The sequence below is a fragment of the Gekko japonicus genome, unplaced genomic scaffold (genome assembly GCF_001447785.1).
Source record: "Gekko japonicus isolate JY-2015 unplaced genomic scaffold, Gekko_japonicus_V1.1 scaffold631, whole genome shotgun sequence".
Taxonomy (NCBI): Eukaryota; Metazoa; Chordata; class Lepidosauria; order Squamata; family Gekkonidae; genus Gekko; species Gekko japonicus.
The window spans coordinates 725,711-844,861 of NW_015168670.1; the positions used below are offsets into that span (position 1 = coordinate 725,711).

At 42.3% G+C, this 119,151-nt stretch overlaps 4 protein-coding genes and 1 non-coding gene across 6 annotated transcripts in view; 1 reads left to right on the forward strand and 4 right to left on the reverse strand.

Moving 5' to 3' along the window:
- Positions 1–12,706: 12,706 nt before the first annotated feature.
- On the reverse strand, positions 12,707–30,864 carry RAD51 (RAD51 recombinase). The gene is made up of 10 exons (XM_015415338.1): positions 30,835–30,864; positions 28,386–28,497; positions 27,462–27,599; positions 26,931–27,048; positions 25,951–26,042; positions 23,352–23,446; positions 15,910–16,023; positions 13,962–14,091; positions 13,678–13,799; positions 12,707–13,501 (listed from the first exon to the last, which is right to left on the reverse strand). Exons 2-10 carry the CDS (start codon positions 28,470–28,472, stop codon positions 13,378–13,380), a joined length of 1,020 nt encoding a protein of 339 aa, XP_015270824.1. The 5' UTR covers positions 28,473–28,497; positions 30,835–30,864; the 3' UTR covers positions 12,707–13,377.
- Positions 30,865–34,438: 3,574 nt separating this feature from the next.
- Positions 34,439–80,766, reverse strand: CASC5 (cancer susceptibility candidate 5). Its single transcript, XM_015415327.1, is given in 25 exon segments — positions 34,439–35,349; positions 35,448–35,570; positions 35,759–35,877; positions 41,569–41,678; positions 44,747–44,818; positions 46,222–46,322; positions 46,828–46,929; positions 47,031–47,070; positions 47,536–47,619; positions 50,321–50,408; positions 51,228–51,344; positions 55,019–55,109; positions 56,105–56,220; positions 57,899–57,997; positions 58,124–58,186; positions 60,574–60,696; positions 62,400–67,487; positions 68,252–68,304; positions 69,647–69,684; positions 70,355–70,394; positions 70,526–70,572; positions 74,195–74,256; positions 75,583–75,642; positions 76,673–76,703; positions 80,727–80,766. Coding segments are annotated over 25 exon segments (7,029 nt in total). The 5' UTR covers positions 80,762–80,766; the 3' UTR covers positions 34,439–35,222.
- A 1,269-nt stretch (positions 80,767–82,035) lies between these two features.
- Positions 82,036–82,117, forward strand: TRNAS-GCU. Its single transcript has one exon. It is a non-coding gene; the product is annotated as a tRNA-Ser (tRNA).
- An 11,379-nt stretch (positions 82,118–93,496) lies between these two features.
- RPUSD2 (RNA pseudouridylate synthase domain containing 2) lies at positions 93,497–100,327 on the reverse strand. The gene is made up of 3 exons (XM_015415332.1): positions 99,819–100,327; positions 97,291–97,587; positions 93,497–95,392 (listed from the first exon to the last, which is right to left on the reverse strand). Exons 1-3 carry the CDS (start codon positions 100,317–100,319, stop codon positions 94,622–94,624), a joined length of 1,569 nt encoding a protein of 522 aa, XP_015270818.1. The 5' UTR covers positions 100,320–100,327; the 3' UTR covers positions 93,497–94,621.
- Positions 100,328–103,439: 3,112 nt separating this feature from the next.
- Positions 103,440–119,151, reverse strand: part of LOC107113935 (protein-L-isoaspartate(D-aspartate) O-methyltransferase-like) — a 16,083-nt gene continuing 371 nt past the window's right edge. The window contains exons 2-9 of one of the 2 annotated variants that reach the window (XM_015415341.1): positions 113,917–114,058; positions 112,078–112,182; positions 111,753–111,784; positions 110,615–110,719; positions 110,021–110,141; positions 107,356–107,441; positions 106,052–106,221; positions 103,440–103,681 (exon numbers count right to left, since the gene is read on the reverse strand). In XM_015415341.1, coding sequence (XP_015270827.1) covers positions 103,669–103,681; positions 106,052–106,221; positions 107,356–107,441; positions 110,021–110,141; positions 110,615–110,719; positions 111,753–111,784; positions 112,078–112,182; positions 113,917–114,028 — 744 coding nt within the window. In that variant the 5' untranslated portion in view covers positions 114,029–114,058 and the 3' untranslated portion in view covers positions 103,440–103,668. Of the gene's footprint in view, positions 103,682–106,047; positions 106,222–107,355; positions 107,442–110,020; positions 110,142–110,614; positions 110,720–111,752; positions 111,785–112,077; positions 112,183–113,916; positions 114,059–119,151 lie in introns of those variants that run through there. The other variant, XM_015415342.1, reaches the window with a different exon arrangement.

Here is a 119,151-nt window from a genome sequence, read left to right on the forward strand (position 1 = left end):
GGAGCCCCTTCGAGATGCCTGGGAGCAATGTTCCCTCTAAGCTGTGGAGCCCTGTGAGCAAAAATTCTACTTTGTGAGCTGCTGGCATTAAAGTTGTGAGCGGGTGATTTGGCTACTGCATAAATTAGTCTGCTCTGGAGCCATCCTTCCTGAGCTAAGACAAAAATGTGTGAGACAGAGGCTGAAAAACTGTGAGCTAGCTCACACTAACTCAGCTTAGAGGGAACACTGTCTGGGGTGTATATGAGGCCTTTGGCTTGCAAATGCAAGAGATAACGAATATATGAAGATGATTTTAGCCAAGGGGCAACAGAGGCAACTGCCTGCGTCCCCATCCACACCCTGACCTGCAATGGAGAAGGGGGGAGAAATAGAGCAGGCTCCCACTGCTGCCTCTTACCCCTGTTCCATCCAGGCCTGGGGCTGCCTGCTCACAGCAACAACCACTCCAGGCTGCCCTGCCTGGGGCTCAGGCAGTTGCTTCAGTAGCAGCCACTTGTGCCTGCTCCATCCAAGGCTCATATCAAACAAAGAAACACTGTGATGAAAATGACAATAACATTTAATAAATCTTACAAACATCAATTTGTATATCAATCAAAACTTTACAATACTGCTAAGGAAATTCTAACATTTTCAAGGAAAAGTCCAACATCCTTAATGAGCACCCGGTTAGACACTCATTTCACCAATCTTCCTCAGGAGTAATCCTATTGTGTTGGAAGGTATCAGCCTCTTGATACAGCTTAACTTCTTTTTTGGTTCCTTCAAATCTTTCCAGCTAAACTTCTTTTTTACTTTCTTCAAATTATTGCAGCTTAACTTCTTTTTTAATTTCCTCAAATTATCCTGGAACAAACATGGTTATTTAGAATGGAAAGAAACATGAAGCTGAATAGAATATAGTTTTGTTTTAATTTTTTAAAAATTATTAATAATTTTTAACTTTAACAATTTTAAACTTACTTCCAGTTCCATTTCAAGTGTTTGAATTAGGAGCAAGCCAGTTAGTTGACCCCCCCCCCAAGCACCAAGAAGACAGAGCATCACTTGCCCCAGAGCCCCTAGCTATACCTTGTGGCTAATAGCCACTGATGGACCTCTGCTCCATATGCTTATCTAATTCCCTTTTGAAGCTGTCCATGCTTGTAGCACCCACCACTTCCTGTGGCAGTGAATTCCATGTGTTAATCACTCTTTGGGTGAAGAAGTACTTCCTTTTATCCGTTCTAACCCGACCGCTCAGCAATTTCATGGAGTGCCCACGGGTTCTTGTATTGTGAGAAAGGGAGAAAAGTACCTCTTTCTTTACCTGCTCTTTCCCATGCATAATCTTATAAACCTCGATCATGTCACCCCTCAGTCGTCTTTTCTCCAAGCTAAAGAGCCCTAAGCGCTTTAACCTTTCCTCATAGGGAAAGTGTTCCAACCCTTTTATCATTCGAGTTGCCCTTTTCTGCACTTTTTCCAAAGCTATAATATCCTTTTTAAGGTGTGGTGACCAGAACTGCACACAGTATTCCAAATGAAGGGACGTTGCTGGCTCTATTGCTCTCTGATAGTTTATAGGAGTAACATTTCAGTCTTCTCTTCTATCTGGCTGGAAGCCTTCTTTTTAGATAAACTGACAAATGCTCTCCACCTCTCAAGTTGGAACTCAAACTCTCAAAAAACTATTTTGATTGATTCCATGCAGCTGCATGTTACATACCTCTTTCTTAAAGGTGTAGAACATTGACAAAGTTGCTAAAGGCTGAACTCCTATATAATACACACACTTTAAGATAAATTTGTGAGTAGTCTTTAAATGAACTGGGCTCTATTTAATTATCTTATAGTTCCATTTTCAATTATGACAGCTTAACTTCTTTTTTACTGTCTACAAATTATCCTGGAAACAAACATGGTTATTTGGAATGAAAAGAAACATGAAGCTGAATGGAGCCATGAATGGAGCCATGAATGGAGCCAGTGTTTCTTTGTTTGATATAAGTCTCTGTCAGGCTTCCCAAGTACTTACCGTGATTCGGCGGGGGACATAGACGTCCTTGCAGGATCATTCCTGCGGGGACAACAGACGTGCCACACCATGCCGTCGCCAGGAAGTGACGCCGTGTGACGCTCTGGCAATGGGGCTGGAAACTCTATGGTACCATCGAGTTTTCAGTCCCATTGCCAAAGCGTCGCCCAGCGTCACTTCCTGGCGACAGCATGGTGTGTTACAAGGAGGAATGGTCCGACCGGGGAGCATGTTTCCCCCGCCGGATCACGGTAAGTACTTGGGAACCCTAGTCTCTGTAACTGTGATCCCTTCTTTGGTTTACCCATCCAAGGCTCAGGCAGCTGGCTTCCAGTGATGGATTCCACTCATCTCACATGGGGTGAGGACTGCATCCTACTTGGTTCCAGTGTGTGTGTGGGGGTGGCAGCAGTCATTTTGGGGGCCCATCCTGGACCAGGGCACCAGAATCACTAGGCAGCCCTGGAAGGTGCCTGCCTTATATTGTCAGAACATCTAGTCCATTCCTGCCTACTCCCTGGCTCTGCAGAGTACCAAGCAAAAGCCTTTTCTATCACTCAATCACAGATCCTGGAAATGGTTAAAATCTTTTTCCCCTACAGGTTTTTCAGTAGGGGTAAGGGGAGGAGATGCTTTCCCCTTTTGCTGTTTACCAACTCCTTCATTTTATCGCATTCCTTCATTTTATCTCATGAACAGAATGTGCCCAGTGCTGAGCAAAACAGGTTGCTTACCTGTAACTGATGATCTTCAAGTGGCCATCTGTGCAGTACCACACATGGGGTTGGGTGCCTGCGCACGACCTCAATCGGAGAACCTTCTAGAGCTTGCCTTAGGAACCTTTTTTTGGCAGGCTCTCTTCCCACCCTGGGGAGCAGACACGCACTGCACATGCCTGGAGCGGGGGAGAGAGAGCCGCTTCCCACTCAGTTCCTTTGACCGCTACCGGTAAGTCCCATCAACTCAGGTAAGTGATCAGGATAGTGCATAGTGGGACATGAAGGTCAATGTTGAGGACCACGTAGTCGCAACACAGACGTCTTCCAACGGGACACCAGCTAGGAGGGCCGTAGAAGTCGAAACTGCTGTTCTGGAGTGAGCAGTTATACAGGTGGGTACGGGTTGGTTTGCCAGCTCATAGCAAAGAGCTATGGTGGAAGTAACCCATTTCGACAGTCTTTGAGAGGAGATTGGCTCACCCTTGGACGGGGAACCATAGGCAATAAAAAGCCTTGGAGACTTTTGAAAAGGCTTTGTTCTATGGAGATAAAAGGAGAGTGCCCGCCGGACATCGAGGCAGTGCAGGGCTCTCTGAGGTGCATCAGCTGGGTTCGGAAAGAAAGTAAGTAAAGTAGAAGTCTCAGAGAGGTGAAAGGCAGAAATGACTAGGTAGAAGGGAAGGATCTGACCGGAGAACTACCTTTTCCTTGTAGAAAATTGTATATGGGGGGGTCTGCACACAAGGCAGAAGTACTTGGAGTAGGAGCTGAGAGTTTGTTGTGCCTCTGGGATGATCTCGATGGCCCCCTTGTGTAGAATCAACCCTGTGAGACTTGCCCAGACAAAACAAAGATCGTGGCCATCGTTGGATGGAAGTTTGGCTGGGCAACAGTGACATGTCATAAAGAATTTTGTGCGTCCCATACAAACACCTCCCTGGCTAAGGGGGGTGGGTGGATGGAACAAAAGTGAGGAAAAAATAGTAAAAGACTGTTTTTGTTCATTTGTTTTGTTTTTCAGGAGAAATAAGAAGAAATAAGACGAAATAATAATAATAAGAAGAAATCAGAAGAGGAGTACTCAGCTGAGGCAATTTGAAGAGCAACACTAGCGAGGTGTGAACATGAAGGCGGTTGAAGAAGAACTGAGTGGGAGGCAGCTCTCTCCCCCGCTCCAGGCATGCGCAGTGCGTGTCTGCTCTCCAGGGCTGGTAGAGAGCCCGCCAAAAAAGGTTCCTGAGGCAAGCTCTAGAAGGTTCTTCGATCGAGATCATGTGTAGGCACCCAACCCCATGTGTGGGACTGCATAGAGACCACGACGAAGATCATTAAGCTACCTTATGCTGAGTGAGAGCACTGGTCCATCAAGGTTATTGTCTGTTTTGACTGGCAGCTGCTCTATAGGGTCTCAGGTTGAAATTACATCACCTCCTACCTGATCCTTTTAAGTTGGAGAGACCAGGGGTTGAATCTGGGACCTTCGGCATGCCAAGCAGGTGCTCTACCATTGAGCCATGACCCCTTCCCACAGCTCTTCATTTTAAAAGTTCCTGTTTTATGCCTACCTAGAGTGACTCCCCAGGATACAGATGTTCTGATACTCACCTTTGTGCTTCAGGCTCCTGAGCACTGCAAATGAGTAAATACCTCTCTGGGAGAAGTTAAGAATGTTTCAAAAATACAGGATTTCATGTTAGCTATCCTGTGCTGTAGTTTTTGTGTGATTATGGGAGTGTTCATGTTGAGAGACATTTTAAATGACCGGAATATAATAAAATCTGAAATTATTACGTACTGTCTCCTTTAGAGCGACATTCTATTTGGCAAAAGAATGGTTTATTCGAGTTTTTAGTTGCCATTTGCCCACACGGTCTCATAGTGACTTACAGCACTTGAAATATTATTACAATACATATAAAATCCTACTTTGCTACATAAAATAGTTCTCTATTAACTTTACAAGTCTGCCCAGGCAAAAAGCAGTAGCTTCTTTTAAAGGCATCAGAAGGCAAGGGGTGGGCCTGAGCAGGTGGAAAAGCCCAGCCTGGATGGCAAAGTCTCCCCAGCTCTAGTACAGGGAGAGAAATTGGTTGATATTCCCCTCGAACCTGAAACATGTACTATAAGAATGTACAGAGGATGCTCCTGGACTCAAAGGGAGAAGAATGATGTATTTACAGAAGACTACCAAACCTAAACATGGAAGTTCAGAGAGACATTTGTGCATACATTTATTGTTCTAATATACTATGTCAACAGACTGAGCATAAGTAGCAGGAGCCAAACTCTCACCTGTAATAACAAAAGCTCTTATCATATTGCTAAATGTGTGAGGCTCCTAGTCCAGCATGACGAGCTCCCAGACCATTTGGTAGGCCTTCTCATTTTTAAATCACAGCCATCTGAAAGCCTGGCAATGCTACTGAAGTATGCTCAGCGTTTTGTGCTTTGGCAAATCATAACTATGGGAGATCCAGTGAGAGTTCCACTGCCTTATATGCTCTTGCTTTTCTAACTTTAACAAAATATAGTAAGATCAAGATGGGCCTTTTCCTTAGAGGTCACTATGTAACATAAAAGAATGTTTTCTAGGTGGGCTCTGGCTGTTAAAAATACTCAAATATATCTTTTTATTATTCATGGTTTGAAAGTTCTCATCCTTTACATCCAGTGTAGCTGCGTGTTGTCCCGAGCAGGTCTCCAGTTGCCTACAGATCCACCATACAGCTAGGATCATAAATGAACTGTGTAATTGGATGGATAGGATTCTGTGATTCTTTTATTCCCAGCATGTACAGATTTTCCACTTCATCAGTGGTCCAAAGAGCTGCTGACATTTAACAAGGTAAGAACGCTGATGGTTCAGGTAATGTTTGGAGGATTTTCTTGATCTCTTTCGCTGTCAGTTTATCAGCAACACTGAGCAAGGCAGGCAAATCTCCTGGTAAACTCTTGAGACAGAAAGTGTCCAGTAAAGAGACATTCTTCTCCCCAGCTGCTTCCAAATTGGCAGCAGCTCTTTTCTCAGGTCCTCAAGGCTTTATGGGGGAGATGGAGGCTAGATTTATCCATAGTGTGCACCTTTTCATCCTTATTTTGGGTTTCATATATTCAAAAGGCCCTCGTCTGGATGGCCCAGACTAGCCTGATCTCATCAGACCTTGGAAGCTACGGAGGGTCAGAGCTGGTTAGTACTTGCATGAGAGACCACCAAGAAAGTCCAGGGTCGCTATACAAAGGCAGGCAATAGCACAAAGCACCTCTGTTTGTCTCTTGCCTTTAAAACCCTATGGGGTGCTGTAAGTGAGCTGTGACTTAACATCACATTCCAGGACCACCATATTAAAAATAAATGGGGGGAAAACCATATGTTTCTCTCCTTTCATACATGGGAATTACCATGAATATATTAGCAGAAAATCTGAGATAGGAACTGGGAATTCTTGGCCAAAATCCAGCTAAGCACTGCAAAGCCCATATAAATTTTAGCGGAGTAGCTAAACAAACTGGGCCTAAGAAAGCACTCTTTAGCATATTTTAAAGCCTTTCAGAAAACCTGATATGTGCAAACTGAACATTTCGATATTTACTATCTGTGAAAGGTATAATTCTGCAGAATGGAAGAGTTACTGCTGTCAGCTGAAACTTTGAGGGGATATTGTAAATTATTTCCATCAGTTTATCCTCCCCTTCTGCCATGAAACACAAGCAGGCTCAATAATTCTCTCCATTCATTTTATCCTCACAAAAACCTTGAGAGGTTCTTTAGGCTGAGAGAAGGTCTTGCCCTGAGCTTCATGGCTGCTTGAGAACTCGGACCCAGATCTCCTCAGTCCTAATCCAACATTCTATTATGCAATATCGATTAAGTACAAATAAACAAGTTGGTGGGCAGTAGCTTCAGAACAGACACAAACAATGGATAATTAGTTTGCAGAACTCACTGCCGGCTACTGTAATAGCAGCTAGCTTGGGTGGTGTAAAAAGGAGATTAAACCAATTCATAGAGGATAGGTACATTAATGGTTTCTAACCATGATGGCTAAACAGAACCTCCGTGCTCAGAGATAGTTTACTTCTGAATGCCTGCTGTGGGAGGCTTTGGCCTCTTCATTTCTGCTTGCAAACCACAGGCTTGACTGCCGTGAGAAACAGCATGCTGGGCTAGAGGGCATTGGTCTGATCCAACAGGGCCAACCCTTCAGCCTCCACATCCCCAGCCTGACAGCCAACTCTAAGGTACTGCTGCTCTCCAGCACTGAGTACTCTGCAAGGATGTAAACGTAACAGCATGCATATAACCTTCCCTTGCATTCATGGGTTTGTGGACTGGGCCCAACGTACTTGTAGGACTGAGCTGCAAATGTGTGAATCTGTATAGGACTTTTTGGGATATAGTCAGGCATGCAGCTTCGTAAATCACAGGAAGGTGAAAGACAAACTCTAGGGTACCCTGGATTTTCCTTTTACTGACGCACTGCCTTTTTTGTCCTTCCTCTGCATAACTGCTTCTGCTCCATTAACTGAACTTGAACTCCTTACCTGTTGTCCTGTCCTCCCTCCCCATCTCTGCCACTGAACTTTCTCTCACCCATGACCTCAGTAGCTTGTAAAAAATCCATTAAGCTAATGAGTCTGGGTTTATGGTTACCTGGCACCACGTACTGTTCATCTGAGAGCATGAAAGACAAAATAGAATTTTGTCTATTATGAACTTCTTGACATTCACAGTTGATGCAAACCTTTAAGACCTACAGCACAGCTAGGATGGATGTTGACTGTGTGACACGGGTAGGCTGGAAATTTAGAGACACCATCCTGTTTATGTTTTAATAAGCAAAAAGTTTGTCTAATGGGGGGAAGAAACTAAGATTATTTCAATTATGTAATAAAATATGAACTTAAACAGAAAGAGGCAAAATTATAATTGCTGAGCCTAAGAACCAAGGACCTATAAGCTTTATGGCTACCAAGAACATTTGTTGACTGTCTTAGGGTAGTATTACATGAAGACATGGCTGGAAAACTGTTAGATTAGCTGGTATCATCTTTTGGCTATACCTGTTTTTAGCTTATGATGTTCTAATATCATTGTAACATATCCTGTTTCAGAGAAAGGCCAGTTAAAAAGACTGTAGACCAGAATGGAGTAGAACTGAAATGCTGATGTTTTTTAAAAAAAATATCAGTAATTTACATTTCAAATTATGACTTTGAAACCTAACCTCATTTTTAAAAAAGATGTCATAAGCTGTTAACTATTAATTTCTATTGCAGTTCCAACTAGACATACAAAATTCCAGATGTGAGATATCCAGATGTCAAATACTATCTGCAGCTACATGTCTGCTTTTCCACACAGTCAAACAAAATAACATTGTGTGTCATCTTTTGAAGCCTGTATGTTATTAATTTACCCAACACCAACAACAGCTAGTACTGAATATAGGCATGAGGATTTTGAGCAGGATGGGAAAATGTATTTCATTGTTACATGAGAGCAGGCTTCTAGGCTTCAAACTTAAAGTAGAATTAATACTGTTGCGTTAGGGTTCCAGAAGAGTGCCTTCAGAGCCATTTCCCAAACTCATTCAAACTTTGTAAATTCATATTTAATGGGAGACTTTAATACAAAGTGCTACCAAGTTGCTGTAGTCAGGTCTAAGCACCTTCCTACCTTGTTATCTTCTGTGCTTTTGAAGAGGTAGATGCCAGTTTAAATCACTGGGCCACGGTTACACAAGGGCTTTGCCCAAACACTACCCTGGATTAATCCCCTCATGTTTCATCTTCCATGTAAAGTTCAAAGAACACAAAGTAGGTTTTCTTAAATTGGTGACTGTCTGGACTTCCATTTCTGTAACAAAATCCCCTCAGAATGTGTTTCTGTGTTGGTGGAGAAGGAGGGAGAACCATCAGGATGTCTTGCCAATGAAAAGGAGGAATTGAAATGAAAAAGTTCCTTCTGGCATGCAAAATTGAGACATAATCACTGCTCCTCATAACTAGCTGTTATTTCAGGACGAGTGTGAGCCAGAGGAGTGGAGGCTTCTTGGCTGAGAAACAGGAAAACCGCCCCCCCCCAATTACTGTCTCACCCTTGGGAGGGGAGTGTGTGTGAGGGGAAGATTAATCCACTGTCGGTGTGGATTAATGCTGACAGGAGGGCCTGGACCGTGACAAGATAGATGACATGGTTACACGGCACTGCGTGAGAACCCTGCCCCCTTGGAGCCAGTGCTGTTTTCATTGCGTGACTGCCTGCCTTCTTCCTTCCAGCCGGCTTCCACCATGTGACAGGCTCCGCTTAACTCTTTACTTTCCATCTGCAAGAGAAGACAGACGGCAAAAGATACTGGGGAAACTGTCACCAGTTTCTAAGAACCACCAGGTACTAGGAACTTTAATGGCCTGTTAGTGATTCCATCTGTATGACTGACTTTAATCCTTAGGCCTGCCCTGACTATACGATGCAGGGGCCCAACTTTCTAGCAGTGGGAGGCTGAGCTGCTCTGAAAACCATTAAATGCACATGTGTGCATGGAGCTGAGGCTAACATCTGAAGATGTGAAACCCACATTCAAATCACCACTAAGCTATGTGCACTGGGACTGGTAACTCAGCCCAATTTATTTATTTTAAAAAGCACTAATCAGTGAAAAGACAGGCCATCAATAGAACAATATTTATTAAGAACACAGGCTTCAGGGTTAAACTAGTGCAAGTGAAGTTTTACTGTTATATTTCAATATAATGTATGCCTGCATATAAAGATGCATTTAAATACTTTGTCCTTGAGATGGGTGAGCCCCCAAATGCAAGCATATATTCACAGACCCATAATTGTTCTTTCGCATAGAGGTGAACTGTGAGCATGCTAGCACTTTTGCACAGCTCCCATTCATTTAAATGGGGCTTATGCAGAATACCTTAGTGGACTGAGCCCCGCCTGACCATGAAGGAGAACAATGGGGAAAGGTCTGACTCTGCCCTATCTTTGGCAGCTCAAACTCAACACCACAATTTAAAATTTCTCTCCGATGTCATCCCATGATGCTGTCTCTCTCTCTCCCTCCTCTCCTCTGACCTACAGGTCTTAAACGGTGTCTGTCAGACCCAGCTGCTAAATGCCCTCATTATTATTCCTAACCAGCCACAAGCAAGAAAAATAAAATTTAGCAGAATGACACCATTTGGTATATATATATGCACAGTTATACATAGTCATGGCAACTGCCAGAAGAAAGTGTACATAGAACTGGTAAAAAGCCTCTGTCCAGATATAACAGAGATTCACAAACTGACACTCGACAGAGTGGCATTGCCAGCAAATTGGGCTCGCCTGGGTTGCTTGGGCAGAGAATTGGCCCTGTGTGCCAACCTAAATGGCTTGCTGTGCCACAGACAGGAGCTTCCCTACCCCCCCCCCCCCCCCCCCCCCGGGCTCCAGTAAATCACTATCTGTGGCTGTAAACATAATGCAATTGTAATGCAAGCATCCATCAATTGATTGTAGCCCATTACTGGCCAAATTAAAAGATAGATAGCATGTCTTAGCATGTCCTCTATATTTATACCAATTAAGTCCACATATGGAAAAAATCAACGTGTGCTTCTTGAAAGCTGGGCAAAGAACTAGACTTTACTGACCACACACAGTGTCAACTCCAGCCAACTCCTTGCCCACAAACTTGTTACAAGATGTGGGTTTTCTTTTCTAGAAATGAGAACAGATTTCTCAACAATGCAAGACAACCCATTTGTTCCTCCAACTGGGAGTCTGGCTCAGTTCCTCTGGCCCTGTGGTTCATCTGCATCTCACGTATATTAGGCAGCATTTTAATTTGTGTACAACCATGCTAATTGCACAGTCATTGGTGCTGCCAGTTCTTCAGGATATGTACAGCAGATGTGACAGACCTCCAAAGAGTGGCAAGCGGGATATTCGTGACTGGTAACTCAACCAATGTACCAAAAGCAGTCTGGGCCAGTCTAGGCCTCCTCTCTCTTCCAACTGTCAAATAACTCGGGGGGGGGGGGAGCATATGCAAAAACTCATTCGCGAAGAATAAAGTTTTGGTTTCTCCAACCACTTCAGACTTTTCCACTTCCTGCCTTCTAGTCCTTGAGAACTCCTACAGCAATACAACTAGTATCATGCAGGTACTGTCTAAAGTCTTGCTAATAAGGAGCCTTTCAAATTAGTCACAGCTAGGGTTCAAAGCATGTTGACGATCTGGGCTGCCACTGCAAAACAAACAAGCATACATGCAAGGGCAGACTGGGTTGCTAACTGTCCTGGAGCAAGCTGAATTAAGAGGCCCTGCAGTGCCAGCTGGTCTGCTCAGCTCAGACCTGGGCTGCAGCAATAATGAGAACAGGTATAGTCATTGCTACTGTGGGCCACATTTGAGCCAAGTGGATGTTTTGGTGCTGCTGCTGCTGCTACTAAGCTGCCAGTGGCCCACCACACACTTTACTGCTAAGTTAAAAGGCCAATTCACCCATCACCACCTGCATTGTTTGTAACCTCTATTCACAACCAGACAGCTGGTCCCATTGTGCACCAAATTTCCCCACTTGGGGGGGGGGGGACGACGACATGGAGGGGTCGCAGCTGCAAATCAGAAGCACAAGAAAGAAGTTTCTCAGAAGGTAGGAACAATATAGGTGCTGAACCTATATTGCTTCCATTGGCCCATAACTGCCTCCATGTGCCTCGCAGGTGCATTGGTCAGCAGACAAGGCACTTTTGAGCTAGTTGCACATTCTGTACCTTCTTTTTCTTCTAAGTAGTAATGTCATCACACTATCCTGCTCTGTTTATTTCCATAACACTGCTCCTTTCAAGAGCCTTTATGTGATATCCCAGGCCTAGAGCATGAAGAATCAAAAGTGGGTGCGTAAGAATTTATGAACAAATAGACAACTTATTCAGGATGTTTGGCATGGGAAATCCTTCAGCAGGTAATACTTAAGAATACTGTCTCATGTGGGCTTTATCTGACATTTGGTTTCCCTAAAGTGCACTTCTATGGTCATTTGTGCATTGTCTCCCAATGTGTACATCAAGATCTTGTGTGCATGTGGGAGATTAGCAGCAGTCTCGTAGTACTCTTCAACACATAGAAGTATTCATGTTTTGTGTATTTTTACATACTTTGTGGAGGCATAAAACCCCAGCATCCATCAGTTCAAAAAGGTTTCATTTCTTGCAGGGAGATCAGTCCTCTGAACAGCTTATTTCTTATTCCAAGAGCCAGTTTGGTGTAGTGGTTAGGAGCGCAGACTCTCATCTGGAAGAATCGGGTTTGATTCCCCACTCCTCCATATGCAGCTGCTAGGTGATCTTGGGCAAGCCACAGTTCTCTCAGAGCTGTTCTCTCAAGAGTAGTTCTCAAAGAGCTCTCTCAGCCCCACCTACCTCATGGGGTGTCTGCTGTGGGAAGAGGCAGGGAAGGAGATTATAAACCGCTCTGAGACTCCGAGTGAAAGGCAGGGTATAAATCCAATCTGTTCTCTTCTGTCAGTCCTCTACAGATCTGTGTATTTCTTCCTGGCTTACTCTTCTTTGCCCTAATGAGGTGAGTCTTCCAGATTTGTAAAATATTGCAGAGGAAACATTTACAGACATTTGCATAATACAAGGCACAAAATTTAAGATCCAGACCATGTCCCAGACCATTTATATTAGTTGTTGTTCATCCACCTGAACCTAATGTTAATCTGTTTTGCATGACTATCTTCATAACAGAGACAAATAGGTAAATAAATAAGGCAGAAATTTCCACAGCCGTATGTAGGCATAAGATTTACTTTAATCATTTTTAAATGCCAGCACAATCAAGATGTCTTGGAAATATTTACAGGCAGAATATATGACCTCACCAATGCTGTCAGAAAGACATCTACAGTTTTTATCACAAGGGTAACCCAATGCCTAACTTTTGGGGGGTAAGGCAAAGACTGAATCAATTTAGAAGATATATTTACAAAAATAAAGTGTCATCTGATAATTTTAGTTTTGAAGATGCAGTTCAAAAACTCTTCTGCTCACAGTTTCAAAAAAAGGTCTCTAATGTGAACTAGAAGCTCCTTGAATTTCAGAATATATTATTGTCAAAGCTTCTTTTCTTTGCTCAGATTCTGTCAATGCTAAATAGATTTAAAACAAACAAAATAATAGTTAAGACACAGCACATTCTCAATGGCCACAAAGAATCTTTCCCCCAAGTTTTACCAATCCTTAACATGCCAGTCTTCGACACTTGTTCCATAGTTGTAGCCATTTGACTAAAGTCAGGCAAAAGTTCATGATTTTATTCTTCATGTAGCCATCAGTCCTGCATACACTTGACAAACAGGGCATTTCTTAGCGCTCTTGCCACACTACAGCATTAAGAATGAAAGGATTCAATTCAGCAAAATGTCAAGAGGTGTGTCTCAACAGGACAAGAGGTCCAAGGGTTTTTTAAAATTATTTTGAAGCTAAATATAGCAACTCCAAAAAGGAGGATCTGATGTTCAGTCTGAGCAAAGCTTGAGCAGGAGAATCATCAGCAGAAGAAAAAGAATCATCAGCAGAAGCACAGCTGCCTTTGATTAGTGCATTCTTATGAGACGAACACACTGGGTTACTCAGTCTTTAGCATCTCCCACTCCATCAGCATTAATAGCAAACATAGCTTCTGCTTCGGGAAGACAAGGTGAATCATAGATTTTACATATCCTTGTTTCACCCCGACCTTTCCTCAGGTACAGTCTAAAAGAAATGAATTAAAGCACGTATTAGAGCTAGGGCCATCTACAGGTCAAGAACAAACAAAAAAAATCATCTTGCGCTATATCTATTATCTGCACATTAACTACCTTCTCCTCCCCACCCCCAATCTATCAGAAAACCTCCCAGAACCTAAGAAAAGTATTCTTCTGTCTTACCTGGTGGTTGAAGCATGTGCAATGATGTTCCCTCCAATAGGCTTCTTGGGATCTGCAGCAAACATTGCTGCACCATCTACCTGGGCTACCACTTGGTTTGTAATCACTACTGCCACACCAAACTGTCACAAGAGAGGCATAAAATTAACTGCAGCTTCTTTGCTAGAAATAGAAAGTGCCCCAGGTGGTCTTAGAGAACATAATCACATTCATCCCTATGACTACCTGGAGAATACTGCAAATGGAACCAAATAAAATAATAAAATGCAGTCAGAGTAGTTTACCTCATCTGCGAGCCGAAGAAGCATGCGCAGAAATCTGGCCAAATGCATCTGTCTGGCTGACAATTCACCTCGGCCAGAATAATCTGTCCGGTAAAGAGCTGTGGCGCTGTCCACGATCAGCAAAGCATACCTGGGAAACATGGCGCGCAAACATACATATATTCATATGTATTCATTTTAGCTCTTGGCCTCAAACAGAACACCCTAATCATTGTCAGAGACAGACAAGAAGGGTAACAGAGTATGTTCTAAAGTAGATTTAGGTGGTCTATACCCAAAGCTATACCAGGTAGAAACCTACCAAGTTTTCAGCCAGTGAAACGCTCATTTCTTTATTGTACTATCTCGTTTCTATGTCCATTCAATTCTACTATCAGATGCTCATTGTTAAAGTAACGCACACTGCCTATCATCCCTCCTCATCAAAAATTTAAAGTAGTAAGATTGTGATTGATTCAAAACTCCAGGTGGTATACAGTATCAGTCCTTGAAAACTGTGTTCTTCCTCATGTTAAAAAAAATACAGCTGCGGAAAAGGTTGTGGGAATGTATGTTCCAAACTCAGCTTGTTAGATGCTGTATGAGTAAAGCATATATTTTGCTCTTGAAAAGAATGTTGTCTACTGGCAAACTGACAGGTGACCTTCTACACAATTACTATCTTGGTCTAACCGAGACATTATTGCTATTTTCAGAATTCTGGCTAAATTAGCATGTTATTCTGGTGTTTATTTTCTTATCTGTAAATGTATGTTCTATTCCCCCCAAGATATTTTCTAAAATCATTCATTTGCTTCTTATTCTACAAATTGTTGCTTGTCAGTAGGCCCATTTTACTTAATGCTAGACTGTTTGAATACAATATTCTTTGTGAGATTGGAAAGACTCCTGCATTGTACAAGAAAAGGGTGCATACAATATCAAGCAATTCCAATGTGTAACCTACATATTTCTGTCTACCTGGGTATAATGTAGGGTAGAATGGTGGCTATTATTCCAAATAAAACCTGAATATGAAATTGATTAGTTTAGGCCTGGTTCGTTTATTCTTGGGCTGGAAGTGGACTTTGCACAGTGGAATGGATGCCCCTCCACATACACATATAATTGTTCAGTGTTTTATTTGCATTCTCTAGGGTGAATCGGGTTACCATGAAGCACTTGGCTCACACGGGACATTACCTGGGTGGTAAGAGGAAGTATGCTTCTGGTATGGTGGCCAGTTATGCCTGAGTTCTCTTTCAAATGTAGAGATCATCCTACGGCTGGATCAGAGCATGGAAAGCACAAAGGCTCAACTAAAATGTCCTTTATATGTCCAGTAATCTGTTACGACAAGACCTTACGTACGTGTAGGTGGCTTTCAATCCCATTTACTTTTTACACTACAAAAAAGATTTGTGGGATCCAGTTGGCTTTTTAGTTGATGAAAAAGGAAGGCAGGGTCCTCTCCTCTTTGACCTCCAAAAAAGCTCCGCTAAAGATCATGGGACCTGCGTGATCAAAAGCTTTGTGGGATGGGGGCTGCAGTGAGGGGGTTTGGTGAGACTGACTGAAAAATCTGGCTGGATCCAACCCATTGTCTTTTATTTGTTCACCACATATTTCACACACATCTCTTTGAAGAGAGGCATCAAGTCTTGCTGCCATCTTTTTCTTACCGAAGTGCACTTAATTGAAATGTTTAGAAATTCTGAGAATTTCTTTTATGGTAACAGAGCACTATTGCAAACTGGGAAAACTGGTTGCAGCAAGGATGAGGCATATTTCAAAGGCAATCTTTTATCAAAATGGCTGAAAAAAGTCAGAGATTCTCATTAGGCCATTGTCCTGCCATCTTCAGAGAATGTGTATAAAATGTTGCAATTGTGGAGTTATTTAAGCTACAGGATAGTGGCACTCTTAAGTTAAAGGATGCAGCCCTCTCTGAACATGCTACATTTGGTACCTTGATTCTGTCATCATAGCAGATGCTTGGTATAGGAGCTGTGTCTGGTGGTCCGTGTTAAAACCTCGAGCATAAGCCACATTATCGAGCACATCACTGCCGGATAAGCCATACCTAGGGAGACAAATCAAACAAAAGGCAAGACTGTCTTTGAGGGCCATCTGGTCAGGTTTGATACCCTGCCTGTTCCAGACTATTTCATATTGTAAGCCTCATCCCTCCCTCCCTCCCCTCTAGCAATTTTTTGGTGTGCTGCTCCCTCTGCATTCAACAATGTTGTAGGTTGGTCTTTGTGTTGCCAAAAATCCACACAAGTCTCTCTCATTTTAGTTTATCTTGGTTTTTCAAAAAAGAAAGGAAGAACTGAGATTGCATTTTAGGCAGTAATATATAATCCTGTTTCATCCTTTAGTATACTCTTAGTGAAAGATATTCACAAAGGATCTATATGGTGGCTACACTAGTTTTCTGAACCTTGCCCACTTTTAAATGACTTAATAGGATCTCAGAAGAAACTCTAAATAAATAATCCCAATAAATTAAGTCACCAGTATGTTATCTCAACCCATTAGTAGTTCACCACTTTTTAAAAAACATCAGAGTATGGTACTGGAAAAAAATCTGACATTTCTTTAGTTATAAACAGCAGCAAGCAGAGCATTTAGTTCTGGTTTTTTATCGTCACACAATGATTCATGCCTCAGTTACATCTAGACTGGAATATTGCAATGAACTCTACATGGGGCTACCCTCAAAAGGAGTTTGGAATAAGCTCCCCAGGGAGGTGTGCCTTGTCCTTTCACTCGACCTTTAGGAGGCAGCAGAAGAAGGTTTTATTCATGATGGCACTCAATCAGTTTCTACTGGCAGTTTTAAATTATTGATTTTGTTGGGTTTTTTTGTATTTTATTGTGTTTTCTATTATTTACATTGTATGCCAGTTTGAGCTCTTATAATGTAGAAAAGCAGCTAATATTTTAAATCAATCAGTAAATACATAGTAGTTTTGGAATTAAAAGGAGCATATCAAAATTGCTAGAATAGTGCCATGTGCCCTAGAAAGCAAAGTCTGGTGCACAGAAGGGTCCATTTCACATTACCGTTCTAAACTGGATGTTATCAGTTGTTGGCCCGATTTTGAGTAAAGTGATACAGGGATGTGGGTTTCATAGAGCAAATTTCCTTCTGTTAAGGAGCCATCTCTGAAGTGCTATGGTAATTTCAAACAGTGCCACTTCTCCCGCCCCCTGCCCTTTTTCGCTGCACAATCTTCCTCTGACTTTTTAAAACATTCTAAGGTGAGCACTATAGCACTAAACTGCTATAGCAGCACCATTGAGATGCACTGACTGGAGTGAATGTATCTCAATGTGCTATAGCACTCACCTTAGAATGTTAAAAAGAAAGTCCAAGGAAGACTGCACAGTGAAAAAGGGCGGGGGGAAGCGGTATTGTAGGAAGCTCTATGGACATTTTTAAACAGCACACCACAGCAATTCAGCAGTGCAACGAAGGGGTTGAAAATGGAAAAAAGCAGTTTCTCTCAAAAGCAGCTTAACCACATTTGCTAACCCGACACAAGTGGGTTTATATGAACAGGTAAATGAATTCCACTTGCAGCCAGTTACTAAAATGGGTCTGTCTGAACTCCATTAGCAACCAGTTACTAAAATGGAATACAAAGGCAGTTTGAAAAGGGTCAAAGTCAAACTTACCTAATTCCTTACATACTTGTCCTTTAAAAACATGGAAAACAAAGTGTCTCTCAAAATAACGATACTTCTACACCAGAGCTGTCGAACTCATTTGTTACAAGGGCCAGATCTGACATAAATGTCACTTTGTCGGGCCGGGCCATGTGTGCCATAAAATATAACACAAGGTACTGTAGATAATTTCAGATGCCGAATGGCAATAGCAGGCATGATTGGATTAGGTGTGATATGCAGAGGGGTGGAGATATCAGCATTGGTGTGATATACAGAGGCATGGAGATATCAGCACTGGTACTGAGACAGGAAACCTAGATCTCAACTTGGAACAGGAGGATTCAGTCCAGGAAGATGCAAAGAATAAATGGAAATAAGTCTGAAGAAGTGAGCAGTGACTCGCAAAAGCACATACCCTACAACAATTTTGTTACTCTTTAAAGGTGCTACTGGACTCTTACTCTTTCTACCACTGCTAGAAACCACAACATTCAAAAACTAGTGGGGGGACATTTTAATCTTTCAGGGCATTCAGTTGCTGACCTAAGAGTAGCAGTTCTCTTACAAAGGAATTTCAAAGGGAGATTAGAAAGAGAGATTGCTGAATTGCAACTGATCATGAATCTCAAGAGAACTTAAACTCCTGGATTAAATTGAGACCTAGGTTGCTTCTCTCATTACCAACGCCTGCTATTCTCTTTTAGCGTCTGAAATCACTTCACTCTCCAAGATATAAGGACAGATGGACTCACATTCCAGTTGCATCTGAAGAAGTGAGCAGTGATTCATGAAAGCTCATTCCCTGTCACAAAGTCATTAAGGTCAGGCAGGTAAAAAGGGAATATGAGGAGCATATAGCGAAAAACGTAAAGACTGACTTCTGGTCTATGGTGACACGCAGGCAGACGCATCTCCTGGATGTCCTGGGGATGCAAACTGCACACCAGCATGTAGGAGGGGGTGCGACAGGTCGCGACCCCCCCGGAGCCTTGGTAAAAGGCTCCTAGCCAGGGGGCTTTTGAGGGGTGACCTCTTCAATGGCGTGATGCCGGAGAATCGAGGCGCTCCTCCGCCCCAAAGGTCCTGCCGCTGAGTGACCGTATGGTACAAGTGCTGCTGACCGGTACAAGCGTTGGAAATTGGGCGAAATAAAACGATGCCGAGTGAGGCCGGTTGGCCAACAACGAACTGTGAGTCGGGTTGAAGTGAGCATGAAGATTTAAAAAGAAAGCTGCCCCCCTTAAAGAGCAATGGGAAGCGAGTGGGGTATAAACGAAAACACGGAATAAAGAGGGGGGAGTGGAAAAATAAGCGTTTGAAACTGTTTTCAGAGACTTACCAGAGCGCAGACAAGTGTTTGGGCGAATATCAGAGACTTTAGCAACTTTTTTGATAAGTAAACAAATCCAAAAAGATAGCGGGGAAGAAACCGGAGAAAGAAAAACTTTTGAAAGCGAAACAAGTGGGTAGTCCTCGAATGGAAGAGACCACTGAGCTTTCAAAAATGTTGGCAGATACCTTGCGCCCTCTGCTGGATGAGATGACCAATATCAAGCAACAACTGTCAATAATTGGCCAAAGTTTGGCTTCACAGCAGTCTGCGGGATGAGATGACCAATATCAAGCAACAACTGTCAATAATTGGCCAAAGTTTGGCTTCACAGCAGCTATGACTCACTCAATCCTTAAAAGCAACGGAGCAAATGGGGGAGAAGGTGAAGGAAGTGGATGCCAATACTAAAGAAGTTAAGAAAAAGGTGCAAAAGCTGGAAATGAAGCAAGCCAAGGAAGAGTCACAACTTTTGCGGTTGCAAATGGAGAAAGCCAATTTGGTCCTACAGTTTCAAGGGGTCCCGGAAATTAAAGGAGAGAATCTGAAGCAACGGCTGAGTGAAGCAATAGCCCCAATGACAGATTTGACAGCGGAATACCTCTACAGCGAGATGGATGTGGTCTATAGATCCTATTCCTCATACATCAAGAAAAATAATCTGACTGGGAAAATAGTAGTCAGATTTTCGAAGAGACAAGTGAGAGACTCTATTCTGAAAGCAACTTCGGGAACTCCCTTGAAAATTGGGGACAACAATATCAGGATTTTAAAAGACATCCCATTTGACATAAGACAGAAGAGAAAGAATGATAAAGAACGAATCCTATTTCTACAAACAAATGGCATCAGTTACAGATGGTTAATCCCAGAAGGCGACATTTTCAAACTTCACGACAAAAAAGAAAAGATTGACTCTGTTCTTAAGGCACGTGATTTTCTGCGAACGCAGCTCGGGGAACCAGCTGAGGACGAGAAGGAAGAAGAAGAAAGCAAATCTGATGACGAGTTAGGCTCGGGGTCTTCGGACGAGGACTCACCCTCTGAAAAGGGGGCGGCTGCCCCCAAACGTTCATATAAATTGAGGATGAGAAAAGAGAAGAATAAATAGTGGCTGAAGGACTCTGATTTGTGCCTGAAAACTCTGAAATGATTTTGGGATGCTCGGGGGGTTTCTTTAAGCAGTTAAAAGACAATTAACTTAGCATAGCCGACTATGTTCATTGTTTTAATAGCTTTTTAAAAGTAACATTGAGTTAAGCTGATGTATTGATCTCCTACTCTTGGGTTTTTAGTTATTAGTGGGTCATTTTTCTTTCTCCTTAGATGTAGTTCCCCTTCCTATATTTTCGGTTGTAGTATGTAAAAAAATCAATAAAAAATTCCCCTTAGGGGGATCCAAAAAAAAAAAGAAAGAAAGAAAAAAAAGAAAAAAGAAACAAGAAACAAGAAAAACGTAAAGACCAACGATAAAACTTTCTTCAAATACATTAGAAGCAGGAAACCAGCCAGGGAGGCAGTGGGGCCCTTGGATGACCAAGGGGTAAAAGGAGTACTGAAGGATGATAGGGAAATGGCTGAGAAGCTAAATGCATTTTTTGCCTCTGTCTTCACTGTGGAAGATGAGAAGTGCTTGCCCACTCCAGAACCGCTGATTTCAGAAGGGGTGTTGAAAGACCTGAGTCAGATTGAGGTGACAAGAGAGGAGGTCCTAAAACTGAGACACAACTTAAAATCAAATAAATCACCAGGCCCAGATGGCATTCATCCAAGAGTTCTGAAAGAACTCAAATGTGAACTTGTGGATCTCCTTACAAAAATATGTAATCATTCCTTAAAATCTGCCTCCATTCCTGAGGACTGGAAGGTAGCTAATGTCACTCCCATCTTTAAAAAGGGTTCCAGAGGAGATCCGGGAAATTACAGGCCAGTCAGTCTGACGTCGATACCGGGTAAATTGGTGGAAACCATTATTAAGGAAAGAATTAGTAGGCACATAGATGAACAAAACCTATTGAGGCAGACTCAACATGGGTTCTGTAAGGGAAGATCTTGTCTCACTAACCTATTAGTGTTCTTTGAGGGGGTGAACAAACATGTGGACAAGGGGGATCCAATAGATATTATTTACCTTGACTTCCAGAAAGCTTTTGATAAAGTTCCTCATCAAAGGCTCCTAAGTAAGCTCAAAAATCATGGGATAAAAGGACAAGTCCTTTTATGGATCAAAAACTGGCTAATTAATAGAAAACAGAGAGTGAGTATAAATGGGCAATTTTCTCAGTGGAGGATGGTAAGCAGTGGGGTACCGCAGGGATCAGTACTTGGTCCACTGCTTTTTAACTTGTTCATTAATGATTTGGAGATGGGAGTAAGCAGTGAAGTGGCTAAATTTGCGGATGATACAAAGTTGTTCAAGGTGGTGAAAACCAGTGAGGATTGTGAGGCACTCCAAAGGGATCTGTCAAAGATGGGCAAGTGGGCGTCAACATGGCAAATGGGGTTCAATGTGGCCAAGTGCAAGGTGATGCACATTGGAGCCAAAAATCCTAAATATAAATACACATTGATGGGGTCTGAACTGGCAGAGACAGATCAAGAGAGAGATCTTGGAGTTGTAGTAGATAACTCACTGAAAATGTCGAGACAGTGTGTGACTGCAATAAAGAAGGCCAATGCTATGCTGGGGATTATTAGGAAGGGTATTGAAAACAGATCAGCCAATATAATAATGCCCCTATATAAATCAATGGTGAGACCTCATTTGGAATACTGTGTGCAGTTCTGGGCACCACACCTTAAAAAGGATATTATAGCTTTGGAAAAAGTGCAGAAAAGGGCAACTCGAATGATAAAAGGGTTGGAACACTTTCCCTATGAGGAAAGGTTAAAGCGCTTAGGGCTCTTTAGCTTGGAGAAAAGACGACTGAGGGGTGACATGATCGAGGTTTATAAGATTATGCATGGGAAAGAGCAGGTAAAGAAAGAGGTACTTTTCTCCCTTTCTCACAATACAAGAACCCGTGGGCACTCCATGAAATTGCTGAGCGGTCGGGTTAGAACGGATAAAAGGAAGTACTTCTTCACCCAAAGAGTGATTAACACATGGAATTCACTGCCACAGGAAGTGGTGGGTGCTACAAGCATGGACGGCTTCAAAAGGGAATTAGATAAGCATATGGAGCAGAGGTCCATCAGTGGCTATTAGCCACAAGGTATAGCTAGGGGCTCTGGGGCAAGTGATGCTCTGTCTTCTTGGTGCTTGGGGGGGGGGGTCAACAGTGGGAGGGCTTCTAATGTCCTGGCCCCACTGGTGGACCTCCTGATGGCACCTGGTATTTTTGGCCACTGTGTGACAGAGTGTTGGACTGGATGGGCCTTTGGCCTGATGCAACATTGGCGTCTCTTATGTTCTTATGCTGCTGTACCCTTGCTCCCTTTCACTAATAAGGAATGTAAACTGTACTATTAGGTTTCTCCCCCACCCCCATCTGTTAGAAATGGAAAGGGGGAATCTCTCCAAGTTCCATGGGAGGGACTTCCTCTCTAATACCAGGGATAAAAACGTTTTTGGGTCTTAAACGAAGGACTCTCTCTCTCTCTTTCTGGGGTGCTCCCTCTGGCTCCCTCCCTCCAAAGAAAAAGTGTGCTTCTACCTGAAATAAAACGCTGGTCTTCTTAGAAGTCCCATGAAATGCCATTTTCTCTCCTCTCTCCGGCTCCCCCCACCCAGAGGGGGAGGGGGGGAAGAGCCCTCAGCCAATCGACGGAAGCCTTTCTTTCTCTCCTATGAAGCAGGAACTAGGAGAGAATGGCTAGAAGGAGCTGCAATGGTAGATACAGAAAGCAGCACAAAATCAGCTGCTCTTGGGTCGGATTGCAGCCCTGCTCGGACCTGATGCAGCCCACGGGCTGCACGTTTGACACCTCTGTTCTACACTATTCAGAAAGCTGTATTTGACACATTTTGGGCTGATTTGACCTGTTTATTAGAATAGCCTGAAACGGAAAGTTTTGCACATATACCCCCAGAAACGTTGACATTGTTTAGCTCATAATACAGGCCTGCACTACTGCATAGAGAAAGTCTATCCCAGTGGGAATTGCATTGCCTCCTAAACTTGTCTTTGCAGCAGAGGGGATTTTCCAGAGGAACACCAGAGGAACACATTTTCCACACTTGCACAATGCAAGTTATGTATATACTAGCAGTGTTAGACAAATACACATACTGGTACACTTCTGTACTATTCTTACTTTTAAGATGACTAAAACGAACAGTAAAACATTTTCAGTAACATGCAAGCTACTTAAACAAGGCTTATCATACATTTGTTTTGTCATCAGTAGATGGCACTATTGTGACACAGCTTTATGGAGCAGCACAGGGTACAATCACAGACCTTTCAGCCACAGCAAGCAAGCGTTCTGGACGGAAGGTGCCCTCTGTGTCAATGTACATGGCTTTCCCTTCACCACCACCTCGATCAATGGGAAGCTAAGAAATGGAGAAAAGACAAGATTGTCACAAAAGTGCTTTGATCTCTGAAAAGATAAAATGGTAATCTCAAAATCATAAGACAAGAAATGGAATGTTTAAACATTGTAACCCTGGAAGTGAGTGAACTAAAGTGGACTAAATCGTAATTTTCTGACTGAAAATATCCTAAAATGTTTTACTCTGGAAATGACAAACAAAGAAGAAATGGAGTTGCTCTAATAGCGAGGTGAGATGCAGCGCAGGCAGCCAGCAGCTATAATGCAAAGGCTGACTGAATAACATCAATCAGACTTCATGGAAAGCCTATATATAACCATCATTCAGGCTTATGCCCCAACTATAGATGCTGAAGAGGAAGAAACTGAAAAGTTTTATGCAAGTCTCTAGGAAGAAACCGATCACACACCTAAACAAGATGTGCTGTTAATCATAGGCGACTGGAGTGCAAAGGTGGAGAACAAAGTAGAATTAAATACTGTTGGGAGATTTGGGCTAGGAGCACAAAATAAATCAGGAGAGCGACTCATAGAATTCTGCGAAGCCAACTAGTTGTTCATTGCAAGCACCTGTTTCAGGCAACTGATCAGATGACTGTATATATGTGGACATCACAAGATGGCCAATACAGAAACCAAACAGATTCCGTAATCAGAAGCAGAAGCTGGAGAAGCTCGTCTTTGCTAAAACAAGACCATGAATGGATTGTGGTACACATCATGATTTGCTGATATCGAAAATTAGAATAAAGCTGGAAAAACCCACCAAAACATTCATAGTGCCAAAATACAATCTAAGCCAGTGGTTCTCAACGTGGGCCACCCCAAGGAGCCATGGCATATTTCTTGGGGGGGGGGGGCACAATAGGTTTCCAAGGGGGCCACCAAATTTAAGTGCCAGGCTGTCATGATCCTGCACCTAGGCTGACTGAGGCCTGCAGGCCCCAGAAAGCCTCAGCTAGACTAGGCTGTGGGCCTACAGTTCCCAGGCACCCTCTTTGTCTTGTGACTGGGCAAGGGAGAAATAGAGGGAAAACCGAAGCCCATCACCGGTGAAGAGGTAGTGCCGGGCAAAAAGCATAAAAGGCCTTGCAGCAGGAGGGAGGGCATTCACTCTTGGAGGCAGAGCAGTAGAGAAGCTGCTGCAGGCAGAGTGATCCCTCACCCAGAGAGGGATGAGTGGGGCCTTGAACCTAGTCATCCTGGTGTAATGGGAAGTAAAAAGGTAGACACATTAGGGATCTTGGTTGCTTTGTTGTCTGCTCCCGTTCGTTGCCTTGTATTTTAGCTAATCTAATTTAATTCATCCCTGTGATTACCAAATCTGTTTAATAAACCATATTTTTGTTACGCTGCTGGGTCCTCATGTCTCATTGGGCCATTCAGAAGGCCAACTTAGCCTGAAGATGAAATAGGGAGGGTGTTCTGAGCCCTCCATGGTTAAACCCATACTAGAGTGGTGGCAGCCTGTGGAAATCCCCCTGCACTCCCACCCACAACACAGGCCTATGATCACTTCGTCATAATTCTCACATCTCATTCTCTGTGCTAATTTCAGCAGCATAAATATTGAAAATTACTATAATTTACAATAAATATGGGTGTGAAAGCTGGATAATGAAGAAAGCTGACAGGAAGAAAGTTGATTCATTCGACATGTGGTGTTGGAGGAGAGTTTTACAGATAATGTGGACTGCCCCAAGACAAATAAGTGGGTTCTAGATCAAATCAAGCCCGTAATCTCTCTAGAAGCTAAAATGACCAAACTGTGGCTATTATACTTTGGTCACGTTATGAGAAGACAGGACTCAGTGGAAAAGACGATTATGCTAGGAAAAGTTGAAGGCAGCAGGAAAAGAGAAAGACCCAACAGGAGATGGATTGACTCAGTCAAGGAGGCCACAGCTCTCTCAGCTTGCAAGAGCTGAGTAGGGCTGCTAACAGCAGGACGTTTTGGAGGTACTAACTCATAGGGTTGCCATTAGTCAGAAACTTTGATTTCACCATGACTTATGATCTGCTAGAGAGCCCTCCTCTACAGCCTGGGTCATTAACCAGCAGCTGTAAAGAAGCAAGGGAAGGTATACTTTTGTACTGGAGAAGCAGCGGGAGGGGGATGTATGCTAAACTATTTCCCCACAGTCAATGTTCCAGTGCAGCCTCCCCCCCCCACTACCTGCTACTCCACCAGCCAAGGTTCTTGAGACATTTGCCTCATTATGGTGACAGTGGCTGGAGGAAGTGGATTAGAGATAAAAGTGGCAGATATGGGAAAAGATGCTTATCCGCTAATTCTTCGCTGCAAATTGCACTTTCTTGTCTTTGCAGCCCTGTTCAGCAGTAAACAGGATTTCCAGACTCAAGTCTGTTGTGAACCTGTACCAAGTCCTCAGTGTCAACAGGTCTACACAACTATAGTTCTCTTGCATGATGGGACTTATGCCCCACTGAGCAGGAGTGTTTTCTGTATAATATTTTATTTCAACAGGAGTTTCATTTACTTACCTGGCAGGTTACTGCCAGTGTGTGACACAACTGAGTTTTTCCTGTGCGGAATTCTCCAAACATCTCTGTTATAGACCCGGTTTCTATTCCTCCTTAATAAGAAATAATGATTTTCAAACTCAGTTCACAAATATCTACAACAGATATATGTCACAAGTGCGTGAATTTCAGTTCATGGGAATCTCAAAGTCATATGGGTTTCTTATTTCTCCACAATGGCTTTTTGCTGTGTGATTACATCTGAAAAAGCAACTCAACAAGTTCCAAGCACAAAATACATAACCAGTAACACCGTGCAACAGATCTTTTTGATCGTATTTACTGTTACTAAAATATTTGTTTATATATTTATACTTTCTACAAAGCTCAGGGCCTGCAACTGGCAAGATTTTCTTTTGCCAAAACTCGTTTCTTTAGCAAAGGCCTTAAAATGGCTTCCTTCACAAACCTCATAAAAATCCTTTCCACCAGAAGACAATGTCCTATTAGGTACTGGAAGAAAATTTACTATTATGGCAAGCAGCACTGCAAATTCAACAAGGATAAGCCAAGATCTGCTTTGCAAGTGGTGGGCTGCAAGAGCCCAAAGTCAGTCAAGATAGCAATCCAAAACTATACATTACAAATATTTAGTAATATTCAATATCTAAATATGGATCTCTATGCAACACCTTTTGTGTGCTCTTTTACTCAACAGATATTTTTGAATAGGTCCCCCGTTATGAAATATAACACAAGCAGGTATTTTCATGAACCAATTAGGCAACCACCTTTTCAAAAGACCCAGGATCTTCCTCTCATCTACAGAACTTACCCTTTAAAGATTTTGTGGTCTCAAAACAGATTCCTGCCTAATATTAGCACTTTGAATCTGTCTGTGATACAAGTTTTGCATATATGCATCTACACACCATTATAAATGCAAACACTTGGTGGACATAACGTTACAGAAAGCCAGAATTGTAAATAATGATCTGCACCTTGAAGAAGCTTATCAAGTTCTTTGGACCCAGTGGTGATCTGAATGATCTCTGACCTCCGCTGATGAAACTCTGTTGCTGTGGTGAAGCCCATTGGAACCAATTTTGCTGCTTCTGCCTGAAAGGGATAAAGAGAATAAACAGCCGTGAAACAACAGCAGTAGGAAAAAAACCCTGTTTCCTCAAGAGTATCTGCATGGAGCAACAAAGGCAATTGTTTATTTAAACAAGGTGCAACGTAGCATCTAGATGCAAAGTCAATGGAATCTTTTGTCTTTGACTTCAGAGCTGATCAGTGAATCATTAGAAGTGCACCATTATACTCTGCAGCACTCCCAACAGGAATATACTATTCCACCTCTTTGCTGTGTTTTCCTATCCCTTGAATTGCTATAATACTTCAAGGAAAAGGTTAAAAGGTCCTTCCATTTCTAAATATTTTCAAGTATAATCTTACTTGAAAAAGTTCATGGAGCACAGTTTGCAGGAAGCAGCCTTCTTAATATTTTAAGAGCTTTAAAGTATAATTACCAAGATTTTGTCAGCTTTAGCTTCACTAATGCCTTTAATATTGAGCAATTCTTTCTTTGGTGCATAAGCAACAGCTTCAACAGTGTGAAATCCAGCTTCTTCTAATTTCTTCACATCATTTGCATTTATACCGCATTGCTATGCAAAAGAAACATGGTTATTGGGTATGAAGCATTTGCAACAAAAGTGAGACACTTCAATTATCTGACAAATATGAAGTGCTACTATCCCACTCAACCAAAAAAAAGCAGCTGAAAAATATACTTCTATTTATATATTTCAGTTATTTATTCTAATATTACGAATATTACAAACAATGAGGCAAAGTAAGTTTTTCTCCTACCATGCCTGCTCAACAGCATAATACATTATGATATACAATTTAGCCCTCCCTCAAGAATTAGACTGATAGTTATTTGAAATAAATACTCCTTATTACTTAATGATAAACCAGCAACTCTTAAACACTGTTTCAATGTTTAATAATTTAAACATTAAGCAGAAAGAACTGCATTTAAGATTAACTCACATGTCTGCACCTTTATTCCTTCACAGACTGGTAAGAATAGGAACAGAAATGAAAATGCCCTTCATCTCAGAACCATACCCACCATCATGGCAATGTTAAAACTTTTAGAATAAGGAAACTTATTTCACATAAAAATTCAATCACTGCCTGAAAATGAGTATGGCATAATTTTTTCCTGAAACAGTCCTAAGCTGTGGTTTTACCTTGAACCCCAAGGAAAGGCAGAATATAAATATTTAAATAAATAAGCCCCCAGTATATATTTTATAACATGATCATGATGGTGCATCTTTCTTCACATGCACATAGATTAGGAACATGTTACACACAGAAATATTAATACATGAAGCAGCCCTGAACATTTCTAGCTCTCAAAGGAGTCACTGATGATATACCTCCAGCCGTGAAATGGGTTGAGGACCAAAGCTTCCCTCATCTGTTGACAAATCTGCACTTTCATCACACTGCATTTGCATGGCCATGGCACAAAGTATTCCGTCAATATTCCTACAAAAGTAAGAAGTGTAAATAACACTTATTTAGTGTTTAAAGTGCTGCACATACATTAGTTTGCTGTAACCCATAAATCCTGTAAGGTAGGCAAATGTCATCCCATATTGAAGGGGTGCCCTACAGCTACCTAGTGGGTTCACAGAAGAGACTACATGAACTTCACATCCTGGACCACACCTCAGACTCATGCAGTGCCATCCCTTTCTAACACCCCTCCCACCTTCTGTCCCAGATATAAGGGCTGATGGATCTGTTCTCATTTGTGTCTGATGAAGTGAGCTTTGACTTACAAAAGCTTGTAACCTGGAAAATGTTGCTTGTTTTTAAGTTGATACTCGACTTTAATTTTGTATCCCTAAGCAGAGTCACACCCTTCTAAGGCTGTTGAAGCCAATGGACTGTAAAAGGTACAAATGCTCAGGGCAGCACATACCAGAAAAAGTCTTTATAGAAGTCTCTGTCAATCAACTATTTTATTGGGAAACTACATTTTATCAAGTGTTACATCATGATTAGATTCAAGAGAGGAGCAGTAGACTGACACTCCTTTAGCCTCTCTAACACACACCCCCCCGCTGTTAACCTACTAATAAGTATATGTAAATTGTTGCTAAAATCAGCCTCTGTGCTGGATGATTGGCAAACAGCAAATGTCACCCTAATTTTAAAAAGGGGTCCAAAGGGGATCCAGGAAATTACAGGACAGTTAGCCTAACATCTGTTCTAGGTAAATTAGTAGAAATTGCTATTTAAAAGATTATTAAGATCATCAAGAAACAAAGTCTGCTGAGGGAAAAATCACTCTGGTTTCTGCAGAGGGAAGTCCTGCCTAAGCAACCTCTTGGAGTTCTATGAGCAGGTTAACCAGCATGTGGATATGGGCAATCCAGTAGGCATTATATACTTGGACTTTCAAAAGGCTTTCGACAAGGTACTTCATCAGAGATCCCAGAGTAACCTTTAGCAATCATGAGATGAGAGGACTGGTTCTCTCATATATTAAAAGTTGGTTAAATAGCAGTAAACAAAGAATAGGAATAAACAGACAGTCCGTGCAATGGAAGAAAGGGAACAGTGAGGTCCCAAAGGATTGGTATTGGGACCTGTACTATTTAATCTGTCCATAAGTAATTTGGAATTGTGACTTAGTGTAGTAGCCAAGTTTGCAGATGATACCAAATTACTCAGGATGTTGAAGATCAAGGCGTATTGTGGAGAGCTACTGGAGAGGCATCTAAACTGGGTGATTGGGGGGGGGGCAATGTGGTAAATGAAAGTTCAATGTGAATAAGTGCAAGGCGATGCATACTGGAATTTAAAAATCCTAATTTTAAATATATGCTGATGGGGTTTGAGCTGGCTGACACTAAAACTGAAATAAATCTTGGGGTTTGTTGTGAAAATCTGAATTAAACTGCCAACCCAGTGTGCAGTAACAATGAAAAAGGCAAACTCTATATTAGGGATTATTAGGAAAGGGACTAAAAGTAAAATGACTAATATAGATAGATAATATAGATCTATGGTGCAGCCTCATTTGGAATATTGTCTGCAGTTCTGGTCTCTATTTCAAAAAGGACATTGCAGAGCTGGGAAAAGCACAGAAGAGGGCAGCTGGGATGGTTAGGGAGTTGAAGCACCCTCCATATGAGAAAAGGATGGAGAGGCTGGACCTTTTCAGTTTAAAAAGAAGACAGCTAATGGGAGACATGACAGAGTTTTATAAAATTATGGACGAGGTGGAAAAAGTGGATAAAGGGAGCTTTTTCTCCTCCCATAATACTAGAACTCAGGGGCACCCAATCAAATTGTTGGGGAATAGGTTCAGAAAAGGGAAAAAAAGAAATACTTCTTTACTCAATAAGTAATTAAACTGTGGAATTCACTACCAGAAGACACAGTGATGGCCACAAGGATAGATAGCTTTAAAATGAGGATTAGGGAGACTCATGGAAGAAAGAGCCATCAATTACGACCAGCCACAGTGACTGAAGGGTTTCCGTTTCCAGAGGCATGAAACCTCTGGATACCAGTGCTGGGAGGCGGCAGCAGGGGAAGGCCTCAGCCTCTACGCTCTGTTAGTTTCATCTTCCAGAACAACTGATCGGGTGTCTGTGTAAAACAGGATGCTGGACCACGGGCTTGACCCAGCAGGCATTTATGTTCTTTGAAGCGCCGTTCAGTTTATTCACGGCTGAAAGTTACGCCGACCCAAGAAACCTCTCATTCCCCACCTCACCTTGTCAGGTAGCCCAACGACACAAGCCCACCTCCCCGGCGCCCTTTCTGCCACGGTGAAAGAAGGGGAGGCGGCGACAGACACCAACTCACCTCGGGAGTCTCCCCCGACAACGACGGGCCCGTCCGCCTCCGGTTTTAGAAGAGCCCGCCACTGCCTCACGTGACTCTTACGTATGAACCCAGCAACGCCTCGTTCGCTCGCTGAGTGGTTGAAGAAGGCCCTCTTGCGCATGCGGGCCGTCATGGGACAGTGTTTTGTGTTATTTCCGGCCTGAGGGTCTGCGTAATGCGGCGGTTTTCTCGTCGCTAGTGACGGTCCCGGCCCCTCGCGGTGGCTGAGATCGCGTCTCTGCTGAAGAAGCCTGGCTTCCAGCAATTCAAACTAATAGTGTTCCGGGAAAATTATCTAGCTATGTGAACACCCCTCCCTATAAATGGATACTCAAGAGAACGACACGGGCGAAGCGTAGTGCAGCGGTCATACGAAAGAAGCCGGCTGCCAATGAGCGGGAGGGGCTGCGTGTGTTAGTAACCCTGCCTAGCGATTTTTCCTGTGCGCACAAACCGATGGGTGGCCCCATTTCTTTATTCAATGGTGCAGTGGAATCGCCACGGCACGTCTACAACAGGCAATAAGCTTCGTGACCCACTGTACTGTAAGAAAAAAAAAGTTGAGCATCTTACCGTATCCCTTAAAAGCTGGGACATAAAGGCAGTTTAGACAGACTGCTTCCTTTCATATGCTTGCAGCTCCCTACCACTTTAGGAGGTAATGTTATGTGCCACATCAATGCTTTGCTTGAATTGAGTCTGTAGGTATTGTACTTCTGAAAGAATTCTGGTGTAGTCTGAAATAATTGAATCAGAGCACTGCTTTTGAAAGCTAAAGTCAAACCACTGTTGGCCTTATAGCATCATACAAAAGGCACATGGCCAGGTATTACTTTTTCTGCCCTGAAGATGGGTAAATGTCAAGTCAAACATTAAATTTACATTGCCAAAGCCAGAGAGGCTCCTTGTGGTCAAGATCCAGTTTACACTTTAGACACAAAACCTGAGACAACCATCCCTAGCTATGTAAAAATCAGGATTTGTGTTGCAGAAGATATAGGAGCAATTGCTATTTTGGGGCAAGAGTAGTCAAATGTTTAGGGCTGTGTATAACAATTACACAAGCACAGAATCAGTTTCCATATAGCAGCATCCAGACAGCAAAGCCACAAAATTGGGATCACTTTAACTTGACAATGTGCTGGGCGTCAGTGCTTAGCCTACGTCTCTAAATCAAGTTAAGTATGTATTTGCTTTTGGAATGAAACCTTTATAAGGAGTATAATGAAAAATAATGCAAAACTAGAACTATATATTTCCAACACACACATTTCCCACATGTATTCTATCACCTTTGTTCCACTAGCCTAAACAGTTATGAAATATTGTAGGGGAGCCCTCTGCTGACTAATTACAGCCATAACATTTAAACTTCAAAACGTCTGAGTCCAGCAGCACCTTTAAAAGCTTTCATATGCAAGCACACTTCTGAAGAAAGCGTATACCTTGAATAAAATTTTCTTGATCTTAAAGATGCCACTGGACTCAAATGTTGTTGTAACGATTTCATGTTTATTTGTGTGTGTGTGTCTTTAAAAGTTTGGTTTACCTTGCTGTGTGAAAGTCTAGTGTGGTTGAAACAGGCAAGTGGTGTGATTGGTGAGTGACAGAAAGGGGGAGGGGTTTTGGAATGGATGCTGTGTGGATGATTTGAATGTCTATCAGGAGTGACTGTTAGAGTTTAGACAGTTAGGCAGACAGATGATGTTCAGTTAAGCAGTTGGAGTTCTGATTTCTGTGAGAGAAGCAGAAGTGGAGTTAAGTTCTGTCTCTGAGTGGAAGGAGACATCCCTGTGTGGGAAGGATTTGATTCTGTGTGTGAAAAGAGTGACATTTAGTTCTGTGTTATAGGAGTTACAATTAAAAGCTGAGAGTCTAGGAAAAAGTACAGTGAAAAGTGTTACAAAGTTGCTTGAAACCTCCCTGTCAGAAAAGGAGAAGCTTGTGAGAGACACCAAGCATTTGTTCAAATCATTCCCAGTACTGTTTACATTGTTTACCTTCGTATTTATGCTTTCTTTAAATAAATCCTATTTCCTTCAAGTATACCAGCTCAGTAAAGATTCCTTCCTCAGACCACATAGACCTTCATGAAAGCCCAGACCCTCGGTATACCTACCCAGTGAGAAATATTATAGAAAAAGGTTTGGAAAGCCTTAAAATTTTCCTGGTGGCAGCCGGATTACAGAGTAAAACAAACCAGAAAGAACATTTTTAAAGTAAAACTAGACCTCCCCAGAGAAGAGGTTGTCACAGTTGTCTTGCTGCTTCAGAACAACATGGCTACCCACCCGAATCTATTTAAACTTCTGTTTATGTTCAGTAGTCCAAGCCTCGGGCCCACGGTTATTCCTACCAATAACTTCTCACATTCTTGTGTAGAATCATTACAGCAGTTAAGCATAAAAAATAACCTCTTTCCAATAGATTTTTTGGAATTCTGAAAATTATTTCATTTTATTAACGGACCTTTCTCCCCAGCAGGGACCAAAGTGGCTTACATTGTTCTCTCCTCCACTTTCTCTTTTCCTCTTCTCCATTTTATCCAGTCAAAACAACCCTGTGAGGTAGGTTCAGCTGAGCGTGTGTGACTAGCCCTCAGTCAACAAGTAAACTCGCCTGGCAAAGTGGGAACTCAAACCTGGATCTCCCAGATCCTAGTCCAACATTTTAATCACTACACCACTCTACTTTGAGTGTATTCACTAATAAATTTGTGTTAGCTATTGGTACAATGGCACAAGTGTATTCAGGTGAAGCAGCAATTAGTAGACAAGTATACTGCTATGCACATGAGTTTTAGCATAGCAAGACGTTAAGTAGATTATAAACATCAGGATAAGAAAAATGAAAGTACCATGTGTACTGAAGATATTTTTTTTCTCTAATGAATTAAAGGATTTTGATGAAAGAACCAAGAAAAATGAAGAAATAAACAAAAAGTAAATTCAGGGGGGAGAACTAACAAGAAAGGGATCAAGAGATAAAAATTGGGAAGTTGGAAAGAAGAGTGATTATATCGTATCACTGAACACAGCTAAGAGTGGAGTGTTAACAAAAAGAGCCTTTTTTGCCAAGAGAAAACACTGCCCATAGCTGCACTCAGTAGTAGGATACAGCCATTTAAAAATTGCTAGTAAACATGTTAAGGCAATAAAAGAAAGAAGGAATATAAATACACAGGAAATACAAATGTATTTTATGAGGGAAAATGTGAAAAAATAAGACAAAGGGACAGTTCAGAAACTGTACCTAATAATGTATAAAACAGAAAGCTCTTGAAAACAGGCATTTTAAGATAGGTTCAAGAAGTAATTGTAATAAAACTGTTTCAGAGGTACCTTTTCTAGAACTAGATAAAAAGATTATACAAAATATGTCCAAACTAGGAAAGAGGGGGTCCAAACAATTTCTACAATTAAAGTTATGAGTAATACAGAACAATAAACCTAGGAATAAATAGTAGATTTTTAGTCTTATAAGTCATTTCAAAGACAAGTTCATTAGTGTAAGTACATTTATTAAACTTCTGTCTTCAACAGAAGGAAAACAAATACTTCATAAAAATACCGATTCCCTGGCTTCAAAAAACATTATAAAATGCTATACTTTACATACATATAAACATACAGAAACTGTCAGGCAATTATATATCAGAGTGGAGGAATTCTGGTTACCACAGTATGATAATACCAGCTATGGTTACCTATGATGAAGCCCATCAGCAATAATCTAAAATACATCACTGGTGTTATGACTGAGATGTTTTCAAAAACTGAAGAATTCCGTCAAAGTACAAAAGCAATTAACTCTCAAGTTCATCCTGGAATCAAGTCTACTTTTCAGAGGGATTGGAAAGCACGTCTAGTTTTTGAAGTGCAATATTTTAATCTTGTAGTGCCAATTAGTGATATTTCAGTTTAGCAGTTATTCCAGCAAGTTTATGAAAATAAAACCTCATTATTTATGGGGGGGCTTAAAGGCTAATGCTAATCACACACACACACAACTTGGAAGATACCCGTAACTGTAAGTAAAGAACCTTTCAAATTATGAACACTACTGGAATTGAATTACATCAGTTACATCAGTTTCATGGTTTAGAGGAGCTGGTTTCCTAGAGATAAAAAACCATAGACAGCACCGGAAGCTATGAAAAAGTGACTGGGGGGGGGACACACAAAACCAAAAAGGAGCCATATGAAATTCTTTTGTTATTACTGTTTTCAAGAGGCTTTGCAATACTACATACTTGTGCTTAGATTGTGTCTAAAGATCTGACCACAAATATTGCTCTCTTGGCAGCTGACATCATGTTTCTCAGCATTCAAGAGTCAGAGTGTCCCATCTGAGAGCTGCACATGGAACTATTTTCGCTGTTTGTAAATTGCTCAGGGATTCTGGAGTAGACTATGATGAATCTGATTGACCATTCTTCTCAAATAGTTGGCTCCCACTGGTACTCTAGACAAAACCTCAGAAATTTCTTCTTGGCTAGGAAGAGAAAACACATACATGTGTGATGCTGGAAATTCAATTATTTTCTTAAAACTGTTTTACAGAACTGTAGATCTCTGGTTTGTTTTACTTACCCAAGATTGCCTGTGTATTTCTGAACAGTGAAAGCCACAGGGGACATAGGATAGTTGGCAGAGAGAGACAACTCAACTTCAAACTTTGCAAAAACCAGAGAACTGGAGAATAATAGTTTCACTCTACGTATGAAGCAAAATATAGAGACAAAAAATTAGGGTTGGGGTTGTATTATATTACGTGAACATTAGTCTGCAGAGGTGAAATGTGTCAACTTTGTTTTAGGCACATACAATCCTCAAAATTCCCCATCAGTCTTAATGTTCACAGTCTTAATACATTTTGTATTATTTAGACTTTAACCACTTACTTTGTATCATTCACTGCTGTCTTCAGAAGATTAAATTTTCCACCCCATCTGTTCAGAAATTCTATTTCTTCTCCTAGGAGCTGACAGCGACTCACCACAAGAGAGAGATCATGCAGCAACTGGTTTGATAATCAGAAGTTGCAATCAATGACAACATTTTAAAATGGCAGATCTATAAAGCTAATTTTATTGCCAAGACAGGATTTGAATGAATTATTTGGGTAATCATAATATGAATAAAGTATCACATTAAAGCACAGAATATACAGATTTTTCTAGAAAAATAGTGATTTATTGTCCCCAAAATTTCAGAAACTTGCAAAAAAGCACCATCTGTATCAAATAAAGACTGTAATCAGCTACTGTGTGCAGCAGTTCTGGCTTTGCTTATCCCCTTCAAGTGAGTTGCACTCCCCCAACCAGCTGGGAATGTTGTGACTATTGTAATACACAACACACAAAACCTTTATTGGCATGAAAGCACAAAACATCATGGAAATATGGGGAAATACTAAGATGCATCAGTGTGACTATTGTAATCGCTCAGCAGTTAAGACTGACAGCATGCAGGGCCTGTGTATGAAGTGGCTGTTCATACAAAGGATACAGAGAAGCAAGGAGTGCTGATCAATTGTTAGACTAAGGAGAAGGAATCGCCCTGGCCCTGTTCTCAGAATTCTCACAGATTACGCTTCATTTGACTGCAATGCCAGCAAATTCATTTTAGATACCTTCCCCATACATTCCACAAGCTCAGTGTTGTAAAACAAGGTTGCACTTGCCTGTAACTGTTGTTCATCGAGTGGTCTTCTGTGCAGGCACACATGGGACTGTGCAGTCGCAGGCCAGCCACAGAAAAGATTTCCAAGCTTTCTACTAGACTAGGAGCGCCCCTCCTCCCTCTGGCGCTTTCCCGCCAAAACGCTCACATAACCAGGAGGAAGGGCGCTACTCCCTCAGTTCTCTCCATGCCGCCTAGAAAACTAAAGTTCCAGAGAGTTCACAGCGGGGCAGGCGGGAGGGATGTGTCCCTGCACAGAAGACCACTCGATGAACAACAGTTACAGGTAAGTGCAACCTTGTTATCATTGTCGTGGCTTCTGTGCAGTCCCACATGGGAAGATTAGCAAGATCACTGAGTGAAGGAGGTGGGTGTGAAGCTCTCAAGAGACCACTGAAGACCGCTTTATCAACAGTTGTTTAGCGGCACAAATTGACCTTCACCCAGAACTCTCCTATACCAGAGCAGTAAGCTCTGTGCAAGTCCCCCACCAAAATACATGTGGGAATGTGGTAAAAAAAAAAAAAGAGCACTCTTTTGGAAAGAGCCATCATACACAGAGTAGTAATGAAAGGCTGTGCAGTCAAACACAGTGTGATAGCGTCAACCGACCCACAAGGATGGATTGTGGGAGGACGCTGACCATGCATTACATGAGGAGTGAGAGACCACCCTTGGTAGGGGATTACAGCAGGACATCACCTTTTGAAATTTCATGCATGGAGAGGGTATAAGTTAGAACACTATCATAAATGAAGAACCATGTAAATGCCAAAAATAAAACAAGGGGTTATACTTGTCTTTTGTAGCATGCTTAGTAATCCAACAAGGAAAATACCAAAGAGGGTTTTGTTTTTGTTTTTTAAATCAGTTGCCAAAAACATTCAATAGCACAAGAAGCAGAGTCCAAACCTTGCTGCAATTTCTATACAGACTCTCCTCTCCACTTAGAGGTACAAGTACAAGAGTGGTACAAGTACAAGAGTGGTGTTTGCTACTCAGAAAAGTGGGAGGCTACTGCTACAATGCAGGAAAGCAGATGACCAAAGTATCAATTTGTCAGCAGGAGTGAGAATAAGCAGATCTGCACGATGGTAACGAAGGCAGTGAAAAGAGGTGTGATGTGGCTAAAGAAAGGATGGACAGAATGCTCCACAAGGAAAAAAACTTGTGTAGTCTGCAGAGCAATTTGTGCAGCAATATAGGCAGAGAAAAAAGGTATAACAACAGGTTGTCTTTGTCAGGGATTAGAAGCGCATTCCACAACAACAAGGTTATTGTCAGGAATAAAGCATAAAGGCCAGGGTCTGGAATGTCATATTGTGGGGCTATGCCAAGTAGCCCAGACCTCCAATCAGAATACCAGGGAACTGGTGTCTGATAATTCGTTAAAACATTATTACAGTGCCTCCTTTAACTCTGTGGAGAGTTTGCACTAAAACCAGAGACAAAGTAAATAAGCCCATCATGTCAAGGTAAAGTAATTAATATTGCAGAACACCAGGAGTTACTGGGAAAAGTTCCCAGATATAATGAAGGAGCCATCGGAGATGGCACTACTTCTAGAAGATCATAGACAAAAGAAATGCTGTGAGAGAAAGGACTGTGCTGAGACCAGAAAGAAAACGTCCCGTGAAGGGTAAAGACACAACAAAACAACAGTCTTATTTATGGTGTCACATATAGATATGTAAAAATGCTAGGAAATGCAGCAGTGAAAGCTAAACAGAGCTGACAATCTTAGGCCCCTGCCACACGACAGGGAAAACACCGGTGAAAGTGTGGCTAATTAGAGCCGCACCAAAATAGAGATGCTGCGGGCGGGATCCCATGGATCCCGTGAGCCGCGCGTCATTGCTCCCTGGCACGATCAGATGCCGGGGAGGAAGAAACGAGTGGGAGGGGGAGGCTGCTGAACTGCGCACTTGCTGCGGCCCTTTCGATTGAACCACCCAGTTAGGTGGTTCTTTTTTGGTGCGCTTCTTCAGCGGAAGGGACGGATGGGGGACGGGCGCAGCCGTATTATGAGTCGCTGGATCTGGGCCTATCATAGGCGTCTCTTCAGGCGCTGCACTGAAGACATAAGAATCATTTGAAATCACATCGTTTTTCCTGTCCCGGGAGGGGGGGGGGATGTAACAGAGCAATTCAAATCTGCCTTATAGTGGATCAGACCGTTGGTTCATCAAGGTCAGTACTGTCCACTCAGGCTGGCAGCAGCTCTCTAAGGTGCCAGGCAGAGAAAGGTCCTGCACATCACCTATTGCCAGACCGTTAACCGGAGGGCCTAGGACCTTCAGCATGCCAAGCAGACACTCTTCCACTGAGCTATAGATCCTCCCCATTTATCACTAAATGGAATGATATAATCAATTGGAGACTGGTAGCCCTCATATAGAGGAGAGGAGGGCAAAAGTCCACCAATTGACATAGGTGCACACAGAATTGCAGGAAGCCTGGTGGACAAAACAGCAGAGGTGGAAGGATCCTGATCACCAGACTTTGTCAGTAGGAGATGCCAAGGATGGGACTTGGCCTCTTGTACATGGACAAAAGGTATGCAGAACCCTGAGACATCACCTTAAATGAAGGCGGGAAAGAAACGTGACTCAGGGATCCGACAACAAGCCTGTTATTGCCTCCAAAATGTTGTTCAACTGGACAGAATTCATAACCTCTGCGAGGAGGTAATTTACTTTAATGCTTTGTTTTGTTCTGTTTTTCGCTTCTTTGTTTTGTTTATATTATCTCCTAGCATGGACTAAGGTAGGATCACATGAGTGATCCAAATTAAAGGGACAGATTTATCATGCAGATTACCAGCATAGGCCATAAACCACAGTGCATTAAGATACATTCAAACAGAATAGTGTAAAGGTCATAGTGACCTGTTGATTTATAAACTAATGGGAAAGTGCAGTATAGAAAGAAAAAGAAACAAACTGCATCCCAACTGGGTTTATTTTAGATCATTAATACTCTGCACTGGTTAAATAAAGAGTAAGTAGTGTTTGACCTGTAGGCCAACAGGAACAATATGGATGACCCATGGAATAAAGCATACAATCATTGATTGTAGCAGAGGATGCAACAAGAAACAATAGTTTGACCACTGGACCCTTGTCTATTAGGGCAGCTGTTTTGAGCAGAATAAACCATATGCTCTCTTTAAAAAAAAGTAGTAAGGAGTTTATCCTACTCTGTAACATGGAGCCAAAGAGTCTTACAACACCTCGTCTTTCTTTCTTATCCTCACTAGAACCCTGCAAGGTAGGGCACCATGAGAAGCTGTGAAAGTACAAGGTCAGGAAATTGTAACACAATTTGATATTTGAACCTGATCTCCTAGGGCCAGACCAACACTGAATCCACATATAACACTGGGTCTTGCTGTGAATAATGTCACATAAGAGTGACTTGTGCGGGCTAAGGAATCCCCCAATTCATTGATGGTCCCAAAGGATACCATGGAACCGAGAGGAGTGGCAAACTACTTAGGCTTGCCTCCCAAAGCATACTTGCCGATTAATTCTGGGTTCCCCATGAAGATGGAAACAGTAAGCTTTGCCTGCGCTTGAAATAACACCTGTATTGAAAAGCCTTGTAGGAGTAAGTATCAGTGCTGAGAGAGTGCAGCAGGGCGGTGGATTGAGGCTGCTGTGTTAGCCTTTAAAACTAGATTTTAGGAATAGGGCTAATGTGGGACTGAACAGAAGCCACGACGATGAATAAGCAGTGCAGCTCAGCAAGTCTAATCACCAGAGATGCAACACCCAATCTATGAAGTAAGCAAAGGGCCAAACTAAACATCAACGTCATTTTAGAGGAGAAAACAGTCATTAAAAAATTGCCACAAGGGCCTGATCCTGTGATGGCAACCGATGATCTTGGTTCCCCTATCTGTACCTTTCCATACTTTAAAAGGCATACACCCGGAGGGGGAGGGGGGTAAGATTACCTGTTGCAGCCACACTGCTGGCCCAATCAAGAGTCAAGACCAGGCCCTCATGGCAATTTTTAAATAGCTATTTCCTCCTCTAAAATGGCACTGGTGGCTACGGGTTAGCCCCATGGTTGCTGTCACATTTAGTATGGCTCTAAGTCACTCTTCTTCTGCATTGTCTTCATAAAATGAAAGTGAATGCTTAGCTGGAATCTACCCGGTTCAAGATACAGCAGGATACAAGACAAGCCACTGGCTTCTCCTCCTTTTATTTTTCTCATTTATTCATATTGATTTATTTATATTAATAGCTCAACTAAAAATCAGTGGGACATGTAGAAAGTTATAGTTTGAAGTTAGTTTAATACATGGCATGACCAAGGCATTCTAAATGCCTAATACCAACAAAGGTGACAAGTACTGCTGACAAAATGAACATTATTCTGCATTTAGAATTCAGCTCTCTGTCTCCACTCCCAAGTAAGACTGCCAGCCTCCAGGGGGGAACTGGAGATCTCCTGGAACTACAACTGAGCTCCAAACTAAAGAGATCAGGAACCCTGGAGAAAACAGCTGCTTCAGCAGGCAAATTCTATGGTTCCTCCTCACTCCCCAGGCTCATAAGAACATAAGAGAAGCCAATGTTGGATCAGACCAATGGCCCATCTAGTCCAACACTGTAACACAGTGGCCAATACCAGGTGCCATCAGGAGGTCCACCAGTGGGGCCAGGACACTAGAAGCCCTCCCACTGTTCTCCCCCCCCCCAAAAGCACCAAGAATACAGAGCATCACTTGCTGCAGCCTGTGAGTTCCTATCTATACCTTGTGGCTAATAGCCACTGATAGACTTCTACTCCATATGCTTATCTAATTCCCTCTTGAAGCCGTCCATGCTTGTAGCCGCCGCCACCTCCACCCCCAAATCTCCAGGAATTTGTGAAGCCAGAGTTGGCAACCCTGTTCCTAAGCTTTAATAAACCGATTAAATTAGCAGAATTTACAAAGGTTATTGGTTGTACCAGCATGGCCTGGTACAGATCACATTTTAAGCTTTACTTGGAAAAATGTTTCCTGTTACATTACCTGATGAAGATGATGCAGTGTTGAATATTTCTCCTGCCATGAACATTGATCAGCAATAAACTGGAAAATGAGCCTTTGCACTAGTGTGGAAGAAGTTGGTGCTTTCGCTTCTGCAAGAACAACCAAAACTTTATAGTAAATTAAGTTATATCCAAAGTCATTTTCATTCATAGCTGAAAGAAATTCTAACTATATGTCTACAGGCCTAGTTGAGGTAGTAAACCTGTGCTGGGCTATGCCATATAGGGCTGAATGGTTAATAATGGATAACAACAACAACAACAACAATAATAATACCACCACCACCACGGGAAGAATCTGCTCCAGTTTAGGAATGTATACAAGCTGACAAAAAAACTATTTTCAAAACAGCAAAACCCTTTTCAGTCTGGCTTTAGGCCTGGGTACAGAACTGAAATGGTTTTGATAAAAATTTAACTTGCCTTGAGTCTTTTGGGAGAAAGAAAGGCTAGAAATAACATAAATAAAAATTTAAAAAGCAAATGAACAGCACTTGACCTTCACCCCCTAAGAGTGAAATGTATGCATATGGCAAGGAGCAGAGAAGTGAGAGACAGAAAGTGGTAGGGCAGAAGTAGGACCAAATATTCTCATTATAGGTGAAAACCTCATTATTTTCAATATACACTGCCAGAGTAACGGTTAAGGCAGGCCATGATGCCAGTCTCCAGTAGGACCAGAAACAACCCTTACAGAAAGTCCATGAAGTGAAGTAGTGGATGACATCCCAAGATGGATATCAGACAACAGCAAATCTAATCATCATGTGTGAAAGCTGGCTTCATCCAATCTCAGAAGGAAAGCACTGAAGAAAGCCTTCTCTCTGCTCTGTTATGAAACCATTTCACCAGAAGGTCATCTAAGTATGGATAGATGTGAATCCTTAGTGCTCTCAGGTGATCCACCACAACAAACACATTTGGTAAAAACTCTTGGGAATAGAGGCCAGGCCAAAGAATTGGTGAAGTTTTGTGTTGAAACTGGTGATTTTAGGTGGTGGTGGTGGGGAGTGCTCATGGTAGGAGGGTAGGGTAGGCCTACTGCAGGGGTCTTCAACCTTTTTAAGCCTGTGGGTACTTTTGGAATTCTGACATTTTGGAATTCTGACATTTTTTGGAATTCTGACATGGTAGGTGCAGCTACAAAATCACTACTACAAAATTGCTGCCACAGGAAGTGGAGCTAGCCACAAAATGGCTGCTGTAGCTTACATTTGGTCACACAGAAAAGATCCTCGTGCTGTGGTGGCAGTTGCTTCCAAAGCAACATTTTTTATAAATTTGCACAGCCAATCACATTTCCAATGGTCAGTCAGAAGCCTTGCTGGGCAAAAGTCCCACCTGGCCCTGCCCACCTTCGAAAAATACTTGGCAAGTGCCAGGAAAGGTGCTGGCAGGCACCATGGTTCTCATGGGTACCACGCTGGGGATCCCTGGCCTACTGAGGCTAAGGAGACCCCTAGGCTGGATAGCTCCCAGAATGCTGTGAAGAGTTTCCAAGTGAAGCTTCTTTGTCTGCAGAAACTGGTAGACATGTGTAGAATTACACATTGCTTTCTGGTCTCCATTTTTTCTTTAGAACTGTGAAGAAGGTGGATAAAATGCCACCACATGACTCTTGCAATGGAATCTTTCAATTTCCTGGTTGTCTCAATACAAGATGTTGTGATCTAGTTTCTACTATTTATCTAGTTTCTTTGACCTAAGTACCCAATGAACTTGTATCAGGGAAGGTTTGTGAATTCATCTTTGAATGGTCTCTAGCAGCTACAGGATGGTGGTAAACATTTATCATGTACGAAAGAACTTCTCAGGTTTTGCCTCCTGTGTAGGATCCTGGCATTAGGCTGATATCACTCCTGAATCAAGTTGCAAGTCTGGGGCTGTGAGTTCATGGAGAACTGCCTGGAGAACGCCTAAGACCTGGGGAAGGGGTGGGCCAATCTCCATGAAGATGTCCTTAGATCACAATCTTGAAAATGGAAAAAATTATTCACTTACTGTGAATGTCCTTTCTCAGTTATTCCAAGGTGCTGCAGTCTAAACTGTTAGGAGAAGCACCTCCTCCTGGACACAGGAAGCATTGTGAGCTTTTTTCTGACTCCAGTAGGAGCGGCTTCATGCATCCAGGAGAAGGTGCTTCACCTAACAGTCTAGCATCCCAGGACCCACTGGAGACTTGGACTGGATATGCTGGGCCTGATGGCCAAGACAGAAACCTTGTGCACCTTACGTATGAAGGCCTCTATTTCTACCCCATTGTACTTGATCAAGTTACACTATCCTGAGGAAAGACAGTCCCAGTAAGAAGTATTCGTCCTAGAACCTGTATCTTGCCCATTCTGGGGAGCCCAAGAACTACACTGCTTCGTTGTGCAGCTTCATCTTTGATCCAGATGCACTCTTGTAGAGCTTCTGCCTAGGCAAAGTCACAGCAGACCTCCTCTCTGCTCAACAACTAAACCAACCAGTGTTCCCTCTAAGCTGAGTTAATGTGAGCTAGCTCACAGTTTTTTAGCCTCCGGCCACACATTTTTGTCTCAGCTCAGGAAGGATGGCTCCAGAGCAAACTAATTTATGCAGTAGCCACATCTCCCGCTCACAACTTTAATGCCAGCAGCTCACAAAGTACGATTTTTGCTCACAAGACTCCACAGCTTAGAGGAAACATTGAAACCAACTAGAAGGAAAGAAAGGAGATTGCTAAAAGAAGATGAGGCCTTGCAAGCTTGAAGATCCACAAGGCAGCTTACTTGCTCAGTGGAGGCCTGCAGTAAATTGGGAGGGTTTCTTTTTAGGAATTGAAGAAGCAGTTTCTAGAAGTCCTGCCTGCTGTAACAGAGAGGAGGAACCTCCTGTCTTCGGACACTCTCCTCTAGAGTGAGAACAGCTCTATTTAACTTCTGTGTATTCTAAATTGTTTTATTGTAAAGGCTCAAGTTTTGTGTGACTACCCCAAAATAAATCCTTTTGCATTGTAATGGCTTGGCAATTTCACTGTTTTTCCATGGAGTTGTTAAGAACGAAGACTCGTAAAACTAGACTTTTAAATATTTTAGTGAAGGACATACTGGAAGGACATTTCACCTGGCTGAAAATTTAAAATCCCTTTCAAGGGGGAAAAAAGGTCTTGAAAGCAAAACAGCTCAGAACCTTACCATCCAACAATGATTCGAAGTGCACACCAACTATCTTCCTGTAGAGCTTTTTGGTGGTGAAAGCAGCAACATCTAAAAGCAGAAGCAAGATAAAGATTGAGATGGATTTCTGAACCTTGTGTCTAGGCAACACCACTTCAAGATGCAGAGGAGGGCTAACCTAAATAAATATCAAAACTCTGAACACTGAAAAGTAGCATGTCAAGGAGAAGATTGGCTGGAACTTTTCTCCCTTTTGTAGAAACCAAATTCACATCTGAAGATATACAACTTAGACACAGGCTGACAACCTTAGTTATGACATCAGAATGGAAGGCAAAATAATACTTTAGTCTGTATCAAACCATGCACTTTTTATAGATCTGATACTCTGATCAAAAAGAACTCTAGCTGTTCCCCAGTTAGTTATGCCTTACCTGAACTGGTGTTTAAAGTTTTTAAAAATAGTTTTAATGATATTTTCTCAGCTACTATGAGGATTTCATTGAACCTTACTACTTCTAATAGATAATAATTCAGTTTTGGGTTCTTTTGCCATCAAGGCACAGCCAACTTATGGTGACCCCAGAGGGTTTTCAAGGCAAGAGACATTCAGAGGTGGCTTGCCATTGTTTTCCTCTGCATAGCGACCCTGGTATTCCTTGGTGGTCTCCCATCCAAGTACTATCTAGGGCTGACCCCACTTAGCTTCTGAGATATGATGAGACTGGGCTAGCCTGAGCTATACCAGTCAGGGCAATAATTTAATACACTGGAATATATGGGGAAATAAATTTGCCAAATATGCAGTAACGGTGAAATTAACAACTTATTTGAGAAACAGATCAATTATGAAATTTGAGGAGAGATGGAGTATGGACCATGCAAGCAGGAGACAAATTTAAAATGAGAAGCAGTTTAAAATATTGTATACAAATGTATGGTAATGAAGAAGAAGCACAATGTGAATTAATTTTAAATGTAACATCCTGAATATAAATGTGCATAAGGAAACGGACTTTGGGGAGAAACATCTTCTTAAATTTTCTTATTATGATATATAATAGACTTTCCTTCTGTATTTTTCCTATATTAACTTCTTGTTAAAAGTAATATGGGTATGCAAGTATATAGCAATGATGGAACTAATAATGTAGCTACAAAATAGACTAGTTACAAATTTTAAAATGTAAAATGATGACTATACACGTACCCTATCAGAAGTAAATATCACTGAACTTTATAGACAAAGTCCTAAAAATTTTCAATGTAGTGAAGGGGGCATTGGAGAGAAAGATTTTTTGTATGTTATACTTTGTTATATATAATTATGTTAGGTAACCCTTTTTCCTCTTTCTGTATTTCCTTTATACTATTTTTTTGTTTTCTCAAAATAAAAAAAATACACTGGAACATAAAAACATATATTCAGAAATGATGCTTTCAAGCATTCATTTATAAACCAGGAACACGTTTTTCCTGTTTTTGCCACTTACCCACAGGGCATTCAAGCACAACAGTGAGTTCAATAGAATCACAAAGGAAGGTGAAAATTGCCTGCTGATCATTCCATTCTTTCATCACCCACTTAGAGAAGCTACAGAAAGATATTACAAACATAATTTATCAAAAGACAATCAGAACAAGGCAAATATGCACTCTAGTATGGTTCTGTGGCTTATTATTAAGTTTCTCCTTTCAAAAGACAGGAGAGTTCCTAAGTAAAGAGTGCTTAAAATACATGGCAAAAAATGGGGCTCAATAGCCATGGACTACTTTTTTCAAAATTGATTTTCTGAACATATTTTCAGCTCAAGGCTATAGCTGTATGAGCAGTAATGGACAGATTTACATACTTTTAAGTTGAGATCTCAGGTCCTAATGAAACATAATTAAATGTAGTTTTAAAGACAGTAAAAATCTGCCATCCCTCTTTAGAAGGTGAAACTGAGTCAGTCTTGAATTCTAGATTCACTCCTACTGAGGATGATACTGAAAGACATCACTAATCTTAAATATACTGCAATAAGATATGCTGGTATGAAACTAATTGGCTGGTAGGTAGCATCAGAATAAGAACACTTTTAATTTAACCCTCTTACTTGTATTTCTCCATATGTTCCTGACAACTTTTGGCTTCTTCCTGGAGACGTCCTATTTCAGAAACTCTCTGTTGTTGTTGTCCTCTAAGATTTGACTGATCTCTGCAAGTATGCCATTAAAAAAACTACAACGTATCAACAAAATATCCTGAATAAGTTAACCAAGAAGCTTTTTTGAGATGAAAATGCAAGTCAAAATCTACCTTTGAAGTGCCTCCTCTTGAGCTTTGTAGTTTTCTAGCTCTTTGAAGGGGGAAAAGGCAGTGAGAATCCAGCAGTAGGCAATAAATACATAATAAATATTTGATTAAGACAGTCCAGTTCCCAACAAGATTCAAATGCATGCTTCTTCACTAAACACAAATGTGCACATTATGAAGTTCCTATGTGGAAATAATTTCAGTATATTACGGATCATAATCATACATGATGGTCCTACAGGCAAGCAGTTCACAGCATGTACACAAAATGTACATGTTCGAACAAGCTACAGCCAATCATAGCTTTCCACTGCATGTACATGAATATTATAATAGAGAGATTCACCATGTGGAAAGCTGGCCTAAACGTACGAGAATATCATCTTTATTTTTAAGCAATACTAAGACAGTCCATCTTGAAGTAGTTAAAAAGTTGGACACACCAATTCAGAACATTTACACATAACTGACAATACATTTATCACGCCATGCAAAACAGCTCCATTACCTTGCTCAGTCTGTCTCAGTTTGGACTCATACTCTGCCACAGATTCACTGACCTCTAGCTCAGACTCTTCCAAGTTAGCAATTTCTGAAAAGCAAGCAGTACAAGAATAGTCAATCCCAAAAAAATCTCATACTTTACTCAAATGAACCCAGCAGGAAATGCAAACTTTGTACCTAAGGAACAACTTGGAGAATTCAACTTCCAGTAATTAGAAGTTTTATTTACATAGGGTTACCAGATGTCCTCTTTTTAGAGAACATGTCCTCTCTTTTTGGTGTCCATCCTCTTTTGGGCTCTTTTTAAAAAATTGATGAAAATGTCCTCTTTTTGGGTTGGAAGGTTAGGAATATTCCTAGTTAGTAGCAATTATCACAGCTTAAATAGTAGGGGTATTTAAAATGAGAGTAGTCATAGTAATCATTTGTTTGAAGTAGTCAGTTGGGAAACATGTCCTCTTTTTTGCTTTTCAAGATATGATAAACTTAATTGACATTAACATTCCTTCACGCTTTTGCCAAACAGCTCAAGAGAATAAATGAATATATTAAAAAGTCTCAGGAAACAGTAAATTAGAGGTATTTTTTTCTTTCATTGTATCATTAAATATATCTTTTTATTTTATTTATTTTTATTTACATGTGACTTCTATACCGCTCATGACCCCTACTGGGTCTCAGAGCGGTTTACAAGTGGCCTACATTATTATAGTCAGATCCTACCTAGGGCGACAATTGTGCAGGGAGGGGTTGCCTAGCAGCACCCGGACGACAGGCTTCTCTCCGTACTCGGTGGCTCCGGCGTAGTCTTGGCATTCCGGCGAGCGGCGACCATCAGCGGGCTGCAGATGGACCCTCCGTTGATGCGCACTGCTCCTGGACTGCGGCGTTCCCGGCTACTCGTCCCTTCGGGCTCCAGCCGCGCCGCGTCGCTCCGCAGTTGCGTCATCCGGTCCCCCCTCGATCCGATGTCGTCATCGCTCCTTCGGTCCGCCAGACGCTGCCATTGTTCTTCCTCGCCGCCGCTGCTTCTCTTACTGCCATCGTCGCCGTCAACCCTCCTGGCACAGAACCAGGAGGAGGGTGCCCCCCGCCTCTAAGGCAGGTACCCATTTCTCTACTTGCAATTACTTTCGAGCCGCTGGGTTGGCGGGAGCTGGGACTGGGGCCGGTAGCTCACTCCAGCCGCAGTGGGGATTCGAACAGCCATTATGGTTGTTCGCTATAGATGTTACTGCAGGTGCTGTTACTCCCTGCGCCACCACTCCCTAGGATAATGAGTAAATACCAAAATCTCCCATATATTAGTCATCATCCTGCAGGAGGTCCTGTAAGAAGGGGCTGTGTGTGTTCTACATCGTCAGTATAGTTTTAACTAGCTGAGATTTTTAAGAAGAAATCACGTTCAGCCATTGGGGCTGTCACAGGAAGAGGTGGGGCCATCATGCAAGGCTTTGTTGTGGATGGGGAGCCCTCCAGTCCCACACACACATCGTTCCCTTTCAGCCCCAGAGCTGGCAAGGACCTTGGTTGGCTGTACCACTCTGGATTGACTATAAAGATCCACACCCTCCTTGCCCCCCCCCCCGCTTCCTCTTTGGTCAGGACATGCCTTGTTGTATGGCTCAATATGAGACGTAAAGGACCCAGGCAGAGTAAACAAAAGAGACTAATTTATTAAAACAAGTATTTGTAAAGAGCAGATTAACACAGGGTATGTTACAGACACACAGGGCAAATTTTCCGGAAAAGAAGCCAGCTGGAAAACAATAAGGTTCTGACTGAATTCCTGTCACTATTTCAGCACCTAATCCCCTTTCACGTCAGACTCAACGCCACCTTGAGATTATCAGGTCACTTGATAATAGCCCCACTGCAACCCACCTTAGAATCATACAGTTGGAAGGGACCTCCAGGATCATCTAGTCTCAACTTCCTGCACAATGCAGGAAATTCACAAATACCTACCTCTCCATACCCCCAGTAATCGCTGTTTCACACCCAGAAGATGACAAAAAAAAAACCCCAGGATCTTCAGCCAAACTGGTTCAGAGAAAAATTGCTCCCTGACCCCAAAGTGGTGATCAGCATTTCCATGTGGGTGTAAGAAAGGGTCACAAGAACTAAGCACTGATGCAACCCTTCTTGCCCTCCCTTTCATGACCTTCAGGAAGCAAACCCCCTACCCTTCTGGTGCAGAGTCTTATATGCTCCCTCTACCAAGGCTCTGCCTCCTTAACAGCAATTGGTTCAGTTTTTCCCTCCACTTTCCCCGGTCCACTCCTGAGGCTTAAAGAGTGCCTGACACATATGTCTGCAGGAAAATTTACAGCAAAGATGAGGCCTTTAAGTGAGTAAAAGGCTGTTTTGAGGTTTACTGGCCACTCCACCACTCAGCCTCAGCTCTAGGTTCATGACAGTGGCCCAGAGGGAAAATACAGAGCATCATCAACTCCACATAGGGGCTCCAGCAAAGGCTTTTATTGCTCAGGAGGAACAGGAATTGAGGATTGGGAGATGAGACCTGTGGCTCAGCGGCAGAGCACATTCTTTGTACCCATAAGGTCCCAGACTCAATCCTTGGTATTTTTAGTTCAAATCCTGACTACAGGAATTTGATTTACTGTTAACAAAAAACACCTTCAGCAATATTTCAAAACAGTTCTAAACCAAATTAATGTGTTTGGGCCGTAAGGCTTTCAGCATACATCATAGATAACAGGGAATGAGATAATTGGGGTTCTTCTACCAGGAAAACAGAGTGGTCTAAAAAACATTTGAGGCCGTACCTGCTTCCAGAGCAACAAGACAATTATCCATTTCTTTAAAAAGTTCATCCATTACATGTAGTCTTGACTGAAGCTTTTCCCACTGGAGCTTAAATGTAAGAAAAACTGATATTTAGAACCTAATTTTTATTTGTGGTTAATTGTCATCTTGGCAAGGACTCTATTTGCTTAACTCCCAAATAAAACCAGCTTTTAAAAATTCATTATCCTTTTATCTAATTCTCACCCAGAACTTCCATGTAGGAAATTGGATCGCATTCACACCTGCTTATCTTTAAAATTACCACTGTATTAGTTATTCCCTATCCTGCCCTGGATAGCCCAGGCTAGCCTGATCTTGTCAGCTCTCAGAAGCTAAGCAGGGTCAGGAATGGCCGGAGTTTGGATGGAAGACCTCCAAGGAATGCCAGGGTTGTAACATGGAGGCAGGCAATGGCAAACCACCTTTGAGCGTCTCTTGTCTTGAAAATCCTGGCACCATGAGTCAGCTGTGACTTGATGGCAAAAACCAACAAAATAGTTATTCCTATACTACTGACTGTTCCTCTTGTCCCTTGGACAGATTTGTGAGAGGGAAAAGGTCATGGTTGGTCTACTGCCTTAGCTAGACCACTAGGTTTTGATGGATTAAGATTCGAGTTCAGTAGCACCTTAGAGACCAACCAGATTTTCAGAGTCTAAACTTTTGGGAGCTTTGACTCAGTCATAAATCAGCCTTTGAACCCATGAGTATCTCCCAGTCTATGCTACCCCATATAGTTCTTGAGAGAAAAATATGAAAATGCCATGTATACCGCCCCAACCTTGTTGGAGAAATGGCAGGAACCAATGCATTAAAAGCAGTTTTCTATGCCAGAGGGAAAAAAGCCACAGATTGCCTCACACTGGCTTCCAGAAACAGTTTTACCTGTGCATTCTGCACCAGCTTCATGTATAATTTTGCTTTCCCTCTGTGAGCCAGTACTTTGCTTTTCTTGGCAGAACAGGATTTCATTTTGTTCAGTGCTGCTCCAAACTGTTTCAGCTGCCAGCGGGATTCAGGATAGTACCAGGAAGAGAAGAAAACTGATTAGGTTGAGAATGTGGCAATAGCAAGCTGCAGTCACAACAGAATAAAATTTCAAGCCCAGAGGTGCCTAAATATCTATTTAAATCAACCTGTAATTGAAAACAAACAAACAAATTGCGGTGTTTCTGAAAGATTTAAGTAGGATTTTAACACAATATATTTATGAACAGCTTTTGTTTCTGGAATACTCAGCAAAAGGTTTAGAGCAGGACTGTCAAACATACGACCCACAGGCTGGAACAGGCCCCTGCAGGGTCCCTATCTGGCCCGTGAGCAGCTGGCTCTCTAGTCTGCTGCTTCTTTCTCTGGGGCTGCTGCATGGCTTGCTTTTACCCATCTCCCTCAAGTGCATGGGGAGAGAGACAAAGCCAAGCCCCTCCTTCCCTCTATTGGCTGAGGTCTCCTCCTCCTCCTCCTCTATTATTTGCTATCCCTGACTGAGATCGGAAGCAAAGAGGGGGAAGAGAGACAGAGCGAAAGAGAGAGAGAGAGAGAGAAAAGGAGGGAAGGATAGGAGGGAAGCTCTGATGGCATCAGAAAATTTCTCCTGACTTCCTGACTCTTCCATTGGCTTCCTTGGCAGCAAGGCGAGAGGGCTTAAGGCCATGGCATTGGGGAGAAGAATCTCTCCATCTGAAGCTGTGTGCACATCACCCAGAGGCAGGTGGGATTGCCATGCTTGGGCCCCCGACTCCCCTCAAAGCCCTGCGCGCTTCTGTAGCACACTTGTTTGGAAAGCTGGCTCGCCTCACTCTTTTCAGTGAAGCCTAGCAATGTTCTCTCGTTTAACAATGCAGAATGAAAGGGTGTAGAGTTGGCCCCACTCGTGAGAGGAGACTGCCATGTCTGGGCAGGTTTGATTGGCATAACTCCCCTCCCTGCCTGCCTCCCTTTTTACTAAGTCAGTGCCAAGATGAGGTTTCTCCTCTTGCTGCTGCCTGGCAGTGTCTTGTAATCTGCAACTGGCATTGGAGATGGGGGGGGGGGGGGGGGGGGGAGGCGAGGTGAGCTCAACTCTGGAAAAAGTTGCTTGCTCTTCATTGCAAAGGACATTTTAACTGGTTCGTGTGGTTGGAATTTCTCCCCCCCTCCTCCTGCCACCACTCTTTGGTAGGGCTTGATTAGGCTTCCCACCCTGTTTATACCTGTGGCTCAGTGGTAGAACATCTGCTTGGCATGCAGAAGGTCCCTGGTTCCAACCCTGTTATCTCCAGTTAAAAGCATCAGGTAGCAGGTGACTGGAAAGACCTCTGCCTGAGACCCTGGAGAGCTGCTGCCAATCTGAGTAGAACTGCTGCCTGTCTGACTTTGACAGACCAGGGGTCTGATTCAGTATAAGGCAGTTTCATGTGAGGGAGGGGGAAGTCTTATGAGACAAGCACAATTTACACTGAGATCACCCTGCTCTGCTATTCACTTTGAGACCTGATTAGTATGGGTCGTCTGGTCACACAAATGCAGGTTAAGGAAAGAGATGTCTTGGGATAAGGGGAAACTAAAAGAAATTTATTTTGGCTTATTCTGAGAAGGTTTTTTTAAGATTATATTTCTCTGTATCTATCTGAGACTTTATTTTCTTTCAAAAAGACCCTGATTAGGAATTACAACACTGACTGGACTCCATTAGAATCATAGAGTTGGAAGGGACCTCTAGGGCCATCCAGTCCAACCCCCTGCACTATGCAGGAAATCAAAAGATACCTCCCCCCCCCCCACCATCCTGCTCCATGCCCAGAAGATGGCAAAAAAAAAAAAAAGTTTAATGACGGGAAGTAGATGGCTAAATATTTTAAAATACATTTAGGGTTTCATATGTTCAAGTTCAACACGTCTCCCTCTTTCCCCACACCCACCTCCCTGGCTGCCTTTCTTCACATTAACCCCACCCCTTTGCTTTTTAATGTTCATTTTTATTACTAGCACTGAGTGGATTTTGCTCAGTCTGAAATCAACACATTATTTCACTTGGAGAGATCTTTATTAGGGGAAAAGAGCAAGAGTCCAGTAGCACCTTAATGGCTAACAACATTTGTGGCAGGACATGAGCTTTCATGAGTCATTACTTCTTTCTTCAGATACAGCTAGAATGTGAGCCCATCTGTCCTATATGTGAGAGAGTGAAGTGATTTCAGATTCGCATCTGCTCCAACCCCTTTGACAGAAGCAGATGAAATCACCTTTATAAAGTTTATATCTCTGGTACCTGGTGTTACATTTTATGGCACACATGGCTCACCTCAACAAAGTGGCATTTGTGTCAGATCCGGCCCTTGTAACGAATGAGTCTGACCCCTCTGGTTTAGAGTATGGCCAGATTATCTTGGATAACAGAACTACCAGGCCCAGCCACTATTCTGTTCTGCTGCAGATTCTTTTGCTTTATTTTTGCCTCATTGTATCTGTACCTCATCAAGTGCCCTGTTGAATGCTTCACATCTGGATTTAGTATGTAAGTGAATCCCTTTCCCATCCCTCTGTGCATACAAACAAGCTCAGCAGGTACATTTGCACAGTGTCTGCTGTTAGGTATGGGCACAAACTGGTTCACAAACGGAAATTTGGCCCAAACTTGGGCTGGTTTGGAGTTTGTGAACCAATGTTTGGGGAAAGTGCCTTTCCTGAACAGTTCCGGGACTTGGGGCAAGTTCAGTTTGGTTGTTCGTGGCCAGTCATTTAACCCTTAGGTTTTGCTTTCCCCCCTTCAAAGTGAGGGGAAGCGAAACTCACCAGTTAGCTGGCTGCCAGCCATTGAAACCCTCATTTTTGATCCCCGTTTCAAGGGGGGAAAGCAAAACTGACAGGTTAAATGGCTGCTAGCCATTTAACCCCTACAGCTGACCGGTGGACCCAAATGGCTACGAGCCATTAAACCTCTAGGTTTCGCTTCCCCCTCAAAGTTAAATGGTTGCTAGACATTTAAACGTAACAGCTGGCTGGCAGACTTGGTCAACTGTTAGGTTTAAATGGCTGCACATCATTAAACCTCTTGGTTTCACTCCCCCATCAAAGTGGGGGGAAGCGAAACCAACAGGTTATATGGCTGGCAGCCATTTAACACTTCCGAGGTGTGTCCCCCTCCCCCGGCCTCAGCAAGTGACAGTTGGAAGAAAGGTGGAAAGGAAGTCTTTTCCAAGGCAGTCCCTGCTGAACTGAACTCGCCAAATCGGCTCAGGCGGGGCCCTTTTTTGGGTTCGTGCCCATCCCTATCTATTACGCTGGCTCCATAGTGTCTTTCGCTGGTCCTTTTCCTAATGTTCCTTCTCGTCTTTAAGGAGTGCTGAATATGTGTATTTCAATCATATCTACCAATAGGCAATAGGTTTTGCTCATTTTTCTGATATTGCATGGCTCCTTGCAACTTCAGAATCCCAGCCTAAAGCTCTCCAACCCTACCCCCATCTAGCCAAAAATATTAGCATAAGAGTGCTCAGCTGTCTTTGTACATGTACACAGATTTCTTTTTTAAAATATATCTCGGAAATTCTAAAAATAATCAGCATGCATGGGCAGACAAGCAGTGCTCAAAGAATAGCTGATGGACAACCACATATAGATGAAACAATACATGAAAAATCGCAGCACTGTAAAGACACCTCAATAGCTACAGTTACACAAATACATGCCCGTACCTCCTTATCAGAGCAGGTTCTCATTACTTCCCACAGACTTTTATGCACATTCACCAGAAGTTTATCTTTGTTATCAGCACACAACTTGAGTCTGAAACATTAATAAAAAGTGCATATTTTTAATGAGTCTGCAGATTTAGAGTATCAAGTAACTTAAACCGTGCTTTCAACTGACTGTATATTCCTGAAGTATTTTCCGATATTCATTACCTTTTCTGTAAAACTATTAAGGCCTGCTGTACTAATTGTAGATTATTTGCACCAAACAGCCCTAAAATAGGCATTTGGATTTCCTTCAGTTTTGTTTGGACAACAGCTTCTTGAGCTGTAATCAGGAGGCACTGTGGAGCACCCCACAAGCCCTGAGAGCAGCTTTCAGGCAGGATGGGGGGGGGGGAGTTTAAATGCCCCGGGATGAATACATAGCAGCTCACACTACATTTAGATACTCCCACCCCCTTGCTTAAGGCTTGATATAAATATTTATCTGCATAAGGCCATTCAAACCTTTTGGAAAAGCTTTTCTTAACAGTTCAAATATTCTTCTGTAAAAAAAGGAGAAAGATCTACAATATTACAACACATTTCGCTACTATTTACTCAGACCTCCAGGCGTTCGGTGTCACTGAGCTTTCTAAAACTTAAAACCCACACCATCTCTTTTGTTCCACTTCTGCTCCAAAGGCACAAGCAAACACCAAAGCCATTGTAGAGAAGCTTCTACCTGATAATGTCTGACCACTGAAGTAATCGTCTTTCATTGTATTATTTTATTAATGTTAATTAACAAGGGAGTTTTGCTGATGGATATGGGCAGGTGTTTCTACTATATTCTTGAAAATCAGCAGCACCAGGAAGGAGGGATGAAGGTAAAGGTCACTACAGGAAAGTGATTAGGCTTGTCTTACTGTCTACAAAGGATAGGAAAACTCAACGCATATTTAGAAGAACTTGCAAAACTCAGCAAGTAACATCAAACAAACACTGTTGATGGACAATAGCAATCTTCTGAATGCCAATGATACTGCAGCTCTTTCAGATTTCAGTTACATGCTGACACATTAACAAAAACTCCAAGTAGCTTACTCTTCTATTATCTCAGAGAGAGCTTGACAATCTTCATTGTAAATCTGCAACTTGGGATGGTAAACATACTTGCTGAGAATCAAATCTTCTGGGGTAGGAGATGCATTGACTGTGTACTAGGGAAGAGAAAAAAGCAGACCCAACATGGTTCTGTGCATTTCAGATCCAAAAACATGATGCGTGTGCACCAACAGAGCTTAAATGTGACTGGTTTTGTTGCAGCAATCCTGGAAAAATAATAAGCCGCTTATCAAATTGTGCAGTGGCTTGCCTCTCCCAAACCACCACAACAAGAAATAGGAACTGTCCATGAACAGGCTGACTGCAGAGTATTATGGAGCTCATAGGAGTATGACTGGCACCTCCTTTCACTCTAATGATTTTTCTCACTTTTGGGTCACATGAGGAGGATGAGGATATATATCTCACTCCTAAATTCTTCTGAGCAGCAGCAAAACTTTGCAGGTATTTTTGTTACAGAGCCTATAGGGAGGGATGTGGGACAGCACAGTTGATCACTTTATGAGATGGACATTAGTTACAGGCAAGAACAACACTGATTTCTTCATTGTGTTCTCTTGGCAGTCCCACATGAGAGATGAGCAAGCTAACATTGTATTAGATGGTGGGCGTGTGAGGCTCGCTGCTAAATAAGCTTCGGTAACCATTTTTTCTACTTCAGTTTCCCTTCTGAACATTACTTCGGTTGAGTAATGCTTGATAAATGCAGGAGAACCAGAAACAGCCCTGCATGCACCTACCACAGGAACTCCCCTCAGAAAGGCAGCTGAAGATGCTTCAGCTCTGGCTGATTAGCCACAGATTCGCAATGGGCACTCAACTTATGCTATCCTACAATATGCTTTTATCAAGAAAACAATCCAGTGGAGGTAAAGAAGATCTGCCTGATCTGTCCTTTCGGGGGGGGGGGGGGGTTTGGGGGTTTTTTTTAAAAAAAGTTTTCCTTTTTTGTTGTTTGGGGGGGGGGGGGGGATTGTGTGTTTTTTTATATGTGCATGTGAGTGTGTGTGCACCTGGAAGTCATGGCAATCTCTGGTGATGGACTGTGTGTGCACCTGGAAGTCATGGTGACATCTGGTGACTGACCCCTACTGGGGCCTGGAGGATATTCAGAGAGGTGGCTGAATATGGCCTGCCCCCACCTCCTGCCTCTGGTATTTCAAGGAGGTCTCCCATCTAAGTACTTGCCAGAGTCAACCCTGCTTGGCTTCCGAGATCTGATGAGATCGGGCTTGCCTGGGCTATCCAGGTCAGGGCTGCCCAATCTGTCCTTTCATTTTATCATCATAACAAACAGACCTTTCTGTTAAATCTCTCCACAACAGCAAAGAGAAAAATAAGGCATGCTCTCCACCAATGCTCCCTTTAAGCTGTGGAGTCTTGTGAGCAAAAATTCTACTTTGTGATCTACTGGCATTAAAGTCGGGAGTGAGTGATTCGGCCACTGCATAAATTAGTTTGCTCTGGAGCCATCCTTCCTGAGCTAAGACAAAAATGTGAGTCGGAGGCTGAAAAACTGTGAGCTAGCTTAGAGGGAACATTGCTCTCCACATCTCAAATGACTGGAAGTTAGAGAAAATGGTTAGCAGGAGAAGAAAGAACATCTCATGCTCCAATGAGCTCTAGAATATTCCAGGCTGGCCTTTGTAGTTCCCATGTGAGACTTGTACACAGACGATGAAGATTAAAAGGTTATATTGCTGAGCTGTTTTTCAGGCAAATTAAAAATTTATGTGCCAAATATGAGATAAACATGTAGATTTATACACTTACTTTGGGTGGGAGCAGGCTCTGGCGAGGTTTCTGTATGAGAATATGAACTTGGAGAAGTGTAAAAAATTCCCCGACTGTGATAAAACCTTCCCGCAATTTCTGAAAATGAAAAATTCAAATTCCCAAAGAAGGCTTATACAAATAAACTTGGGAATTTACATCAAAAATCATCAATATAGTTCTTCCTAGAGAAGGAAATTAAGGGTTATTAAGTCGCTTACGTACCTCCTGCAAATTTTGTTCACAAATACTGTCCATAAGACGTTCAGCCTCTATTTCATTATTTCGCTGAACTAGGAAAGAAAAGGAGGCATGATTAACAAGAAAATGTGTCCCACTCTTAAATATATATAGAATACCCACCAAAATATATAATCTGGTGCCCATCAAATGTTTGTAGAGAGTGTGAGGGACTGGATGAGGCTTTTCCAGCAGGACCTCCGACTGGTTGAGCAGATTATTTTAAAATATTGCCTCAGCAGCATCTGCCACTGCAGCACAAGGGTCTTCACTGTGTGACTCAGGTAAGCTGTTTGTACCCAATAATATATTTTTAAATAATGGGTTCATTCTAAAAGGCATCCTGTTAAACAGACCATATGCCTGAAATGTTGAAGAGTTACTATTATAGTTAAGCATAACTTTATTCCCTGACATTTTGTGGCTACTTCCGCCTCCTGGGACAGCCATGTTGTAGTTGCGCCCACCACCCTATGTCAGAATTCCAAAAGTGCCCATAGGCTCAGAAAGGTTAGGGATCCCTGCAAGTTTAGATCAAGTCCTGCTGAGACCTTCTCAGTGAGGAAAGTCACCCACCAAACACATCTCCCTCATCCTGTACTAAAGAGGCCTGAAAATTACAAAGAAGCTACAATGAATGGAGTAATAGATACAATGAGTAAGTAGTGTTCCATGTGCCTTGGTGTTTAGTCATGCCGGCCACATGACCACGGAAACGTCTTCGGACAGCGCTGGCTCTTTGGCTTTGAAATGGAGATGAGCACCGCAACCCTAGAGTCGGACTCGACTGGCTTTCAAACAAGGGAACCTTTACCTTATACTGAATATAGAGCAATTATCTCAAAATTTTAGTCTGAGATCATCCAGTAAAACTGACTGGAACCATCATATCTGAAACAGTCACTCTTCTTCAGCTACCATTTTCTGAGGGCAAATGGGAAATGTCTATGTCCACCGTGCCCTGTCAGGCTTCTTGGGATTGCTGGAGCTAAACCGCTGCAGTAGATGAAGTGTGCTAGCCAAAAATAATATTATATTCACCATCATTTATTTCTTTTATTTTTAAAATTTCTAACGTGCATTTTTTCACACACTAGACAGGTCCAAAGTGGCTCATAAAAACACAAAATCAGAAACAACTAAAATAGATTAAAATACACAATCCACATAATCGACAAAATTACCACAAAATTGACTCTAGACACCATTAACTGACAGTCCTCTAAAGCATCGTCACCACCTTGCAATCTTTTCTAAAAGCAGAAAGGATGGAAAGGGAAGCCTGCACTACAAAACTGAGAATACTGCAGGTAAAGCACAGGAATGGGTAGAGGGCAATGTTCCCTCTAAGCTGTGGAGTCTTGTGAGCAAAAATTCTACTTTGTGAGCTTCTGGCATTAAAGTTGTGAGTGAGCGATTTGGCAACTGCATAAATTTGTTTGCTCTGGAGCCATCCTTCCTGAGCTAAGACAAAAATACGTGAGCCGGAGGCTAAAAAGCTGTGAGCTAGCTCACACTAACTCAGCTTAGAGGGAACACTGGTAGAGGCCGCTCTCATCTCCTTCGGAGATACTACAGTAAGCAAATGTTAATGAGTTGGGTTAATATAGGAAGTAGTCCCTAAGATATGACAGTCTCAGGAAATAAAGTGTTTTAAGAGGTAAGTACCAGTACCTTGTATTGAGTCTAAACAGATAATCAATACAACACCACTCTCAGAACTGGTGTAAAATGCTCCACTGGTTCACCCCAGCCCACATGTAAGTTGCTGCGTTTTCTATCAATTGGAAGATTCTGGGTTGTCTTCAAGAGCAGACCCCCACAGAGTGTGTTGCAATATAAACCACCAATCAGTGTAGCCAGACTGTTGGAATAAAGGAGGCATTAAAGCCTCTGTGCCAAACTATGCCTAACGTGACTTCACTCTGCTTCAATACCTGATCCTGTTTAGGTCAATACAGTTTGTACTGAGGCATCAGCTCCTCCCACTAGCTACCTCACTGCAGCCCAGGGGAGTGAACAGCCTCTCTTATATGCCCTTTCAAGGTACTGCCTCCTTCAGTGACTGGTTCCCATTTCCCCCTCCATTTCCTTCAGTCTACTCCAGAGACTTGGAGCCTGACAATTTATGCCTGCAAAAAATTTATAGCAAGGCCTGAGATGGGAGTTTTAGGGGAAAGCTATCTTGATGCCCATGGGTCACTCCAATCTTCAAACTCATTATTTTCCCATAATGCCTTTATGAAGGGACTGATCAGAGAGGGCAAGAAAGACTACTAGTATGGAGATCTTTGTGCCTCATTAGCATTGTCCTACGTCACTCACATACACGTGTGTCTCACACACAACACGGTACAGTTCCTTTACCTCCTGAATTAGCTGAAGTTAAAATAATCAGTTTAGAAAGAATTCTTACTACTTAGATCTGAATCAGCCTTAATTGAATCCAAAGAGCTGCCATTACTGCCGTGTGTCCTTTCCATATTTGAAGCCATCATGTCTTGGGTGTTTTTGCCTTCAAGAGTTTCTTCATTAGGTACTACAATGCTGGGAAATGGCTGAAAATAATAATCATTCAATACATATTAGGTCAGTGAGATGAGAAATAATTTGCCTGTGGATCATCGTAAGAACCAGTTTTTTAGATTATGCAAGACAGTAAGATCACAAAGAAGGTAATCACAAGAAGTTTTTCCCCCTAGGCTACTTGTACCACAGAAGTTTTCTAAGTACAGCAAACCTTCAAGTGCCACTAGTCAATGTAAAATTTTTTTTTTTAATCTTTACACTTATATCCCACCCTACCCGCGGACGGGCTCAGGGCAGCTTCTGCAACTGACCTGCAAACTACCTCATGTTACAGAATTAAACTATGTTCATTAGAATAAAACACTAAAAATAGCATCTGGTTACCTGTATATTCCTTCAAGCCTAATTTTACTAGATTACTTGTGAAAAAATATTAAGTATATAACATACAATAGAAGCCAATGTAAAATTGGGGGGGGGGGGGGGGAAATCGAGGTTCAACTGTGTATGCCATGTTTCTCAAAACTCCCAGAATAAGGCTATTGACTGACTTGAAGCTATGTTCATTCATTACTTAAGTAATCCCAACACCCAAGGGGAGACAGAAAAGTTTTAAAATAACAAATACTTGATATAAATGAGCCAAGTGGACTAGCAGGTACAATTTATTTAATTGTATTCACTACTCTTATAGTCCAGTACAATGGTTGGATATTATACCCATGGCACTGCAGAAATGCTCTGGTGGATCTGAGCTCCTAAATTCAATTCACTTCTCTATACTGATGAGAAGCTAATTTTATAGACTTAGCAAGAATGGCCATGGTCTTACAAAGAGCTTACACCTCACTACCATACCTGTGACTAAGTCGTGATTCCCGCACAGCCCACAACACTGCACCACCTTTGCCAACAGACATGAGAGCTGGTCCTGAGCATTCCAGGACCTTTCAGAACCAAGCTCTAATGACACCATCATACCAAACACTGTGCTCTGGCCACATTGTCAAACTCCCATTAAGCTACGTTGGGACTGGTTATGTAGAATGGTATGAATGCTGGGGCATGTTAGAAGTATACATGTAATATCAGTTCCTTTTGACTTCTTATTCCCCCAAGTCATATTATTTGCCCTGCAAAATACCTGAGGACAGAGTGTTCACATTTGGGAAAAAAATGTCCTGCTGTATCCCCAAGGGGCCTATGTAGGCAAGGGTCAGCATAAAGTGGGTCAGCATAAAGTGTGGGCAAAGATCAGTGATTAGGCACGCCGATCCTGATTTGAGCCCATATTTCCAGACTCTGTAAACATCTGGATGGATCAGTAACTCTGATCCATCCAGTCTTGACCTTTGCACATCCGTAGTACCTGTGGAGGTAGCTTGTTAATTATTGTACCTATGTAAGCATCTTTAAGACATATCTGTTTTCTCTGGTTTCTGTACGTGAGCCCCAACCTCACTGCACGTGGGTAGGGGGGAAGCAGAGTGTGCATAAAATAAACTACTTGCTGCCTTGAGAGGCAGACTGATTTCTCTCCCCTCAAGAGAACTGTCTCCTGTGATTCCTTCATGTGGCGCCCGAACAGGGACTTGAACCCTGGAATGATTGTTCAGATTGCAGTTCTGGAGACGAAGGAACCGCTCGGCTAAGCTGATCCACTTTATGCTGACCCTTGCCTACAGGCCTATAGTATATTATGCATTTAATTTTAAAAAATCAACACACCTACCTGCTTTAGCTCTGTGGTATCACTCCAGCGCTCATCAGCTTTGAGCTTCTTTTCTTTTTGAAGCTCTTCTCCCTCTTGATTCCGAACTCTTTTTTGCCCATTAGTTTCTTTTAGACATCCTTCATTATCAGTGGTCTCTTTTTCATCCACCATATCACATACTTTCTCCTGCAGTTCACTGTTTAGAAGCTCACTAAAATCCATTTCCTCTACACACGGAGGAAGTAATTCTTCACTTATATAGTATGATGGACTCAAATGTTGCGTAATTTTATCTGAGGATTTCTTAACAAGCAGAGAGTTTTCTGAATCTTGAAGTTTTCTTCTTCCACCAATGTCTTCTACATTAGAAATGGTGGTTTTTCGTTTGTTTGGCAGTTTTGGTGGAAAGATACCCAGGGGTAACTTTTTCATTTGACAGTTATCCTTTTGCATAACATTGAAGGGTACATGGAAAGGATCACCCTCTGTAAAAGACTTATTTTTCAGTTCATCTGAAACTACAGAATTACTGGATTCTATTCCAATACCTTCTGTTAACTCCAAAGGATTTTTTGGCTTCATTAGCTCTTCTCCAAGACTGAGCCTACCATTTTGAGATATTAAGCCAAACTCTGACTTCCTCTCTAGCTTTGAACAATCATTAACAATACTAGGTAGTTTAGACTGAAGGACTGGGTCTTCTTCTGAGCAGAAGTTATTGATGGGAAGATCCAAATTAGTTTGACAATCTTTTGTAACATGACACAAGTCTATGTTAGTTGCTGTGTCCACAACTGGCAGACCTCCTGTAACTCCATTGGGGTTACTTTCATGTCTTGATAGAAATATTTTTCCTGGATAATCTTTTGAGGTCTCACTTTCAGTAAGTAACATGCACATTCTCTCCGCGTTCAAATTAAGAGTAGTTTCACCGCAGAACTCTGGATTTTGAACTAGCATTTCAACTGGCAACAAGCATTCATTTTCTTCACAACAGAGTGCATAATTTGCAGCAACTTCTGCAAGATTATTAATTCTAGATGCATGGGATTCCAGCTGGTTGTCTTGGATTCTCAACAAATTCTGTGTATTGACCTTATTTACAGATAGTCCCATATTAGAAGATGAAATTGACATTTCAGGCATATGTTTGTCAGTTTTAGTAATGTCCAATGCCTTTTCATTTGGGACAACCAAAGGAGAAAATTTTGAGCCAGATTCAGTCTGGGAACAAGAGCTGAGTTCATTATTACAATTATTTGTATTCATAAACTCAATTCCAATTGTGTGGTTTCTAGTTATCTCCATGGTCTCACCATCTGAAATTGCAATTGTCTTTTCTCTTGATTTTGTGACCGAGTGCAGTACCTGTTTTTCAGGATTTTGCACATAACAATCGGGACCATAAATATTAACTGTATGGTTTCTAGTAATGTCTATATCTTGTGTTATTCCATGACTAGTAAAAAATGACATGTTACCTGATTCCTGCTTTATGTTTTTATTTAGTGCATGTTTCTCTTCCAAGATCTGATCAGCAGTAGCATTAGGAAGCAATTTATTAATTTCTTTGCCATCCTGGTAACATGTGAACACACTATTTTTATTGAGAGGAATTAGGAGCCCAGCTTTCCTAACTGATGGATGATGCTGAACTGTTTTGTTATTCATCAACATTGTATGCTTTTTAGCACTCTCCATATTATCAACAGTAGCTAATGCCAATGTTTGGTTTGAGGGCACTTCCCATTTAGATTCCATTCCCAGTTTCCTTATATTTGCATGCATATTTTTCACATTATCATGAGATCCTGTAATGTCTATACTATCCTGATAAAATTGCACTGGAGGTCTTCTTTCATACTGAGAAAAGGTATCATGGTTCCCTTCGACCGTGTGGCATTTAGTAATCTCCATTTCATTATCATGCAGCTTAACAGTAATAGCATTACCTTTGACTCGCGCAGATAGCATTGCCTTGTTAGTTTCCTTTTCGTTTCGTGGCAAAGCTTTAGAATTGGTATTTTTCAGTGACATATCTATTAAGGGTTCTGTTATTTCCATGTCATTACTATGCATCCACATCAAATTTTTATTTGCAGGAACAACACTGGTGGCCATGTTACTATTATGTCCAGACACCTTGGTTTTCTCTGCAGGAATCAGGGAGATTTCTTGGGATGCTCCTTCCATACATTGGATATCATGGTTTACCGCAACTGTAAACCTCTTAGTAATCTCCATTTCATTGTCTTCATGTAGGAAAAATTTAACTGTTTCTTCCTCGACAAATCCTGGTAGGATTACCTTCTCAGTTTCTTTTTCTTTATTTTTCTGAGATAAATCTGTTACATGTTCTGTGGGTTTAGTTATTTCTATGTCATGGTGACTAAGCATCACTGTCTTGTTTGCAGGAATAAAACTTGTAGATTTACTTACTGCTATGTTACTGTTACGTACAAATACACAGGATTTCTCTGTAGGAAATGGGGAGGGTGCTTGAGGAGCTCCCCCAATCTGTTGGATAGTATCATGATTAACTGCCACTGTATGACTCCTGGTAATTTCCATTTCATTGTCTTCAGTAAGAGGGAATTCAACAGTCTTGTCTCTGGTTGATCCAATGGGAGTTCTTCCATCAGTCTCATGATCTAGGTTGTGCACAGCTTGGGCACCAGCATTCTCCAGTGACCGATTTGTCATGCATGAAATTGGCTTACTCCTGTCCATGTTATTATTTGATACATAAACAGTGTTATCAATAGGTTTTAAGGGCAATACTTGAGAGACTGTCTCGTGTGGCATAAAATTATGGTTTACTGCTACGGTGCAGCTCTTAGTAATATCCATTTCATTGTCTTCACCAAGGGAAAATACGACAGTCTTGTCACTAGCTATCCCTGTTATTCTTTTCTTTCCAGTTCCTGTACCTTGCTGTGGTACAGCAAAAGAACCAGTTACACTTTTCAGAGATTTATCTATTGCCCCTGCAACAGGCCTAGTTATCTCCATATCCTCACTAAATGTAAACATTAAAGTTTTATCTGGAGGCACATACATTGCAATGGGGATGTTGGCACCTTGAGGGGCATCGCCATGGTTTAATGCCACTGTATGGCTCCTGGTAATTTCCATTTCATTCTCATCATTAAGAGAAAATACAACAGTCTTGTCTCTGGCTGATCCAGTGGGAGGTATTCTATCAACCTTGTAATCTAGTTTGTGCACAGCCTGGGCACCAGAATTTCCAAGAGACTGGTCTTTTACATATGTGTTCAGTTTAGTTATGTCCATATCGGTATGTCCATGCGATGTATAAACAACAGTCTTATCAACAGGCTGTAAGGGAAATACTGGAGGATCTCTCTCACAATGCTGCATAAAGTTATAGTTTACTGCCACTGTACAGCTCCTGGTAATATCCATTTCATTGTCTTCAAGGGAAAATACAACAGTCTTGTCAGTAGCTGGTCCAGCTACCTTATAGTTACCAGGTCTTGTTTCTTCCTGTGGTTTCTTGTAAAATCCAGAAGTTTTCAGAGATTTATCTATTAGGGATGCTGTGGGTTTAGTTAGTTCCATGTCTTCACTGATTGTAAACATAACAGTTTTGTCTGCAGGAACTGGAGGCACTCTATTGTTTGAACAGTCACTTTTTCTATTAGCTTTATAGTTTATGGCTGTTGTACCACTCAGTTCAGCAAAGGCTGCCTTGTCATCAGACAGAAGAAATTGACATTGTCCTTGCTTTGCATCACTCTTGGCAACGTGAGTTCTACTTAAATCTATGCCTTTTCCAGAGAAGACTGCTGACTTGTCACTTGGTAATGATACAAGCAGAGTGTCTTCTTTCCTCTCAAGATGGGAGGATGACCAAGAAAAAGGTTTTATACTTAAATTTTGCAGCTCCTTATTTCCATAAACAGCCTCTTGCTTTGAGGAAGCCATTTCATTGTACAGGATGGAATGAGGAATGCCATTCATATTGGCATTTGTAGAAGCTTGATTCTCTGTGGTGTTCATATTACTGGCTCCAAAAACAGTTCTTTCCATTAGTCTAGAGACAGTCTTGCTCTGTTTTTCACAGGTTCTATGAGCAAGTTTGCTAATTTCCTTAGAATTAGCATCATAAATGAAACCTGTGCAATTTCTAGTAATTTCCATATCTGAACAGATGCTAGAAGAAACAGTACTTTTATTACCATCAAGAAGTGGCATTGATCCAAAAAAACCTTGGGTTGCAGATATTCCTTGATTAGAGGGCAGTGAGCCATCTCTACTTATCAACTTGACACCATGTTTTTCGGAAACACCCATTTCTCCATTGTTTACAGTTGTTTTATTAATACACATAGCTGGGTGCTGTTGAATACCAGGGGGATGACTAGAAGGCTTTGATCTGTAGCTGTCATTAGAAACTGAGTAATCACTTTCAAAGTTCTGATGTTGTTTTGCTACAGTAAGTGAGCCAAGTCCAGCTGGCAAAACTTCTGTACTGGCAACAGTCATGCCCATGCTTTCATCTCCACAATGCAGAGTAACCATCCCATGTCCTGTTTGCTCTGAAGCATGACAAGTAGGCAGTGCAGTAGTCTCATTAGATAAGCAATACTGTGTAACAGCTGTGTTAATATCAAGTCCCCCAAAGATGTTCGTGATGTTGCTTTTCCCTTGCAAGTGGAAAGATGCATTCACCTCTGAAGGGCACAGTTTTCTTTCTGGGACCTCTGAAGGCAAAAAAGATACTTCAGCAGCAGGAGTGGGAAAGGGTTCAGTTGATTTCAAGCTTTTGAAAAAGTCATCAAATTTAATTTTCTGTCTGTTACCAACATTTGTCTTTTGTTGAGGCAGATAAATCTCATTCCCTTTTATAGGGCCACTGATGAAGCTGTTCTCATTCATTTCTGAATTTTTCTTATTCAGCTTTAACTCAGCCAAAAATGATTTGACATCTCTTTTCCTAGCCTTGTTAGTTTCTTCATAGATCCCAATATCATGCGTAATCATTACAGTGTGACCAGCTGTCATATCCATTTCATTTTCTTCTGAAAAGAGAAGTGTTCTGTTCATTTTGTTCAATTCTTGACCAGAGTTTATATCATGGCACTGTAATAAAACAGAATTAACAATTATTGACATTTCAAAATATCACATTGGAAATTACATTTTACCAGGGTTTTACAAACAAAGGAACTTCTGACTTTAAAAAAAACAACAATCATCCACACATTTAAATGAAAACTTCTGAAATCCAAAAAGTAGATGAAAAGCAACCAATAATACTGGTCCAGTGGTACTTCAACCAAAGCATGGGACTTTATAGACCAAAAGATACTGGTTTCTGCTGGGAGGAGCTTTTAATCTAAAATTTCATACAGAGGAGAAAGATGGAAGGGAGAGTAAATACGAGTAAAATATATATAATTCAGTTTAAATATTTAGGTTTAGCTTCAGTAGAAGATGATGAACAAGAGGTTATGACAAAGGCTTCATGAGAGATGGAGTTTGAAGTGAAAGAGAGACAAATGGCATCATATGTTCCAAGACAGTGCTCTCATTCTACGCACAGGAGACACGGGGGGGGGGGGGGGGGGGGGGGGGGGGGGGGGGAGAGAGAGAGAGGTGAATTTTGCAGAATTTAGGACAGAAGTGGGCTGAAAAGTGGCAAGGCAAGACCAGAGAGGAGAAGGCTTCAGTAGTTGGGGAGTAAGAGGGGAAGCGAAGTGAGTGAAAACCGAGAAAAAGCCAGTGGAGAGTGAAATGAAAGCAAGAGGAGGTGAAGGAGTGATTTCCCCCTTGCTCATGTATCTTTGTGTTTATGCCTCTTGTTTAAAATATTCTTTGAGTGTAAGAAAGTTCTGTATTTTTACCTCTATTTCTTGCAAAGGTGTCTGGATTGGGGCATGAAGTAAAGTGTTCATCCCTTTTAGAAAAAAGATAAGGAAAAGGTTAATTTCCAGTCACCACTGTTAGTCTAGAGATTTTGAAACAAGGAGCTTGCAGCCTTCAAACTGACTGGCTAGCTAACTGCAACCACTGCCTATTTACTTCCTTCCTGCCAACAGCACACATGGGTTTGTGATTCCAGGCCCCAAAGAGGCCAGGTATGCTGCTACCAGGGCCGGGGCTTTTTCGGTGGCGGCTCCTACCTGGTGGAATGAGCTCCTGGAGGAGATCCGGGCCCTGCGGGACCTTGTGCAGTTCCACAGGGCCTGCAAGACGGAGCTCTTCCACCGGGCCTTTGAGTAGGAGCCGCCACTACTTCCACCAACTGAGTTGGGTAACAGTGGGGGGTGAGATGGCCCTGTGTTAAATGAACTACAGTGCTGCGTGGATCTGATACCACTGAACTGGGACTGCTATCCCCAGGAAGCCATCTTGTTACTGAAGACTTTCCTGAAACATCTTGAGCACTTTGTATTGTTGTAATTGATTGATTGTTTTATCTCGTTTTTACTTGTTTTAACTATTGGCATATATGCCCTATCTGTGAGCCGCCCAGAGCCCACTTGCGGGGAGGGCGGGCTATAAATCTAATAAATAAAGAAATAAATAAATGGGGTGTAGAGACAGGTAGATGTTTTTGCACCAGTCCTACTGTCTCATTGGCTCTTCTCCTCTTTAGTTCCATGACTTTCTTGCTGATTGTTTTCTCAAGATCCTGTTTCTCAGATAACTTCCTGCTTTGTTTCAATTCCGTCAGCCGCCTTCTGTCTTGACCAACCTTCCTAGCATTGTTCTACCCTCCAACAGAACTGAGTCCTCCCAGTTTCAAGTGCTGAGCCAGTGACGTGTCTGCAGAGCTTTCTGTAATTACCCTCTTGCCACCTCAATTTCTTGGGCACTCTGACATTTCCCCTCTACATCTAACCTCCCTTTGGGTTCCTTTGTGAGTCTGATGCCTACTTTGTACCTTTCCTTCTGGGCTCCTTGTCAACTTTCCTGTTGCTGATGACCTCTTGCTAGTCCTTTGCCTTCCTGTGTTAAGGATTATATTTCAGGCATACTGACAATTTTCCTTAATGTGACTGAAAATGTTTTCGTTTCCTGAGCAACTGAACATTCCATGCCACCATATGATCTGTGCTACTCAGGATCAGAGGATATACTGGCACAAGCACAGTAAAATACAGATTACTTGTAGCAATAATTATTTTTAGGTAGAATGTTTCAGAACAAAGTCTTATTACTTAGAAATTGCTTAACATTTTTCAAAGACTGTTCAAACATACAGTTTAACAAGAACAATTCATCTCTATACTTACCAGTGATCTCACATTGGACAGTCTCTGGATTTTCTTTTCTTTAAAAAAAACCCAACAACCACAATTGTTGCAATTTAATATATTACAAAGATCACTTCAGCAGCAAAAGTGAGCATTAATAGAAAACTGAATTGGATCTACTGCTATGTAACCTAAACTCTCAATAGCAGAAGGGATACTTTTTAGAACGATGACAGCTTTGCAAATATTACAGTGAAATTAAATACTTGCTGAAACAATCAGTAATTTCCCTACCAACTCTAAAAGCCTTTAATTAACCTTCCTATACTGTAGGTCTAATAATTCCTAAACTATACATGGGGGCATTCTTCTAGAACACAATGAGGAATAAACACTTAAAGGTTGCTGTAGCTTTGAAATACTCAAATGCCAGATGAGGCTGTCCATAGCATCTCTACAGGACTTCCTGCTCTAGGCCTTCTTCTGGGGATTAATTCTGCTACACCTCTGCACTGGCTCTGATTGGAGCACAGAGATACAACAGAATTACCTGCTGTCAGAAGATGCTACCAATTACCATCTGAGACTATGCTAGAAATAAACCTTGGTGGCTGAAACAATGAAATATGGAGAACACTGCATTAAGCATTAATCAACACTGGTGGTAATATCATTTAGTTTAAGATCAAGTTGGGACCATTTAAAATCAGAATATTTGTTCAGTCAGGGAATTTATTCAAAACTTACTGATTAAGTGGTTCCTGATGCCTTGCTTCTGCTGTTTCCTCTAAAATTAGAAAACCAAATACTGTGAAAAGCATCAGTATTATGGCACACATTTATTACAGCAGTGCATGTAAAAAGGCTTCATGTATTATTCCTGGTCAACTAAATGCAACTAGAAACACGAGATCTTACCTAAATGATCTGACTCGGTATTTGTTTGAAGATCTGTTGGAAAAACCCTAAAAAACGCACAAATAGGTTTAACAGCTTGGGGGCGGGGGAATTGTTTATGAGCACACACACAAACTCTCTACCATCAAATTATTTCATCCTGACAGTGGGCATTATTTAAACATCACCATGCAAGTCACCTAGTACCCCTCTCCCATTACACAAGAGAGAAAATTAAGAAGCCAGATTTTTCAGTCAAATCATCCTGCATTCTAAGACTACAGATCCTGGGCTTAACTTTTAATTGTACAGTATCATGATGCTATATTGAAAACATATTTAAGAAAAATCACATTGGCTAAGCATTTCTATCACATTTCCAACATAGCCAGTGTCTTTGCAACTGAAATTCATTCAAAATTGTGGTTTTGGCGGTCTTCAAAGCAGTCATAAAACCATTACTTAGGAACAAGCATCCATTGGAATGAAAGCATGGGTTGATTTAAATGTGATGCTGGTGGGCAAGAATTCACAAGTGCTGTCTTGAGGCCTAGGGTGATGGCACCATCAAATGTCACAATGATACTTATGAGGCTTGGAAGTCCACTGGATGCCATGATATTTTCCTTTGCTTTTTTAAAAAAATCCTTTTCACCAAGGATCTAAAATTCCTTAAAAGCTGTCTTAGCCCTGCTTGGAAACAACAATAGGGCTATATCATCAGCCTATGCCAAGGGTCCCCAACATGGTGCCCATGGGTGCCACGGTGCCCATCAAGTGTTTTATTAAGTGGGTGGGGCCAGGTGTGGGTTTTGCCCAGGAAGGTTTCTGGATCTTCACTGTGTGACTAAATGTAAGCAGCAGCTGCAGCCTTTTTGTGGCTGGCTCCACCTCTTGCGAAAACAATTTTGCGGCAACTGTTTTGTGACTGCACCCACTGCGCTGTGTCAGAATTCCAAGGGTACCCATAGGCTCAAAAAGGTTGGGGACCCCTAGCATATGTAATCAAGGGCACATGTCTCATATAGGTGACTGAAATGACCTGAATTCACAGGTAGGGATGGGCATGAACCGGCAAAATCGAGGTTCGTTTCCGTACGTGGGACAACATGAACCACGAACCTTCATAAGCCTTCTCGTTTCATGATGTCTGTGGTGTGGTAGAGCAGCCCTCCCTGCGGGCTAGAGATGCCAAACTTGCAGCGAGTCTCCAGATGACTCTCCTCTACCTGCTCTCAAGTTTGGTGAGGACTGGATTTAGGGAGGGCCAAGTTACAGCCCCCCAAAGCAGGTGCCCCCAAGAAAGTGCTCTCTGGGGAAATCACAGCTGCAGGTTCAGGAGTGTGTCAAACAGCCTCCCTGCAAGCTAGAGGACGGGGGGGGGGGGGGAGAACAGGAGGGGGGGGGAAAGTTGAAAAACCAAGACGAGGGAAAGGCTTGGGATGGGCAGCTGATGATGCCAAGCCTGGCAGGTGAGTGCCCAGAGGCACTGACGTCGAGGATCCTAGGGCTCAAAGTGCAAAAGGGGGAGAAGGGCTAGCACTGGAGGACGGTGGAAAGTTGGAAAACCATGATGAAGTGTGGTGTTTCTAGGGCTGAGAAGTCCATCTCCCCCTGTACCTTTGATGATTCAGTGTGTCTGCCGCACGAACCGCCAAAACAAACCACACAAACCTCCGTGAAAACCATGGAGGCTCGTTAGACATTTATTGCAGGTGCAATCGCATGACCCTTGGCTGATGATTTTCGTGACAAATTTAGGTTACTGACGAGATTTGTGCCCATCCCTATCCACAGGAGCTCTTCTGTGGGTGCCTGCAGAGTGAGACTTTCTTACACAATGCACATACACTGCGCCCTAGAACTCCTCTTCAACTGTTGCTCCAGGAACATCAATTTGGGGCTCCAGTGCGGGGGAAAGAAAGTCATACTCCAGGAACAGAAATCTTTCCACCCACAGAAAAGCTCCAGTGGATCCAAAGCAACATCCATTTAGCTGATATACTAGTTTGTAGCCTACCACTGTACTTAACTAATGACAGCGCATCCCTCTGGTATAACGAGCCTTCATCTGACATAAGAGGCTTATCTAGTGAAAGGAGCCTCTTGCATAGGGGAAATATGTCACCACTGATTAATTACAACCCAACAGCATTTAATATCAGTATTTAACAAAGGAGAACATAGACTACCCTAATGTACACCTTTCCTCTGGCACCTAGAATACTGTCAGTCATTTTAAGCACTAGCTAGTAGCTCAAATTTATGCATTGGTTATCACCGGGTTCTTTTGGAGCCGGGGCGCGCCAGAGTGCTACTACTACTTATTCAGGTGTACACATTTTAAAACTTAGACTCATTAAAATATACCATTCAGACATAAAAAACTTCTCAACATTCATACATAGATGGGTTAGTGCCGTGCAACTGAACCAAATGCGTTTCGGCCCCCCAAAGGGCCTTCCTCAGTGGTCACAATTCCAATTACAAATTTGACATAGATTCAAAAAAAAATTTTTTTAACATAAGATGTTACATACATATGCAGTATAAGGCCAGATGTTGTTTCCTAAATACTTATGTATTTGTTTATTATTATTATTATTATATAAGATAGGCCTCCGGTTCTTAAAGTCCACCAATAATTGCGTGAATTGAATGTATGTCACTCCATCCTGTACAAATTTTTTTTGAATGTATGTCAAATTTGTAATTGGAATTGTGACCACTGAGGAAGGCCCTTTGGGCGTTCCGGTTTTAAAATGTGTACACCTGAATAAATTTTGTATTTTCATAATATTTAGTGTCAGCTTAACCCTTGTGGATCCACAGCCCTTCTTAGTTGCCAAGTCATAATGAGCTTGAGCCAAGCGGAACTAATCCTTCTTTCCTTCTCTCTCTCTCTCTTTCTTTCTCTCCTTTTTTCTTCTCTCTTTCTTTCCCTCCTTTCCTTCTCTCTCTCTTTCTCTCTCTCTCTGCACAGCTCACACTCAGTCCCCCAGCTAGCAATCCAAAACAGTTCGGTGGCCCCTTTTTTCTTTCTCTCTTTCTTTCTATCCCTCCTTCTTTCCTTCTCTCCCCCTTTTCCTGCTTCTTTCCTTCTCTTTCTTTCTCTCCATTCCTTCTCTCTCTCTCTCTTTCTGCGCAGATTTGCATGTTCCCCCCCCCCATAGCTAGCAATCCAAAAGAGTCCAGTGGCACCTTTAAGACCAAGGTTTTTTTAGGTACAAGCTCTCCTTCCTCTGTGAGGGCAGATCTGTGCTGTCAGGGGTGTGGCCTAATATGCTAATGAGTTTCTGCTGTTGGGTGTGGCCTATTATGCTAATGAGTTCCTGCTGGGCTTTTTCTACTAAAAGAGCCATGACTAGGGTTAAAAGTCAATTAAGCCAGTTTGTAAATAATTCAAACTGCCTGTTCAGACTCAGCATAGGAATATCTTTCTCTCTGCCCCAGGTGGAAAAAGAGAAACAGAAACCATAATCAGCAAATGCTTAGTTGAATAGCGAATCTTATCAAAGCCATAATGGAGCACTACAATTCATTGTGTATTGAAGACCTGCGAAACTCATTATATGTATTTATAATATTTGAATGTATTTAAAACAAACTTCTAATGTTGGCAACTTTTTGTCTGAAGAATCCTGCACAAACTAGCATTTTATAGATGTGCACTTGAAAAAACAAGCTCACCTTATTGTATCTGCAAAACTGACACGCCGGGAATTTCTCTGACGTTTTTCAACATCACAATCCTAAACACACAACACAGAAATCAGGCCCATAGACAGCAATTATTTTATATGATAACTTCCAATAAGTATATATAGGACAGAAAAATAAACAGCATTATGAATACTACTCATCATCATCAAGCCTTCTTTATACATTAAGCACTAGCCAGGAAAAGTTATAACAGCATAGTACATGCATTTTGTGTAGACATGTGTGATGGACTGTCAAGGGTTAAGAAAGAAAGGACACAGAACGAGGGTTTGAGAGAGGGAGGAGGGTGAGATCACCATAACATGTATAGGGGGTTCCTCCCATTCCTACCAAAAAGGCTCCTTTATGTGTCCGTACCGGCTTTCATTGCCTTCCCACTACATACTACCATCCGTTTCTGTACACAACTCTGTACAGATAAACAGCTGAGGACAAAACCTAGGACCACAACACTTCTTTGGAAGCTAAGTAACCCAGTCTTGCTGGCTTATAGAGAACATATAGTTTTTTCATTATGACAGAAACTAATTTGGCAAGAAAATCAAATTTGTTCAAAATGGAGTTAATGAACAGTTAGAACAACCTGTGTCTAAAGGTGGCTATCAGGAGCAAAACAGTCAACCATACTTGGAAGAGATAAAACAGCTTTAACGAAATTGATTGGATCTAGTGAAAAGTGAGCATAATGGCACTCACAGACATGGATCTTCTGCATTGGGAGGTGACTCATACCAACTTGTTTCTCAGGTTTCCTCCTGCTATCCAGCAAGGAGCACCATACAGCCTCTGTGCCTACACAGAGTTAAAATCCAGCAATTACCCTGTGGAACTGTGAACTTGCATACTAAACTTCTGGGGTGAAAGCCATTTCACCACAATCTGGAACTTTATTTTCAGTCAAATACCACCACTCAGTCCCCCTGCAGGTGACCCAAACAGCAGTGATCCTGCATGTTTTATATTTTCTAAGGACAAAGGTTTTCAAGTGAAAAACAGTCAAATCACAAATAATTTAAAGTTCTGCAGTCTCTTCCCATAGAAGTAAAATCTATTGTGATAAGGAAGACGCACAATGTAGCTCAAGAAATCTTATCTGATATAGACAATACAAGCTGAAAAGTAATATGGATTAACCCTTATAGAAAATATCTGTGCAGTATTACCATCTGATTCCAAACACCAGTCAGTCCTAGTGATTTAAGTTAGGCTTGTTTCTATATAAATGCATCAAGAAATTATTTTGACTTATATTGATTCCACTATAGATATTCTAAGACGGATGTTGCAGGTACTGACATCGACTGGAGGCCAGCCTAATTTTTAAAATACTTACATAGTAAAGGTTTGATATTTACCTGAATTACCTCATTTCCGCTCCCTAGGTCACGAAGAGGAGTTCGGGGGGCTTTTAAAATCTAAAAAGAAAATATGCAGAGCTGAGATGAAAATTCCTGCAGCGCCACCAATTCTTTTCTTTTTTTTAATGGTCACTTTTTTTAACTAAGTAGTCTCTTCTATAGCTGTCATTGGCTTGCTTTGCTGACAGGGCAGCTGCAATAGTAAGAACCCCAGGAAAAAATATGGTTGCCACAGATTATACTCTTGCCTGCACATAAATGGCTCCTTTGAATCACTGACTAAATTAAATCTGCAGATTAATTAAGAAAAATCTCTTGAATTATTGGTTTGAAACTGCTGGTTGTAAAGCAGAATATGCAATGTTTTAACAATGCACTTTAAAGTTGAGGGCATTTGGCTTAAAAAGACAGTATGTACGGTAATTGAATAATACAGATATAAACACAGGCTTTAAAAAGCCAATTATCAAGAGCCACCTTGAGCATTACGGAAAGGTCAGATATAATTGTAATTATTTTATTTATTTAAAATACTTATCTTGCAACATACAAATTTCAGATCAGCAAGTCCTTGTAATAGCAAAATGCACTCCGTGTCACAAAGTTCTCCCCAATTTTTCAACTCAAGACAACAGCAAAAAATGACATTTTATTGGTAATAAGCATGTCTTGATAAGCCATTTTGTTTATGCCACTCTGAAATATTCTAGCTAGCAAGACAAAGATCTGTTTCTCCAACAAGAAGAACCTGCACACCACAATAGATACCATGCTAGGTCTCTCATTAAAGGGATACCATTTTATTATGTCCATACAGGTATTAATAAACAGCCCTGACCTGGATGGCCCAGGAAAGCCAGATCTTGGTAGCTCAGCAGGGGTCAGCCAGGATTAGAACCAGGACTGGAGACCAACAAGAAAGGCCAGGGCCTCTACACAGATCATGGCACTTTACGCGCACACTAATGAACAGCATAACATTTTCTTTAGCATTTTAGCTTTGCACTAACATTTCTCTTTATGTAAATGAAATGATTACCACCTATCTCTTCAACAGAAAAAAAATAGACCTTTGTCTCATACTTACGGATGAAATCCTTCTTTTAATTGTGTGGTCACTAAAGACAAACAAAGAAGAACTCAATGTACAAGATAAAGGATCCCATCTATTCCTCATTAATACTTGTCCAACACAGTAATTTATAATAAAAAAGCAATCAGCATGCAAAAAGTAAAATAAAAGGCTTAAATGTAATTTATTCTGCCAGAATTTTCTGACATTGCACATTTATTATGCTATATGTCTTCTCAAACAATACCACATTAAAAACATACTTTTCAGAACCGTGCGAAAATCCAATAATTGTCCAGGTTGGTCTTCTTGGAAGAAAAGAATGTCAGAAACTTATAGTTCCCTTGCAACATCTGCTTTACCTACAAGCAGTGTTCCCTCTAAGCTGAGTTAGTGTGAGCTAGCTCACAGTTTTTTAGCCTCCAGCTCACACATTTTTGTCTTAGCTCAGGAAAGATGGCTCCAGATGCAGCAGCCAAACTACCTGCTCACAACGTTAATGTCAGTAGCTCACAAAGTAGAATTTCTGCTCACAGGACTCCACAGCTTAGAGGGAACATTGCCTACAAGTATATAGGTAGAGCACAAAAGGAGGCATGAAGGCACACCTACAGGGCAACAGATCCATTATACCACATCAGTTCTCCAGTGAGACATATCAAGCACTGTTTATGTGCTCCAGCAACTCTCACAGCAATGGCCCCTGCCTCTAGAGATGTGGAGGCCCGGAAAAAAAACCGGAAAAATTCGGGGGGGGGGAACCTTTTTTTTCCTGAAGCCTTTTTTGTTTTTTTCCGGAAAAATTGAAAAATTGAAAAAAGAAAAGAAAAGAATTTTTTTTGATTACGGAACGTTTTATTTTAACATGATTAATAAAATATTTTAAGACAAGGTGTTCAAATATTTTCCAAATCATTTCTAATATATATATATATATGGTATCAGATTGATCTAATTTCTGTGCACTGAGGACAAGCAAGTCCTAGGTTACAAACTGAACTCTCCAATGCAAGAACAAGATGCATTTCTTCCTTTAGGAGGTGCGATTGTCAGAAGAAAATAAAAAGTTTCAGTTTTGTTTTTGCATGTGGTTGGGTATTCTGTTTGTAATAATTGTTTGGATACACTATATTTGTAATATGCTAGTTGTGATAATTTCATGCCAAGTAAAAATGTCCATAGTCATATTTTATGTTCCTAAAGTAACAGAATGACTTTCAATCTAGAAATGACAAAAGAAATGCTAATGTAGCATTTTTTTCAATTTTTCCAAAAATTTCTGGGTTTTTCCCAGGAAAAAAAAAGGAAAAAAACGGGGTTTTTTCCGAGCTTCAAAATTTCCGGAAATTTTACATCTCTACCTGCCTCTCAATCATTCTCCACAGTCTCTCCAAAAACTTCTCTCTGGCTGCGGTCACACGGGGCATTTGCCGTGCTGACAATACGGATGGTAGGTGGATTTTCCGGGCACGATCACACCGCAACATCTGGGAAGCGTAGAGCTCTCGTGGCTAACCCAAGGCTTCCCGCCAAAGATGCGGAGTAAAAAACTAGTACCTCCGAGGTACTAGTTTCCGGAAACCGCGGGCCAAGAGCGGGCGTCTGATCGCGTTTCTGGTGGGCTTATGTGGCATCCGGCGCCCGTCTCCGCAGCTTGCGCTACAGCACCCAACAGTGCATGCGCACAAAGAGCGATTGCTAGTGTGATCGCACGGCTTCTGTGCCACGCTGCAGGATACCCGTCTGGTCGGCATCTCCCCCCTAACCACGGGACCTCGACCGGGATGTGTGCTCGGGTGGCCGCGCGTTAGTTTCCTCTGGGGCAATTAGCCATGCCTCCCCTCCGCGATATCCGGCCCGTGTGACCAGGACCTCTATATCACAAACCAGCACCCAAAGAACTGCAGTGCTTTCATTTAGATCAGAAGACTATCTCCCAATCTCCTTAGCAAAAGGACAGAATACAAACTAGATAGACTATTCCACAATCGTTGTTCTACTTAGGCAAGTCATTTAGCTTAACCTCTGAACATTCACAGAGTGTAAATTAAATATTAACCTCAAACTCATTACAATATGTTCAATAAGTCACGGACAGGAAGACCCAGAAAATACACTGGAAAATTACCACTAGCCATCCGCCCTCTTTCTACAGAATGTTTTTCAATTTTTCTGGAAAAATTGGAAATTTAGGGGAATACTCAATTAGCAAAATGGTTTTAAGACAAAATATTATTAACTCAAAATGCTTTCTAACTGTGGTGAAGGTGTTTCTGTAACAATCTTTAACTGTAGATAATGATAATTCCTGTGTATACTGTAGACCAGTGTTCCCTCTAAACTGAGTTAGTGTGAGCTAGCTGACAATTTTTTAGCCTCTGGCTCACAAATTTTTGTCTTAGCTCAGAAAGGATGGCTCCAGAGCAAATTAATTTATGCAGTAGCCAAATCGCTACTCACAACTTTTATGCCAGCAGCTCACAAAGTAGATTTTTTGCTCACAAGACTCCACAGCTTAGAGGGAGCACTGCTCTAGACATAAAATTTCAAGGATATGTTTAAATGTAACAATGCACACAAATTAATATGAAATACCGTATAATACACTATAAAAGAAATCAGTTTTTGCAAGGCTGTTAAGTGCAACTCAGCATCCAACCCAAAGAGCTAGTGGGGTACAGGGGCTAAGACTGTTGATTAGGATCTGGAAGACCCTGAATCCTCAGTTGTACCATGTCCTTGGGTGACCTTGGGCCAGTCCCACTCTCTCAGACTAATTTACCTCACAGGGTTATTGTGAGAATAAAACAGAAGAAAGGAGAATGATGAAAACTGCTTTGGGTCCCCATTGGGGAGGAAGGTGGGGTGTCCTGTCCAGCGCAAGCTGCTCTAAGCCAACGCCTTCTAGGTATGAGTCAACACATGACCGGTGAGGAGAGCTTAAAGATGCGGTAAGGATAGACAAAAGAAGCAGGAAAAGAGCAATAAAACTATCTTTGTGCCTCTGAGCTCAGGAAATTACCCTAATGAGCCAGTCAGAGGGAAGCTGCTGGGACCCCTAACTGAGAACTACAATTCCCAGGTGCAAGTAGTCTTAAAGATACACAGCAGTTTTACCAAACTACTACTGCCTACAGTTAACGCTTACTGGAGTCAGCACATGGGGTATAAATAAATAAAACCTATTGACAATTCTTAATGCATAACTAGATAAAAGACACTTTGGAAGTTCAACTAATACATTTCTTTGTGTTTACTATACAACTTATGGTTTGTTTTCAACTTTTTCCCTGCTTCTGAGATCACAAAAACTTAGATGTTCTTAGATAGCATAGGGTGCAACAGCTTGCAATGAACCCCACAGCCCCAGCTATTTGTTTGACTATCATACGAACTAAGTAAGTCACTTTTAAGCTTCACAAATTTTAAACTTTGTATACCAATCTGTATATTAAGATATAAATTATTTATGTTCTGTTCTTAAAACTGGTTTAGGCATTATAAGGATATTAAGGTAAAGGTTCCCTTGCTCGAAAGCCCGTCCAATCCGACTCTAGGGTTGCGGTGCTCATCTCCGTTTCAAAGCCGAAGAGCCAGCGCTGTCCGAAGACGTTTCGTTGTCATGTGGTCGGCATGACTTAACACCAAGGCGCATGGAATGCTGTTACCTTCCCACCGAAGTGGTACCTATTTATCTACTTGCAATTTCTTGCTTTTGAACTGCTAGGTTGGCAGGAGCTGGAACTAGAGATGGGAGCTCACTCCATCATGCGGCACCCGGGTCTCAAACTGCTGAACTACTGACCTTCCACAGCGTGCAGTTCAGTGTTATATATATTTCAATTTCTCTCAAAAATTCCTTCCCTTCCAGGACATCCATGTTTTTTATCCACAGCTTCAACAGTTCCAGAAAAATGTACATCTCTAGTCACATACATACTAGTCACATACTACATGTAGGATCTTGTATTTTCCAATGAGGGAGGCAGTTTTCTGGGCAAATAAGTGCTTAATTTAAAAAACAACAACACATCATCATAATAACATATTTTATGGAAGTTCAACTTACTCTTCTGCATTTATTTCTGCATAAATTCTGTCCATTCTGGATGGCTGTTTTTCTGCAATAGCCACAACATCAATATTTCAAAATATTGTGCGAAAGCAACAAAGCATAGCATTTTTTCCCTGGGGGCTTATTGTTTTCCCCCCAAATGACCTCATAGAGTAAACGGAGACATATTACTCATTCAGATTACCACACAGCTCCCCTTCCAGCCTCGGAATTCAACCATAAATGCTCTTTAAGATTTTAAACTTGGAACATAATTCTTAAGATTCTAACATTCCCCCCTTTCCCCGGCTGCAAACTTTAGTCAGTGATCATTCAAAGGATCGGGCAGCAGATAAGACAAGGCAAAAGATAGGCTAGAACCTCCCTCCGGTTTTTTTCGGGGGATAGGAGGGAATCGTTGACAATTTGACGCTCCCCGCCTACTGAAGTCTTAAATGGCATTGCCGATTCTTGCCACTTGAGCGGAATTTCGGCAAAATTGCTGCCTCCTCCCCCCGATGCCACAACATTCTCCGACCCACATTTTGTGCACACGACGACTTAGGGAGTAAAGCCCGCGAGCGAAGTGGGATTTACTTCCGAGTAAACATTGGCCAGACCGGGGAGAGGGGTGCGAGAAAGAAACCGGAGCTCGGATTAGGGTCGGGTCAGCAACAACTGCAAGGGGAGGGGAGAACGGCAGCCGCGGCGGGATTAACGTAAAGCCATGTCCCGATTTAGGCTACAAGTCTAGAGGGGCGAGGACAGCGGCTGCAAGAGGAGGCCGCAGAGGAGGAGCCGCCGGCTAACCGCCCCGCAGTAACTCACACCACAGTCCAAGCGAAGCGGCGGCCAGAGGTTCCGCTCCCCCGTCAACGTTCTCCGCTATAAAACCTCCGGCTGAAAGAACCCGCGACCTCCGGCACATCCGCGTTTCAGCACCGCCATTGAACTCGGCGGGGGCCGCCACAGAATTCAAACTAACCGCCCGCGCGCATGCTCGCCGAGTGCAGTAGAAATGAGACTAGTCTATTGGTTGCTCGTACATCATGGCAGCGTCCACTTTCCGTACAACATGGAGGCCTCCAAGCAGGGAGGCCTGCTCCGCCTCGGCCGCAATTGTAGGGCGCTAGGATAGAAAAGACTCGAGAAAGCAATCCGCGGGATTCTCAGAGTTGTTATTCTTGACTGCTCTGGTTCTAAGTGCGCCCTGCATTTATTATCTGAAGGACAGACCGCATATCCGTATAAATAAAAGTATAGTTGGAGTACAGATTTGGCAGTAGCAGTTTCTTTTAGGCTTGGAGAGAAGCGAGGTTTCTGTGACGAGGTGGCCGAGTGGTTAAGGCGATGGACTGCTAATCCATTGTGCTCTGCACGCGTGGGTTCGAATCCCATCCTCGTCGTTACTTTTTCTGGAAACTAAACAGCCGCTGGAGCTCGTTCCCTATATAACAATATATATTGGGGTTTCTAGTTTCTTTACCAACTCGCTGGCGTGTTTTTAATGCACGCTTGCAACCTTTTACTCTTCTTTAGACGTCGGTGTTTGCTAAACTACTAAAAATAAATGCTGTAATATAAACGCTAAAAAAAGTCTGAATAAATTTATTTCTCAAGGCTGCTGTGCCTATAAAAAGAAATTAGATATAACGAGGGAAACATCGCTGCTCTTCGTTAATCCAGCATTCGTCTTTGTCAAGTTCAAAGCAATCACACAAGTTCCTACTGCCAAGAAACGTTCCAGTAAATAAAAACAATATAACAGTCAAGAACATCATTTGTCGGGGGATTGGGTATTTTCTGCTCCTGTACTATGCTTCTACTGTGAATCCAAAGGATTGATGTGTCTTAGATTTAATACTATAAACGCTCTCTTTACTGAGAAATGCTGGTTCTCAGTGACAGGATAGCTTCCGGAGGAACATTGAGGGCTCCCAGTGTAACAGCCATAAAGCTCTGTATGTGCCCTTAGGATAACTTCAGTTTATTATCCGCAGCTGTGGACTCCAAGGCCACCACCCCGGGGCTCGGAGAGGCGGGGGAACGTTTCTCCCCGCCGTCGCCGCGGCCATTAGCGCTCCTGCCACCGCCAGAGGCCATAATGTTTTAAAGAGCCCCTAACAAGACCTGGGGGAGCCAAATGACACGCGAGAGGTGGAATTTGCCGCTAGGACTCCAAGACCACCACCCCGGGGCTCAGAGAGGCGGGGGAACGTTTCGCGCGCTCTTGCCGTCGCCAGAGGCCATACCTTTTTAAAGAGCCCCTAACAAGACCTGGGAGAGCCAGAATGACCTCTCGCTTGCGATGGCCGAGCTGCACCGCTAAGCGCCTGCTTCTTGGGAGGAAAGAAATGGCAAACCTAGACAGCATAATAAAAAGTAGAGACATCATCCTGCCAACAGAAGTCCGCATGGTCAAAGCAATGGTATTCCCAGTAGTCATGTATGGCTGCGAGAGTTGGACTATAAGGAAGGCCGGAAGAATAGATTCTTTTGAACTACGGTGCTGGAGAAGACTCTGGAGAGACCCTTGGACTGCAAGAAGATCAAATCAGTCAATCCTCAAAGAAATCAACCCTGACTGTTCCCTGGAAGGCCAGATAATGAAACTGAAGCTCAAATACTTTGGCCACCAAATAAGAAGGGAGCACTCACTGGAGAAGACCCTGATGCTGGGACAGATTGAAGGTCAAAGAAGACGGGGACGGCAAAGGATGAGATGGTTAGACAGTGTCATAGATGCAACAAACATGAAATTGAGTAAACTTCAGAGGACGGCGGAAAACAGGAGGGCCTGGCGAGATCTTGTCCATGGGGTCGCGAAAAGTCGAACTCGACTGTGCGACTGAACAACAACAACAAGACCTGGGGGAGCCAGAATGACCTCACGCAAGAGGGAATTTGCCCCTAGGACTCCAAGGCCAGCACCCCGGGGCTCAGAGAGGCAGGGAACGTTTCGTGCCCCTCCCCCCCGGCGTTGCCGCTGCTGCCAGCGCTCCTGCCGCCGCCAGCGGCCATAACTTTTTAAAGAGCACCTAACAAGACCTGGGGGAGCCAGAATGACCTCTCGGGTGTGATGGCCGCTCGGCCATCACACGCGAGAGGTGGAATTTGCCCCTAGGACTCCAAGGCCACCACCCCGGGGCTCAGAGAGGTGAGGGAACGTGGCCGCTGCCGTTACCGCTTCAGAACCATGTTGTGGCTTTATGGTGTTGCCACGAATCCGTGGAACTATGACTTTTGTGGTGCAACCTGTGCCCATGGACATGAGATGGGATTTGTTGGTGTGTTCATGGTGACCCAATGCAAAAGCCTTGAGGATCCATGGGGATCCGTGCTTCAGAATGATGTTTGTGCAGCATGTTGCCACGAAGCCATGGATCCATGAATTCTGTGGAGCAAGTAGTGGCTATGGACATGATATGGGATTTAATGGTATGTTTGGGTGTTCCAACACAAAACCCCCAAGAATCAATGAGGATCCATGCTCCAGCACCATGTTTTGGCTTCACGGTGTTTCCAGGAAACCATGCATCCATGACTTTTGTGGTGCAAGCTGTGCCCATGGACATGATATGTGATTTGATGGTGAGTACATGGTGACCCAACACAGAAACACTGAGGATCCATCATGATTCGTGCTTCGGAACCATGTTTTTGCAGAATGGATTCACCACAAAACTGTGGATCTGTGATTTTTGTGGTGCAAGCTGTGGCCGTGGATGTGCTATGTGATTTGATGGTGTGTTTGGGGGTGACCCAATTGAAAAACCCTGAGGATCCATGAGGATCCGTGCTTTGGAACCATGTTTTTGTAGAATGGTGTCGCCACGGAGCTGTGAACATATGATTTCTGTGGTGCATTCTGTGGCCATGGACAAGGCATATTATTTGATGGTGAAACCCTTTGTATGTATGTAGTTCTCCTTATTCAAGTCTACTTACCTTACTGGGAACACAAGTAGACTAGGGCCTTGGCTTTCTGGCTCTTCCTGGGCTTCTTACAGAGCCCCTAGGCTAAGAGTCCCTAGGCTAAGAGCCACAGGCAAAGAGCCCTTTAGCACTCTTCTTCAAGAAGGGCTTAAAGGTCAATACCAGCACCTTGAATTGAGTCCAGAAGCAAATTGGGAGCTAGTGTAGAAGGAACAAGACTTAAATGAATTAGTCCATATGACCCTCTCCCGTCAACATCCTGGCTACATTCTGTACCAACTGTAGCTTCCAGGCAGCCTTCAAGGGCCATCACACATAGAGCACATTTCAATAATCTAGAACTTTCAGTGGCCAGACCTTCCCTTCCCAGGAAGGGCTGAAGCTGGTGAAAGGCACAGCTGGCCATTGCTACCACTTGTTTATCCAACAGGTGGATCTGGTCCAGCAGCACCTCCAAGCTATGTTCTGTGTTGCTTTAGGGGGGAGTGCAAACCCATCCAGAAAAGGCGATTCCGCAGGGCCTGTAAAACGGAGCTCTTCCACCAGGCTTTTTGAGCCGCCACCACTGTTAACCACCACTGCTAACAACTGAGAGCTGAAGGTGAGAGAGTCCTTTGTTCCCCCGGAACTTTTAATAACAGCTTGATTCAGCTGCTGGAAGGATAATTAAAAGAAGACCGAAGAACCGACTGTGAGAAGAATGAACTGAATAATTGCAGCCATCTGGAATTAATATCACTAACACTTTACGATGTTGTACAGCTAATGATTTTAGAACTATTTTAATCTAGATTTATATTCATGTTTTATTGTAAACTATGTATTGATTTTATGTAAGCCGCCCAGAGCCGGCCTTGGCTGGGAGGGCGGGGTAGATCCATGAGGATCTGTGCTTCAGAACCATGTTTTTGTAGCATGGTGTTGCCACAGAGGCGTGGCACCATGATTTTTGTGGTGCAGGCTGTGGCCATGGACATGATATGGGATTTAATGGTATGTTTGGGATGTCCAAACATGAAAATCCCAACGATGCATAAGGATCCGTGCTTTAGAATCATGTTTTTGCAGAATGGATTCATCACGAAGCTGAGCATCTGTGATTTTTGTGGTGCAAGTTGTGGCCATGGATGTGCTATGTGATTTCATGGTGTGTTTGGGGCGACATGGAGCTGCGGTGGCTCAAGTGGTTAAGACGCTGAACTGCAGGCTGTGGAAGGTCAGTAGTTCAGTGGTTCAAGACCCGGGTGCCGCAAGACAGGGTGAGCTCCTGTCTCTAGTTCCAGCTCCTGTCAACCTAGCAGTTCGAAAGCAAGAAATTGCAAGTAGATAAATAGGGACCACTTCGGTGGGAAGGTAACAGCGTTCCGTGCGCCTTGGTGTTTAGTCATGCCGGCCACATGACCACGGAAACGTCTTCGGACAGCGCTGGCTCTTCGGCTTTGTAACGGAGATGAGCACCGCAACCCTAGAGTCGGATTCGACTGGCTTTCGAGCAAGGGAACCTTTACCTTTACCTTGGGGCGACCCAATTGAAAAACCCTGAGGATCCACAAGGATCCGTGCTTTGGAACCATGTTTTTGTAGAATGGTGTCGTCACAGAGCTGTGGACATATGATTTATGTGGTGCATTCTGTGGCCATGGACAAGGCATATTATTTGATGGTGATGTTGGGGTGACCCAATGCAAAAATCATAAGGATCCATGAGGATCCGTGCTTCAGAACCATGTTTTTGCAGCATGGTGTTGCCACAGAGCCGTTGCACTGTGATTTCTGTGGTGCAGGCTGTGGCCATGGACATGATATGGGATTTAATGTTATGTTTGGGGTGTCCCAACACAAAAAACCCAAACATCCATGAGGATCTGTGCTTCAGAATCTTGTTTTTGCAGAATGGATTCACCACAAAGCCGTGGATCTGTGATTTTTTTGTGTGCAAGCTGTGGCTGTGGACAGGTTATGTGATTTGATGGTGTGTTTCAGGTTACTCAATTGAAAAACCCTGAGGATCCACAAGGATCTATGCTCTGGAACCATGTTTTTGCAATTTTGTGCCACGAATTCCTGGGGGCATGATTTTTGGAGTGCTGCCTATAGTCTAAGACATGGTCTACCGTATGATGTTGGTTTTATTTCATTTCAGCGTAAAAATCAGGGCTCTAGTCGGGGGGGAGCTCTCAGGTACGGAGCTCCGGAAGAGAACCTCTAGGGGGCGGGGCGGTCACGTGGTGAAGCCCCGCCCCCTTCTTTACCCCGCCCTCTGCTTCGATCCTCATTCCGTTTGGGAATGAGGATGAAGCAGGAGGGTAAGTAGCCGGGCCTTCTGACACACTTCCGGTGATGTCAGGGGGTGTGGCCTTCTGTCACTTCCGGTGATGTCAGGGGGCGTGGCATATGCAAATAAGTTATGCTAATGAGTTATGCTAATGAGCTCCGGCAGCTCTTTTTCTACAACAAGACCCCTGGTAAAAATCATATGAATTCATGAGGATCCGTGCTTTGGAATCATGTTTTTGCGCTGTTGTGGTGCCACAAATCTGTGGATGCGTGATTTTTGTGGTGCCCCTTGTAGACTAACACATGATCTACAATATGATGGTGGTTTTATTTCGTTTCAATGTAAAAATCATATGAAATTCATGAGGATCCATTTAGATCCGACTTTTACCCAGACCCGTCCAAAGCAAAATCCAAGAAAAGTAATACAATACCTTCTTATTAAAACCAAGCAAAATGACACAACTTTTGAGTTCTGCAGAACTCTTCTTCAAGTATATGTTAAGAAGGGAAAGATAACCACCTTGTTCAATCCATGGTGTTAAGCAGTGTTTCCCAACATGGGGGTAAGGATCCCAAAGTGTCACAAAGCCTCTGAAAGTGGGTCACGTGCCAGCCCTCCCAAATGATTGCCCCTGCCCTTTCCATTGCTCTGTTTTGTATTTTGGAAACTGTTATGTATTGTTACTGTGCCTGACCTTCCTGCCAAGCTTCATAGTCTGCAAGGAACCTGAGATCTTCCTTTGGGTTGGCTGTTAAGAGTGTAGCAGGCCAATCAGGAGATGACATAGTTTTGGAGGGAATTACTGTTATTGGTTCTCAATATGAATAGGTATTTGTATTGAATGCAGTTAATGCCTGAGCCTTGTATTAGATACCATTGCTTGCTAGGATTATGTACCACCTGCTCTGATTGGCTACCTAAATTGGCAGACCAATCAGGGAAGACTAGAGTGAAGCTGGAAATGCAAATAAGGTATTCTGTAGTGTTTATTATGATTGGTTATTACTGTTTTAGGAGGTGTGGTTTTGACTGCTCTTGACTGTATATAAATGGGGTGTGTTGGTGGGTTGGTTGTTGTGTTCTGAGCTGAATAACAGAAATCACTGTTTTGAGAAGGAGCTGCCTCAAGCCCAGTTTATAATACAGACCAAGATCTGGCCCTTGAAATGTTATCTTCCTTGTCATATATTGTATACATACCTAAAGTGCCCTCAAGTCTCAACCGACTTATGACAATCCCACTGAGGGGCTTTCAAGACAAGTGAGAGGCAGAGGTGGTTTGCCATTGCCTTCCTCTGCAGTCTTGCTTGGTGGTCTCTCTTTCTAGTACTGACCCTGCTTAGCTTCCAAGATCTGATGAGATCGGGCTATACATGCTGCCTTCCGTCCCATGTCATATATTACTTCGAATGTTTTTCTTTACTTCATATACATGTTCATAAAGTAAAATGTGTCCTGATGCTTACTAGAGTGAGCTTCTTGGAAACTTAGGTGGGACTAGAGAGAGTAATGAAAGAGGAGAGGGTAGTCAAAGGCTGGAATGTAACCTCCATAAGCAAAGGCCGTGGATGTTGGAATGCTACTTGCTTGGGGTTCATAGTAGGGGCAGCTGTGCCCTTTGTGTAATGTTTGTTGATTTCTCAAAAACATCTGGTTAGCCACTAGAAAATGGAATGTGAACTAGATGAATGGCAAAGTCATAGTTTGCCATAGAGCACCAAAAACCCTTGGGCGAGCCTTGGAATGGGTCACCATACCAAGTAAATCTGGACTTGTGGGTCACCATACCAAGGAGGTTGGGAATCAGTGGTGTTAAAAACTGTTTGTTGCTGGTGTAGGCTACCTGCTGGATGCTTAGCAGGCTTCACTGGAGACAGGGTAGAGCTAGCTGGTATCTCATTGTTCCCCTGGCATTGTTCATGGGAGAAGTGGAAACTAAGACACTCACATGCACAATTACTCAAAGTGTTCCCTAACCTGCAATTATTGCACACACAATTAAAAGCAACTTTTCTGCTACCATATATCTTTTAGCTCAATAACAATGCAATCATAAACAGAGTTACACCCATTTTATTTACTTATAAAATTTCTATGCCACTTCTCCGGACAAGCTGTTCCAGGCAGCTTACAAAGTAAACCAAAAGAAACTAACCCCCATAAAAGCTACTGTAAATCCTCTCTGATATAGAGTCACTCCACCTCTTACCCTTCCCTCCCTATTATTCCGACAGATTTTATATCCAGGAATCACTGTATCCCACAGATTATCCTCATCCCACCAAGTTTCACAAATGCCCACAATGTCTATGTTCTCCTCTGTCACCACCATTTTACCTCGGACACTTATAGCATTTACATATAAAAATCTATAATCCCTCAGATGCATTCGGCCTGCAACCTTCCTCCTGTGGCCTCTAGACTTTACCAGGCAGGCAATATTGTTTGGCATCCTCTCAGTAGCCAGTCCTAATCCACTTCCCTCTATAAGAGTTATAGCTACTCCTTCATCTCTTAGAGATGAGCCATCTTAGAGATTTTACAGCTTCCTGTTGTGAATTCCAAACATCCCTCTGCTAGGCTGCCTCCAAACATGGATATTGTAGTTTTGAGTATTAAGACTGGTGGTGGAGGAAAGTGCACTGCAGTCCAGTCGCAGATGTATTATGGTGACCCTGTAGGGTTTCCAAGACAAGAGACATTGGGATGTGGTTTGCTATTGCCTGCCTCTGCATAGCAACCATGGACTTAGTTTGTGGTCTCCCATTTAAGTACTAACCAGGGCTGACCCTGCTTAGCTTCCAAGATCGGGGTAGCCAGGGCCATCAAGGTCAGCGCTAGTAAGACTACTAGCCATTAAATGTTGTTTCTTTCATACACTTATTAGTTCCTAGTCCCTTTAAAAACCAATTAACACATCACAACACCCTGTAAACTAAACTGTATGAATGAACAGCTCAACTCACTACCTATCAGTTCTAGTGGTTGCGTATTTTGGAAGGAGCTTTTTTACCCCTATGAATGTTCCTGTGAATTAATAGTACTATTTTATTTAAAACATTATATGTCCTTTTGATTCTGTTTTCTTTGCAAAACCACCCCCTTTTATGCTTTCTTCACAAATGTAAAGAGGAGGAGGAGATTGGATTTAAACCCCACCCTTCACTCAGTCTCAGAGCGACTTACAAACTCCTTTCCCTTTCCCTCCCCACAACAGACACCCTTGTGAATTTCACATTACCCTTTTGAAGCCGGTTTGAAGCCGTTTTTGATCCGTCGTGGAGTAAACCGGTATAGGGCTGCCATTTCAGACATGGCTTTCCCCTTCTGGTAAAGAGCTGGATCTGAAGTGGATTGCCATTTCAGACTGCACCACTTTTTCCCGCCGTTTTTCACCCGTGCGGGCAATCTCCAGCTTTTTTTTTTTTTTTTGGAACGTTTGCTTTATAGCTTTATAGCACTATAACGGAATAGCATTATATTTTTTTTTTTTAAAATATTTTATTTTTATTTTAAAGCGAACGTTTTTTTTAAAAAAAAATCCGGAGATCGCCTGCACGGGCGAAAAATGGCGGGAAAAAGTGCATTGGAACCGGGAGAGGAAACTGAAGACTACTTGGAAGTGGTTGACAGGTAAAACGCTCCAGCCCCGTTTCCTAAACGGGACAGAAGCGTGTGTGTGTGAAATTACAAATATATTCCGGTAGGGAACTGGTTCTAAAACGGTTCTGTCTGAAATGACAGACCAGAAACCGTTTCGGAACTGTTCCTCTTCCGGATTATATCGTCTGTCTGAAATTCTTTCCTGTGAGGTAGGTGGGGCTGAGAGAGCTCTGACAGAAACTGCACTTTTTCAAGAACACCTCTGACAGAACTATGCCTTGCCCAAGGTCATCCAGCAGCTGTGAGTGGAAGAGTGGGGAATCAAACTCAGTTCTCCCAGATTAGAGTCCACCACTACCCCAAACTGGCACACCCCGATCTTTTTAAAATAGCCTTTCCTGTATGTTCTCTGTTACACGTTTTTAATGTGCAGCGATTAGAAATACAAACATTATGTCCACATATGTAGACTTAAGAAATGACCCTAAACACCTTTCAGAATTGTAGTTTCTCCCCCCCATTACGACAACACAGAATGAACATTTTCAGTTAGTTTTTACACTGCAACTTCAGTGTTTCCTAATCTGCACTCTCCAGAGAGCGCAATGTTCAGTGCTCCATGGCCCTAAAGAGGCCAGACTGGCCATCACCAGGGCTAGGGCCTTTTCTGTGGCAGCTCCACGCTGGTGGAAGGAGCTCCCTGAGGACACCAAGGCCCTGCGGAACTTACTTCAATTCTGCAGGGCCTGCAAGAGAGAGCTCTTCCACCAGGCATTTGATCACATTTAACATCTTGATCATAGCTCCCCTGGGATCTTTTTCATCAACTATGTCTATACTGACTCCTGTTTTGTAAATACTGGATTATGATTGCCATCACATAGGAATGTACTATAGCACTTAAGATTTTATGTGTTTTTAAACTGTTTTAAATTATATTTTATGTAAGCTGCCCTGAGCCTGCCTCGGCGGGGAGGGTGTGGTATAAATCTAATATATAAATAAATACATATAAATAAAATTCAGACCACGTTTTGCTTGTGTGTACTTCTAAACAGTTAACACCAGACATCACATGCCATTCTCTTTCCAGTTACTCAGAACGGATAGGACCTTGTATCTACTGAGGATTTATTTTTCATTTTTACTATGAAAAATATTGCCTATGTATTGTTTCCAGTTTAACTAAGTCACAGTTCATTAAGGGATCCCATTTCATGACCAGCAAGTCTCTCTGTCAGAAAATTTTAAAATGTATTTCTTCTTGCTTTACAGAATCCAGAAAGCTCATATGGAATTATTACTTGTATTGACAGTGTTTGACATTGCCTCAGAATCCAAAAAGCCCATAAGAACATGAGATGCCAATGTTGGATCAGGCCAAAGGCCCATGCAGTCCAACACTCTGTGTCACACAGTGGCCAGAAATACCAGTGCCATCAGGAGGTCCACCAGTGGGGCCAGGACATTAGAAGCCCTCCCACTGTTGACCCCCCCAAGCACCAAGATGACAGAGCATCACTTGCCCCAGAGTCCCCATCTATACCCTGTGGCTAATAGCCACTGATGGACCTCTACTCCATATGCTTATCTAATTGCCTTTTGAAGCCGTCCATGCTTCTAGCCGCCACCGCTTCCTGTGGCAGTGAATTCCAAGTGTTAATCACTCTTTGGGTGAAGAAGTACTTCCTCTTATCCGTTCTAACCCAGTGGTTTATTGCAGGAAAATAATATAATTCCCCTCCCACTTTCCATGGTAATTATGTAAGTGTATTGTGAGTCACTCAGAAGTTTCAGGTAAAGAGCACGAAACACACCACTGCATTTGCTGGGTCCATATTTCTGGCATTTTCAAGCACACAGACCATGCCCAAATGATTACGAAAACATTCTGATACGTGTATTATTGGAACAGGTTCAGTTCTTCGTAAAAGACTTCAGATATAATAATAACCACAAACGATTGCTAAGAGGCCAGGATGGCTCCATCATTACACAGATTTTGAAAGCAGTGAAGCTGGCAGTGAAAGGCTCCCACCGGGCAAATCTGCTCCACAGGTTAACTATCATTACAACCATTCAGTGAGCTCTCTTGTACAATTAATCTACTGGAATGAGAATGTGCAGTGATCCAAGAACAAAGCAGCAGAACAGTAGTACTTGGATGGCAGACCATCAAGGAAGACTGAAGCTGCGATGCAGAGGAAGGCAAGGTCAACCCACATCTGCTTATTTCTTGCATTGAAAATCCCATGAGGTGGAACTTCATGGGTTTACCTAAGTTGGTTGTGATGTGACGACACTTCACCTTTACTGTGCTCTTCTCTGCAATGGAGCCCCAAAGCAGTCTACAACACTGATCTCCCCTCCTCCATTTTATCCCCACAACAACCATGCTGCAAACTAGCTTAGGCTGAGACTGTGACTGGCCCAAGGTCACCCAACAAACTTCCACAGCAGAGTAGTGATTTAAACCTGGGTTTCCCAGATCCTAGTCTTGACCTCCTTTACACATTCTGATACAGAGGGAGACAAAGCAGCCATGGCCCCTCATATCTGTTCCAGTCATCTACTCCCACCTGATTTAATGCTCTGCTTCCCAGAGCAAGGAAGGGAGGAGAGTGGATAATACAACTGCCAAGGGAACAGGTGGGCAGGGCTGGCTGAGGCTGCCCCATTTCCTTTTGCAATGGAAGGTCGGAAGCTGCACCTCTTGGCAGCAACGTAGTAACCCTAGTAGAGGCAGCACACATATTTAATTCTGTGATCAAGTAAGCACTGCAGTATTATCTTCCTTGCACACAGAAAGCTTATCATCTTTGTCATCCCTAAGTGAGACTGTGGCTTAAGTGAGGGACTAGATGTCCTACTCAGACACAGCAATGGGTGGCAGAAAGGATGGGACATGGCAGAACGTAAAACAAAAACCATGAAATTCAGTATAAAACAGGATAAATATGGGGGGGACTCATTTACAAGGTAAATCAAAGTAAGAAAACAAAGTTTAATTTTATTAAACTGAAGGTTTCAAGTGAAATGTAGATCTGAGACTATTTAGATTCTGAACAGTCCAGTTTGATTAGTTCTGAACTGAATGAGATCCTAAATCTTTTGGGCCAAAACTATGCTTCTTCTGTGTTTTGACATCTGCTTTGTACACTGTTGAAGCTAAGTATACACATGGAGTAAGGCCAAAGACCAAGTTCATAAAAAGACGGGCTGTGAACTACAGGATGGAATTCTTCCTAGGCTGAGTAAATCTAAGTGCTCACTGGTGGACAGAACTGAGATAAGTTCATCAGGTGATTGAGACAGAAAGAAAGCAATGAAGTACCAAATTATTATATGAAATCTGTTGACACAAGCTATGATTAGAGACTTTAACATTCCACTAGCTCTTATATACAGAGATAACATGCCAGTTGTAGGCATTTTGTAAATAATGAATATAGGTAAAAATATGCAAGGCAAAACCTGAAGGACCACCTATTCCCTCATGAATCTACCCGACCAATGCAGTCATCTTCCAAGGCTCTGTTCCAGGTGTCCCCACCTCCTGAGATGAGGCGGGTGGCAGCCTGGGAGAGGGCCTTCTCGGCTGTGGTCCTAAAGCTCTGGAATTCTCTCACCAGGAAAATTCGTCTGACCCCTTGTGTTGCTAGCATCTGCCAGCCATTTCGCTTGGCATTCCCTCAGTGATCCCTCCTTTTTGCCCAATGTTTCAAAAGTTGTTTTTCTATGCATTTTAACTGTGATTTTAATCTGTTTTAATCACATGTCCTTTGGTTGGTTTTGATGGTTTTAAGATGTGATTTTATTATGTTTTAGTTTGTTAGCTGCCTTTGTGGCCCTTACAAGGGCAGAAGGGTGGGGTATAAATTTTGCAAAATAAATAAATAAATCATACTGCAAAAGCTAGTTTGCAGGACATTCACTGTTATCAGTGGCTTCCACAAACAAATTAAAAAAGGTCTTCCTCCTCCTCCTCCACTATTCAACACAGCCAGTGATTACCGGATGATAAAAACAAGCGTTTGAGGGAAACATTCTTGCCACATACAAACTCAAGTCTTAACAAAACATTATAATCTCAGGTCTCTTCCCAGTTGTCCTGTGCCCATTTAGGCATCTTGGAGCAGTATTCAAAGTCTGCTCCTTTGTAGCGCAAGGCATGGAGATACATCACCAGATCTTTGGGTGACGGGTCTGGCCTCACTATCTTGCATTCTCTACATAAATGATCCTTTTCAACCTGGTGCTCACTTGTGCAAGTTTCTCCATTCTCTGACTCATGAGCCTGTAACTGGAGGGCAGAATTCTGAGTACACATTGATGTTCCACCTTCATTTTCACTCTTTGATTCTTCAGTTCTGCAAGAATTGGTGCTTATAGGGCTGAACTGTGCAGGCTTCACACAGTTCCCTGGACTACCATGTTCTTTATCTCCTACAATTGATTTAAGATCTTCCTCAGCAATGTCCAATATAGCCCCACTCTCTTTCGATATGTGTTCTTCCACCAGTGCCCGAAGCAGCTCTTCGTCCGTTTTGTTAATATTGCCACCTTTACCTTTTGCAGGTCCCCAGACACCTGCATTGTAGATGGGGTCATTGATGATAGGGTGTCCCAGAAACTGCAGATGGACGCGAATCTGGTGGGTACGCCCAGTGTACGGAAAACACTTCACCACACTAGTCTTCCCATTGTAACTGAGCCTCTGGAAGACTGTTTTGCAGGCTTTACCCTTGGGGTCCACTCGACACACCCCCACTTTGTAGGAAACCACCAGGATGGGTTCTTCACAGGTCACCTCAGCTTCTGGAAACTCTCCAAGCACACGGCACACATACTCCTTTTCCAGCTTTTTTTTTGGGGGGGGGGGAGAAAGAGAGAAAGCAAGAATCAACATCAATTCAGGATCTAGGATACAAGTGTCAGCAACAATAAACTTTTAGGGTATTTTAGGGTACCACTACCTACAGCACTGCTTGCTTGGTTTCCTTAGGCTACTTATATCTGACAAAGGGAGACTCTCGAAAATTTATACCCTGAAAACTCTTGCCGGTCTCTAGGGTGCTACTGGATTAATCTAGCTGTTCTACTACAGACAAACATTGCTACCCTCTGCAATTATCCTGTTGTCTGAAAACCTACCTTGTATCCCATTTACGCACTACTGAAAACTTAAACATGAAAGTAAACAAAAACACCGCGGTCTGTATCTGATTGGCTTTTGAAGCACCACAGGGGGGAAAAACACTAATCAATTTAACGGCTAAGAATATTTGTATATTCAGTTGGCATTCATGGTATAAATTACACTTTAAATTGAAATAAATACTTATTTTCACATTACTAGCTTTGATGGCTATCCATGCACCCCTATGGCTTGGATCCTGTGGAGGATTTCCATATATTGGCAGGGGAGGGGTCACCAATTCCCCTTTCATGCTGTTACTGAGAGGGGTTCCCTTTCCCCAGCAGCAGCATTTCAAGGGGGTATTTTGGGCAGCAGTAGGACTATGGAGGTGGGGAAGATACATTCCCTCCTCTGCTGGACCCAATTGATAATAGTAAAATTATATCAAAAAACCAAATACTACCATCAGAACTAGGCTCATTCTATGAACCCTACGCAGCACCAATTAGATAACATAGTGAAAAGGCTGGAAAAAAGAACATACATAGCTGTAATATACATAATTAATTAGGCAATGGTGACATTCCTTTAAGCCACCAGCTCTACTACAGTCTACCTACAGCTGAGGCAATGACCAAAACAAATGAGAACTATCTGTCACAGCAGCTGTAAGTAAACTAATGACCAAGGAGCAGAATTCCTGTACTCCATCCAAGTCACTGTCCTTTCCCCCTTGGCATTCTAGCAGCAGTCTGCACCATCAGCTACCAATAATTAATGGATCCCATCCCATGGGAATTGTTAGCATTCTGACATTTGACATTCAATTTTTACAGCCAATATAAAGGAGATGAATGCAGGCATACTAGCCAACCACATTCTAAATGTAGGCATTGTGCTTTTCCAGTGCCGTTCTTACGAGTTGACTTCACATTCTTTCCCCCTCAGACACACTCATGCATATCTTCTAATATTTGCAGGGCTGTAAAGTACAGCAGCAAGGAAGTTAATGTGCCATTTTAATTTTTAAAGTCCAGCAAGTTTCTCATCCTCTAATCAAGTTTTAGAATCTGAAAGTGAAAAATATATGATATCACCAGGCTAGCCATACACAGAATGATGATGAGACAGGAGCCTGTTCCTGCTTACTTATGGAGGTGGGCCTGCTGGCAGGTTTAAAACACTGTTGACACTGCAGGGAAGCACCAATTTCATAAAGCATAACAACCTAAAAGCAACTGTGCTGTATCAGACCAATGGTCCATCTAATCTGGTTTCCTGTTTCATGCAGCAACCAACCAGGAAGGCCTGTTGTTGCCTCACATGTGAGGCGGAGGGGGGATGTACAAACATAGCAATTTGTACAATAAGAGCAGCTCTTATTTAAGGGGCTGCAAATCTGAAAAATGGAACTGACTGCACATTTGTTCCCCAGGCAGTGGTACAAATTCACACAATCAGCACTTCCATGAGAGGCCAGTGGACTGAGAGCTTTGCCGGCAGCCCAGCTGGGCTTCCCTCAACTATCTGAACCTTATATTCGAGGGTAACTTTTACTGTGCCCATTACAAGAAAAACAAGCAAGCATATCGAAGGAAAAAACAACATTTGATCTTCACCTGTCGTTCTCGAACCTGCTCATCAATCCGCTTGGACACATCTGCAGATTTGGCAAACATGAGGACACCTGAGGTCAGGCGATCAAGCCGATGAATCGTGTGCAGCTCTTTCAGGTTATGCTCTTTACCCAAAATAAAGATGATAGTGTTATGCCGAAATCTGCCACATGGATGGACTGGTAAGGATGAGGGCTTGTCCACAACTACAACTTCCTCATTTTCTTCCAGAAACTCAATTGGCTGTGCTGTGACTGGGGGTTCATGGCGATGCACTGTGTTTCGCAGAAAGTCATTATTCTGTAAGCAATACAATTTATATTCATAATAGCAGAGAATTTTCAGGAATAGCCTGTTTGTGGAATTTATGGTTAACTCCACATAGTAAACAGAGGAAAGTTAAACTAAACAGAGGAAACAGAGGAAAGCTAGGAAAAACACCAGAAAGGAAATTTAGTGTAATATCAATATATCTATCACCCTGTGTCAGCTAAAAGTCTATGATCTGAATGGTCAAGAGAAGGAGTTAACCAACTTGTATATTCACCTCTGAAATTATATACCTGGATCTAAAACAAATCACTGAAGAAGCTTTCAAAGAGGCCTGAACTCAAAAGCCATCCAGACCTTTAAAATTCAGAGGAGGGGAAACAACCCTTTCAGATGCTATCGCCTTTCATTCATTTATTCACTCCATTTATACCCTGCTTTTTCCCCCATGGGGACCCAAAGCAGTTTACCTTGTTCTTCTCTCCTCCATTTTATCCTCACAACAATCTTGTGATGTAGATCAGGCTGAGAATATGTGACAGGCCCAAGATTGCTCAGCAAGCTTCCATAATAGAGGAAGCCATAAATTCCATTTACATTTGTATGAAATGCAGTTTCTTTTTATCCTTGTGACAATTTTTATTCTCACATCACATGAAATAGGCAAGCAAGGGGGACTCAACTAATTCTTACTTGGGGATATTAGCATTCCAGAACATTTGAAGACACAGAGCAGGGTGTTAACAAAAACAAGAAAATTTTGGAAAATAAGTACAAGAAGTAAGACTTTGTCACTGCTCACCCTACTCCTTTAAGAATATGGATCATACCATAAGCACACAACTTCAGCAAAAACACCATCATCCTGGTTTTGTCTTTCCTATGTGGATCCCCTTGGCACATCATTCATTTTAACCTTGGAGCTTTCTCTATCAGACTCAGGCCTCTTTCCCATCTCCTGAACCTTACAAAGATTTCATCATTTGCAGCCCTTCCCCACCTCTTTGTACAAACATGTGGTCAGCTCAAGCCCCATAAAAAGGGGGGGGGGCATGGAAATGGCAGCTTACATTGCCCCTACATTCCATTGGTTGGATCCAAATTACTGTGAGTGACACAAAGTTCACAGGACACGACTTGCCTGCTTCCCCCTTCCACTGCAGCTCACCCCCTAGAATCCCATTTCTCTATAACTGGGGGACCGGGTAGTAAAACTGGTGCCCAACTGTGTCACTTCACAAGTGTGGGATTATATGTCTGATCCCCAGAGAGAAAAAGATTATTGGCATGGAAAACTAGATACCAGGGTTCTCTCCCAACATGCCCCACTGCATCAACTGCATTCCTCTGATCCAAGTCTTCTAAAGGTGCCACCCCACAAATGGGTGAAATCAGTGGCTGCCCATACCCAAGCAGTTTCTGTTGCGGCCATTTAGTGGAATGGCTTGCTGAAGAAGGGTCAAGAAAGCTATCACACTTCTATTTCCCCAGAATAATTTTAAATGAAAGTGTTCAGGAAGGCATTTTTATAAAAGGAATAGGGCTGCAGCAAAGGGAACTGGGCTAGGAGGGATGCTTTCCTGATGGAATAGGGTCCTAGTTTATTGCTTTGATTATTGTATTATCTCACTTGTACTGCATTATTTGTGACTATTGTAATCCAGTTGCTGTACTGTTTACAGTATATTTATAGTGCTTTCTTTATTTCATTGTTTCCCTAATTCCTGAAATCTGCTTTGAAGCATCAGTGAGAAAAGCAAAACCATAAGTAGAGTAGATTAGCCCTTCCCCATCTACCACTCACAATTCCTGGCTGGGAAAGCAGCAAATATGGGGAAAAGAAGAATCTGAACTGAATTTTTTTACTTTAAAAAGGCCAATAGAAAAAATAAATTTTGCATCCCCCAGTGTTGCTGCTGCATCTGCAGTCCCACCCCGCAACCCAGTCTGCATTTTCCTGGAAGAAGATGGGGAAATCCTATTATCAAGTGAATGTATTCCTGACATGCTAGCTTTCTGCACGCACTGTCTTTGTACCTTCGTTAAGGAAGGATTGAGACATGCGGCATCTACACCACACTCAGAAATCTACAGTCCAGGAACAGGTAAATCACCTCTTCATTCTACTGGTTTGAAGGGTACTCTGCTGTTAGTTGGGTCTTTTTAAATATATATATGCTATCTTTTAAAATTGGTTTTCACGGATGAGAGTCGCATTTTCTGTGAACCGAAGGGTCGGGCTATGAGCTGTTTGAACTCGCCTTGAGCACGACGCTGAGGTCCCGCACGGGTTGCTCGTTGAGGCGGAGACGGCCGGCGCGGGCCGCAGCTCGGTAGTACTCGAGGGGCTGGGAGCGGAACTCGTTGCTGAAGACGTCCAGGAGGCTCTTGCCCACCCAGCGCCCCTTGCAGTAGGTCTGGAAGTCGAAGTAGTAGGGCCACACCTTACGCAGGCCTCCCTCGAAGTAGTAGCTGGTTTCGGCGAAGTGAGCCTCTGTGAAACCGAGATTCCGCTTCTTTGGAGGGGGCACGTATCTCGACTCGCCCGCCTCCGGCAAGCCAGCCGCCTTCTCCTGCGCCAGCCGCCGCCGCCGCCGCTTCACGGGTGGAGGCGAGCCGCTTAGATCGATCGAGGGCTCGGAGAGCGGCTTCTCCGCCATGCCTGCGCGGGTCAGAGCAGCCGGGGAGCCGCGGTGCGCCCCCCAGGCAGCCACGAGGGACAGAAGCCTCCAGCGCCGCTCCGGCTGCAGCAAGAGCAGCATGCCCTACAACCTTCCCCCGCCTGCCCTGCCAAGACTTGGCGCCTCCGTGACACCCTGCCCCCTGGACCAACCCCGCCAGCTCTGCCTTCGTGACGGAGAAGGTAAGCGACAAGGAAGAGGCTGAGCCCTGCTTCTCCAAGGCTGTGGTCACACCGGAAGGTAGTTCCACCTTCCACTTTGTTCCCGCTTTAATTTAATCGGGAACATTTTTCTTTGGGTTAGGCTGATTACATGCAGCCGGCCCCTCTCTTCCACCACCCGCTCGCTTGTGGGCTCCTAAGGAAAATCGCCCTGTTTCTTTTTTATTTTTAAAAAAGCTTCCGGTTTGAGCGCTTGAGCAAGCATATGCTTACTAAATCCATTATTAAACGTTATTTTATGTTCATTTCTCTGTTTAAATATAATATGACAGCTCCAGCAAGCCGCCTGCCCGACCAGCCCCGGAGGGGCGGGAAAAGGAAGACCAGCCAAGAGGGCTGCTGCAGGGAGCCTCCACCACACTGAGTCCCTCCAGGCGATCCTGTCAGTCATGGGGCGGCTGCTGTTATCTTTAAACAGAGAAATGAACATAAAAATAACATTTAATAATGGCTTTATTAAGCGCATGTTTGCCCAAGCGCTCAAACCGAAAGCTTTTTTAAAAAAAACAAAAAACCCAAAGAGCGGTCAGACGGCCCTAATCGCAATCATTGCGAAAGATGGCTGTCCAGATGGGCGAAATCATGCATTCCAAGCGCAAATGCCAGGAGTGAGCCCGCTTCGGCGCAGGAGGCAGATTTGCCTGTCTGATCAGCAAACTTAAATACGGGAGGGAACAGCGGCGAACCCCCATCAAAAGGACTGTGTGACCGCACCCCAAGCCTCACTAGAGCGAGTGACTTGGCTTGCTTTCCCTTGCATAAGCTTAAGGTAGGAGGGCAGGGAGGAATAAGTTTGTGACTAATCCACCGTGCTAGTTTGCAGTAGAAGAGCAAGATTCGAATCCAGAAGCACCTTAAAGACCGACAAGATTTTCAGTGTGCAAGCTAGAGTTGCCAGCCTCCAGGTGTTGTCTGGAGATCTCCTGCTATTACAATTAATCTCCAGACGACAGAGTTAAGTTCCCCGGGAGAAAACGGTTGCCAACCCAGCGGCTCTAATTAACATCAGAGAAATGGGTACCTGCCCTAGGTGGCAGGGGGCACCCTCCTCCTGGCCTTGCGCTGGGATGGTGATTGGCAATGCAGAGAATCGGCAGCAGTACCAGTGGCAGAGAGAGAGAAATGGCGGCGGCGGAGAACCGACAGAGGCGACCCAGGACGGCGACGATTGGATCGAGCAGAGAGGCGGAGTTGAAGGCGGAGCCGGAATCGGAGCCGGAGTGATGCTAGAACGCGGGGCGTGGCGCGGCAGGAGCCGTTTGGACGTTGGCAGAGGCTGCGCTCGAGGAAAAATGCGCCGCTCCGAAAGAAGAGGATAAAAGAATAACAACTCGCTCGAGTCTGGTCGATGTCTGCCGGGTCGCTGGAAAAATAATAGCAACGGAGCTGTCGATTGAAGAAAAAAGGATTGTGCCGGATAAAAAAAGGGTGCTGGTAGGTTGTCCCCCCCCTACATTGTGGCCCTAGATAGGTTACTGGGTACTATGATGTAGCACCTTGCTCCCCTCCCCAAACTGTGCCCAGGCTCCACCCCCCAAATCACCAGGTATTTTCCAACCCAGAGCTGGCAACCCTAGCAAGCTTTCCAGAATCAAAGGTCCCTTCATCAGATAGGAAGGAGTAAGGAGGCAGAATGCTGAGGTTATGCAATGCTCACCTATGTTATGTTTTCCTGCAAATGAGAAAACCAGGCCAGCAAAAAAGGAGGGGATGAGGGAGCTTTGTGCTAGTTTTTGTTGGATATTTTTTAAAGCAAAGCTGTCATCCATAGTGATACATTCCATTTTGTCACCTCCTCTGCCATGTGTAAACTACACCTTAGACCAGGGGTGTTAAACATGCGGCCCGGGGGCCAGATGAGGCCCCCCGAAGGGCTTCTATCAGGCCCGCAGTGGAACTGGCTGTCTTCTGCTTCTTCTTCCAGTTCTGCTGCTGGTGCGTCATCATAGGTTTGCAGCTTACAGATACACACCTGAATAGCATACTCAAGACTGCAACAGCATAGACATTTTGATGCAATAATTCAGAGGTGTCAGTTATCAGACACTGTTAAATAAACAAAATGTTGCAAGAATGCTAATGTTTTGAGCATGTTTTTATTTTAAGTTTAAAAAAACCCATTTGTGTTTGTGTCCTTTATAAAGTTTATATCTCCGCTACCTGGCATTACATTTTATGACACGCATGGCCTGGACCAACAAAGTCTCATTTGTCAGATCCAGCCCTCATAACAAATGAGTTCGACACCCCTGCCTTGGGCTGATACTACATAACATGCTAAACTCTTGTCAGGATTACAAAGCATAAGATTCTGAGCCAGCATGGTATAGTGATTGAGGTGTTAGACTAGGATCTGGAAGGCCCAGGTTCAGATCCCTACTCTGCCATGGAAGCTTGCTGGGTGACCTTGGGCCAGTCACACACTCTCAGTCTAACCTACCCACAAGGTTGTTGTAAGGATAAAAAAGAAGAGAACGGTGTAAACTACTTTGGGCAGGATATAAATAAAGTAAATAAAATGTGTACCATATACCTCTATATAGTGGTAGTATTAGCTATGTAGTCAGACCAGCAAAATTAAACCTGTATGTATAGTATCTCAGCACCAAAAGGGAAAGCTAGCAATACTGTATCCTTCTGATCTCCTAAATGGAATCTAGGTGGACATCTGTAGAAATAAAATGTCAGACTAGAGAGAACTTGGTTTGCTTCAGAACAACACTCTCCCCCCCCCAATGACTAAAGGAAAAAAGTAAGAGCTAGGTTTAATGTTTTATTCACTAAGCTGTTACAAATCCATGTACCAGTATATTATTTTCAGTAATAGATTATCACATGGGAACATTTCCCAAGTAGCAGCTGAACAAATAAGGTGCATTTAATTTAAGATGGGTCTGCATGCATGTTTCCTTCTACTTCTATATACAGGATTTTTATAACCTACAAAAAAGGACAGCTGGACCAATGTTAACTGTTATTCTTTAACTTACTTAAATGTTTTGTCTCAGCTCCAACAGTTCATGGGATTAAAGATACTGTGTCAATTGTTCAGCTTTCTCTCCTCATTATCCAAAACTGTGTTTGTGATAGTATCAAGGGGGTACAAAAGAGGTTCATTTTATGTATTTTATATATGTAGCATATAAATGCCTGTTCCAAGCACAGTTCACAGGCTTTCCAAGAGATCCTTTACAAGTGATTTAAATCTTTTAAATTTCATCCCTAGAGAGAGAGAGACAAGGGACTATTAATATCATACCCTTTCCAAAACTGGTGTTTGTACTTACTGTTAAGAAGAATATTCCCAAAGCTGAAGCAACACTGCTTGCCAAGATTCCTTTGTACTATAAACAATTAGTGCAATCCTATGCATAGTTTTTCCAGTCTTAGCTCTTGGGAACTCAATGTACTAGAGTTTAGTAAAGGATTGTACTGTATATCTACAAGCTTATTTTACAAATAAATACTGCTGGAAGCAAACTACATCTATATCATGTTTATCTTATTTCTTACTTCATTCCAAAGGCTGTGGTCACACACACTAAATAATCCACTATGAATGCACTTTCCAACTGGATTTTGCCAGTTCACACTGTAAAATCTAGTTGGAAAGTGCACTGAAAGTGAATTGAATGTGGATTATTTAGTGTGTGCGACTGCAGCCGAAGTTAAATGCATATGCTGCAGACATGGAAAAGTTGCCTAATTTCCATTTTTAGTCTGCGGGTTTCACAGACCAGCCTTCATTTTACTTTTCTCAGTATAGAATGGAGGGCATAATGGGTGAGATCCCATCTGGGCAGAGAGGGAGGCAATTTTCACCAGTTCTCCCTTCTTGTTCCCAACCTCCAGTATTCCCCCTTCATGCTGTTCCTGGATGGCCCTGGCTCCCCAGCATCATTTCAAGAGGCATTTCAAGTTGCAAGGGGAAGGGAGAGGCAAGGAAGTCATACTCTGCTGCCATCTGTGGTAATCTGCTTGTAGTTTGTGCAGATAGTTTTTTGCAAGTCTTAGTTCTGTCTTAATAAATAAATCTTTCAGCATGTACAGAAGGGTACCTGTTTTCTCCCCTTTAATTTCACACTGTGCATACTCATGCTTACAGTAGGCTGGGGAATGGAAGTTTGTCTGTACCTCTCACATCCCTAGCTGCTCCTCAACTGAGACAGAACTTCCAGTTGCTTTGTCTGCATGTGAACTGTGGGGTGGGGTGTGTGAGAGAGATAATGAACAAACAAGGTCTGTTAAACCTAGGGGGATCTCTCCTCAGAGGTCTGCCAAATGTAGCTGTAATTAACCAAGACACATGGACCTCAGTATTGTCTACTCGGACCAGGAGTGGCTTTCCAGGATCTCAGGAAGAGGTCATTCATATCACTTACTACCAATGTCCCTTAAACTAGAGAATCCGGGGATTCAACCTGGAACCTTCTGCACGCCAAGTTGTTGCCCGACCACTGAGGCATGGCCCCATTGCCACCCCATAGTGAGGAAAAGGGTTGTCTCCCATAGTACGTGTGACTTCCGAAAGCTCTCCAAATACCTATAAAGTACATCATGAGTCCAGGAACAAGCTCTAGTTCCAACTAGTTCCTCAGTTTCAACTATACCAGGCTTTGTGTGCAGCACCTTCATGCTAGAGGATCCACTACATAGGAAAGGATTATGCCCATACTACTATACCTATGAAAGTTTTCCCAATATATGCACATTGGGCTCTTGTGCTTCAAAGTTGTTGAATTTTAGTGATTAGATTACTGGCCTCTTTATGAATACATCCACAATAGTTATTTCATCTACATTCTACTATGTACATTATTCTACCCAGTTATATAATACTCTCAAGTAGTATTGTAGTTCCTTATCCTCCAGATCATGATACACAGTACCCAACACTTGGTTCTACCATCTTCCTGAGAACAAGGGCTAAATATTAACAGTGATTTCCCCTTATGCAGTATTTAACTAGTTATGCTGCTTAATACAGCTGAAGCTGCAGGAATAATGATTTCAAGCACTTATTTTCACCACAGGGAAAAGAGGGATTTGTACAGCCTAAAAGCATTATGTGAAATTAAGGAGCCTCGTTGCAGGATGCACAAGTTCATCTATTATAATATATGCACAGCCTGATTGCATGCAGGTTTATATGGAAGAAAATCCCATTAAATACAGTGGGGCTTACTTGCAGATGTGCACAGGATCACAGGACAACAGATCAGTCATCCTGTCCTCCTTCAGAGGGATAAAGTGGAACCATTCATGTACATGGTCCTGAGCTCATTGGAAGAAATCAATGTGACTGTTATTTATTACTAGTTTAGGAGGTTTGTGTCTGTGGCAAAATTTTAAAGCAGTAAAATACTGACAGCTTTATACAGAATAAGAAACTCAAGCTATGAGTTTCTTTTCTGGAGTTCCCAAGGCACTTCCCTCACTCTGCTTTTAAGAACTTTTATAGTATCTGCATTACACATTTGCCTAGCACAAGAAGTGGCTAGGGATTTTCTTTTCATTATTAAGATGTTACTATAGGAAAAGTGAACTTTTCCCAACTGCCTTGCAAAAGAGAAGGGCTAATTAATATTTTACCGAGGCCACTGTTTCTCCTTATCAGTCAGAGGAACATATATTACATTCATCAGTTGCTTCTCCGTAATTTGTCCATTTTTAGTTTTGTCATACTGCATCATAACCTGGTTTCCACCCTCAGGTCCTACTGGCAAAATTAGTCGTCCTCCAGGTTTCAACTCATTCAGCAACTGGTAAAAAAGAAACAGAATCAATCAGGTGAATGGGACATAAAATGAAAACTGAGAAAATCAGCATTCCCACATAACAGGAAGAGAAAGCCAAAATTGGATGGTGATACTATATCTATAGCAAGTGCAGAAGAAAGTATTTGTTGCTGATCCTCTGAGAATGCAAACTTCTCATCTATTTGCAACCGAAGCTGGGATGACACTACCAATTTATTACTCCTGTACTAATAAAAAGACATAATCCTACCTATTTTGCTTCTCCTATTTCTGAACTGGCTATTCTGTTCTAGTGAGAGGTTTTATGTATAGTTATTCCCAAAGGGAATATCCAATAGAACAAATAGTATCAATTAAACATTGTCCCAGCAAAATTATTCCTTATAGAAAACAGGTCTAATGTTTTCAAGGCACTCTGTTAATTATGCTATGTTCTATTCACAAAACAAGGGACACTTGGCCATCTAAATGGTCTTTCCAAAAACAAAATTATAAATAGCTGTCAAATTTCCAAAGCAATTGTCATTTTCTAAAGGTTGTTTTACTTAGTGATCTAAATACTACATCTTGTGTAAGTATATCTGTATGGCACATCATTTAGTGTTATTCAGCTTTCTTGCTACAGTAAGTCTGGCTGCAATGAATAAACTTCCCAGTAGGAAAAGTTTCTGGTAAAGCCACCAGTAACCTACGAGACTCTGGGGATTCTAGTGAAACTATATCTGACAATATTTTAATTATGATTTTATTTAAGTTCAATATAGTCTAATTCTGACAAGACTCTAGCATGAATTAAATAAATCATCTAGAGTGATAGACTACTGACATTTAAAAGAACATTTGTGCCTGTTTTTGCAGTTTGGCAGATAGAAAGATGACAACAGTAAAGGATTTTATAGTGTTTTTCTTCTGACATCTCCTATTTGCAGAATACAAAGGATCAAAACTGTTGACACAAGACCATTCTTGACCAGAAATTTCAGTGTGTGAAGCTTTCCTGTTCCATCTTCTCCAATGACAACAAAACATTACATTTTCCACAGCAGTCTACTAAACTTAGTAACAGTATTAATAATTAACTTATTTAAAGCATCTAGACAGCATCAAGCTGGACGCTGTTTTTTCTTTCTTTCTTACCTCCCTTGGCACTGTGGGTGCAGCTGCTCCAACATGGATGGCATCATAAGGGGCTTCTTCAGGGTACCCGTTTCGGCCATCCCCAGCTGTGGAGAGAGAATGTGTAGCTAAGGTTCAGATGGCAGCTGCTCCTAAACCATTCATGTCTGCCTTTCCTTTCACTTGAAGCCTATATGTAGGCAAGACTTGTATGCTGATTATGTTAGTACAAATGGGGCCCAGCTGTGGCAGTGTCTGGGAGCCGCTCCGAGCCTGTGTCTGCTGCTGCTGAGCCTGGAGTGACTCCCAGTGGCGACAGCAGGGCCACAGACAGCTCCCAAATGGCCCACCATGTCTTCCAGGCTCCATCACACAGGTAAGAAGAAAAAAGCTTTCCCTGCGCTTGCACAGGGAACACTACTTTACTTTTCAGGGGATTAACCCCCCCCTTGTATTTTTTAAATTTTCAATTTTTTCTGCAAACCTGGGGAGTACCCTGAGTTTGCTGAAAAATCTGTTTAGCCTCTGTGTGGCCCTGATCCACAAATTTAGCTATCCGCAGATGGGGGCCATGGGTGGTTATTAGAATATAAGATTGTGGAGGTTCCAGCACAATAAGGAAGCTATAGTGAGGGATACTTAGCTCTTCAATATTTTGGCTAAATGGGACTGGGAAAGCAAATACTAAAAGGAAGAAATACAGAGGGAAAAGCTAAAAGGATTTTAGATCCTCAGAATCTAGTTATCACATAAATATACTCCTAGATATTTGGCTACAAAGAAGCAATCCTATGCACTGTTACTTTTGAAATAAACCTAAGCAAGCTATCAAGTTGAGTTTTAAAAGTTGATTAAGAAGGCCATCTTATATGAGCACTGCCAATTTTATATCCAAGGAATAGCAATTCCACATAACTCCCCCCTGATTTTATTAGAACTTGATCCTAATTAAGTGGATTTAGAATCACTACTCTGTTGAAGAAATAAAATATTAACTTTGAAGTGATGAATTGGGTTGGAAGCAGCTGATGGAGTAATGTGCAAATTATAAGAGTCTCTCTCTCTTGTGCAACAGAATTATTGATTCCATATATCTACCAAGTAGGACCATTAGATTTCCCAGCTCCTAATTTAACTTTCACAATTTACACACCGCACTTCAAACACATTTCCACTTTTTGGTATAGTTCTAGTTCTTAGTTAAGGCCGCCTACTTAATTTCAGCAGCACTTGTAAAGTCAGAGTGTTACTCAAGTGTCAAGTAAGTTTGTTTACATCAGAAAACCTCCAGAAAGTGCATTGGCAAAAAGTTGAAATAATTTATTGCATACCATCTGCCTCTCCACATATTTTCAGGTAGCAGAACTGATTATATTCAATAGAGAGCAACTATGGTTCCATGGAGCACTGCAGGCCATTAGCAAGTTACCTGTTTGCAAATGCACAACTACCACATCATGCAGAATACACATCAGCAGCAGAGTTAGATACAAAAGAACATGTCTGTTAATCTCCCAAACCTACACCTGCTGCTTAGTCACCAAGAGGACACAAGGTTATCTCACACACTCACCTAAAGACTTGCCGAAACAACAACAAAAAAGGTCTTCACCAGTTTTCTAACAATAAAGAGACCTGACAACTCTCTGCAAATGGAGGTCCAGAGCAAAGTTTCTGCTATACCGAAGCCCTAGTTCTCTGTCATCAGTCTATCCCCCTCCAACAAAGACAATGCACTATTCTGGCCCCCCTGAGATGACTCCAGTGTTTGAGGAGGAGGACTCGCAGCCTCCCCCTGCATGGTTCTAGCCTGCTCGGCTCCTTGTCTGCCTACCATATGTGGAGTGGATCTAGGAGTAGCTGTATTTAATGAGCACCACTGATTGTTACTTAATATGATATAATAACTGATGTTATATTGCAGGCTGTGGAAGGTTGGTAGTTCAGCAGTTCGAGACCCGGGTGCCGCATGACGGAGTGAGCTCCCGTCTCTAGTTCCAGCTCCTGCCAATCTAGCAGTTCGAAAGCAAGATAATTGCAAGTAGATAAATAGGTACCACTTCAGTGGGAAGGTAACAGCGTTCCGTGCGCCTTGGTGTTTAGTCATGCCGGCCACATGACCACGGAAACGTCTTCGGACAGCGCTGGCTCTTCGGCTTTGAAACGGAGATGAGCACCACAACCCTAGAATCGGATTCGACTGGCTTTCGAGCAAGGGAACCTTTACCTTTACTATATTGGATTATTTTTAATTATTGCTGATATTATGTTTAATTGTATTATTTTACTTATTGTTGTAACCCACCCTGAGCCTTGCTGTGTAGGGGAGGGCAGGCTAGAAAACAATAAAATAAAATAAAATAAAATAAAATGAATCCAAGATAAATGGTGTAGGTCTTCTTATCTGAAGAAGTGTGCATGCACATAGAAGTTTATACCTTGAATAAAACTTTGTTGATCTTAAAGGTGCCATTGGACTTGAACTTTGTTCTGGTGGAGGTCTGGTTTGTCATAAAAGTTGATATTAGTGACAGCAAGGCAATCTAGTTCTCACATGCTAATGAAATGCACCTCAGCATTACTGCTGAACAGCACTGCGCCTGCTGAAGAAGTTTACACCAATGAATAAGGGTAAATAGCTCCCAGTAAAAGAATTTGTACCACCGCTACAGTCTAAAGAGCTCACCTAGAAGTTTCACACGTCCAGAGCTAAGCAAAGTTGGGTCATCCTCTCTGACATTTCTCATGGATTCATGAACCAGTTGTTCAATGTGTTCAATTCCCACTGCCTTCCCCATGGGACCCATCTGTAAGGGGAACCACATGTATTTCAAACTATGTTGTAGCTACAAATTAAGGAACTGAGGATTTCGCTTACTGTGATTATTTTACAGCTGGACATTTATATGCAACAATACCTTTATTCAGTCTTCGACTATCTGAAGGATAGACACGTAGCCTCTTTACAGTAAAGGAAATCTGGTTAAGTCCCTGACATGCTTGTGTTAGGTAATGTCCAGGGTAGAGAAAGGCCATTTTCAGAAATTTCTAGAAACTAGCACATGCACATTATTTAAAACTGAAAAATTTGGTTTAGTGGATCCATAATACCCTCATTTAACTTATTCAAACAGTTTGGATAAAGGGAATACTCTACTGGACATTAAGACATACATCATACCTCACAAGCAGTTCTCAGAAGAGCCTCAGGTATTTAACAAAAACAGATGTCTATATTTCACCACAGATTCCCAAGAAATTAAGAAAACACTCTGCTTACCATCCTAGCAAAGCATGCCGTGAGGTATCCACTTCCTGACCCCACATCCAGTGCTTTTGCTCCTTCCACTAAGTGATCCTTCAATAACTCAAGAGCATGAGCATGCTGTAGAAACAAACAGTATTCATAATCTCCAGGATAGAAATGTATATTGTATATAGAAATGTATGTTTTCTATAGCCGCCCTGAGCCTACTTTGCGGGGAGGGTGGGGTATAAATTTGATTATAAATAAATAAAGTAAAATGTTTTATTGCCCAGGGCCAATAAAAGGGTATAGTTAAGTACACAATGCCAACAAAAATTCAGAAGGTATATAGTGGGATTTCCCAAACTTCTCGTTTAGGCAGGCAAATCGGAAGGAATGTCACGTAGTTCCTGGATGATCTTGCATAATTTTGAAGACAAATGGCTCAAGCTCGGTTAGGTTTAGGGATCACATGTCCCACCCACTTCAGTGACAGGCATTCCCTGACTATCACAGGAAACAGACTATTATTGCTCTTTGATCCAAATAAAAGATAAAGAAAACAGCTGTAAATCGCAGAATTTTGAGCACACAGGGCCTGCAGATAAGGTTTTGTACTGTATTATCCCTACATCTAGGCTATGCTCCTGTTCCACCAAACTGTAGGTATGTGTACTTATGCTTTTTACAGGAATTTGTGCACACAAATTGATAAATTTGACACCAACAGATACCAACAGACAAATTTTCAGCTAAAAAAATTCTCCAGCGCAAGTTACTAGGGTATTAATTTCACAAGAGACACAATGCATCTGTGTGGCACATGAGTGTATTTAAATGGCAAATTTAAGGCAAATAATTTGACAATGCTTTCAAGAAATGGGAAGGGCCATGTTTCAGTGGCAGAACACATGATACATGGTTTGCATGCAAAAGGTCTCAGATTCAATCTTTGGCATTTCTACTGAAGTGGACAAGTACTGGAAGAGGACTGAGTCCCAACACAACTGCTGTTTATCAGAGCAGACAGCACGAAGCTAGATGGGCCAATGATCAGATGCAGCACGAGACATTTTCATTTGATTGAGTAATGTTGAGGTCCCGCTACTAAACACAATTAGTGCACATTTGTCTTCAAGCACTGTTTGACACATATGAAAGTAGGCCTTACCATGTGAGGTGCACTGATTGTAGCCTTGTACCCTGAAAGAAACATTTTCTTCATGTCAAGACTTTATAGTAACTTGAGCATTTTCTATGGATTTGAACAAATCCCCTTCACCCAATTTTCCTAGACAATTGTAGCCTCTTTCTCCTATGACATTAGCAGAATAATATTTGTTCTATCCACAAAAAACTTCCCAGAATCCACTTCCGCAGCCAAAGCGGAACTCTCAGTCTCTGGAAGTTTCAAGAAGATACAGCTCAAGTCTTTGTAATCTTTTGTACAGTGTAACATTCTTTATTAACTGGTAATTGTCTATGACATGTCTTACCAATGGATTGAGGAGAGTCCATATATGGAAAATACTTGATGTAGTGTGCTCGATCTGTGGCCAATAATACATCAAGGACTCGCTGAGACTTAATCACACCATTTTCTACAAAAGGGTTAACAGGAAATGGAAAAAAAAGATAACAGCTGTATACATTCATGTGAGCCCAAACACACAAAATCAGATTGTAATTTGGATAATCTTGCAACAGCATTATTTGGGCTACTGGCTGGACCTCAGTTAAATAAGAAATTCTTTGTGTCATTGGTTTTATGTAAAATTAACACTGACCAGTCCAAGAAAGGTGATCTTTACAAGCCATAATATATGACAAAGTACCAAATAAAAGAAGCTGGTTTTTACTTCAATGGTAGTAGTTTGGGTCAGGTTTATAGAACTCTAGGAAGACTGCTGGAGAAAAGTGTAAATTTACCAAGATTTAGCTTGTACAACTCCTAACACTGTGCTCCCTCTACATACGACAGCCCACTCCAGGGTTGCAGTTCGCCACCCTGGTTTCTTTTTACAGTAGTGCCTGCTGTCATATAAGCAGCAGAGACATGAACATGCTCACATTTCAGATCACCAGCATGAAGAGTACAAGAATACTGAGCACAGATGTATTTCAAAGGAAACTTAGTAGAAGAAATCGCTACCTGCACCAGCTATAGGGGAGCTCAGCCAATTCATCCACTCCATGGACATAATTTTTTTCCTACACTAGATACTTAGAATAGGTTTCTTGCTCAGGTCATTTCTTGCTTATAGAATACTTGTCTTGTAGCCCATGTCCAATTACAATTCTTTAAAATTTTATTTATACCACACCTTTCTCCCACATGAGGACCCAAAGCAGCTTACGCTGTTCTCTCCATTTTATCGTCACAACAATCAGGTTAGGCTGAGTGTGCATGGATGGCCCAAGGTCACCCAGCAAGCTTACATGGCAGAGCAGGGATTCGAACCCGGGTCTCCCAGATCCTAGTCTGACACTCTAAACCAGAGATGTCAAACTCATTTGTTATGAGGGCTGGATCTGACATAAAAGTCCCTTTGTCAGGCCAGGCCATGTGTGCCACAAAACGTAATGCCAGGTACTGGAGATATAAACTGTATAAAGGACAGCAGCTGGTAAGCTCTGAGTTGTTGTATCCTCACTGCAAGGCCCCATGGGCTGGGAGGGAAGTGCAAAGGAAAACCCGTATGGGTGGACTGGAGAGCCAGCGGTGCAGCACTTGGCAGATGCTCCCACACTGCTTGACTGCTGCAGACGAGGTTGTTCCGCCATGCTGAAGCCACAATCAGAGTGGCTCTGCCCACTCCCCCCTGAGCAGTCTCCTGTTCCCTCCCTTGCACTAGTTGCTCACAGGCCGCATAAAGCCCCCAGGCCTTATGTCTTGACACCCCTGCTCTAACCACTACACCACACTGGCTCTCCATATCATCCCTATACAGATACCTACATTTCAGAAAGGTTACAGAAACAACTCCCTTTCCTGGATGGCACAGATTAATCCAATCTTGTCAGATATTGGGACCTAAGTAGGGATAGACCCTCAAGTCCAAGGTCGCCACACAGAGGCAGGCAATGGCAAAGCATCTCTGTTCATCTCTGACTCGAAAATCCTGTGGGGTCGCCATAAGTCGGCTGCAACTTGATGGCACCTTCCACCCCCACAGAGGCAACATTGCTAAGAACAAATTAGCATGTGTTAGACTAATTCATTCAGGGTTAATTTAGATTTGTTTTAATTAAAGAGGGAGGCACCCGCATACCCAGTCACTTCAGCCAATTCTTTGCAAATGCACCAGGGATGCAGACAGCTGCCTGGTACTCACTGTAAAGATTGTTGATCAGTTCTGCATGTGTCTTCCCAGTCGAAGTCCAGGCCATGGTTCTGGTCAGCAGTAATCCCATCAGCAAGGTAGCAAAAGACACCGTACAGCTCATCACAAAAAAATGTGCAGGGGGTTCCCAGGCCTGAACAGCCAGTCATGATGAAGCAAAGAGGAAAAAAAATGTGCAAGGCAGGCTCATGTAACATTCAATAGAAACCAAATCCTCTGTAAGCAGATGCAGCCAAGTTTAAGAATAGATGCACAGACATAAAAAAAGTGGAAAATACGTTTGTTGCCAAAGTAAAATACAGACTACTTGACCAACTTCACTAACAATTCTTAACAAAATTTCACCTCCCTACCCACTCTGACATATTATTGCTCACGCTTAGTTAATTCCTATCTCATATATTCCTATCTTACACTGTGATATTGATGTTTTATTGTCTGCCTCCATATTTGAAATATGTATTACATCTGATAATACATCTGATTTTATTTGTTGTATGTAACAACCCATAATATTTGATAGATTTGTTGAATCTATATTTTCCCCTACCCCCTCTTCCCTTTTGTATTCCACTTTTTTTTGAGGGGGGGGGGAAATCTAAAAAAAGAATTGAAGGGGAGGAGATAAAATGAAGTCTCACTCCTATTCCAATCACTACTTTTTGTTCAAATATAGGTCTTTTCAAGATAGTACTGTACTATTTTGGCTCATGTACCCAGTTTTCTTCTGGAGCCAATTCAAGGTGCCAGTTATTGAAATTACAATTGGCCTGGTCTCTGCTGTCTTCTGCATACTTTGTCTTGTTATTTCAGATAAAATAATGAAGCTTTCCTTCATGTCTCTTTTTTGGGATTCTTCTGAAGTGGTGCTAACCTAGTGGTTTCTGGAGAAACCCACCAGCTTGATCTCTTACTCTGCTTCCATTGGCAAGTGATGGTATGATGATTTCATCTCCAGAGGAAATAGTAACATTCTAGAATGTTAGGATAATGGGGAGAAAAGGCTGGAGATCGGAGCCAAAATTGAAAATGTTAAATCAAATAAAAGGAATATCACCTGCAGCTTTAAAGTAAAGATACTGCAGTGCATTATATAAAAAAAAGTCTGAAATAATGTTCTGGAGAATGACACTACTCTTAGAAAGAGTGGAAGATAAACCAATGATGGAAGCGGCAGAAACTATAAACAAAACGGAAAAGATGGCGGCCCAGCAGAGAAAGTTTAAAACTAAGCTGGGCGGGCAGAGTCCGAGACCGGAAGAGGGAGCAGATGTCCTCAAATTCCTGGCAGATATGCTCAAGCCAGTGATGGAAAAACTCGATGGTATTAACCAGCAACTGACTGTGATGAATAAAAACTTTGCGGCACAGCAGCTTCAGCTGAAGGAGACAGAGAAAAAAGTGGAGCAGGCAAACGAGAAAATTAAAGAGATTGACACCACAAGTAAGAAGTTGAAGAAAAGGATGGGAGAGGTGGAAATGAAGCAGAATTGCCAAGAGAATCGAGTCTTGCAGCTTCAGATGGAAAAAGCTAACATGATTCTCAGGTTTCAAGGGGTTCCTGAAACGGATCGGGAAGACTTGAAGAGGGTGCTCAGTGAGATCATCGCTCCAGTAGTAGGCTTAACAGCGGATGAACTGGTAAACAAAATGGAGACAGCCTATAGGGCTTACTCCAATTATATTAAAAAATAGCCTACCTGGAGAAATAGTGGTCAAGTTTTCAAGAAGACAAACCAGAGATGCCATTTTAAAAGCAACATCAGCAACTCCACTGAAAATGGGAAATGTAACCATTAAAACTTTAAAGGACATTCCATTTGAAATTAGACAAAAGAGGAAAAATTACAAGGAACTAATTTATTTTCTTCAAACTAATGGAATATCGTACAGATGGGCGGTTCCAGAAGGTATCATTTTTAAGATCAACGATAGAAGGGAGAAGATAGACTCCACTTTTAAAGCTAAAGAATTTTTGAAACGTCAGCTGGGGACAGATGATGAGTCTAAAGAGGGAGAATAGAAGGACTTGGAAAATGGCCTTTTGAAGCAAAGAATAAGAAGATGATCAGAGACTTCTCTCATAACAACTAACAAAATAACATACAAGAAGCAAATTGTTATAAGCAAGAACTCAACAAGTATATTGTGCTAATAAAACTAATGGCACTAACATATTTACTAACAGTGAAAAGATCTCCTTCTCTTGGGGTTTTAGTCTAGTGTGGTTTGCTTTTCTTTATCCCTAGTTGTAGTCCCTCCCCTATATTTCTTTGTAGTTTGTAGTATATGCAAGATAAAAAATATCCCTACGGAGATTTTTTTTTAAAAAAAGAAAGAAACAGTACTAGCCTATCAAAACCACATGCTCTACATATAACAAACAGTCTCACTTAAAGGTGGGAACATAATTTTCTTATTTTCTATAATGAGTAACAGGGCCATACGTGAATAGATCAAGAGAATTGTAGCACTGGAATCCAAACCCAATACCTAAAACTGTAACAAGTTAAACTACAACTGAGAGGCATACGATTCAGAGTTAAGCAAACACTGCAAGAGGCAATTGGCAAGACCTATGAATAGCAGCAAATTAGCATACAGCATAATAAAAGTTTACAAACAGATGCAAAAACTGAATGACATTAGCATGTGTAGATTCAGGTGGGTAGCCATGTTAGTCTGAAGCAACAGAACAAAGTTTGAGTGTTCATGCACATGAAATCTTATGCCCAGAATTAAACATTGTTGGTCTTAAAGCAAATATGAATAGCAGCAAATTAGCATACAGCATAATAAAAGTTTACAAACAGATGCAAAAACTGAATGACATTAGCATGTGTAGATTCAGGTGGGTAGCCATGTTAGTCTGAAGCAACAGAACAAAGTTTGAGTGTTCATGCACATGAAATCTTATACCCAGAATTAAACATTGTTGGTCTTAAAGGTGCCACTGGACTCAAACTTTGCTCGTTAGTATGTGTGGCAAGATAAGAAACCAATATCTCTGCCCTGGGGGTTCCATTGTCCTCAGTGTTGTAATAACTTGTAACTCAGCAATCTCCCATTCTAATCTGTTTCTGAAATGCCTTTGCCATAAAACAGCTACTTTGAAGTCTCCTATTGAATGTCTTGGAAGGTTAAAGCATTCTCCTATAAGTATCTCAGTTTTGTGATTCCTGATGTCAGATTTGTGTCGATTTATCGTATGGCACAGGGTTTGACTGGTTTGCCCTATGTAGAGAATGGAAGGGCTTTGTTTGGATTTAATGGCATATACAGCATTAGAAGATGAGCAAGTGAATGAGCCTGAGATAGTGTAGTTGATGTTCTTAGGTCCAGTGATTGTAATGTCTGAGTGTATGTAGCAACAAAGTTGGCATCTGGATTTATTGCAAGCTCTGGCACCAATGTCCATGTACAAATGAGAGGTTGTATTACTGTGGTGAGGAGTTGTTTAAGACTGGGGGGCTGTTTGTGTGCAAGAAAAGGTTTGCCCCCCAGTATTTGTAAAAGAGAACTGTCATTACCCAGTAGAGGTTGTAAGTAGCTGACAATGCGTTGAACTGTTTTGAGTTGAGAATTGTATGTGACCTGACCACTAGTGGCCTTCTGTTATTGTCTTTTTGGGCCTGTCTTTCAACAGGTTTTCTCTGGGCACCACTTTGGCTTTGTTAATCTGTTTCTTAACTTGATCAGATGGATACCTTAGTTCCAAAAAGGTTTCTTGTAGATCCCTCAGGTGAGAATCTCTGTCTATAGGATTGGAATAAATGCAGCTGTTGTGTAGAGCCTGGCTGTATACAATGGATTGTTTGATATATTTAGGATGATAGCTGGAGGCATGTAGATATGCTTGTCAGTCAGTAAGTTTCCAGGTGGTCTCTATGCATCCATTGTGTATTTTTATAGTAGTGTCCAGAAAATGTATTTCTTGCACAGATTGGTTCACTGTCAAGTGGTTGCTGAGATGAAAGTCATTGAAAGCCTGGTGGAATATGTCCAGGGCTTCTTTACCATGTATCCAGACAAGAAAGATGTAATCAGTATATCGCAGGTATAAGAGAGGTGTGAGTGGGTAGGAGTTTAGGAACTGCTGCTCCAAATCAGCTATATAGATGTAAGCATACTGTGGGGCCATGCGGGTGTCCATAGCTCTACCATTGATTTGAAGGAACAACTTGTCACCAGATTTGAAGTGGTTATGGAAGAGAATAAAATAGCAGAATTTAGTGGCAAAGTTAGCTGTGGTGTTATCAGAAATCATACTCCTTATGGCTTGTAATCCATCTTTGTGTGGGATGTTGTTGTAGAGAGACTCCACATTCGTGATGGCTAAAATAGTATTCCCTGGAAGGTTGTTCAACAATTGATTTTTCCTCAGAAAATACGTGGTGCTGTGCATATAAATAGAAGCATTGATGGCACAGGGTCTTAGGGTCTTAGAAGAGAGTCCATGTATCCAGATACCCCATGGTATCAAGGATACTGTGCTGTGTCTGAAAGGAATTGTTCCTGAATGTGTAGGGATAATTCTTTTATAATGTTTTTTTTTTTTGTATTCCAGTGTGGGATCTAAGTCCAGTTGTTTGTAAAAAGCTGTATTTGAGAGTTGTCTTTGAGCCTTCTGGATGTAGTCTTATCTATTCATGATGACAATGGCTCCACCTTTGTCTGCTTCTTTAATTACAATATTGGGACTGTTCCTGAGACTGTCTATGGCCTTTTTTTCAGCATGGCTGCAATTTTGTACATGATAGTGTTTGTTGATCACATTGGTTTGGACTCTGCAGTGAAAGCATTCAATGTAGAGATCCAGTGTGGCATTGTGACCATCAGGAGGGGTCCATGGGGAGTCTCTTTTTTTGTACTGTTGTTCTGATGGCAGTTGGTGGTTAATATCTTATTCATCGGTAGGTTGAAGGAATGGTAGCTGTTCTCCAGTAGATCATGTGATGGTATGTTGTGAAGATGCTGCCTGTTCTTGGGTATGCTGAAGTATTCCTTCAGGCACAGACAGTGGAAAAAGGCTCTACCTATACATACAGCCCCTTTCCTAATAAGCCCCATCAGGGAATTTGCCTTTTTCACCACTGCTGCACACTGGGTCACCAACCTCTTTCTTTTAGGTCCCCACAATCCTTTCCAACTGCACATGCAGAAGGATCTCTTATGGAAGTAACACACCTGACAAGGATAATTTGAAGGGGCATAACCTTCTTTCCC

Coding starts and splice junctions, on each gene's coding strand:
- RAD51 (XM_015415338.1), bottom strand. CDS start 28,472: ATGGCCATGCAAATGCAGTGTGATGAAAGTGCAGATTTGTCAACAGAT. Junction 23,447..25,950: donor CACTGGCAGTAACCTGCCAG/GTAAGTAAATGA, acceptor TCCATTTCTTAG/CTTCCCATTGATCGAGGTGG. Junction 14,092..15,909: donor GCTATGATGACAGAATCAAG/GTACCAAATGTA, acceptor CATGTTTCCCAG/GTATGCTTTGCTGATCGTGG.
- RPUSD2 (XM_015415332.1), bottom strand. CDS start 100,319: ATGCTGCTCTTGCTGCAGCCGGAGCGGCGCTGGAGGCTTCTGTCCCTC. Junction 97,588..99,818: donor ACCTCAGCGTCGTGCTCAAG/GCGAGTTCAAAC, acceptor TATTGCTTACAG/AATAATGACTTTCTGCGAAA. Junction 95,393..97,290: donor AGCAGGTTCGAGAACGACAG/GTGAAGATCAAA, acceptor CCAAAAAAAAAG/CTGGAAAAGGAGTATGTGTG.